Consider the following 144,179-nt stretch of genomic DNA (forward strand, 5'->3'; position numbering starts at 1 on the left):
AGAGAAACTGACATGGCATTATTTCAGTCCCTACATTTTTTGTTTTGTTACTTCTTCTTTGTGGGCTTAAGACTCTCTTCCATGCCCAGGGCTGTGTTGTGAGAGATTGAGCAGGATGCAGGGTTATTTATTTACTCACCAAAATTTTATACAATTACAGAATGCCCTATGCCAGGCATTTGGCAGAGACCTTTCCCTTTTGGATTCCAGCTCCTCATCAAGGAGCTGCCACTAGTTCGAAATGTGCCCATGCCATTGACCATGAGTGGCTAAAACTCATTCTTTCATTTGTCTCCCTGTTCTTCTGACAACTACCTGCATCCCACATAGCAGCTACTAGGGAGAAAATCCCATTGAAAAAGAACTCTGAAACTGAGAGGAATTCCAAGCCCAAGATAAACAACAGATCTTGACAAGGCACTATACGTTGGCTGTTGCCCTCATCATTGACTTTTCCTTATTGAAAACTACTCAGGGACCTGAGGAATACTTTGTGCTAATACTGGTAAGATTGTGATTATTATTATTATCTAGGTTAGTTTCATTAACTATTTAGAGTTCCATGCAATGCAAGATGCTATGTCGCCCTTAGTTATACATGGCAAGAGTTTCTCAAATTCTTCAGTCACAATGTATTAAAGTAAATGTGGGAGAAAAAAGCTCTGAGAATCTAGTCTCACATTTGCCACTTTGCATCAGTTTCTTTATGTTTTAAGAAAGGGTTGGGAAAATGAGTTTGCACTTCTGGTTTGGAATTCTGTAATCCTGACCTCATCACTTCCTTTCTAATATTCTCTTATCACTGTTTTTTTTCTTCCTTCTTTATTTAAACTTTATTTAAACTTCTTTATTTAAACTCTCTCTGCTCTCTTCCCTCTCTCCTCTCTCTCTCTGTGCCTTCTCTTTATCAGCCTAGCTTACCATCAACCCTGTTCCCTTACTTTGCAAGTAACAGCTTCTAGGACATAGTGCACAAAAATCATGACTGTTTTTCCAAGCTCCCAGAGGAATAAGGAAAAGAGAGCCATTCTTTACTTTTATTGATGAACTCCTGGAAAAACGGAGTCCCTTTACTCTTAGCAAGCTGTGAGTAAGTGGGCATTACAGCTGAGATCTCAAACTTGTTCTCCTCTTATCTGCTGTTGGGGGACGAAGAAATTTTCCACTACCCTTCTAGGTTCTCCCTGCTGGTCTAATAATCAAATTGACATCAATTACATACCTATGTATGGGAACTTCACATGCATGATAGAGTCCGAGACCCCACATACACGAGAAGTTCAGAGACAGAAAGGAAAGTGAGGTATGTATGGTATTTTGAGCTAAGGATGATGTAAATCACTTTGGGGCTTCAGAGGATCATTGCAGAACAATAAGAAGAGCAGATGTGCAGAATAGAACATTGCCCTACCTTATAGATAGGTCATAAGAAATTATTTCTGGTGATAACTCTTATTCTTGTCAAGGACTATAATATAAATTTTTCAAGGGAGAGATAAAAGTTTCTTGTGAGCCTGCAGGGTCTCAATTGCCTTCACAAATAATTCATAAACCAAAGTGTTTCATCTTCAGAAGGCCTATTATGAAGGTTTTGGGGAAATAAATGAAGGCAGAAATAAGTCAATGGTTGCTAGATCCTCTTGTTCTCCTGGATTCTCCCCTTGTCATGTAGTTTCTCTAGGCTATTTGTTACAACTTCTACCCAAAGGAGTAGAAAGAAAGAAATTACTTTATGATGACCAAAGGTCATTTATTAAGTTCTTAATCGATTAAAACATCATAGTTGAAACTGCATTAGAGTGTGCATTTCCTGAGGGCACATAGCAGAAGCCTAGCACATAGTTGGTATGTAACAAATGCTTTATTTTGAAGGAGTCAGTGATGTCAGTGATGGTTACACTTATAACTTTCTCAGAGGCAGACGTTATTGATGTTGATTGCATTTTAAAGACAAAATTTGGAGACAGGGATTTATAAGTAGTTTTTCCTGATTTTGGAACAGATATGAAACTACAACAGTATAAATATGAAAATTTGTTTTGTTACATATTGAATGAATCACATGTATTGAAAGAATAAGTATATAAAAATTGGGGTGATTTCAGAAGTTAAACATGTAATGTCATGCTCATGCCTTGCAAAATCAGAAGTTGAAACAGGTAAAAGATTTAAAATATCTTAGAAACAATAAATATGTACTTGGTCTCTTAGTGTGGTCACAGCTCAGGAGTAGCTATGGGACTGGGGTGGGTGCTAGCTAATGCATCTATGAATGTTCTGAGTTCAAGCTGAGAATCATATAGCAGCTTCTTGTCTAATCTCAGAAGGCTAGAGGGCATGACCTTGCCAAAGTATTTGAAACACGAACAAAGATAATTAATATTCATCACCTGGTGTCATCAACTGCTACCAGAGTTTATTGAGATAATACACTCACCTTCTGCTAATTCTGACCAATTTGGATTTAGGATCAGGACTGAAAGATTGCAAAAGGAAATGAAGTGTCTCATAGTCACATACTTCTAGGTACAAAAAGATAATGTAAGAAAATTTTGTTCTAATCCCTCATCACCTAAACCAAATAAAATGGAAAAGACAGACACCCAGGGCAATATTCTAATCTGCGAAGGCATAAATTAAGATGTACACGAATAACCACAGGGGATGTAAGGCTGTCTGACTGCATTTCCCTGGTGGTAGGAGGATAGAGGTGACGGGGTGTCGTGCGGGGTGTCCGGCGGGGCGGCCTGCGGGGTCTCTGTTCCCGCTCCCCACATAAGAACGCAGGACATGGTGAGGCCAAAAAGGAACACCCACGGAGCCATAGGTAGGGAAGTCATACCGCTATGGTCTCACTGGAGGCTGGGTTTACACGACGTGCGATCTGCTGTCCGCTTTGCTGCCAACCCACCAACTGTCCTCGACTCTCCTTACTCTCCTTCAGTCTCCTCCTTCACTCTCCTCGGCTCCCCTCCATAGCCGAGGCAGTTATATCAGTGACCAATGGCTTGATGGCTACAGCTGATGGCTAAACCAGCCACAGCTGACAGCCATCCACTATCCGAGCCAGCACCTCTCCACATGAGGCCGAGAGCCTGGAAACCGCCCTCTGGGGCTCCGTCCCCACACGGGGTACTCCATATGGCCCCACGGCACACAGAGCCTCCCCTTAGTGCAAACTGCCATTTTCTTTCACCTTGATTGTTGAATCAGCTTCCTACCTGGTCTCCCTGTTTCTGCTCGTCTCCCTCTACCATCTGTTTCTCACAGAGCAGCCAGAGTCTTGTTATAAAAATGCACTTCCTGCATGAAATTGTCCAGTGGTTTTTCATTACAGTTCGAATATAATGTTATCACATTATATTCTTACTCTGGTCATTATATTCCTACTCTGGTTTACAGAGCCCTACAAAGCCCTGGCCCCCACTCACCTGTTCAGCTTCATTTCAGGCTAGCTTCACGTGCTCCAGATACAAATGCCCTTCCTTCTGTTTCTTCTTTGACCTCCTAACCTAAATTAACGCAGAGTCACTCACAGTTGTATCACCTTATTTTATTTTCCTCATTGTCTTTATCGCTTTCTAAAATTATTGTGTTTTTTAATAGTTTATTCGTTTATTGACTGTTTCCCATTACTAAAATGTAAGCTTCAGAGAGTATGCTTGTGACTGTATCGCACACTGCTATCTATTATATTCAAAGATAAGTTCCTGGCACATAGTAGGTTCAAAATAAGGTTTTCTTTTTAAAAAAATAACTTACAGTTTTATTTATCAATTACACTTCAATAAAGCGATAAAAATAAAATTACAAAACATTTTTTAAAGAAACGAAAGACCTAAGTAAATGGAAAGAATATCCTATGATTATGGATCCAAAGATCTAATATTATTAAGAAGTTAATGTTCTTCCAAATTGTCTACAGAGTCAATGAAATTTTTATGAAAATTTCAGCAGCAGTTTTATTTTATTTTATTTTATTTTATTTTATTTTTTTATTAGTTTCAGGTGCACAAGACAAAGTAATACTTAGACGTTTATCATTTATATCCCTCACACTGTGTGAATCCCCTCCCCCCATCCACTATCTCTCTGACATCGCACAGAGCCATCACATTTCCACTGTCTCTATTCCTAATGCTGTACTCCGCTTCTTGTAAGTATATACATACATATATATACATATATATGTATAAAATTCTAGGTGGCATTCATTATTGTTCAGCTTCAGGTGTACAGTGCAGTGATCAGGCACCTACCTCATCCCTGGAGTGGTCTCCCAAATTGGACAAGTGTCCATCGGATACCCTACAAAATCTTTATAACATTACTGATTACATTCCCCAAATTGATTTTCAAAACCCCGTGGCCATCTTGTGGTTACTGACTTTTCTAATCCCCTCATCTTCCCCCTTATCTCCACCCCTCCTCCCAAAAAAATAAGTAGTTTTGATTGGTGTTGATGAATGATGAGACTTAACCCATTCCTCCATTCCCAGGCACTGACATGCTCCATGGATAGGACATACCTTTCCTTTGTAAATTGGGTTGAAATGCCTGTTTACTTTGGAGAAAGAGCCAGTTGAGGACACACATTAGAACACTTTCAAGCACTTATAATTTAGGAAGGAAGGGCCCATGCTTAGCATCTAATATCACCCAAGAGGGGCAGGATGGTACAATCTCCCAAGATGGCCAACATCAATCCCTTTCCTCCTTGTATATGCATGCCACTTCACCCATCACTAGGTGGAGACCATTGCTCCTCTCCTTGAATCTACTTGGCTGTGTAATTTGTTTTGACTAATAAATAGAACGTACCAGAAGTGATGTTCTGGGACTTCCAAGCCCAGGCCTTTACTGAATCTGTTTCATCTTGGAAGTTCAATACTCTGAGAAGGCTGTGCTTTGAGGAAGCCCAAGCTACCCACATAGAGAAGCCCCAGAGAGGAGCACCAAGGCACCAGATATCTGAGTGAAACCTTGGCCTCTGCAGTCCAGCCCATAAATGCACTGATTGACTCCAACCCATGCCACTTGAAGCAGAAGAGCCTACCAACGGAGCAAAGTCAACCTACAGAATCATGGGAAATGACTCATCAGAGTTTCAAGACACAGTAAGTTTGGGGTGTGGTTTGTTAAACAGCAGAAGGCTAATATTAAGCTGCTGTTGCTATGGAATTTTATGTAACCAAATCCTGAGGTTTGAAGAACTTTTGAGTCTTTCAAGCTTTATTCTGAAAATAAGTCATCAGGGCACACTATTAAAAGGCAACTTCTGATTCTGTAGGTCTGCATACAGTTGAGATTCTGCATTTCTCACCAGCTCCTAAGTTATACTTATACTGATGACAAAGTGCATGGACTACACTTTGAGTAGGAAGGCCAGTCCCCAGCCTCCAGGAAGTTCCACCGTGAAATCATCTTTGAAAACCCCAGGCTTTCCCATGCATATTTGAGAAAAAGCTAGTTTGAAAAAAGTTCCTCAAATAAGTTTGGTAAACACTTACAATATTCTAGTACTGGAGATTTACAATTTATGTTAGCTAATTAAAAGCTGTTTAGAGCTCTTCCAGTGAAGAAACCTGTTTGACTCTGTTTAGCACTGTATTTCCTAAAAGTATTTGATTATAGCTATTAATGTCTTAAAGAACTAGTACTCTTTGGGACAGACCGAGAGAAGCACAAAACTACCCTATTTTTTTTTTAAGTTAGCTTAGCCAGTTTCTCATTGTCCCTAAATAATGAATATTTATGTTACACAATTTCTCAATCCAGAAGTTTTTTTTCCCTTTAGATTTAATATAATTCCTTGCCCCTTGTTGCAATGTAAGAAATTTCTATTCATTTATCACAGAGTGGGAGAATCACTGTATCTCCCCATCATTTAGCCCTTTCTATACTTGAAGGTTTCCCCTCTTTGTCAATTCCCTTGATCTTCTGGGTCTTTCAGTTTTACTTTCCATTTCCTAATACATTTTTTGTTAAGGTCTACCACTTAACTGGTTGAGTGACTTGGAGTAGTTTCTTGATATTTCTAAATATAAATACCCCACTTATAAAATGGAGGTATTCCTAGTATTGGTGTGAGCATTAAATGAAATATGAAAAGATGCTCAACATCACTAATCATCAGGGAAATGCAAACTAAAACCACAATGCAATATCACCTCACACCTGTCAGATGGCTATCATCAACAAATTGACAAATAAGTGTTGGCGAGGATGTGGAGAAAAGGGAACCCTTGTGCACTGTTGGTGGGACTGTAAATTGGTGCAGCCAAGATGGAAAACAGTATGGAGGTTCCTCAAAAAATTAAAAATAGAACTGGATGACCCAGCAATTCCACTTCTGGGTATTTAACTGAAGAAACCAAGAACACTAATTCAAAAGGATACATGCATCTCTATGTTTTTTGCAGTTTTATTTAAATAGCCAAGATATAGAAGAAACTAAGTGGCCATCAATAGACAGTTGGATAAAGAAGAAGTGGTACATATATACAACAGAATTTTATTCAGCCATAAAAAGAATAAAGTCTTGCCATTTGTGACTACATGGATGGACCTAGAAGATATTATGCTAAGTGAAATAAGGCAGACAGAGAAAGACAAATACTGAATGATCTCACATATGGAATCTAAAGAAACAAAATAAATGAATAAACAAAGCGGAAACAGATATATAGCTATGGAGAACACACTAGTGGTTGCCAAAGGGGAGGGGAGGGGAGGATGGAAATTAAAAACATAATTTTCCTACATAAAGTGACACATACACAAACACACACACACACACACACACACACAAATTAGAAAGAAAATAAAATGAATCGATTTATGTGAAGTGCCTAGCATAAGGCCTGCAAGTCCTAATCACTCAATAAATGTCAGCTCTTGTTATCATTATTACGGGTCTAAGCCCCATTTCATAGCTCCACCTGCAGCCTTACGGGTGTTGGTGCCTATTTCACTGAGGCTGGTGAGGAGGGAAGAGATTGGGGGGCATACAAAGCTGATTGAAACTCATCTAATTCCACAGTCTGATTTGAGCTGCTATTCTTAGCCACCTTCACAGCAAATCTTTTCCCCAGAACTACTGAGCAGCTTCAGAAAGTTCAGGCTAAAGTTAGAATCTGAATCTGTGTCTCTGGAAGTCCACCCACGCCTCATTTCTGGAATCTGTTCTTTGGGGCTGACACTGGCATTTCAAGGGTTATCTACTATTTTTACATTTTTATCGTCTCTTTGCTCTAACAAGTCAGAGATTGTCTCCGAGTTGCCAGGCTCCGTTCTCATAGGTTTTGCACTCAAACATGGCTCTGATCGACATCACCTCTACTGTTTATTCCTTTATTCCACAGACTACCTGTAAAGAGGGTTCATTTTCTTGCTTTTCTTGTTCCCTGTTTGCTTAGGAGAGAGCGGGCAGCTTCTCATCCATATTAAAAAGCTATGGCACTTTTCATTTCCCTGGCTCCTCTCCCCTACCATTTGCAGACCCCGCTAATAGAATCACACTCTAAATCTCGGCTCCTATAAAGAGAGCACAGAGTAACTCAAGCTGTCCTTAGTTCCCTCTTCCTTGGCTTTAAAAGGAAGTAGCTCTGGTCACAAGACAGACTTCCTTTTCCATGATATGGGAGAAAAATCTGCAGGATGTTGTTTGCCTTCAAGCCTGATATGGTTTCTTAAGTATGTGCAGATAGAATGTAGTTATTATTGTATTTCTTGGTGGACACCAATTGCTGTCCTTCACACAGGCTAGAACTAAAAGCCAGAGTGAGGGCAGCAGGGCTTTGGGGTGTGTCCTGTACGTGAATGTAGCAATTCAGCTTCTCTCTGTGATACCAAGGCTAGTATTCCCATCTGACTTACAGACAGTAATGACAGATAAGATTTAATGTTACTAAAGTACCTGACACTTTGCCTATAAATAATCCCATCTCAATGCCCGTTTGTATTCCCATTTTTACAGCAGATATCTGAAAGATCTCCTTTAAGGAAGTGACATGACTTGTCCTAGGTCACAGAGCTGCTCAGTGAAGAGTGGAGAAGCAAACCAGAACCTGAGAGCTTAGAGCCTCACTCCTTTCCATCACATATAGAATCTTTGCTTGGAAAGTCAGCTCAGATTGTTTCGGGTGAGGGGGTTGGGGTGGGGAAGGCAGTGTGGCTTTATTTATGACCCCTGTAGGGCTGCAGGGCCCTCCTGAGGTCACCTCGCCCATTTCCCTGCCTCCAGGGAGCATATCACTCAGCTGGTCCTTTAGGATGTCGTCACTCCCATTTGTAAATAGTTGGGAGTTGGATCATTCCACAGCTAAGTCTCACAAATCTGTTGGGGTTTCATGACCCTTGTACAGGAATTTTTAGCCTGAGGTTTCTATTTGTATCTGAAAAAAAATCTGTGCGCTGAAACGTGAAAATGTTATTTTCTCTTTAGCTTCCCACGAATCGGAAATGAATCCAGGGAAGTTGCTACTTGAAACTGAAGTGCACATATGGTGCTAGTCTCAGGACTACTGTGGATCCAAAGAGAGTTTTATTACCAGTCGCATTACAATTTGTATTTGCCTATTATATGAATTATAAAGTAAAAGGTGGCAATGACTTTGATTTTAAGGTGGTTTAGTCCTGGAGGGTTTTTTTTTGTTTGTTTGTTTGTTTTAAATGGCCTTCCTCCTCAAAGTGTGTCTCAGTGACCCAACAGCGTTAACATCATCTGGAAGCCCCAGAACTATGGAATCAGAATCTGTATCCCAAGCTTATCTGTGTGCAAAAAACTTTGGGAGACACTGTTTTGGGGGCACTTAAAGCTTGAGGGTGGCATACAGATGGCCTAGGACCTAGGGCAATTATTCACAATGCTGGCTGAACTTCAGAACATGGTAAAGACTGGGTCCCACTGCTCCAGATTCTGCATTAATCTTTCTGGTGTGTGGTCTGGGCATGGGTTCATTTGAAAGGTTTGTTGGGTGAGCCTAATATGCAGGCAGGTCTCAGCACCACTGCCCAAGAAAAAGAAGAGTCCTGGCTCTGGAACATCCACCATCATGAAAATGTGGATCGTGCAAGGAGAAGGGCTTTCTCTGCTGGGCTCTCTAACTAAGGCAGCATGGAGATAGACAAGGTTTAAGGAAGGATGATAGAATAAATACTGAAACACACAGACAAGCCCTGTGACGTGTAAATGATTTTTTGAGAAGGCAATGAAAAGAGAGCCATGGGGATTGTGTTCGGGCAGTCAGGGTTTGGAAAAATGCATCATTATTCTTTCAACTCCACGGAAGGCATGTTCATGGAGAAGACCCAAGGTTCTTCATCCAAGATTTTAGCATCTATCATTCAGGACATGTACCTGTTTTAGGATTGTTAGACTCAATGAATAAAAAATACAGGACACACTAAAATTTGAATCTGAGATGAACAAAGAATGATTATTTTGTATCATTTTCTAGTATGACATATTTAGGACTTACTTACATTAAAAGATTATTCACTGTCTTTCTCAAACTCAAACTTAACTTGGTGTCGTGTATTCTATCTGACAACTCTAGCTTGTTTAGAAGAGTGAATCTCAGTCAGTGCTTCAGGATATTGTGGTATATTTAAAAAGATGTCCTTGGTGACCTGTGAGGGCTGCATCTCTGTGTGTGTGTGTGGGGGGGGGTATTGAAGGGGTTGGGATGCTTGAGAGAGAGTGAGGAGGGAGACAACTGTTTCAATAATGATAAAAAGAATGAGAATAATTTTTTTCCAGTATGTCAGGGAAAATTTACCTATTAGTTACAAACTGAAAAAAGCTAAAGAAGACTTCATAATTTTTGCTGTAGAAATAGACATTTTTGTGTGTAAAATATAGAAGGGATACATGCTTATGAAATTTTCAAAGTGTTCAGATAGGTGTAAAATGGAAAGCAAAAGTATCATAACCCCTTGTTATCACCCCTTGAAGTTACCACTCTTAACTTTCACTTGTGTATACTTCCAGAAATTTCTTCGGCATGGATTAACATATGTATATATCTGAAATTTTTAAATTTCAAAATGAAAGCATCTTTTACATCCTCCTGAAAGTTGCTTTTATATTCACTTAACAGTATATCCTAATATCTTTTCTTTTCATATATGTGCATACAGATACACTTACTTCATTTAAAAAAATATTATAATTTATTCAATTATAGGAATATTTTCTATCATTTTTTAAGGGACACTTACAAGTACTTTCTCTGTGCAGAGTTTTGCGTAAGTGGTTGCTTCTCATCATTTAATAGTCAATTCATTGTCAAGACTTAGTCCATTTATCATCATCTCACAGGGACCCTCCTTGCTTCCCATAGCAAAAGTAGCTTTGCACCTACCCACACCCTCACTCCATCTCACAAATTACTGTATGCTGTTTTTCCAGTGGTGTTTATCGCTATCTGAAATAATCTTCTATGTTGGTTTAGTTACATCTGCCTTTCCCCACTATCATGTCAGCCTGAAGGCAGGGATGTTGTCTAGTTTATGGCTCTCTCCCCAGCACTGAGGATATCCCAAAACACACAGTAGGTGCACAAAGCATATCTGTTAATGGATGAATGATCAAATGATGGAATTGAGCATACTGTGGCATATATAAAGATAAACAAGGAATGACCGGAAAGCATATGATTTATTGAATGGGGGTAGCATATGGAAATAACTTTAATTCAAGACACTGTTTTAAGAGAGAGATACAATCAATTCTGTGGGAGCTTATGAAGGAGGCATATCATTTACAGGAAGCAGGGAGGAAAGGTATCATTGGGAACGTGAATTTGAAGTGACAGTTTAAGGATGAGAATGACTGGCAGGTAGGGACAGTGGGGATGGTCGTGCAAGGCAGATAACATCATCTAGACCAACTTTGGAGGTAGGTAACTGCCTGGCATGTTTGACAAGTGGCACTGTGGCCGCCATGGCAGGAAATCGGGATGCGTGTGTGAAAGGCATAGTGGATTGTGGAGGGACTTGATGCTGTATTGAGGAATTTAGATATTTTTACTCTAAGAAAGCATTGGCGAACTATGAAGGATTTTTTGAGGTGGGGGTGATGGGTAACATATATTCTAAGAAGATAATATTGTCAGCAATGGAACATATTTACCGGAGAAGAGAAAGACTGGGGTGAGGCTGGGGTGAAGAGATAATGACCAAGACTGGGGCCAGAACGATGTGAAGAAGTGGCCTTTTCAGATGGGGAGAATTAGCTGTGTTTGATGTCTTTCCTCAAGATTAGGAGTTGGCAAACTGTGGCCCGTGGGCCAAATTCAGCTCACCATCTCTTTTGGTAAGTGATTTTTATTTGGAGACAGCCATACCCATTCTTATACATATTGTCTGGGCTGATTAGGTGCTACATTGGTAGAGTTGGGTAGTTGTGACAGAGAACTTATGGCATGAAAAGCCTAAAATATTTACTATCTTGCTCCTTACAGAAAAGGACTGCTGATCCCTGGTCAAGACTGACAATATCTATACAGGCATACCTCGGAGATATTGTGGGTTTGATTCCAGACAACTGTAATAAGGTGAATAGCATGATAAAACATCACACAAATTTTCTGGTTTCCCAGTAAACAAGAGTTATGTTTACACTGTACTGTAGTCTAATAAGTGTGCAATTGTGTTATGTCTAAAAAAATGTACATAATTTAAAAATACTTTATTGCTAAAAAAAATGCTGACTGTCACCTGAGATTTCAGCAAGTTGTGATCTTTTTTTGGTCTTACCTCAGTGTTGATGGCTGCTGATTGATCAGGGTGGTGGTTGTTAAAGGTTGGAGTGGTTGTGACAATTTCTTAAAATAAGATGACAATGAAGTTTGCTGCATTGATTGACTCTTCCTTTCATGAACGAGTTCTGTATAGCACACAATGCACTGATAGCATTTTACTTACAGAAGAACCTCTTTCAATAATGGAGTCAGTTCTCTCCAACCCTGCATTGCTTTATCAACTAAGTTTATGTAATATTCTAAACCCTTTGTTGTCATTTCAACCATCTTTTTTTTTTTTAAAGATTTTATTGGGGAAGGGGTGCAGGACTTTGTTGGGGAACAGTGTATACTTCCAGGACTTTTTTTCCAAGTCAAGTTGTTGTCCTTTCAATCTTAGTTGTGTAGGGTGCTGTTCACCTTCAAGTTGTTGTCCTTTCAGTCTTAGTTGTGGAGGGCGCAGCTCAGCTCCAGTTGCCGTTGCTAGTTGCAGGGGACGCAGCCCACCATCCCATGTGGGAGTCGAACTGTCAACCTTGTGGTTGAGAGCCCACTGGCCCATGTGGGAATCGAACCGGCAGCCTTCGGACTTAGGAGCATGGAGCTCCAACCGCCTGAGCCACTGGGCCTGCCCCCATTTAAACTGTCTTCACAGCATCTTCACCAGGAGTAGTTTCTATCTCAAGAAACCATGTTTTTTCTTCATCCATACGAAGCAACTCCTCATCTGTTAAAGTATTATCATGAGATTGTAGCTATTCACTCACATCTTCAGGCTCTACTTCTAATTCTAGTTCTCTTGCTATTTCTACCAAATCTGCAGTTATTTCCTCCACTGATGTCCTGAACCTCTCAAAGTTATTCATGAGGGTTGGAGTCAACTTTTTTCAAACTCCTGTTAATGTTGATGTTTTGACCTCTTCCCGTGAACAGATATTCTTAATGGCATCTAGAATGTGAATCCTTTCAAGAAAGTTTTGAATTTACTTTGCTCAGATCCATCAGAGCAATCTTTATCTATGGCAGCGATAGCCTTACAAAATGTGTTTCTTAAATGATAAGATGTGCAAGTTGAAATTCCTCCTTTATCCATGGGCGGCAGAATGGATGTTGTGTTAACAGGCATGAAAACAACGTTAAACTCCCTGTACATCTTCGTCAGAGCTCTTGAGCGACCAAGGGCATTGTCAATGAGAAGTCATATTCAAAAGGAATCTTTTTTTTCTGAGCAGTATGTCTCAACAGTGGGCTTAAAATATCCAGCAAACCATTTTGTAATCAGACGTACTCTCATCCAGGCTTTGTTGTTCCATTTATAGAACATAGGCAGAGTAAATTGAGCATAATTCTTAAGGGACCTAGAATTTTTGGAATGGAAAATGAGCATTGGCTTCAACTTAAAGCCATCAGCTGCATTAGGCCCCTAATAAGAGAGTCAGCCTTCAAGTTTTGAAGCCAGGTGTTAATTTCTCATCTTCAGCTATGAAAGTCCTAGATGACATCTTCTTCCAATATAAGGCTGTTTCATCCCCATTGAAAATATGTTGTTTAATTTGAACCCCTTAATTAATTATCTTAGCTGGAACCTCTGGATAACTTCCTGCAGCTTCTCCATCAGCACTTGCTGCTTCACCTTGTGCTTTTATGTTATGGAGATGACTTCTTTCCTTAAACCTCCTGAACCAACCTCTGTTAGCTTCCAGCTTTTCTTCTTCAGCTTCCTTACCTCTCTCAGCCTTCACAGAGCTGAATAAAGTTAGGACCTTGCTTTGTACGAGGTCCTGGCTTAAGGGAATGTTGTGGCTGGTTTGATCTTCTGTCCAGACCACTCATATTTTCTCCAAATCAGCAATAAGGCTGTTCTGTTTTCTTACTACTTGTGCACTCACTGGAGTAGCATCTTCTAATCCCCTCAAGAAATTTTCCTTTGTATTCACAAGTTGGCTAAATGCTTGGCACAAGGGGCCTAGTTTTGGGCCTATCTCAGCTTTTGACATGCCTTCCTCATGAAGCTTAATCATTTCTAGTTTTTGATTTAAAGTGAGACATGCAACTTTTCCTTTCACTTGAACACGTAGAAGCCATTGTAGGTTTATTAATTGGCCTGATTTCAATGTTTCTGTGTCTCGGAATAGGGAGGCCTGAGGAGAAGGAGAGAGATGCAGAAAGGTGGGTGGAGCAGTCAGAACACAAACAACATTTATCGATTAAATTCATCATCTTAAATGGGTGTGGTGCATGGCACCCCCATTTATAGTTACAATAGCAACATCAAAGGTTACTGATCACAGATAACCATAACAAATATAATAATAATGAAAAAGTTTGAAATATTGCGAAAATTACCAAAATGTGACACAAAAACATGAGCAAATGCTGTTAGAAAAATGGTGCCAGTAGACTAGCTCGACAGAGTTGCCACAAACCTTCGAAGTGTGAAAAACGCAGTATCTTTGAAGCACGCGAAAGCAAAGCACAATAAAATGAGGTATACTTGTATATCCTAGATACAGGTCTTAGACGGTCAGATGACTGCCAACTAAGTCTGTCCCTGTCCTCTGGGAACCATGGGCCACAATTTTCCCATCAACTAGCTGCTGCTCTTTGCCTTGAGCTCAATTCCAGTGACGTTAGGAGACATAAGAGCCAGATGTCATGAGACGCAGCCCGGAAAGGCCACTGGTGGAGGAGACTGTCATCTCTGTCCAATGACCAAACAGTTCAACTTCCTCCAGAATCATCCTTTGCCTTTGCAGAGCCCACCAGACTGCCCCTTTCGGGATATTGCCTCCTTGACTTCGGAGCTACTTGAACCCTGTCCCTAATTGGATTTCCTCCAAGGATAATTCAAATTTTTAAAATTTTCCTTAGCAAAAAAGAGAGCAGCAGTGACATGACAGCCTTTCAGAATGCCGAGGGCCTTTACCCACACATGCACATGGAAACGTACCTCAAACAGCCTTAGAATGGGAAACCTCACGTTCGTGGCAGATGGCCTTTTACCAGCATTCCTGTTGCTAGGATACACATCATCTGATTGATGTGTTGAACAAACTCAAAAGGAGTCTGGAGGCTTTGCTAGAAATAAATGATAGAGATTTATTCAAGGGTCTTAGAGTTTGCAAACTATAAACATAGCTAGGCAAAAACCGAGAAGTATTCCAGAGGTTCTTATAGTAAAATGCACATTCTTAAGAATTATCAGACCTGCATTCTTAGCCCTAGAATTTGCCCAGGACGGTTATCAGTCAGATGACAAGCAATCAGGATGATGGATGCCAAGAGGTCTGGAAGATGGGTTTTAGGAGGTTTGGTCATGTCCGGTGGTCTGGATAATAGATATCAGGGGGAGGTATACATTCACTCTTTTCTCAGGTGGTTCAAAGATCCTGGTTGAAATCCGTTTGTTTCCTTAGCCTTAACAATATGGATTCATCAACTATATGGTGATGGAAAGAGAACTGACTCTGGGTGGTGAACATGTGATGCGATATAATGTACACCTGAAATCTATGTAACTTTACTAACAATTGTCACCCCAATACACTTTAATTAAAAAAAAGAAAGAATATGTCTTTGGGTTTTCTGTTTGGAATTGAGTCTGTGGTTGTGTGAAACAAATTGGGCTGACATTTCCACTAGCTGAAAATTCACTGCACCATCAATTCCTCCATTAGTAATAGTGATGCAGAGTTTCCATTTTGGCAAATGGGCCTGCAGTTCCTCACTTCAAGGTACTGGGTAAATGGGAGTTTCCTTGCTGACTTTTCACAGCTTGTTTTTTCCTTTGATCTACCCACTTGAAAATAATTTCTTTCTTATAAAAAGCTCCTACGTATTTCTAGAGTCAAGAGTTTTTCTATAGGTTGTTTACAGGGATGTCATCAGCCAAACTGCAGTGTCAGGCTGCTCAGAGGAAAGCTAATTTCCTCTTGAAAATTGCAATTCTGAAAGCTGCAGATATTTTATCTTCATCAGCAATAGGAACCAAAGTACATGCATCTTCTTGCCGAGTGACATACCAGCAAGCTAAATAAAAATAATCCTACTCTTGCAACTGAAAATAGATCATAATGGTGTGAAATGACCCCACTTATGGCACACACAAAATTAACTTACAAGAAGAGCCGTTATCCTTCAATAATAGACCTGGGTGACTGTCAGACCGAAGAAGCAACTATATGTATTAAGACTCTTTGAATAGAGAAAACAAGCAGTAGTTTCAAGTAAGTTCCAAATTGAAAGTGACAAAGGCAGATACTTCAACTTCGAGGCAATGATTTGCAAATGAATTATTTCACACACAAGCAACTCCAGGCTTCAGGGCTTACAGCCGAGGGCAGTGATTCTCAACTGGGATGTTTTTGCCCACCCCCATCCCCACCAGGAAATATTTGGTAATGTTTGGAGACATTTTTGGTTGTCATGACTGGAAATGGGAATGCGACTATCTATCAAAGAAGCCAGGGACGCTGCTAACCATTCTCCATTTGCATAGAACAGTCCCCCCACAACAAAGAATTATCCAGCCTAGGTGGCCAGATAATGTTACACGTGGATTTGTAGCAAAGTGTCTGTTATTGCAGGGCTTTATCATTGGCTAGTAGTAAATAGTGAGACCTGTGAAACCCATGCTCAGTGGCTTTCTCTTGGAGGAAGGGGTGGGACTTCTGGAGTCCTTAGAGGGATGGAAGGGAAGCCTACACTGAGCTGGAATGGGGCCGGGCTTTGCATACCTAGGTTTGTGGAATGAGTAGTTTGGTTTGGGGCAAACTAAAGAAGAGTTTGATAGAATGTAAGCAATCTTGTAAATGAAGATAGGGGAAAAACTGTCACCTTGGTGGCAGGTGGAGAGTTTCTTACTACCTAGTGCACAGATGGCTTCCTGTGCTCTGACCTCTGTGCTCTTGCTTACAATGTGATGCTCTGTGAAACAGCCCCTCCTCTCTGGAGGGGAGAAGGAGTTTCACTACTCCTGGTGGTCCTGATCACCTCTTCTTTTGAGTCTCTCTTCCATATGAACCTACAGGAAAGTGGTAACATGCTGTTTTCTGGGAAACCCCAGAAAACAGGTCTCAGCGAGAGAAGAGTATTTGGGAGATGAGATAGTGACAGAATTCTTTTTCCTAATTACACAACCTTGCTAAAACCATTCCAGTTAAAATCAGGAAATAGATGGGATTGCCTGTCATCAATATTATTGTTTAATATTGGCTTTGAGATTCCAGTGAATGTAATGATATTTTTAAAAATGAAATAATTTGTGTAAAGTTTGGGAATAAATAAATAAAATAATCTTTTGCTCCATCTGCAATCATAGATTTGGAAATCAAAATGTCTACTAAAAATACTAGAATTAATGAAAGAATTATGTAGGTGGCTATCTATAAGATAAATGCATATAGATCATTAGCTTTCTGCCATATTACCGTAAGCACCTAAAATGAACATAGAGTAAACAGTCTATTCTCAGTAGCAATAGCAATTATAAAAGCTTTATAAAGACATACTTTGTTCTTGGATAGGAAAGCTTAGTATTATAAACAAATTTTCCTAAGACGAAGGTGAAAATTTAGTCAAATTTTAATGATAATCAATAGATTTCCCCCTTGGAATTTGATAAAAATAATCTTAAACATTACATAGAAGAATAAATGTCCAAGAATAGCTAGAAAAATGTGAATAAAAAGGAGGGGCTTTTCTTGAGTTGGATTTGCTTTATCAGATATCAGAACAACTTGTAATCATGTAAATACGATGTTGTCAAAGGAATAGAAAAATAGACCAGTGTAACAGCGTAAAGATACTAGAAAACAACGGAAGCATATGTGAGGATTTTACATACTTCAAAGGTGATTCAATGAGGAAGTGATGGATTTTTCAATAAGTGGTGCTGCCACAACTGTTTCTTCATCTGAATAAAGGTAGAATTAGACTCTATCTTACACGATGTCCAAAACTCAAATTTAAGATGAAGTAAAGATGTAAATGCAAAAAAAAGAAAATACAATACAATCTAGAAAACTTCATGAATAATCTAGTATAGAGGACACTTTCTTATCTACGACAGAAAAACCAGAGGCTATATAAGAATATACAAATATACATATATATGTGTATATATGCTAAAAGAGACCATAAATAATGTGAAGAAACAAATAATATGGAAAAATATATCTCTGATATAGAAGACAGTGTAAGACTTTGTCTGAAGAGCTTTCATAAGTTAATAAAAGACAAACTATCCAATGAAAATAAGGCAAAGGATGTTGGAAAAAACAATTCACTAAGGAAAAATGAAAATGGTAACAAATACCTGAAGAAGTGCTCATTCTTATTAGTAGTTAAGGAAATGCACCTAAGTAACAATAAGCTATCTCTTTAGTCCCATCAGACTGGAAAAAATTTCTAACAGCCAAAATATATATGCCCTCTGAGCCAGCAATCCCTTTCCTGGGCATATCTCCCACAGAAATAATACACCAAAATGTGGCGCTCTACCTGTAGGTCTTATTGCAGCCTTGTTTGTAGTGCTTAAAAATATCTGGAGACAAGTAAGTGCTGCTAAGAGGGGAATGGATAAAAATATTATGGGCTCATCTCATTACTACATATTGTGCAACTTTCAAAAAAAGAATTTAGAATGTTAAAATGTTACACCATTTTACTTGGGGGAATTTCTATGACATATTGACATATTGTTGATTGAGAAATGCATGATGATGAAAATCTTGTATAATATGATTTCCATTATTGTTAAATAAGCAATGACCGATCTTTAGTATATGTAGAGTGTGCATGTGAACATGGAGAAAAAGATACAGAAAGTTACCTTTTAGGTTTTTAGCACCACTGGGGTAGGCGGTGTGGAGGAGGAGGCCGCTAGCAAAAAAGAAAAAAAAAAGAGAAGACTGCAATACACACCCTCCCATATCTATGACATGATTCAATTTATAATTTAAAAAGTTAATATTATATTTATTTATGTATATATTTATTCATATTGTGTATATTTATTTTTATATTTGTGTATCCATATATGCCCAAGTTAGCTGGCTGGGAGAAAAAGAAATTAACATAAATAACGGTTTTCAAAAATATGCTAATGCGACCTTGAATTTATATAGCAGTCTTCTCTCAGAGAATTCTTAATGCTTTCATGTATACCATTCATTTCATCCTTATGACTTCCTAGGAGATGTGACCTTTAAATGTCAAAGCCCACAGGGCTCTCTGCCTGGTTCCAGTGATGGACATCTGCAGGAAAATGCCTAGATCAGCCCCTTTCTGTCTTGAGTTTATTCAGGGAGTTGAACATGCGGCTGGGTTCTTCCTGCCTGCAAGGGCTTTGGGTTTCTCTAGGCTCCTTTGTAATGTGCCTTCTCCTTCAGACGCAACTCACCCTGTTAGATGAAAGGGAGAGCGTCAAGGCTTTTCCTGGCTGCAGGTTTGTTCTGGAACCCTAATCAAGTCTTTAGTGAAAAGAGAACAGTCAGTCAAGAAATAGCCTAATTAGTGACTTTCAGGGACTGACAGGAAGATTATTAAGTGAGAGAACTAGTTTTAGTCAGTAATGGATACAATAAAAGCAATGGGGCTTTACCTTGCAGAGGCTGCACAGAGTGGAATGAAAAAGATGTCCTTGGAATGCAAGAGTGAAGGATGAAATCCTGATTTTACCACCTTCTTGGAAAATAATTTAACTTTTCTGAGCTTGTAAACCAAACCCTCTCAAAATAGCTCTGATGTACCAGATTATTGCAAGGATTGAATGAGAGGATGACTATGACAGCCTCTAAGATTGCCTGGCACATCAAGGGCACTTAACCAGCAGATGGTAGGAAACCAATGTTTTGAAAGCCTGACAGCATATGGCTCTGTGTTCTCTCCATTTCTCCTGTCCTCCCTCTCGTGCCGAGGAACAAATTCTTCCAAAATGTATTGCGTTGCTATTATATCGAATAGCAACTGCAACTCTCATAATGTAGTGAGGGAGATTGAGAAGAATACACATACTCTATGGTGGATTGAGGGCTTTTAATTGAAGTATATACAAAGTACTGTGGGGGACATAAGACAGTCATGTCCTGGCTTAACAGAAAGTAATATTTGAGAGTTCCTCTGGTTGATTGGGGGATAGAGAATAACTGGTAATGGGTATGTGCCAGTGTAAAGAAAACTAACGGACAGGAAGACACATACGTAAAATAAAAGCCGAAACATGAAAATCCATTGATGTTCATGGCTACTATTTTTGGTATAAAAATTAATATAATTTGACAAAGAATTCTGTGCAACTGCTATGGCTGGGTTAGCTGTTATAGGTTAGAGCCTCTAATACTGAACTGTGGAAACAGTCTGACAGGTTGTAGGGGTAACTAATTAAGGTATTTTAAATCAAAATATGATGTATAACTTTCAAGATGGCCCCAGTGATCCCTGCCTCCTGATTTTCAAACCCTGGTATATAGTTCCCTCCCACGATGTAGAGGGATTGGTTTGTATGACCAATAGAATATGGAAGATGTGACGGTGTGTCACTTCTGAGACAGTTATAAAATTCCGATGCTCTGTCTTGGGCTCTCTCTTTCTCCTTCTTGGATCACTCACACTGGGGGAAGCTGGCTGCCAAGTTGTGGGGACACTCAGGAAACCTTTGGAGAAGCCCACGTGGAGAAGAACATGTCTGCCAGTCACCACGGGACTGAGCTTGGAAGCACATCCTTCAGCCATCAAGCCTCAGATAACTGCAGCTCTGACTGACAGCGTAATTGAAACCTCATGACAGACACTGAGCCAGTACCACCTAGGTAAGCTGCTGTTGGATTCCTGACCCATAGAAGCTGTGAGATAATAAATACTTGCAGTTTTAAGGATAATTTATTATACAGCAGTAAATATTTGTTCCTGATTCTTTACCTTTCTTTGCATCAATGCCTTTTGCTAGACGTTATTGCAGTTTCTTCCACTAGATATGGAATATATTATCCTACCCCATTGATGTTGAACTTGGCCATGTAACTTGCTTTGGCCAATGAAATGTCAGCAAGTATGACCGTATGTACATTCTTAGCTATGTAGGCCTTAAGATGTATTGTGTGTTCCTGCTCACCTTTCTGGGAACTTTTATTCTCCTCTGTGAAGAACTGGTAGCTGCTGCCCTCATAAGTGACATCCTTGCAGCCTGGGTCCCATAAGGAGTGTACATTAACAGAGTAATTACTCCAGCCAATTTACAGACCTGGTAGCCTGAGGATAAATTATTGTTGTTTCAAGCCACTGAGTGTAGGGTGTTACACAGAATTAAAGTGACAAGAAATGATTGATGTTATCCTCTTAGACACATCAGGAGAATAGGAGACATGAAGATTGAAAATGGTTGATGATATTGGAAATCTGGGTTATGACTATGTTTCAATACCAAGTTACAGTGTTCAAACTTCATTCTGCACAGCACCCATGACAATTCATTGTAGAAAAAATACTTTGGTGACAGTGCAGAGAATGGATTAGAGGGCAAGACTAGAGGCCACAGTCCATGTAGGAGAATGCAAGAGTCCATATGAGATGTGTATAACAGGAGCCTGAATTAGGGCATGGGCAGTTACAATGAAGGGAGAGGATAGATTTAACCTTGAGATTATCTCCTGAAATAATTTGTTTACTAAGGGAACATGTGGGGAGAAAAAGTCTCCTACTGAAAATTAATGATTGCATTAAGCCAGGAAGGCTATTGTTTTGAAGGGTTGGACTAACTTGATTAAATTTTCAGGCAGATCTCGTTACTCACTGCTGCTGGATCTATGGGAAAAAATGCAAGTTACTCTGTAGGAGGTTGGGCAAATCCACTTCCCCAAATGCCTGCTAGAGTACATCTGAGCCCAGAGTGTTGTTCAAGGGCCCACTCTGCTTTCAAGAGAATAGTCCCTTTGCATATAGGTAGACATTTCTCTACCCCCTCATCCCCTGTTGACCCCACTCCAGCCATTTCCTCCAAAGTTAGGGGAGTGTGGGTTAGCTGTGGGTTTCTTTGGTAAAGGAACTTTCAGATAAAGTTCAGAGGTGGCCCAAGGGAAACTTGCTTAGAGTAGAGCCAAAGGTCTCCTGAGAACCATTTGCAGTTTCTACCAGAAACTTGACATGAGTTAAGATGGGTATCCCAAGTAGGACAGGTTTGGAAGACTTTCTTCCTCCCTCTGAAGTCGCAAACTGGGCTAGTAAATTTTGGATCCATCTGGTATTTTCTATGTATTAACATATTAGCTGGGACAAGTCTTGTGTTGTTGCCTAAGAGTGGGAGATGTCATAGACTGATTGTGATTATCATTCCTACATGTTGGTACAAAGATGTGTATGTTTCTTGTAAGTAGGAGTATGCTAAACAAAGCCTAACAAATACTTATTAACTGAAATGTTCATAGACTGAGATTGGCACAATCCACATCTATTACCAAGTTTATATTCTTAGCTGTGAAGATAGAGTCTGAGAAATTTGTAGTAATTAAGGGATTTCTAAATGTGAGAGACTTAGAGTCATGAGAGAGAACATCATGTCACTTGGGTGTCTTGTGATCTAGTCTCAGGCCAACCTATGATGTACTGAAGGGCAATTCATGGACTTTATGTCTCAGTTTGGTCATGCAGAAAAACTTTTTTTTCTATAGGAATTTCATAACTGGTCTGTTGAGTGACTTAATCAGCATTTGAAAACGATTTACAAAGACCTTTGAAAACTAGACAGCAGCTAAAGGGTGCAGTATAACAGCCATTTCCTCCAAGTAAGGGGAGTATGGGTTAGCTGTGGGCCTCTTTGGTAAATAAACTCTAAAGCCTGGGAGCAAAGAGATTAGGAACAATGTCTCTGGTGTGGTGTGAAGTGACAGGCCTTACAACTGGTGGTAAGAGTCAGGGCATCTATCATCCAGGAGACTGATATAATTTGAAGAGAAGTTTGAGTATGCAAGGGGTTGAGTACAAAGACCCATTTTGAAACCACAACCACCTGTTACCTTGAACACCACAGCAAAGATGGCTTTGCAGTAATCTTTGGAAACAGTGCCGTTAAGTCAACAAGAGCTGCCAGCGCCAGTGATGGCAAAGACCCCACGACTCACATGCACATTAGCCTCAGTGATAAGGAATGGGGTCTGTTAGTGCTAGATGTGGTTGTTCTGGCAGCTAAACACAACCCTCCTACTCACAAACTGCAGCTAGACATTGGGACTTGCTGGGATTAAAAAAAAACGTTTCTCTTGTGTTTCTTGTCTAGATACAGGGGCTCTACCAGGGGACATTTCACAATGTGAATGAAGGAGAGGTCCTCTGAGAATTCTCACTTGCAGGATGAGGAGTGAGGCCAAAGAGGTATAGTGACTGCCCAAGGTCATACGGCTTATTTGTGGTCAAGTGGGAGCCCTGCACCAGCTCTTCTAATTCTCTATCTATTAATTATGTTTACTGTTTTACCACTTTGGTTCTCGATTCCTTGAAATTCATTATATGCCATTCTGACTCCTAGAAAGAAGCCACCTGCCTCCTTCAAATGAAGAAGTAGATAAACCTACTTCCAAAACTTCCTTTATCCCTCCCAAGGAGCTTCTTGAAGGTCACCCTGACTCCAGGCAGAAGGGTTGCTTATCCACTTGTGCTTCCCTTCTATTGACCGCACTGGAGTTGGACTTTCTCCTGCACACACTTTCCCTTCCTCCCAACCTCTCCCAGTAGCAGAAAATCTTTCACACCTGTATTTTATGTTACCCTTCTCAAGGAATATTTGAATTTTACCAGCTCCTTTTAATATAAGAACCCAAGGGGTGACGAAAGGTAGAAAGCAGGTACTTAGGGAAGTCAGTGGGGGTGTTCAGTTAGGACAAGTTGATTTGTTGTGCTTCTGAAAATCACTGGCTCCTTACTCTGCCAATTTCAAGGAGTAAGAGAACAACAGTGATAAAACAGTAAAAATAATGAATAAGTTGGGAATTAGAAGAACTGGTGCTGGGCTCCCACGTGACCACAAATTAGCTATATGAACTTGAGCCGCTAAGTTTGGACCCTATTACTTCATCTTAAAGGAAAAGGTGACTCTTAGTTTTGGGCATGCTGTGATATAAACTGGCAGTATTTTGTGAGATACTAGGTGGAGAAAGAGAGACAGAGTTAGGCAACAATGAACATGATGTCTAAATGGTAGTTAGCTTACAGCAAAATGTAAAGAAAGAACATAATTTTTTATTTCCTACCACCTATTTTGCAAATGTCTATTAATTAAATGGGGCATGATATCCTCCTTGCACCGTAATTACACCTTAGTTTTACATGTCATCATACCAGAAAATGACAACTGCACACCTTCTCATATTATCCTTTGTGACCTAAGACAAGTAATTGGTTTTTCCCTTATTCTTCAGTCTCATTATCTATAAATAGGACTAATACCACATCTAAAAATAAGATCCTTTGAATTTAAGCTCCCTTAAATTTTCTTAAATCAATTGTATCAGTTATCTGTTGTCACACTAACATTGTATAAAAACCACAAAATCTCAGTGGCATATAATAATGATTTTGTTGGAAGTTAGGGTATCCACTGTGACTATTGTGGGACAGCCTTGAACCCAAATTCCATTCACCACCCAACCTCCATAAAATCCTACTCTGACTAGTGGACACAGCAGTGTTTTGGATCTCCAGGAATTGGTCAATGCCCAGAAATCCCTGAAAAGTCTGATTATTTTTCCTTCTCCAATGTGTAGTCACTTTGATAAATGGCCATGGGTGCCTTTGGGGAAAGTTAGGAGAGGATTTACAATATAAATTTTTTGTCTGTGTAGCAGTGTCCTTACTCAAGAGTGTCCTTCTCCATTCAAGGGGTTCTGGGTCCACAAACCAGCTCAAGTCTGGGAATTGGTTGTTATTTAAATTTCTTTTGATGTGAATGGGCAAAGTCATTCAATTCCTTTAGTGTTTATTGTATTATACCTCCTTATAAGTCATACTTTGTACCTTGCCCTCTTGGGTCTACTGAGACTTGAGTGAAGTTGTAAGAGCAGTAAAAGGCAAGCTAATTAGATCCTAAGGAAGATCAGCAATTCTTCACAAGGCAAAATATCTCAGGGGAAGTGATTACAGGTTCTTCAGGCAAAAGGAGACTATCCTCCTTCGACAAGAGAGGAAAGGCTGCTGCTATTGGCAAAGGAGGGTTAGTAGAGTCTAGGGGTTCAACTTGCCCAGCTTCATTGGAATTTGGTAATAAATCCCCACCCCAATATTCAGATTCCCACTCTTTGTCAATTAATACTCTAACTCTAACATGGGAAACTCTCTATAAGGCCAGGAAATAAATCTGCATTGTAATTTAGCCTCCTACAAGAGCAGGCTTTGAGTGTGGTTTTGGAAGCCTTAAGGTTGTCGGTGATAAAGGTTTCTATTAGGAAGTCATATATTTTAGGCCCCTTATGTAGATCTTAAGCTGGGAATTTAAAGCTCTGGTTTCATCATTTTATTTCTCCAAGTCTGAAGCACATTTAGAAGCAACCAACCAAACCATACCCAGTATCAAATTTTGTTGAGGTTAAGAGAAGCAGAAACCACTATGAGCAATTCTATATTATTAAGAATTTCTTACAGAAATTTGATCATATGCAATTGTGGGAGCTTATATGCAATTGTTGCAGTTGTGCACCTATGTTGTATTTTTGTGTATAGATGTTATTGGTTATGTTTTTGTATGTATAAATATATACATACATGTATGTATAAACATGTAGAATACATAGAAAATATATAAGATGAAAGTACATAGAAAACGTATACAAATACATACATGTATATTTAAATATATATACACACAGACAACTATATAGAAAATTAGTGGCTTCTGGCAAAAAAGCAAACTAGGAGAAACTGAAACTCTCCCACTACAAATTCTGAGAAAAGCCAAATCAAATGTTTGAAAATTCTTTGAAATTTATAGCTAAGCCTACAAGAAAAAAAGGGAAATCCCTACATCCCAGAAAGGAAGAGGGAACTGAAAGCCAGATCAGTAAACTCCTCAACTGACACGGGCTGCCCTTGGTGTGGGGATTTGGGTTCCAGCAACCAGGGCCATGAAGGACCACAGTGTGTGAAATAAGAAGCCAGAATTTGCATGATATGGTGAGTGAATCTGAGCTGTCTGCAAAAGCCAAGACATCCAGAGGCAGAAGCTGAACCACCAGTGAAAGGACAAAAGAGAAAAAAAGTCAACATAGCGGCCAAACACTCGGAAAGGAAACTTTTATGTTTTGATACGGCTCTTGGTGGGGGAAAAAAAAGTCTGACCTGAGAATATGAAACCACAGACTTAAGGCTTACGTGGACTTGATATCCAAATTTATATTGCCAACATGATCCAGGAATTTAAAATGCATATTAAGTGATCTGAAACTGGTAAGCAGTGATATAAACAGTAACAATAACAGCATCAACAAAATGATGACAATTGTGGGGATACAATTTCAAGGTGGAATTAAAATAAAAGAAAAAGATAACATGTAGGATTTCAGAGGATTTACTAAATTAAAAAAAGCCCTAGTATTGTTAGATTATGTGTGAGAAAGTTAGAAATATTGGTTAAATTTAGATTATGTTGATGAATTATGTATGTACACTTCTAAGAGCAATCTCCAAAATATAGAAATAAAAAATATAACTTCAAAATCAGAAAAAGGCAAAAGAAGAAATAGAAAACATGATAAATCCAACAGAATTTAAGGGGAAAAAAAGCAGCAGTGAAAAAGAAGGACAAATAAAAAGCACTAAATAAAATTATAGAAATAAAACCTGCCAAATATATCTGCAATAATGATCAATATAAATGGGCTAAATTCACCAGTCAAATATAGAGGCTCAGATTGTATTTTAAAAACCCTACAACCTTATAATCTGGATATATGATATTTTCAAAATACATAAGTTAAGTATAATGTCACAAAAAGTTGAAAATAAAATGCTGGTAAAGAGATACCATGAAAAGCCTGACACAAAGAAAGCTAGCTACCTTAGTGTCAAACAAAACAAAAAAAATTGTTGTAAATGAATATTATTAGAATAAAAAGCAGTAAAAAGGAGCAATTTTTGAGGAGGCTATTACAACACAGTATCAAAGTATGTAAATCCCAAACTGAAGACTCCAAGGAGAAACTGATATATCAGCAACCACAGAAGGAAATTTTATCACATGTATTGCTTAGAAATTTATATATCAAGAAGATAAAAAGTAAGGACATAGTAATTTTGACTAATACAATTAGTATAGTAGATGTGATGGATGTTTATAACCCTGTATCCATCAATTAGAAAATATACATTAATTTTAAGAGCAATTGTAGAATTTACCAAAATTGACCACTTGGATTGAATTGACTTGGGTGGATTTCAGGAATCTGGTTTTTTGTTTGTTTGTTTGTTTGTTTAAAAGTTTCCCAAGCTATTTTCATGTACAGTCAGGAATGAGATCTACTATAATATACCAATTAAAATGAATGAACTGTATTTTCATATATTGATAGGAATGCATCTTTTGAAGATAACGTCGAGAAAAAAGGCCAGTTACAAAAACACATATACTATATTTACATTGGTTAAAAACACAGAACAATAATTCTGTTATTTCTAAAAAGTAAAACAAATATAAGCAAAGTATCTACATGGTAAAATCTGGTGACAGTTGTATGGATAGCTGCTATATGATTTTTGTACTTTCGTATATTTGAAATATTTCATATTTAAAAAATTGAACAAAAAATACATTCACAGGTGAATTAGGTCTCGTGTCCACTGTAGTGTGTAGTGTGTCTGTTGATTAGGGAAGGAAATAATTTTTTTAAATAAGATTTCACAGAATGACATTATCTTGGTGACTCTAACATGAACCTGAATCTTTCAGGCTCATAATTTAGGTGTGTCGGCAAATCAATTCACAGAGAGAAAACTGTTACGGCAATCTAAATACTCCTGCTTGATGGACATCTTCTTAGGCTTATAATGTTGGAAGAGAAATCCTGAGGAGGTTTGCTTAGGGAGCACAGAATTAGACTAAGTTACATAGTTTAAACAATGCTTTTGTTCAATAGCGTCAGGTTCTGATAACACCAGAGAAAGCTGTTTCATAACTGGATTGACCTTGGCAATGTGATTGGAAATTCTCAAAGTTCATTTGTGAAGTTTTTCTCTCCTCTGGACAGAGCTGGATGAGTAGAGTCTATATTTGACTCTGTGAATATCATTTTTCGGCTTTTAAGGCTGAACATCTCTTCACTTTCTCCACTCCCAAAAATCTTTAGATTGGTTAGTAGAGGTTCCAGTCGGCTAAAGCCTGAGAGACATTCTTTCTTTAAGTAACTGTTTCTTGGCTTTGATCTAATATGCATCGATTTCATAATATTTCTCTAAGTACCGTCTAGCTCTTTTATTTCCAAAGAATTGTAGGGGGAACACCGGACTGTATGTCCCAAAAGATGACACAGTGATGATAGTACTTCCCTGCTTAAAACACTTCAATAGCTCCCGTCTCCCCGGCTAAGGCTCAAGCTCCCTACAATGGCATGATCTGACCCCTGCTTATACCTTCAGTCTCACCTCTCTTCCTTCTGGCCTAGCGCTGTACACTCAGCAATGTTGTACCAATGCCCTACTTCTTCTTCTACACTCATTGAGCTATCTCTTGCCTGTCTCGGCTCCATCTGCCTGGAGGGCTAAGCCATCCCCTGCCCGCTGCACTTGTTAGATCCCTCCTACAATTCACTCTTTACTCAACTTTCACTGTTACCTTCACTAAGTAGCCTTTGTTACCCTCCATGCCTCCCATCTTGGATTCACCATCCTCCATCTGTTCTCCACCTTTGCAGACTTCAGTTTTGGCACTTAGCACACAGTATTTGAAAATTTCTGTTTATGTGTCTCTCTCCCCAACTGGATTGATTGCTCCAGCAAAGGCAAGAACCATGTCATTTTAATGGTCTATTCTATGCTGGTCACTGACTATTTCTAGATCTCTGCTTCTGGGCATGTGGTTGGATTGCACTTCCTGACCTCCCTGAAGTTATGTGACTAGTCCTGGCCCATGAGTTATGTGTGGAAGTGATTTGTGTCAGTCCTCTGTCAGAGAGTTTAACTGCCAATAGGAGACCCTCTAGATAGGCTGTTGTTCCTTTGGCTGACTGGCAATGTACAGGGAGTGACTGCTCTGTCACCCTAGGACCCAGAGTGAGGATGGTGAAGGTGGTGAGCAGATCCCCACTGCAATTCATGGTACAAATTTAGTGTGACTATAAAATAAACTTTGTTTTAAATCTCTATGGGGTGGGGTTGTTTGTTACCACAACAGAAGCAAGTCCATCTGACTGATACAAAGCTGCAGCATTTGGCATGGTGTTGGCACTTATAAGTACTTAATGAAAGTTTACTGAAAAAACTAGACTACTCTAGGAGAAAGTAAAATAGTGCTTGTGAAAGTACTAGGCGTCTCGTAGGCACTCATTAAACATTAACTGGATCTATGGAAGTCATCTATATTTTGGGTTGCTTTTTAAATAGTTCAACTGTGTGCGAGTATAAGTGTCTGCTGGAATGAAAGGTAAGTTACTAAGTTAGAAATAGTTCTCAAGAAGAAGAGGAATGTCACATGTAGCCAAAGATAAAACATGATTAGGGAACACATTTCTCAAGCAGAATAAATATTTAATATCCCCAATTAAATAAGAGTCCTATTAAAAAAGAGTCTTCATTTGAAATCCTGTCCTAGGTCTCCTGTACTCCTGGCAAGCTGTATAATTTGTCTTAGAATTATTTATTTAGCTCTTCACTGCTCTTTCCAGATTCTACAGGTTTTCCTAAGGTAGGGAGAGATTCACTTATTATTAGCAGTGGGGGATGGAGGGGAGTAGGACTGATGGGTGATAAACAGGGAAAATGTTTATTTTGAATGGTGTTCTTGGCCTCTCTAATTGTTGTTACTGCCTGCAATAGTAGCATGACAGCAGAAATAGGACTTCTTTAGAGCTGAACTCTAAGGAAAGTTAATTAATAAATAAGTAGCAGCTGATGTTTATTAAGTATGTGGTAATGTTCTAAGAATTTACAGAGAGTGCAAAAGATAATACAACTCCCATTAGAAACTTGTAAACTATGTGGATAAACTGCACAAGAAGCCACTTGCAAATGTACAAGGAGTTGTTATTGATTTGTATTGGGCACAGACCAGATACGCATTTTTAGCGAGTGTGAACATGCAATTCCCTTCCGTGCAGAAAAATAAATTGCTTCTTATGAAATGGTGCAAAACCATGTGCTTGTGTATGTTAACTGGTAACATTCACACTGCTTTTCTCCTCCAGGAAGAAGCACTGCGTGGTCCCAGGAGAACAAACCCAGTTGTCCAAATCTCAGAGGCCAAGGCAGAGAATGGGCAGTAAACGGTAGAAAAGAGTGAGTGCTAATGTTGTAGAAGGTGAGAAGGATAGAGTGAAAATAATTAACTCATGGGGCAAACAAACAAACAAAGATATCCAACTCTTCCAGAGGCAAGAGTAGAAGCTGCTTAAAACCCAAACTCCTAACCCTAATGGAGAAGCCCTCGTAATCTGGCCTCTGCTGTCAAACTCATCCACCACACTTCATTCACATAGGCTCCACCTATGCTCTCGTATGCCTGCTATTCCTCAAACATTGCAAGCTTTCTCTCACTGAGCGACTAAGCACTTGATGTTCCCTTTGTCCAGAAATCTGTTCCCTAGATCTTCACACTGGCTGGACTTTGGTTTTAGATCTTAGTTCAAATATCATCTTCTCAGAGAGACCTTGACTGACTGCCACACTCTAAATGGAAGGTATCTAGAAATGTTTGTTGAGTAAATGAACTTGATAAAATGGAAAAGCATGTTCTGCTATGTGTTTTACAGACATGGAGACCAATAGCACCAAGCATTAAGGTGACATATCGTAGATTATCCAAGCCTATCTAGAATCTGGCTCTCTGAATCTAAATGTGCTGCTATCCAAAGTTTGACATGGAGAACCGTGGTCTAGAGATAAACCACTGGTAATGAACTAGTGAATCTATACTTTATTATCAGTGAAAGTGTAGCCTTTTTTCATGGCCTTTGGGAGCTACCTTAATGAACTCTTTTTTGCTTTAATGTTTTCATCTGAGGATATCAAAACATATATATTTAAAAAGGTTATTAAAACTGAAAAAATATATTTGCACCTTACATCACAAAGAAGTAATACCATAATATAAAAACAAGCTTCTAAAAACATAGTAAAGGAAAAGACAAATACACCTATGAAAAATGGGCTAGAAGTATGAGTGGACAGTCCACAGAAATAGAAAGCAAAATGGCCCTTAAACATAAGGAAAGATGCTCAATCTTACTTATAATAACAGAAAGACATATGAAAACTTCACTGAGATACCATTTTTCTTACCTATCAGATTAACAAAAATCTAAAGGATTGACAACGTAGTTTATTGGTTAGGCTGTGGAGAAATAGACATTCTCATGCATCGCTAGTGGAAATACAAAATGGTACAAACCCAGTGCATGGGGATTTGACATATTTAGTAAAATTATATATGAATTTGCCATTTGTTTTAGTAATTCAGCCTCCAGGAATCTACCTACAAATATGCTGTGAAAGTACAAAAAAAGGCTTTTACACATGACTATATACTGAATAACTGTTTATACTGTAATAGCAAAAGATTGGAAACTAGTTGAATAAACTATGGAACAGCGTCCCAGTAGAATACCATGCAGTTATAAACAAGAAGAGGACTATCTCTATGTACTTCTAGGGGGTGATCAGCTGAATAAGATGTTTGGTGATAAAAATTAAGATAGAAAATTATAAATAGTATTCTAACATTTATCTAAGGAAGGGGGATATGAGTGTCTCTGTGTGTACTTGCTAACATTTATAACCGTACATAAATAAAACAATTATCTAAAGGAATACTAAGGAGGAGGGTAAAGGGACAGAGATAGAAGTTAGACTTTTCTGAATGTATTTTGTTTTGTAGATATAACAATGGTACAATGTAAATCTCTTATATAATTACAAAAACAATTAAATCAAAATTAAAGATGTAATTCCTAAAAATAAAAAACACACAAGTGATTTAAAACAGTCATGTGAGTACATAGTCCTGGTGTAGTAAACTGTCAAGATAAAAAGAACTGCAACCAAACAAACAGCAACAACAAACAAACAAATAACCTGATGGTTCTGTTTGTACCATTATCTGAAATGGTTATATGTATACATATAATAGTATAAAGCAAATAAATGATTATATTAAAGAGATTAGGAACTAAGATTTGCCATGTAAGAGAAAAAAGGATACAAAATCACATAAAGCCACGTAATTCTACAGTTGAATTAAGAATTATCAGCATGAACCTATGATGAATTAAAACAATACTTCTTTCCTGATCTATCCATAAAAAGGTCAACCCGATAACTAAAAGCACCCCTTCTGTCCAGATTGCAGCATCTAAATAACAGTTTCCAGTGAAAGAAACAGGCATTTTGAGGAAATGGATGTTCCAGGTCTGAAAGCAATGGACAAGAGAAACTTGAATATCTGGTTATATCACAACACAAGGAAGTTATAAAAGATGATTAGACTTGTGTCAAAATTTCTCAGGAGCCAACTTGAAGAGCTTCCCATTGGCCAAATGTAGAGCATTTGAGTGTCAGAAAAGCTAAAAATCACAATGAATTAAAATGTATCAGATATGTTAAAACCCATGAATTCATAAGGCTGATGGGTCATCTTTGGAAGATGCTGGAGGACCAATTCATTATCCTGAATTATCCACAAGCAGCAGGAAAAAGTTAGGCATTTATCCTTCCTTTTGTGTGAGAACTCTATCTCAGGGTAACCAAATAATGAGAAAATTTCTCTCTCCGTAGGAGTATTCCAGCTAATAAGGAAGAATGACAGAATTGGGATAGCACTATTTTGCAACTCCTAATTGAAATAATGGATCTAGGTAATGATCATCAATGGCTGCTAATATCACTAAAACAGGGACAATCAGACATCCCATGCCTCCTGATGGAGGTACACACCACCACCTACGAAGTATTCTTATAAAAAAAAAATTCCATCTGAATCAAACTAAGCTTCTAGATTGAACATCAATTTACATAGGAAGTTGAATGGACAAAACTGAAACAAAACTGTGAGAATGCAATCAGCCAAGTCCAGAAAGCGAGAATCTCTATAGGTCAAACAACCCAGTTAATGCAACAAATAAATTTCAAAAAAACCCCAAGCCCATGGAGATTAAAATAGACTGAAGGTCAACATCAACCAAATGTCAGCGTACCCTGTTTAGCTCCTGATTCAAACAGATAGACTCTAAACTTAAAAATCAAATTCAGTTAGTGTTCAAATTTTCCTGGTCGTCCTATGAGAGTGAATATGGTCTGGATATTTGATGATTTTAAAGAATGACTGTTAATTTTGGTGAGTGTAGATATTGTGGTTAGGTTTAAAAACTTAGTCTTTGTACTTTAAAAGTTTATGTTGAAATCTTTATGGACGGAATGATGTGACGTCTGTGATTTCCTTCAGAATAACATTAAGTATGTGTACGCGGTGGGGAGGGAGGCAGGTTAGCAATGGGTGGGGTTATAGATGTAATAAGAGTGACTATTGTAGCTGAGTGTTTATCGTGTTATTCTTTGTAATGGTGAGTATATCTGAATTTTATCTATTTGAGCCAGTGCCTGGCACACGGTAAGCACTCAATATATGAGTCCCTGAGGGAGTCTGGGGCTCGGACGTTCTGGAACTTTGGGAGACAGTGTAAAACACATCATTCCTAGTGGATCCTAGATAATCTATATGTGTTCAAAAGGAGGAGACTTTTTAAAAAAAAACAGTAGTAGCAGATGATTCACATTGTTGTGTACCTTACTTTTTATCACTTAATATCTCTTGGTGATTGTTCCATGTCAGTGCCCGGAGAGCTTCCTCATTTTTTGTTTTTTTGCAACTGCTCACTTTTCCATTTATGGTTACACCATATTATATTTAACCCACTCTTTACTGATGTTTGTTCCCATTTGTTTTTTCATTTGGAGTGTAGTATTTAGTAACTCATTCCTATAGGACACAGAAAAGATTTTATTTCCTACAAAGAACTCCAGGGCTCTATAACTTGCTCAACTCTCAGGGGCAAATCAAGATCCTCTCCTGAGAGTTGTAAACCCCCATCTGTTACCCCATTTGTAAACCCCATTTGTTAGACTAGATGTCTAACAAATACATTCTGCAACTCTCTCACAACAATTAAATCGATTTATCTTTCAGTAAGCACCTCAGGGACACACCCCTCAAGTGTGGGTTTAGGTTGGCTTAATTGGGGCGAGTGGCAGGTGGGTGGGGCAGGATGAATAGTTCACTATTGTTTGTCATGTTTGAATTTAGATCTTCCCTTGCTGGGGCCAGAGTCGTCAAGCTCCTAACAGGAGTTTCTGGAATCTCTGAGCCTTTCGATAACTGACATTAAAGCTCTCGGCAGGAGTAAGAAAGTCAGAGGAAGTGCCTTTACACAGAGCTGCTTGGAAACAGGACAAGCTACTAAATAAAAAAGTGCAAAAGCAGAAAATGGCCTAGGGTATTTTTAAATCTCTTACAAATAGGAGCAAGCCCAAATTTAACATTGGTTGGTTGTTTAATGTGGCTTTCTCTTTCACCCGCCTTCACTTCAAAGAGATAGTTTTTTTCCTCTCTCTGCCAAACTACACGGCTCAGGTAGCAACTACTCAGCTCCCACAGGCAGAGCAAGTTAGCACTTGTAAGAGCTGCACCCAAGATGCAAAGGAAGCTGATGTTAAAACAAACCCACATCTTCTTCCCGTCCAGGTGACAAAGATAACCTTCCCTGGTCTGGCTTCTACACTCCAGCAACAAGCAAGCTGAAGTGGAGGGCAACGGGGCAGGAAAGAGAATACAGACCTGGGATCATTCCTGGCTGCCCAGTTCCCTTATTCGCCTCTCTCCTGCCTCCCCAATTCCCATCTTCACCCAGAGTTGGCCCACTGCAGCACTGCCAGGGGAACTTACAGCACGAGACCTTCTCTCTTTCAAATACTTCCCCAAGCACCTTAACTCTCTTCCTTTCTTTTCTCAGAATAGCTCTTAGGGCTTGATAAAATGCATTTACACTATGGTATAGTCACATTCAACGTTTTATTTGGCCCAAATCCCAGTGCAGCCTGTCTGAATCTGAATCTCAGGCCTGTGTCAGCCTCTGTATTCTGTGACCCCTACTTTGGGACACACACCATGAAAGATGCATTCAGGTCTTGCCCTGCTGATTAATTCATAAAATAGACGGCTCCCTGACTTTAATCCCTGAAATGAATTATTTCAGGGGTTGGAATGAGAACTCAAACTGAAAATGGACGCAAAGCAACATGTAGATTAGAAGAACTAGCAGATTAAAAGTGAGGAAACCTGCAGAACCTCTCGTGCAGCCTCCTCTACCCTTGTCTGGAAGCCACTTTGTTGTAGCCTGGCTTTCTGTATCTGCCAAAACCCCAAACTTACAGCTATTGGCTCAGTAACTAGATTCTGGGTTTTGGGGTCAGGAAGTTAGGTTGGGGAGGGAGGTTGAGTTTTTCTGTGGCTGTCTGAGTAACTGTAAAAGAATTATTTGATCTTTGCAGACTCTGAAAATGATAACCAGCTTCAGTGGACCTTTGGTAGGTGGGGGTACCTTTTACCTGTCTTTGAAGAATGTGACCCTGGGTCAGCTACTTGACATTCAGAGAGGCAGCTCCAAAGGGGAACCAAGCACCAAAGGCCAGATAAATATCTGATGCAAAAGAGGGTAGTGGAAGGCGTCCAGGCCTTCACCATGCTAGCTCCTCCCCAGGCTATGGCAGATTATGCAAGAGTGTTTCAATGACCTGGCTTTAAACCATCCAAAATTCTTCAAGCTTTCATTACCAAGAGAAAGAGACAGTAAAAGCTTCAGGAAAAAAAAATCTATGGACAGATACTGGAATGATGTTGCTGAATGTCAAGGTGGTCTCACAGAAGTCTCACTCTTCAGCCATTCTAACAGGGGGAATGTATCTAGGAGAAACCTATTTTCTGAGACTCATCTAAGTCAAAACTCTTCATAAAAAGGTAAGAATAAATGGTCCCCTTTTCTAAAACACAGTGGTCAGCTCATAGACACTCCCACCCAACCTTACACAAAAAACCCAGGATTAAAACACAAATAAATACAGGGATCTTTCATAATTTCCTTGTTCAAGGAGAAGATTACGGTGATATCTCCGAGTGATAGAGTCATCATGCAAAATGGAAATAATGTATAAGCAGGGTAATCTGGGGGATAGTTCTAAGAAAAGAGGCACTTGGGGATACAGGAAACCATCATGCAGTAGTCCAAGGAGGAAGAGGTGGAGAAAGGCCGGTCAGGAGGACTGAGAGAGCAGGCCTCAGTGAAGAGAATCACACAGTAGAATGCTTAGGAGTGAGTTCTTCAGGACTTAGTGAAACAGGGGAAACACTCCTTTCAATCCCCAGCCAACTGGGGGTTTCTAGGGCCATACAAGGAAATCTTACTCTTCTAGAAACTAAAGCGAGTTGACAGCACAGTTCTACATGGGACTGGAAGAAAGAAGCGGGATTTGAATAAAGAATTGCAATCCTGAGGGTTAGGTTTTAGACCAGCTCTGTGCAATAGAAATATAACATGAGCTACATATATAAGTTTGTACATATATACATTTTCTAGTAGCCACATTTAAAAAAGGTAAGAATAGGTAAAATTAATTTTATTCATATATTTTATTTAGTTCCAAAATATTACCATTCCCATACATAATCGATATAAGCAGCGTTTCAAATATTTTACATGAATTTTAGTATTGAATTAATTAAATTAGATTAAATAAGAAATCTGGTTCCTCAGTGGCACTAGCTACATACATTTCAAATGCTCAATAGCACATGAAACTAGTGGCTACCATGTCAGATAGCACAGGTCTGGAACAAGGTCCCTCAATTTATGGAAACTTTAAACACTTTAAATTTGACTCCAGACAACTGAGTTATATAAACACATGTGTTTTCACTGCTCTTGAGAGTCTGTTCTCTCTTATAAAATTTAGGGATGTATGATTGAACATGTATGTGGGGCTGTAGTGTCCACGGTGGAGAGACTATATTCTTCAGAAAATTATAAGAACATAAGAAAGGGTCAGAAATGATCGTGGCTATCTTTCTCAGTCAGGATAGACTAGGTTTTGATTCAGTAATACAGAATCCCAAAATGTGGGTGTCTTTACCCAAGAAAACTTTATTTCTCACTCATGTTACATGTCCAACCTGGGTCAGTGTAGGGGGTACTGGGGAGATGGAGAGACCCTGCTCTCCACCCTTGCTCCTGTTCCAGTCTGACAGAGCAATTACTATCTGAAACATTGCTAGTCACCAAGATAGGGGGAAGAGTGCTCTGGATGGTCTCACAACTAAATGATGGACCCAGAAGTGACACAAGTCACTTCCCTTCATTGGCTAGAACTAGTTTCATGGCCACACCCAATCCCAAAGTGACCAGGAAGTGCAATTCTACAATGTACCCAAAAAAGCAAGCTGAGAGGTGGACAAATTGGTGGACAGGACTTCTATCTCACTGTCTTTTTGATCTTGGTTGGTTGTTATGATGTTAACCCAAATTATATCCAGGGACCAGAATAGAGTACCACATTGAACTTTATACAGAAGCTGGGCCACACCTGTTTTGTTAAGGAAATGCTGCCTGTGAATTTCTGGAGGGGAAGGCCCAGAGAGACAAATTTTCAGGTAGATGAAGTTCAAATAGGAGAAACAGTATTTTTTGCTCCCTCTGGCAAGAAAATCAAAGATGCAGCTTCTCACTGCAAGAATTTCTACTTAGATACCAGGCATTGCAAAGAAGAGACAGTAAATACAAAAGGATTGCCTGTGTTTGGGAGGCAATTTCATCCCAAGCATTAAACAATGTAAAAATAACCAAGATCAAAAATATTTTCAAAGGCTGTAAGTGTGAAGATGTTAATAAGGGAAAAGGAGATTATTTAAAATGGAAAACATTGCCTTGTTAATTTTTGCATCACAGAATCATTATTTTTGCAGCAGGAAGTCTTAACCTCATTTTACAGAATAGAAAATTAAGTAGAGATGTTAGATGCATTGCCGGAGATTAGTACATTGTAAGTCAATGGCCTGGTAGGCATTTAGCTCTGAACTCCTAATTCCCTGATTAATGTTTTTTTTCTATCCTGGTGACAGAATTTGCATTATTGGTGGAATCAGGGGCTCCTCATTATTTTCTAACTTTCTCTTCATTTCAAGCTCTGTCTTCAAGTTTTGATAAAGATAAATGTGAGTTTCATGAGATCAAGGCCCACAAATATTTTTCTTTAATCAACATTTTTCTTTGTAGACAAAAATAAAGCTAGGGACCTTTGATAGACTGAATTGTGCTCTCTCCCCCATTCATATGTTGAAGCCCTAACCCTCAATTTGACTATATTTGGAGACAGGGCCTTTGAGGAGACATTAAAGGTCAAGTGAGGTCACAATGGGGGAGTGTGTATGTGCTAATCTTATAGGACTGGTATCCTTATAAGGAGAACAGAGCTCTTTGCATCCCCCCAGAGGAAAGGCCATGTGTAAGTCTCTGTTATTTTGTTGTGACAGCCCAAGCTCGCTAATACAGAACCTATCCCACAATTCTCTCCTTTAGTCATATAGAATGTCTTGCTGGGACACAATAAACAGGATATTTCACTAATGTGTTCATTTGCTACCTGAATTCAGTGAGGCCTGCATTTGTGGTTGGCACCATATTGGGTGCTAAAGGAAACCCAAAACATGACAAGACAGAGCCTTCAAGAAGTATACAGACAGTAAAAATCACTGTGGTCTATAAATAACACTGTGGGTCCAGGAAAAATGAATTCTTACTGAAAAGTTGAGAAACTTTCATAGAAGACGCAGCAATAATTTGGTAGGGCTTCTTCCCTCACATTCCCATCATAAATTATCTTTTCAATTTGACTTATTTGTATGTCATCCACAAAGACATACCATTTCTCAGTGAAGCCAACATGAGCATATTTGTTAAAGAAAAAGAAAGTAACATTTATTGAGCACTAACCATGTGTAAAGTACTTACAGATTTTATTTCATAGAAACCTACAACATCCCAATTTTGTATTTTTATGCCCACCTTGCAGATGAGAAAACAGAGTTCAGATTACTTGCCTATAGATTAGCTTATTAGTGATGGAGCTGAGGTTTGAACCAGCAGATTCAAAACCAGACTCCAAAAAACCAGCAATTTTGTATTTTTATGCCCACCTTGCAGATGAGAAAACAGAGTTCAGATTACTTGCCTATAGATTAGCTTACTAGTGATGGAGCTGAGGTTTGAACGCAGATTCAAAACCAGACTCCAAAAAACCAGCATATTGTAAAGTAAAAGATACTAATATTAAATAGCTCAGACAAAATCTTTCTCAAAGGTAATTTAATTGGTGGACTTGAAGTTTTATTTTACCTATATGTTTGCTTATTTGCTTTCTTAAATTTAGATGTCCTTGCTTCTCAATGTCAGGGGTCATTGTGTGTTCTTTTTCACTGATGTATCCTGAGTGCCTTTATCAGTACTTGGCACAAGGTAGGGGATTAATAAATATTTGTTGAATGAGTAACTGCTTTTAGTTCTGTAAACAGATGTTAAATGTAGGTTTTGGAACAATAAATAGATACGAATTCAACTGATCCCTCTACTTAATGGAATGCAAAGAAGTAGGCTGTTTGAAGATGGAGGTCGGAGAAGAGGTTCCTTCAGGCTAATAAAATTTCTTGAATTTGTGAAATTTGACAGTCATAGAGATTTGAGGAAATAACCAATTGGTACCTGGAAAAGTCAGCCTAGAGATAAAGCTATGTCCGTGGGGCCATCTACAGAGAAGACAGCTGAGGTTAAAAGACAGAGTTAAGTAAGGAAGTGAGTGTAGGGTAAGACTGGAAGCAGTAAAAGTCTAGAAGACTTCTTGACTTCCTGTTGTTAGAAGGCAGGTATGTCCCAAACTGAACTGTTATGCCTTTATTCAGCCTTAATGCCAGCCTCCAGATCAGTTAGATCTGCTATCTAACATTCTTTCATTTATGCTTTTGTCATTTATGCTTTCATTTATGCTTTTTTCTTTCGTCTAGATGCACCTTCCCTATGCACCCTAATCCTTCAAATTCAAATTCTATGAAATACTCCCTGACTTTGGCTCCTACTGATTTATCTACCTCTGAATTTCTGCTGTTTCATAATTAAACCAGTGATTTCTGCTTTTCTGATTGCGTATCCTTACCAGCAGAGCGTTTTTGAGCATATCTCCCAGTATATATGTATTTACTGATTTTTAAAAATACGTATTGTAACTGCTCTAAAACATTATATAGAAATGAGGGAAAATTTTAAAAGATGAGATAAAATGAAATAATATTTTAAAATAGCATACGAATTGTGATGTCTTCAAGCTATTATTGGCTTATCTCTCACGGGAAAATATTCACTTAGGGACATGGTTCCTTGTTAATAATAGTGGATGTAAATCTACATTTCAAGTGTTTTTTCTTTTTTTCAATAATTTCAAAAATTTGTTGACACCTGCCAGAAACTGGTGAAGAGCTTTTACCAGAAGATGTCAGCCTGCCATTTTCTTATCGCTAATTTGTACTAAAGTTAATAATATTAAGTCCATGGATGATTTACAAAATAACTTTTATGGCATTTGTCCATTTTGTGGGAGCTATATTATCTAGCTTTTACTAACTAATTGGTAAATGCTTTCATGTAAGAACAGATAAATCCATTTGGCACAAATACTGAAAAATCGATCAGCCACTGTCAATTCTTTCTCCTTGCAAAAATTCCACTCTTCCCTCAGGATATATGACTGACTATCTGACTTAGATTCCAGGTGAAGATTCTCAGTGTCACCTCTCCTTTCTGGGTCCATGCATTCCCTATCAGAGAACCTTGGTTCTATCTATATTTCAAAGCACTTAGTACTTCTTGGCTTGAATTGTTCTGTTCCATAAGTGCTGCTCCTCACTTTCTCAAATTGTTAATAACCCTTCGACAGTCAAGATGACCATGTTTTTGGCTTTTTTTTGTCTCTGCTGATGGATCGGTAACATGCATAGGCTCTTTCCTCCTTTATTCGTGTCACCTTTTTCATGAGGTTTGAGTCAAGAGGAACCCAGGGTCCAAAGATCATTTTGAGTGGCCAGCGTTTCTTGTGTGACACATGCAAACAAACCACAGTTTGTTCAGTCGAGTCCCTACACCAACATATATTATTGTTTTTCTCTGAATTTTTCAATTTACATCTCTTTTCAAAGAAAGGTACTCCCAATTAAAAGCCCTGAAAAGTTCTCACTTTATAACTTTTAATTAGAATGCTCTATTCTTGTACTCTGTCAGTCTCCTCTCCTCCCTTCTTCTCCCAGCTCCTTCTGCAGTACAGAATATCTCACCTGATGAAGTTTACAAAAAAAGAAAATTACATTTTGTTCAACTTCCCTCCCCAAGACAGTAATTGAGAAAGAGCCCTTTCTCTGCAGTCTATTTGTAAGTAATGTGTATAGTCCAGAGCCTCAGCATTAGCCCCTCGCTAAGTGCTTTCACACCTGGTATGGCAACTGAGAGCAGACTCCCCTGGACCCTTTACTGTGTACAGTGAAGTCACAGGTAATGCCTGACAGGGGTTGAAAGACCCCTCACTGTGGTGACATGGGGTCTAGACTAGTTTCTTTTCATTCACAATGGTGGATAAGCCACTTCACTAATCTGTATACTTCAATGCAGATAAAAACCCTACCCACGGGGGCCGGCCGGGTGGCGCAGGCGGTTAGAGCTCCATGCTCCTAACTCCGAAGGTTGCGGGTTCGATTCCCACATGGGCCAGTGGGCTCTCAACAAAAAACAAACAAACAAAAAAAAAAAACCCTACCCACTTCCTAAGCTTGTTTTGAGGATTGTTGAGAAATGGTACAGTAAACATACTTTGAAAAACTATAAGGTATATATTTGTATATAAGTATTAAATGCATACAAGTAAACATTTGTCCAAATTCATAAAATGTACAACACCAAGAGTGAACGCTAATGGAAACTGGTCTTTGGTGATAATGATGTGTCCGTGTGGTTCCATCAGTTGTAACAAATGTGCCACTAAGGGGGGATGCTGGTAATGGGGGAGGCTCTGCATGTGGGAACGCAGAGGGCAGATAGGAAATCTTTGCACTTTCTCAATTTTCTCGTGAACCTAAAGCTGCTTGAAAAAACACAGCCTATTTTTAAAAAGTATAAGGTGTAATACAAATGTAGGATGTCATAACAAATTTCCCATCTTTTGCAAATACTCTCCATTCTTCAGCTCTTATAACCCTAGGCAACAGGGACTTAAGTTTCTCTCAGGTAGAGGTGAGATGTGATAGGGAAATTATTTCTTTCAAATCAGTGCTGAAGGAGTGATTTACTGCACAGGAATATCAGTGGTAGCGCAGAGTGGCATTTTAGACTGGATTGAGGATGACAGGGGAAGGGATGGGGATGAGAGCTCCTTGAATCTTTACTTTCTTATTTATCCTTCATCTATTAGCCCATTCTTGGACAGTTTTTGTGTGCTCACATACTCAGCATATTAGCAATTTGATCTAAGGAAATTAACTATACCATTCCATATATGTCTACATGATTAATCCTGTATTCATTAGCTAATTCAGCAGCATTTATTAAATACTTATCATGTGCTAGAAATTATGTAAGGTGCTTGGGGGAAAAAATTACCCATACATAAGAAAAATTCTCTGCCTCCAGGAGCCCCAGTTCATGACTATTGCAGCCCTTCAATATTGACTACATATAACAAATGTTTATCCCTAAATGTTCAACTCCTGCAGAAGCAGGCTGAATGTCTCAGCTGAGGTCCGTGTTGTAGTGGGTATGAAAGAGTTAAATTATTCAGCTATTCTGGGAAACAAAACCTGTTGTAAATTGTCTCAGTTCATACTCTTCTCCTTTCATGGTGTCCACATCAACCTAGCTAAGAGCCTTCCCCAGGGAATCCTCATTGCATCACCAAGTTGGAAGCAATAAGCATATAAACTAACCAAAGACAGACAATATCATTCTAGGTTGAGACTATAAAACTGGGTGGGGAGAGTTGCTTGAGGATCCCTGATTTGTATTTCTTATCGGGAAATTATTTACACCCCACAGAGTTCTATCTTAGAAAATATGGCACTTTTGCCTTTATAGCTCTTATTCTAATCTTGAAACAACCCAATGATAGAGGCAGGGCAGTTATTATGTTTATTTTACCATGAAGAAATTGAGGCCTACATAAAATAAATGATTATCCACCGTGTGACACTCCTAAGTTGTAAAGTTAAGGCTAAAATTCTTCTACAGAAAATGTTCTGTGGTAACACTCTGCTTCTTATCATTTGTTGCCTGCACTTCCATGCCATGCTATTTCATTTCTTTTTATTTTTTTAATTCATAAGAAATTATATTCAAAAGAGAGATTCCAGTACAAATATTCAAAGTTCAGGTATCCAAGGTCACTCACACATAGCATTCCACTCATGAGGCACCATTACGTGCTGCCATCCCTAATCTTCAGTACTATCCTCCTTGCCCTCTATCCCCACCTGATTTCAGAGTCTCCCATCCTGCACTCCATGTAGACTCAGCTTGCAGAGTCAAGGTGGAGAGAGAAATGCTACTGAAAGCAGCAACTGATATCACGTGAGCTTATGCCCCTCTTCTTGAAGTAACATAAACCTAGGCTTTGGGAAAGGATGCATTATATCTCTTACCTGTTCTATCTGGCTAGTAAGGGCTATTTTACAAAAGGACTTACAGAGCCATTGTGAATGGGAAGAGCTTGTGGTCAGTCCAGAAAAAAGATTTTGTCGAGAGACTGTCTTAGAAAACCACAGAATGAGATAGAAGTGTAGCACAAACCAGAGTGTATTGTCCATATCGGGTAATGGTCCCACATTTGAAGTAACTAAATTCTGGAATTTTCTGTGGACCCTAGAGTCATCCAATGACATCTGCAGGTCTTGAAATAAGCACCACTGGTGTTATGTCTCACATGGGGCCTGTTACACATCCAGAAGTTTTGACTAAATTAATAGGCAAAACTGATTTTAACTGAAGATTCTACAGAATAATCTTGTTATACTACCTATAACAAGAGGGGTTCTCACTCATGGTTGCACATTAGAAAAACCAAGGGAGCTTTTCTAAATACTGACGTGCAGACTTAGAGATTCTGATATAATTGGTCTCAGTCGGTGGAAAGTGGGGGGCCTTTTTTTTTTAAGATTCCTCAAGGCATTCTAATGTGAGGCCAAGTTGGGAACAATTGATATATAAGAACAAGAACATTAACACAAACAAATCGTTGATTCAGTCAAAGTTTAAGGTAAGGCAGAAAAAAATGGGAGATGCTTAAGGTAGGAATTTAAAACTCAGAACAACCCTTAAAAATAATACCTGTGTAAATCATGACTCTCTTACAGGCATGGCAAGAGCCAGCAGCTAAAACCATTGACTTCCTGAATTCTACAGATAAGTCTTTTCTTTCTCATACTTCCAAAAATGCTGTGCTAAGAGAGGTACTTAGATAACATCAATATTTTGTACTGTCTCATATTTTGATGTGCTCTTAGCATTGCCTTTTATTCACTTTTGGAACATACTCAACTGCTTGCTCCTCCATCGGCTTCATCTGCAGGTGGACAGATAGCTTCAGGCAAATACATTCAAACCAGATAGCTTTGAGAAGCTCTAGATATCTTCAGATGTGTTAAATTTAAAGCTACAGTTCTTTTCCCTCAAGAATCCTACCATAAGGCCTGCACGTACATCTAGACAATTCTTTTGCTTTTTCTTCTTTGTCTTCTTTTTTATTTTTTGGGGTGTGGGAAAAGATACCAGATTTCTGGATGAATGCTTCTAGTATCATGGTTTGCCTAAATATGTATGCACACACAAACACCTCAAATGCTCGTGACTTTCCATTAAGAACAGAACTATTTAAATATCGTACCACTCTCCATTGACACCTCCAGCTGAAGAGCAATTTCATAGCATAATTATAATGTATTGCATAATTTGGAAAAGCTTTTGTTCTCATTGTGATTATCCTTGGAGAGCTCCTTTTCATTTCTCCCTTTCCACATTGAATGAATTAAGAATACCCGACCCCTAAAAGCAGTTTTTTCTTTCTAAAATAAAAATGATGTTTTAAGATGAAGTGCATAGAAGTGATGGGTGGGAGAGAAATTTTGGTACATGATTCACCTCTTTATTGTGGTGAAGGTAACTTTTTACTGTTCTTAAGAACTTTCTTCCTAGGATTTCATTGAGGTAGGGGGAAAAGGACCCTCAGAAGAGAATCAGGCATCAAACACCCCTGAGAGAGGTAGGTTTACTAATTTGTTCGTGCCCATAGGGAAGTCAGAGAAACCCTTGAGGCCCTACTTTGCTCCTTTACTAAAATGAGGGAGGCAGATCTTTAACATGAACTCTTAAATCCTAGAATTTTATGATGTTGGAATATGATATCAGAGGGAGTTAAGAAAATGATTAGAAACCAAATATCACATCAACATTTTGTACACCTTGAGAAAATGAACAATTTGAATTCAATTTGGATTTAGTGTTTTAACAGTCAGGATAAAGGATTCTAAAATGATAATATTTCCAAGTCCCCCAGAAATCTTGCTGACTTTTCTCTAAATGGAAATGCCCAATTTTACTATCTGGCCATAACCAATAGCCCTTAAAAGTGAAATAAGGATGATGGTTTCAAAATATACTGTCAGTCATGAGGCACCCTATATCAAGATTTATTTAGATGAATACTATAGAAAGAATACCTGAAGCTTCTCTTTTTCTTACTAAATACTGGATTTCGAAGTAATTAATTCTCCCCCCCCCACCCCCAGTCATACTTAGCACACTGAGGAGGTCATCATAAAGACGGTAAACCATGCAACAAGGTTTTAAAGGCTCTTGGAACATCAGGGGCTGCCACTGTCTATTAAAAATCATCAAGGTGGTACATACACATGGTAAAATATCAGTCAATACAGCAAAATTCAAAATGACAATCAATTTTCCTCTTAGTCCTCTTCTTTTAATGATTTATGATTTTAGCTGTTCTGGGGGTTACCTCTATAAATATTATGCTGATGACTTTGTTTCTTGATTTCTTTACTTTAGATAAAATATTTATCTTCTTTCTACAAAAGGTCAGGATTTAGATCATTCTCACTATCTCCCCACTCACCATGCCTTTTCCAATTTTTGATACTAATGCTATTGATTGTTGTTCTTCTTTTCATTACTTTTGTAACTTTAAATCCTATAATTTTCTCTTTCTCTTGTTCTATGAAACCATGGACCTCATAAATGTTCTTCCACTATCAAATTTTCTGGCTAGTCCCTGCACAAGATTTACTTGTGTACCCCCCTATCTGCTGTTAATCCTCATTCAACACTTCCACTAATACTCTTTTTTTTTCTCAGTGAATTTTTATATTTGATTTTCTTTTCTTTTCTTTTTTTTTATTATTAGCTTCAGGTTAGTAATAGCTAGAATTTACACCCTTCCAAAGTGATAATTCACCCTCCCCCAATCTACTACCCCTCTGACATCATATATACCTGTTACAATTCCACTGACTCTATTCCCTATGCTGTACTCCACATCTTCACATCTTATGACTATATATATACATATATGTATGTATGTATATATATATATATATATATATATATATATATATATATATATATATATATAAAATTATAGTTGACATTCATTATTATTCAGCTTTAGCTTCAGGCATCTAATACTCTATTTTAAGATGCCCTCATCTTTGAAGACCTTAACTACAATTTTAAAGATGACCATCTTTTAGTCACTCTTACTCCATACATGCACAATTACACTATTTGTAATATTACTATTTGTAATATTACTTTTTATGGGCTTACTTGTATTCGTTATAATGTAATCTGTGCTGGTCCTAACTCCCTACATAACCCGATCAGACAAATTGTTATTTCTTATCTTCCCACAGAAGCTTATGCAGATAGGATTTTCATGAAAGTGTGCTCAGTACATGCTGCTGATTAAAATAACTAAAGAGACACATTCCCTTTCCCAAAACACTGTTGACAATTTTGAAATGTCAGTCCCAAGTCACAGGTTTGAAAGAAAATGAGATTCGTTCCAACCTAGGGGAGCACTTCTGTTCCACCTCCAGGGAGTGTTAATTAACTGCTATCTCGTGTGTCTCCACCTCCCTTGAGAGTTAACACGTTTCTTGGCAGTAAACCAAATAGGTTGGCATTAAGCCTAGCAAGGATTAGATAAAGGCTAGGTGTTCTCCATACAATTGTTTTTTAGATGTAGATTTGGTTTCTGTGTTGTCCAATACCAGGTCTGATGGTTCTTGGTTTCTGATCTATTTTTTGATGTGGGTAGAAGAAAATAAGGAGCACAGAATGGAAGGGATACTCTTGGAGGAGAGGGAACATACTTGTGTAATCTTGCCTTGTTCTATCTTGGTCATGGTAAGATGGCAGGGAGGAAACTAAAGATATTGGAAGGTTAGGAATATTCTGGGATGCAGGGTAGGCACAAGACAATGAGGCTGGTAAAATCAGTCTCCCAATCTTTTGATCTATTAATTATCTCTTATTCATTTTTTGATAAGGATGATTATGAAAACTTGAAAGTGCTTCAGAATCTCCACTGGCTTTTCAAAATCATCACATAATGCCTAATCATTGTGCTGTACATCTAAAACTAATATAAAATAATATTGAGGATCAATTATAACTAAATACACACACACACAACACACACACACACAGAGTGAGAGAGAGACACACACACATACAGAAGGTACCCAAAAAAATATATACACAGTTTAAGAAAGGAAAAAAAAACTATTAAAATTATAACACTCAATAGATACCAGTAACAAAAGATGAATACAAGTCACATTTGACTTCTGCAATTACAAGAGGTGCTCAAAGTGGTTACCATCAATGTCCAGACACTTCTGATTATGGCAAACTACTGCTTGAGCAACACTGACCAAAGTGTCCACTTGTATACATTTTTTGGTACCCTCTGTATATATATAAGTGACCACAGGATGTAAAGTACAGCATAGGGAATATTGTCAATGGTATTGTAATAGCTATGTATCGAGTCAAATGGGTAGTAGACTTTGGGGGGGTTATCACTTTGTGGGAGGTGTAAATGTCTAATCATTATCTTGTTTTGTACACCTGAAATTAATAAACAAACAAACATTAATTAATTAATTTAAAAATTACATAAAGATTCAATTCACTAAGTCTTCTCACTAAGTTTTCAATTCCTAAGTTTTTGAACAGTGGCAATCTAGTTGGTTAACAGAAAGCATCTCATTTCCTGACTATGGCAGATCATAAATTTTATTTGTAAACTCGGAAAGGAAGTTATTCCTCCTCCACCCTCTACATTTAGTCTGCCGTTTGTGGGTCAGCCATGTGAGGAAGATTCACAAGTCCCCTGTGGTGATCCCAGGTCATCACCTCATAACCATGGCCTTGCTCTGCTCACCCTTAGAACAATGTTCTCAGTTCCAGTGGGGCATTGGAGCAGGTTGGCTGCTCTGAGAAGAATTTAAATTTCATGATTATATGGAACCCCTTCCCCACCACTACCCCACCATGACTAAGAGCAATTCCCACACACTGAATGGAATTCTATTGGGCAATTAATATTGGCTCGATGTACTATTTTAGAGTTTCTGAGGGTTGGTGGTGGTAAAAGCAGAGGCCTGCGTAGGGCTTAGCCTGTGTGACCACAACTATCAGCTCCATGCAAAGGATATGGTTCTCTCCAGCAGACAAAAGCTTCTGAAAATACATGCAGCATATTTTCCAGAGTCCATGACAGCCTATGCAAAAACACTTTCTGGTAAGTGCCAGAGGAAGTGTTATGTGGGAGGTGGCATGGTACAGGCTTACTATCGCCTCAGGAAAGCCAAGCACAAACTCATTTAATAATGAAGAGCTGGTCTTCGGCTCTGAGAGAGGGAGAACAGTTTCTAACACATTCTGATATGGAATCACAGGGATGGACCTTGGTATTTATTGGCTCCTAATTTGCTCTCTATCTGCCTTAATATATATCTGAAATGAAAGCATGACAAAGGGAGAGCAAGTCTTTACAAAGGCTATTTGGCTTTCCCTCTCAAACACCCGTAGACACCATGACAAGGAATGGTGAGGCCATTTTCCTCACAGCTGGCTGTCTTGTCTGCTGTCCAGCCTGCTGTGAAACGGGTCACCTGGAGGGTACTGACAGATCAATGACTTTGGCTGTGCACTGTCTGTTCCCACAGTGATTGCCCACGATGCCTTAAAAATAATCTCCTCTTTTCACAAGGACTGGGTTTGCAGGTCTGGAGTCCATAAAGCCAATTTTCATTTTTAATCCGGTTTGATCCAATCTCATTAATCAGTCAAGGCTTCCTTTTCACACTTGTCTTGGGACACAAAGGGAACCCAGTTATGAGCTGTTAATTAGCTATTAGGGGACTGAGAAACTTCCAACGGGTCATTATTCACACTGTTTGAGACTAATACTTATTTAATTAGAAGTATTCCTTTTCTGTCATAATTCCCTAGTTAAAATAAATTTAACTCAAAATGTCAGTTCAGCTTAAAAAGAAACTGGTGGCTAATTCAAATTCTAATGACTTTTTATGGCACAAAAGCTTGAAAAATTGCTGTTCTGCCAAGTAAGCACAGTGACTAGGTAGGAACTGATCAGAACTTTCACTTGGGGGATGTGTGTGTATGCGTATGTGTGCGTGTGAAGACTGAGAATGCAGATGAGATCAAGAAAATGGCCTTCCCTTCATTATCTATCATTCTATTACACATTTTGTTTAGTCTTTTGAAAACTTTGGTGAGAACCCAAGACCCGATTAGGATGGAGAAGAACTGGAAGGAAAGAACAAGGTAGAAGCATATCGGCCTTTCTCACAGGCTACATGTGCACATCTTATCATATGGGCACACATTCCTAAAACTAGGATTAGCTGAGGCACTTGGGAATAGATTGTCCTGACAAATAAAATTTCTAGATAAATGAGGGTTCAGCAGAAAGCTTTTTGTTTCTGTTACTGACGCTTGTGAAAAAAGAGTTTCTATATTTTCCTCTTGTCTCAGTTTTCTACTGAAGAGAAAAACCATTTCAAAATTTAGTGGCTTAACACACCAAGCATTTTGTTTGTGAGTCATGAATTTGGGTAGGGTTCAGCTGTGCAGTTCTTTAGTTCTTTATGGCATCTGCTGGTATTTACTGGGCTGCATCTGAGAAGCTTTTATCACATGTCTGGCACCTCAGTGTGCTACTTCCCAGGGTCTGTCTCCCTCTTGGCCTCTTCATAGCATGATGGTCACAGGATAGGTGGAAGTCTCACAGGGTGGCTGAGGTCTAAGGCAGAGTGTTTCAAGTGGCATGTGGCAAGCTGCACATCTCTTAAGGCCCAGCCTCAGAAGGTACCCAGCATCACTTCCACTGTTTTTGTTGGTCACAACACACTGTTATTGTTGGTCACAATAGGTCACATGGCCAGCTCAGACTCCAGGAAAGGGAAAATAGACTTCATCTCTCTATGGCCTCCCAAAGACGAAGCACTTGTGGCCATCCTTTACGCACCACACAAAACTTGCCATATCCAAACCTGACTTTTGTTTGTTGACTAAGGGTTTTGTGGTACTTTTTAACCATCATTCAAGATGTGAATGATGAGGGCACAGTTATGTGAATACAGGAGATGTGACAGATGCCAGCATCACTTAAAGATGCTTTCAGTAGAGAATAGAAAACTAAGTAAAATCTGTTCATATCATGTGAAAATGTATTTGCTTATTAGACAGGAAGTCCAGAGGTGGAATTTTGCCTTCAGGGTTGGTGATATCATTAAGTGATGGCTTTTTATTTTTATGTCTCTCTTGTGACATTCACAGTAATTGTCTTCATTCTAAACTCTTCTTCTTATGGCAGGACGGTTGCCAGTAATAATTGTGGCTGTTTGCTTCCTTGTTTACATTCAATGGGAGAGAGAACCACTCTATGTGGTTCTTTTTTAAAAACAAAAGTTTTTAGAAGACCCCATCAAATCTCTCCTCATGTCTTATTGGCCAGAATTGGGTCACGTGTCCATTTCTGAACTAATCACTGACAAGAGGTATGAGATAATTCTGATATTTGTCTGTCCCATCCTGGGGTCAGCTTTCCTCAGAGATGTCGGCTATGTGGCATAAGAAACAAATTTGGAGTTACATAAGGAAGGAGGAAGATGGCAATAGATTTTTGGATAGACAGCCAAGAATGTCATTGCATTGCTTTAAAAAAACAAATCGATGGCATCAATTTATTTTGTTAAGATAGAAAGGAAAAAAAATTCCTTTTCATTGAGGATTCTGTTTATGGAGAAAATATTATAGAACGAGCAACATTATGGAGACAAATATGGTGAGAATCCTATTTCTGTATTGAAAAAGTCATCTTCTATCTAAAGTTTCTGTTTACCCATCCCCAAATTAGGATAATAGTACATTCTTCTTAGGGTCAGGATTAAAAAGCAATAATGTATGCAGGATGCTGAGACAAAGTCAATAGCCCTCTACTTGAGAGAGCAGCACAAATACAGGGTCCCCACGAGTGGACAGTGGGGTATTTCTGAAGGGCTAGGGATAGAGGGGATGTGAAGCACAGTAGCCTTTCAAAGCAGAATATAAACATATCTGAAAGCCCAGAATGTAAACTTTTGCAACTAGAACCATCTGGAGTGGGATGGGATGGTGATACAGAGCTGGAGCAGATTTTTCTTGGTGTTTCCTCCCCCACAACATGTTTTTTAGAAGTGAAATCAGGTTATGAAGAACACCAAGGCAGCTTGAAGGGGAAGTCATAAGAGGACAGGCTACAGCTTGAGGACATTGTGGTGGGCTTAATGGGGGAGAGGACACGAGGGAGAGCAGGCCCAACTATTTGGCTTTGTCTGATGGTATATTAGGTCATTCACTATTGGCCTCAGCTCCTCCACGCCTCCTGTCTCTCAGTCACTGGAATGGGAGTGTCCCAAAGGCCAGGCTCCAGGCCATTCCCCATACCCAAAGGATGACTATAGAACCCCCAGACTCCCACTGTTTCCCATCTCCTACCAACAAAGCACAGTGTTTTTCTCTGTCTCAAACACCCCCTCTCCATGCTGGCAGGGTCTTTATGCTCTACAAGTGAATTTGGAAATGAAAGCAAGAGATGCTCAGAGAGGAGAAGTCTCCATCCAGGAATCACTCAATCAGGATTGTTTTTTTCATGTGCGCTACCTCTAGCCAACATACCCATGTATTTGATGCCCTGTAAAGTGTAAAATTACAAGGCCATATCTTCTTCCAAGGTGAAAACCAAACTCCAGATGTTTCAGCAGTTAAGAGCCACGAAATGCTTTGGAAAATTTCCTCTAACTTTGACTCTGGCTTGGACAATCTAGAAAAATAACGTAAAAATTATTCACTTTAAAGAGAATTTTAATTTTGCAGAGTAGCTAAGCTTCATATTTCCATATCTGAGGCAATTTTGGTATGTTTGGGGGTGACATTAAACCTGGAATGAATGCCAGAGGCTGGCTACATGACTACAAAAGGCACAAAAATCTTTATGTAGTAAAATGTCAATAAACAGTAGTCCATTTACATCCTTTAAGGATGCCCTTTCATCCTTTACAGAAGCTGTAAGTGAGGTATTAATGCCGCATTTCACAGTTGAGGAAACTGGCTTCAGGGAGTCAATGTCAGACTGTAGTAATTGACCAAGTCAATTCCAATTTTTTGGGTGTTACATCAGTTTCCCACTGAGACCATAACCTTTGTTTTTCCCTGTTTAACTCCTTGCACAAGGCAAGCTATGCACAAATTGGGAAATGAGGGTTCCTGCCCTAGCTCTGCCCCTCAACAAAGAAGCATTGAATAAGCCACTTCCCTTTCAGAGTGAATGGGTCAGATAGATAGATGGTCTCCGAAAGCAGACTCAGCTCTGAAAAGCCAAGGATGCTTTAGCTATTTTGCACGCCCCTCTGAATGCTTATTTAGCCCTATCCTGCCCATCAGCTCTCCTCAAGGTGTGCGGCTGGGGTAGAGCCTTATGCAAATGTCATGGGAGGAAGGAGCCACTCTACCAGAATCAGATATTTCTTGGCTAAGAGAGCCACCATCGACCAAGCCTCCTTGAACAAGGCATTGGAAATGTACTCTGTCAGTGAACAACTTAGGGCTGCAATGTGGGTGGCCTTTCTGCTTCCATCCCAAAGCTCACATTGTCAAATGTCTGTAGATTGAAAAAAAAAAAAAGGAGATTTTTGTTGCTTCGGTATTATGAAACAACACGTATATCTCTAAAAATGACATTGTTGTGTTTCTGAGGCACTGTGCAAAGGAGGTGACATGAGCATACCCTGATTGTTTACAAACTGAGAGGTGGAGTCAGGGAGTGAAGCAAGTGGGTGAGATTCACTGGCAGGCTTCTCAGAGATGGTGGTTTTAAAAAAGAAAGGAGGGGCTGTTCCATGCATGATATTAAAATATTTTTCTGATGGATAGGACCTTAAGAGTAGCGAGGGAAGGCAAATGCAAAGAACAGACTGCAAGAACAATGAAGCTGCTTGCTAAAATTGAGATTTGTAGAAGGTGATAAGTGGCCAACCTGGGGTCTAATAATGATGATCAACTTATCTCCTCTGCTTTCTTTTCTTCTGAGGACAGTTGCCTGGGGTTGGAGCCTGCATTCAGATAAGTAATGCAGGTTGCTGGACGTCAGCTAACTTGCAGTGGTCTGGGAGATGCGGGAAGATAGGTGTGTGCGATGTTGTAGACAGATTAGAGAGACCTTTCAGCTACCTGAAGGACAACCACCTTCTCATAAACATTTCCTTTCCTCTCATCACTTCCTCTTTTGTATTTATCCAACTCACTGAGGGCATCTTGCAAAAGATTTGCAGAGCTCTGATTTTTTATTTTAGTTGCAAGCTGGAATTTGAAGAAAAATAAGGCAAACCCTTCGGTAGCATTTGCCCTTGTGGATACCATGTTCATTTGTTAGGGATGAAGACCTCACACTGCCTGTGGCTCTCTGGCAGGGTCCTTGGGGAACAAGGCAGAGAAGGACTCTCTCTTACAAAGAATGCTTTGAAAGTAAGAACACAAAATCCATGCTGGGTCCTGACTACTCAGCCTTAATAAGTCTTCATGGCAGCACCTGGTACTGAGATACTTGGAGTGAAAACCCTATGACCTCATTGCCAGTGTGAAATGTACAAGATAACAAATCACACCAACCAACTAGTATAAAGTGGAGGTAAAGCCCAGTTTTGACTAAAAAAAACTACAAGCCATAGGACAATGTCCTCTCCCACCTAATGAGGATTTGCTTTAATAGCATCCATAATCAAAAGCTATTAGCTTTCTTGAACAATCTCTGTGATGAGAAACTCAACTATTGTTCCAGGTGCCCCAATAATCTTGTTAAAGATGCTCTTCCATACATAGAGCTGATAACTGTCTCCCAGTAATTTCCAATTCTGGAAAAACACACACAAAATCTATTTCCTCTTTCAAATGACAACCCATCTAATATTGTGTGACCATTTTCTTGTCCCCTTTTTTCTTCTCTATTCTTTCTCATAAAAGTCTGTTTTTTAGGTCTGAATTCTCTCAGCTGCTCCTCAGTCTTAACTGACTTCCATATTCTTCTTCTGGAGACACTCTAGGTTGTCAGTGTCCCACCTAAAGAGAGTTGTCCTGAACTGGGGATTAAATTGCTATTCTGGCTAGTTAATCTCAAAATATGTTCAATGAAAGAAGCTAGACACAGAAGATCATGCAAACAGTATGATTTCATTTATACAAAGTCTAAGGGTGAGTAAAACAAATCAGTGATGGAAATCAATAGTGATTTCTCTAAGGAGGAGAAAGAGTGAATTTATTGGAAAGAGGCACAAGGGACCTTTCTGGGATGATGCCAATATTCCTTGTTTTGTTTGGGATAGTAGGTAATGGGTGAGTTGTCCAAACCCATCCAATTGATCACTGATCTGTGTATTTTACTGTATGTAGTTATACCTCCATATTAAAAAAAAATCAGATATTTTTCCTACAGCAAACCAGTTTTCCTCAAAAACATTTATTTTCATTTGTTTAGCTTGAGGTATTTATAAGACAACAGAAGGGCCACAAATGTATATCAAGAAGAGCAGCTGCCAGCTTTTCTATTGTTAGTCAATTAAACATGCAAAGATTTGCCTTCTCCATCATGTGATTCTGCAGCTATATATTAAAAGAAGGAAAAACAACAAAATCTCAAGCACACGTAATATTTTAATGCCAATTACCTGCACAAAAACTAATTGCTCCTTGATATTGTATGAAAAGACAAGGATTATAAAGTGATTAGCAGAACATCTTTATTCAGCTGAAATAAGACTTATGTGCCCTCGCAATGGGGAAAGCAGTACCATTCCACTCAAACAAATGCTAATCAAATAAAAGCTAGCAGTAATTGCTAGGGTTCTTTACAGGTACTGCAGTGTAAAGAGTAGGTCTTTTTTAAAAGCAAATATTCCAAAACTTTTCCTTCTACTATTTCTGACTCTACTCAGAATTAATTCAGCTACTAAAGCAGCAAGAAACTGGGGTTTTCCAAAGATAGAAACTCTCTCTTCAGTGAATAATTGGGACCATTTTTGAAGTTACTCAAAACAGGATAAAAAAGTCAAGGAAGCCTTATAACCTCAGCCTTACCATGAGGAAAATATCAGACAGATTCCAATATGGAGGTATCCTGTGATATACCTGACCAACACTCCTCAAAACTGTCAAAGTCATCAAAAACAAGGAAAATCCAGGAAACTGCCACAGCCAAGAGGAGCCTAAGGAGACATGGCAACTAAATATAATGTAGTCTCCAGGATGAGATCCTGGAACAGAATGAGGACATTAGGGAAAAACTAAGAAGAACTGAATAAAACATGAATGTTAGTCATAATAATGTATAAATATTGGTTCATTAATTATAACAAATGTGCTGTACTAATGTAAAATGTTAATAATAGGGAAAATTGAATGAGGGGTATATGGGAACGCTCTGTACTATCTTCTAAATCTAAAAATAAGTCTAAAAAAAGAAATAGGTTACTAAACAGCTTGGATAAATGGAAAAAAGTCCAGAAGATTACACACAAAAGGTTTTCAGAGGTTATATATCTTCTTGATGGGAGTAAAATTTTTAAAATAAATGAAAAAAAAAGCCATGGAAGAAAGCATCTATAATATGAACAATTTGCACAATTCTTTGGATGTGGGAAAGGGCAGTATTAATCTCTAATCACGTGTTTTGACTGCGGTTGGTTTACCACCTCATTATGAGATTGAGTTTTGATCCCCAAGTCAAATGCCCCACATTTTGGCTAGCATTTGGTAATGTCAGTCTTTTGGGTAATAGTCATTTTAGTGGATATGAAATGGTATCTCATCATGGTTTTAATTTTCATTTTTCTGATGACAAGTGATAATAGCAGCTTTTCATGAATAATTGGGCATTTGTAGATTTTCTTCTGAAAGCCCTTCCTTCTGGGAACCCAGCACCTCCTTCCATCATGGGGCTCCAAATCTGAATCCTAGATTAGGCCCAGTAACTGGGCAAGGGATCTTGGATTTTTACTGGGGCAATTGCCCTCAGCTTCTTGATCATCCATTTTTGGTTTATTCTGAGGGTAAGCTGAAGAGTGCCTTTGTTGAATCCCATCTGTTTTGCCCCTAGGGCTACTGTGTTCCCTTAACCATTTCCATAATTGTCTCAGCCAGGCCCTTTGCTGTTACCCCAATCTTGCCATTCATTATAATAATTAGATCCATCTGATTTCTGACAGTTAGGCACCATTATCTGGCTTCTATTTTGGGGGTGGGTGGGGTTCCTACCATCTCTATCACTAGAGGTTAGCTTAGTTCTATAATTGCCTTTCCTACCACCACCAGTGGTCTACAAAGGAGAGCCAGCACTGAACTTCTTAGTTATGCTGCTGTGCCTCTCACCTGTGTACTGATGGCTCTCCTGTGGGAGATGATCATTCAGAGGGTATTCTGGCTTAACATCGGATATTTACCACAGCACACCCACTTCTCTGAGTCTTTCACTCCTTTCCTCCAGCATCTACCACAGTAATTCTGGCATTTCACCCTCACTTATCAGGGACTATTGTTTTTCCATACATCTAGAAAACGGCTTAGTAGCAAGTATGTACCATTTCTTGGGGTCTTTGTCAGGATGTTAAAATCGTATTTTAGTAGAGTACTCTCAAATCACTAAACCTCCTCTTATTCAGTATTATGTTCTAGTTTCCTTGCTTCAGTCCCCTCAGAATCCAGTCCCGTAGGTATACTTGCTAGGTAGGTCTGGCAGCTCCTTTGGGGGTGGAGTCCCTTTTCTTCCTTATCAGGCTCAGCATGTCTGCAAGCCGGGTGAGGCTGCAACTTAATCCTAGTTACAAACCAAGTGACTAGCCGGGAAGGTAGAGGCCTCTGCATTGTCTTTAAGCAAGGGAGTGGTTCTAGCTCTTAATAGAAGAGGAGGATCATTTCTTCAGGCTCAGAGAGTTTATAAGGAGGACTTAGGAAGTCATTCAAGAGTTTGGGGGAAATAAGCCCAGATATTCCATCCCATGGGTCAGCATTCATATTCCCCAACCAAATTCCTGACTTTGGCATAACAGACCTGCCTTGATTGAGAGTTTTAACCTTCACTGGAGTTTGGGGTATACTTAGTATGGAGGCCAGGGTCCCCACTTTCCCTGTCCTCTTTGTGAAGGTGAGGAAACCCTCTTCATTTGCCTTCATGGAAAGTCTCTGGCTTTATCACTTGGCTTTCGATTGCCTATTAATTGCTCTCAGCCTTTTGTTCAGCTATATTCTTTTTGGAGTTTCGACAGAGTGTAGCAAAGTTACTCTTTCCCCAATACTTTTCTCATACCAAATGCATAGCATCAGCTATTGCAGTCCTTTCTTCCTAGGCATGATCCTAGTTCACCTCATGGAAGTTTTAATAGCGGGATCAGATTTGTCTGTGCTCCAGCTCCCTCCAGGGATGGAGTCCTCATTGTCAGCGGGGTGGTGAGTGACCCAGCTCCTAAACATCATTTTATTGCCTGCTTTCTTGGACCACTCTTGGCACCAGCCTTCACAGATTAAGTTGTGTGGGAATCTGACTCTGAGATAGAATTTAGCGTACAGGATGTTTATTAGGGAGTGTCCCTGGGACCAATATCCAAAGAAAGGAAGAAGAAAAAGCAGGATTGTGTAATGGGAGAAGTCACTCATATTTTTGTATTACAAGAATTACACAATCATTGTAGAAAACTCAGAAAATAAAGAGAAGAAAAAAGAGCAGAAGTTCCCCCCAAATCCTAATATTGCTACTCTTTTGATTGCAGAGTATGTTTTATACATTCTTATATAAACGTGTTCATAACTCCTTTTTAAAAAATGGTTTCACACTGTACATAATCTTTCACCATCTGTTTATGATATATATGACATATAGATATACTAATATATATATAGACATACATATGTCTATATATATATAGACATACCTTGTTTTATTGTGCTTTGCTTCATTGTGTCTTACAGATGTGGTTTTTACACATTGAAGGCAAGACCCTCCACCTGTAAAAATATTACGACTTGCTTTATTGTGATGCTTGCTTCATTGCGCTAGTCTGGCACCCAACCTGCAGTATCTCCAAAGTATGCCTGCATTACGCACATTTTTCCATGATAGTGAATACAAATCTATTATGTTATTTTAGTGGCTGCAGAGACAGGCTTACGTACCACATGAGAAACTGGATGGTACATGTGTAAGAGGGCAGACTCTGGGGCCAGACTGCCCGGGTACCAATGTTAGCTCCACGCTTATTGGCTTTATGATGTGGGATGCGGTAGTGAGCCTCTCAGTACTTAAGTTTCATCATCTATAAAATACTGATGGTAATTGTTGTACCTACCTGTTGGGAGGATTAGATGTGTTAATATACGCATATACAAAATGTTAAGAAGAGAACCTAGAATTCAGTAATGGTGTTTGTATGAAACACCATTATTTATTTAGCCAAAGTCCCTACCTTTTGATATTTTCTCTGAGAATGGTGATGAATACCCTTCTCAGGGAAGGGTCAGGGACACTTACATGCCTATTTCTGAAGATAAATTCCTAGCAATGAAAATTGCTATGTTAAAAGGTAAGTGCATTTAAAAAACTTTTCCAATTTTTTTGCCAGATAAGCCAATCAGAGTGTTGCATCAATTTCTAGAATCAGCACTATTGTGTGAGAGTGTTCATTTCCTCACATGGTCTCCAACACAAGTATTATCATTCGTGTAAAGTTTTGTCAGTCTGCTAGGTAGAAAATGAGGTTCCAATTTATATTTAATTATTAGAGAGGTTGAAGTGTTGTGTAATTTTTTTCGTCAATTTCACTTCTTTTGTCAAACGGCTACTTAAGACCTTTGCCTATTTTTCCAAGAGGTATTACTTTTTCTTCAGGAATTTGAAATAACTCTTATATATTAAGGTTACTCTATAGATTTTGCAAATCTTAAATACTTGTATAAAACTGGCTTATGGAACTTGAATTTAATATCAAAGTTTTGAGTTAGATATTAAAGCTATGAGAGCTCAATTCGTTTTTAGAAACCCTTTTTACATGGACTAGTGAATATGGGCAAAAGATAAATGGGTGTTCTTTCTACTATTCTTTTTTTTCTGTAAGTGTGAAATTATATCAGAATAAGTGATATATATATATATATATATATATATATATATATATATATATATTCTGAAAAGAAAGCTGACTGGTGGGATACTGGTGCCTGGTTAGCCCCCCACTAAATCCCTGATGACTCTCCTTGTTTGTGGCTGTTGTAAATAGAGAGACCTTATAGCCATCTCTGTGGCCAGCCTGAGACAACTGTCTAGGAGTTAGCCCTGTAGAGACCAGCAGCCTAGATTTCTGCCCTTCTCTGGCCTGCCCCTGGGCCTGCTGGGACAATCATCCCTTTGTGGTCTGTTATCGTATGCTCAGTGTCCTACATGCAGTGGTAAGAAATGGTAACCATATCTCACCTCTTTTATTAGGGAGGCTTCCCTCTCTTCTCACTGGTCTCAGGAGAATTGGAGGAGTCAATGCAACTTGCTTTTGTTTTCTCCATCCTCACAAGTCTATACTTCTTGTGCAAAGCCCAACCCACTTAGAGGAAAAAGACCTCACTCTTAGTTCCATCTTTGCAACTAGAACATTAGTCCTTAGTCAGAGGTATTAACTAGGCTATGCTGCAGCAACACATTAACCCCCAAGTCTCTACCGCTTAATTTAATAAAGATTTGTGGTACCTATCCAACATGAGTGATGGAAGTTTGCGGTCAAGCAAGATGGGGGTTAGTGATGGCTCTGCTCCATGTGGTCACTCAGGGGTTCAGCCAACAGAGGCTCTACCATCTGTCATGTCACCAGCTATCACAGCAAAGAAAGACAGAAGCATGGAGAAATTATAGTCACTGTTCTCTTCTGTACTCTAAAGTGTTACATGTGATTTCCACTCATATCTCATTGCCCTGAACTAGTTACAAGGCCCCACCTAACTGCAAGGTGGCTGGAGAATGTGGAGAAGCCCATGGAGCATGTGGTGAACTTTGCTGTCTCTGCCCACCCCTAGCACTAGTCTCCAGACACTTCCTTCCAGCATTGCAATTTAACTATTTATAATACTTTGTTTCATGTCCATCTTGCTAGATTTGAAACTTTTTTAGGGGGTGGGGGTGGGGGCATATGTTGGAACTCTCCTTTTTATTCACCACTGATTTTTAATGCCCAGCAAGTTATCTGGCACAAAGTACACCAATGGAACTGTGACCTTTATTGCCATCTGGTGGCAATATGTGCATATTACAGGAGCTGTTCCTTTTAAATTATGTAGAGAAAACTAAGGACTTGGACTTCGATTCTTTTTGTGGGGGTGCAAGTGAGAGTATGGAGAAGTGGAACAGAATGTTAGAAAATGAGACTGTCCTAAGATTTCAGTAGAAAAATGCTCTAGAGTACGAATGTCTGGATGTCACAGAGTAGTTGTCCTATCATTTCTGACCCCACCCCAGTTTTACCCCTTCCCAAGTAGGCTGCTGGAAGGGCTTTTGATATAACCTGGTTTTTCAGACCTGTTAGACAAAACGAGTTAAAATACCAAATACAATTTAAAACTCCACCCTAAATTAGGTGCAAAGTAAACTCATTTACCGAAAACAATAAAGCTACAGACCTTTTTTTTTTTTTCTTTTTCTTCCTTCTAGTACATTACCTCTTCAGGCTCCATGTTCAAGGAGCTTTTGTCAAAGCTCAAAACATTCAAGATAAAAAACCGTGCTAAGGAGGTTTCTAAAAAATTATCTGGGCCCCAACTTTGAGATTTCTGAGAAGTGCCAGGGCCAGCACTGGCTGCTGACTGCTGTGCCAGATGAAAGCAAATGACACTGGGGGGCAGACAAAGGGTTTTAAAGAGCAAAGCTTAATTGAATGTAATAATGGGCAACAGGAAAAATTGGAGAGCAGTAATGGAAGGAGTGCATTAGTGGGGTTTCTGCTCTGTCACCCTTTATCCGGAGACTCTGGGCTCTTCCCTGTAAGTGGCCCCTTGCTTTCCAGATTCCATTATCTCCCTAGGATGCTCCATTATGTGCTTAGTGAGACAGAAACCGTGGTGCCCTGCTGCTGACTCTGGGGAGGAGAAAACTAAGGCGAACATTTCTCAGAAAGTAGGAAACAAAACTTAGTTAAACAATGAGGAGAGCAAAAGGAGGCAGGGCAATAGCAAGCTGAGAAGTTTGCTTTGTTCATGAGGAACTGATTAACTGAATGTGGATAAGGTGGGGAACAAAGAATTACAAATATATAGAGACCTTGCAAATACCATTTCTAGACATAAGGAAGAAAATAACTATGAGACAAAGTTCACTGAGGTGACAGATCTTTTTGGACTCAAGGAGTACAATCTTGAATTTTTAATTAAAAATTACTCCCATTTATTGGATACTTTGTAGGTGCCAGGTACCAGGCTAAGTGCTTCTATATGGTTTACTCTCTCAATTCTCATGGATGCTCTGTGAGGTAAACGTGGCTTTGATCCCCATTTTACAGAGAAGAGGGCTCCAGAAGGTTCTATAACTTGCCAAAAGTCATGCAGCTTGGAGGGGTATGAACAGGATTTCACTCTGGGCCTTCTGTATCCAGACTCCTGGCTTTCACAGAAGGTGTATATGACTGCCACTATGTTCTTTCCTGTACCCTGAATCCCAGCTCCCAGATCCTAGCATCACTGGTATTCCTAATGATTCATTTTGTCTCTCAATGCTGCCTTCCCTGTACCTCATCCTTTCTTCTTTGCATAGTTAGTGATATAGAGCCATAATCAACATCATCAAAATATGTTTATTCTACTGTGTGTGGGGCTAGGATGTAGCCATGTATGAAGGAGGGGCCACTGTCCCCAGAAGTGATATATTTGGCTAACCAAGGTTTTGCATGGTTGATTCTTCTGTGGCTTGATCACCACTCCTCCTACCTTCCCTCTCCCAGAAACCATCTTTTCTTAGCCCCACCCACACTTCAAAACTCCGAGCTCAAAAGAACCCAGAGAGAACAGCTGAGGCCCCTGAGCCACCCTTTCCTGTGAGAAGATTCTTAGAATTCTTCAAAGGATTTACTCAGTGTTACAGGTTTTCAGGGTCTTATTGAGGAGCTCAATGCCAAATTGAAGTGTATCTTCTTCAGTGAAATGCTTTAAACTTGTTGAAACTCAGTTTGCTGAAGATTACTTTTTTGTTTTTGCTTTGACCTGGACCGGCAAAGTGCAAAAGTCAACTCAGAGTGAAAAATGTTTTGAATTTTCTTTCTTGTTGTACAAATAAGCATTTGCACCTACAAACACAGAAAAGACTAAGGGTGGCAGAAACTTCTCTGCTAAACTGTGAAGTGCATGCACAGAGACAACGTAGTAGCATAAGTAGGTGATGGGGGGCAGGTGGGGTTCCGCTGTCTTTGTATTTTCAGCACAGGGTCACAGTTTTCTCGGAATCAAACATTGGGTCACTGTTAGGGACAGAACTCAGGAGAAGTCGGAAGATTAGAGCACAAGGTTTGCTTTGTCACTGACAAGCTCTGATCCTAAGCACATCATTTAACTTCTCTGCCTTGGTTTCCTTATCCATACAATGGGGCAATAGTGGTGTTATCCTGTCTCATGGGTTTTGTTAACTAAATCAATTAAAAGTAGTCAATTACTTTTGAAATATTCTGGCTAACGTTCTTAGTAATAAGTAGATCTGATCACATTGAAACTCTGTGCAAAATCTTTCGCTCACAGGATAGTGACGTTTTTTCAGCATGGCATGCAAGTTCCTTCACCACCCAACTGCAAGGTCATGTCCCTTCACACCCCTTCAAGTGCCCTGTACTCCCACTGTGCACATCTATCCAGGCTTCTTAATCAAACACAATTTTTCACACTTTTGTCCAGGCTGTTTCCTTTGCTGCCATGCTCCAACTTTCCTTGTTTGCTCTGGGGTGGACATTAGGTTTATACCTCCCTCCCCAGACTCTGGAATTCTTCCTTTGTAAGCTGAATGAACTTGTACAAGTTATTTAGTTTATTTGAGCTTCAGTTCCCTCCTCTCCAAATTAGGAATACAGTCGTCCCCCTTTATCCATGGGGGATACGTTCCAAGACCCCCAGTGTATGCCTAAAACCACAGAAAGTACCAAACCCTTTATATGCTATGCTTTTCCCCCATACATCCATACCTATGATAATGTTTAATTTATAAATTAGCCAAAGTAAGAGATTAACAACAATAACTACTAATAAGATAGACCAATTATAACAATATACATACAGAATAATTTTGTGAATATGGTCTCTCTCTGTGATAACTGATTTGATAGCTGAGAAGGCTACTAAGTGACTAACAGGTAGAGAGCATATACAGGGATGATTCACGAGCTGGGTGGGATGGAGCAGGATGGTGTGAGGTTTCATCAGGCTACTCAGAACGGTGTACAATTTGACTTGTTTATTTCTGGAATTTTCCACTTAATATTTTCAGACTACCGTTGACCATAGGTAACTAAAACTGTGGAAAACAAAACGGTGGATAAGGGAGGGATTACTGTAACAATAATTCCCAGTGGCATAGCTAGGGGTTCTGAGGGGAAGCAAGGGGTAGCACAACTGTTATTCCAGATATGACTTATTGTTAAGACTAAGGTGAGAAGACATTACAGGAAGCCGTGGGAAAACTGGGTGTGTTCAAAGTGCATTGGAAACATTAGTGGTCAGAACAAGAGACAAAAGAGGAGATTGTTGAAAAATAAGGCCTTTCTTTAATGTGTTTAGGCTCCTTGATGGTAGAACCTGTCCATGCTTCTGATGTAATTTCCAGACCAGCGGATGTGAAGGATAAAAGAAAGTTTTCTGAAGCATTTGGTATAGGGCTTGATACTTTGTAATGATACAGAGCTCAATAAACATTAGTTATGACTATTCAATTGTTTCCTCATCAGTGTTTTCATGGTGCTTTACGCATAATTTATCATGTCATTTATTTGGGGAAAGTTGCTCACCTTCTTTGCACCTCTGTGTCCTCATCTGTAAGACGGGAATGATAATGTTATGAAGACCACCTGAGATAATATGTAAAAGCCCTTCGAATGCTAAGCACCCCAGAAAAAAGCTGTTACAGTCATTTGTTGTAAGGGAATCAAGCAACCTGATAAACATTAGGTAAATTCAAGTGCATTTGAGAACAAATATGTTAAGACTCCCTCTAGTGAGGACCTGGAGAACTGCAGCCACTGACAGGCAACTTCTGAAGATCGGGCATCCACACAGGTGCTGATTTTAGGGCACAGCTGCAGGGGACCTGAGAGTTGAGTGTTCCATGCCTTGCTTGACCCCTGGATTTGATTAGGAGATTTATGGAGAAGAAGGAGGATTTCAAATGGAAAGGTAATACAATATATTACAGTCATATGCCCAACACAAAGTTTGCTTTGTCACTGACAAGCTCTGATCCTAAGCACATCATTTAACTTCTCTGCCTTGGTTTCCTTATCCATACAATGGGGCAATAGTGGTGTTATCCTGTCTCATGGGTTTTGTTAACTAAATCAATTAAAAGTAGTCAATTACTTTTGAAATATTCTGGCTAACGTTCTTAGTAATAAGTAGATCTGATCACATTGAAACTCTGTGCAAAATCTTTCACTCACAGGATAGTGACGTTTTTTCAGCATGGCATGCAAGTTCCTTCACCACCCAACTGCAAGGTCATGTCCCTTCACACCCCTTCAAGTGCCCTGTACTCCCACTGTGCACATCTATCCAGGGAAGGTTTGACCTGATCTTTAGGAGAACAAGCCAAGGACCATAACAGCCTTAGCTCAGAGTTTGGGAACTTCTAAAAGCAGGGGGGTGCACCCTGGGAGATCCATTCCATGCTGGTCTTAGTCCAAGGTGGGAAAGTACTGGAACATTGGGTGGTGGTGACATGGAACTCAGAAGGGAGTTGGGAAGTCTGTTACTGCCTTAATAACAGAAAGTGCTGGCAGCTCCTATTCCAGAAACAGCTAACTCTGCAGGGAGGACACCCTTTTATAGGGTTTCAAAGGGAAAAACATGAGTGGCATACACATGAGGATGCAGGCTTGGGAAGTTGGGCAGAAAATGCAAACTTGGTGGCCTTCCATTATTGTCTAGATGAATGTGTTTGGTACTTGGGAACTTCGCAAACACAGCGTTAGGGAAAGCCACTGCAAGGTGAGGACCAAAGCCTTTCCCTGCGGCAGCAACTTCAACGCCCTGCAAACTGTAAAAAGCATATATTACTCATGTGAACGTACGAGTACATGTGAAACTATCAGGGGAAAACTATGTGTGAAAAAATAGCAAGCATCAAGTAGATGTGTTTTAAAGAATAGCAGACTGGTAATTGCAGACCAAAAAGCTTTTTCGTCTCCAGAGCCTGAATACTAATGCAGGCATTGTTCCTCCTTCAGACACACTCGTCACTGAGCATTAGTGCTTCAGAACATTTATCATCACGGCTCTTGACAAAGCTTCCAAATTATACCTTTTATAGTTTTGTTATTCTTTTTGTGCCACAAAGTTTTATGCTGTGCGTTAACTTAAGGAAATTAACTTTATCCGCAAGAAAAGAAAGACTAGCCTTGACTTTTCTCTTTCCACTTGCTGAAGTTAGTATCACCCTCAAGCGCCACCTTCAGGCAGTCCCGCCCTACTGCTGTGGAAATTTCTAGCCATCCCAACTTTGTGAGCTGAAACATACACCCACCTCTCCTTAAGGGATACGGTACGAGAACCTGCCAAGAAACACTTGTATTTCTGGCAACTACTTTTCACTGGAGATTTGATTATTTTATAATGACCAAAGAGTAAATGGCCTTTCTAATGTTTCGCTTGGGGGCCCTCAGTGGAAAATTACTGGACTGGAGACTCGATTCAGTTGAAAAAACTGGTTAAACTCATTAGTCATTGAGGTTACTGGTTAGAGTAGATTTAGTAGAGATTTAATTAAAATCCAAGACAATCCATATCCCTTATTTTAGCTATTAATTTTGATAAATTTCCAAACTTCAAACCTGGAGTTTTATTATGATTTTTAAACCAGAAGCTGGCAATTAATTATCTAGATAATATTCCCCTGCACTTTCAGGTTAGGATTCTGATGAATAAGAAAAAGAAAGAAAAAAAAAATCAAGGTAATAGATCATAATCTTAACAAACTACCTTTCATTAGTTGAAAACTGCTTAGACATCCAGGGATGTGATCCAAATACCCTCCCATTGTCCCTTAGGCTCTCCTTACTCTTACCGTCTCTTGGCTGCCTCTGTATTAAACTTGGTTTAACTTTCAGCTCTGCCACTTTCCGTATGATCGTATCATTTAGGACGTTCTCAGCTGCAAGTAATGAAAAACCCAACTGAAACTGGCCAAATCAGTTTTTATTAACTCATTTAAATAGAAAGTCCAGAGAGAGGGCAGTTCCAGGGTTGGGTAAATCATTTGTTCAATAACATCTTAAGTATCCAGCTTTCCCCCCCGCCCCCCTTTTTTTCTCTGCCAACCTTAGTGGACTGGCTTCTGTTCTTATGGTGGTGTCCGCAGTTCAGGCATCGCATCTAGGGGGCAGCACAGCGTGTTTCATCAACACAATACCTGTGTTTTGAAAAGAAAGGAATCCTGCCTTACTAGAAACCGCAGACTACTTCCCCTCCATGCTGGTGAGAATGGAAATGACTGTTTGTAGTTTAGGTGGGTGAAGCTCTGCTGCCCAAGAGAATCACTGGGGGGCAGTGGAACTACTGAGGCTGATGTAACTGGACTGGATGGTTCTACTGTGCAGCCAGCATTTAGACCGCTGCCTTCGTCTAATCGAGGTTCCCTTACCTGGGCAGGAGGAGGGCCTCAGCCTCCCTTGAGCCCTGCCCTCCTGGTACCTAAAATCAGGGTTCTAGTACAGATAGGAGGTCAGATGGGGATGGCGATTTATCAGGCAAACAAGCATCCATTGCACTTTCAGTCTTCAGCTTTTTGTCTGGAAAGTGAGAACCATAATACATGTCTTGTAGGGCATGTCTGTAGAGGTTGCAGCTCAGAAAACTCTGAGATGGGGCAGAGGGAAGAATTCCAATTGGACCTGCTCATCAGATCTCCAAACCTCTTGGAGACACCACTCGGTCATTCTTCCTTTCCAGTCCCCTTCCCCCATGTAGGACAAGGCCTCAGGGTGGGGTGGTGGCAGGGGGAAGGGCTGTACCTTACTTCTCACCACTCTTCTAAAGCATCTCTGCCCCCCTCTTCTCTAGGCAGCTTTATATCCAGGGGCGGGGGATGGGCAGGGAGGCTCGCAGACAGTTTTTTATGGCAAACATAAACCGTACTCCTTAATAGTTATTTTTCAAACTTGGGGTGCTCTCCTGAGTGTCCCGAGTTGAAGATACTTCACGGTGCAGACGTCTGGTATCCAGTGCCTTTGTTCCTGGAGGTCTTCATGGAAGCTCTCTGGGAATAAGATCTTTCCAAACGTTTCCATCATAGGCTTGGAGGGCCCTATTTAATGTGCACGTCAGAGCTCTTTTTGGGGTGGGAATGACATAACACAGCCCTGTACTTGACCTGGGAAAGCTGTTTGGTAGGACATCTAAGCCCAGATGCCTGGTCCTCCTGTACTTGACCTGGGAAAGCTGTTTGGTAGGACATCTAAGCCCAGATGCCTGGTCCTATCCTCTCTGCCAGAGCCCTTGTCCACTCGGGATTTCCTCCATCTCTCTCTCTCTCTCTCTCTCTCTCTCTCTCTCTCTCTCTCTCTCTCTCAATCCGGCTTCTCTGGGGACTCCCAGGCCATCAAACATATCCATCTGACTACACCTTTAATGTTCCTTCAATAGATGTCTTTTGGCTGCCAACTATATGCCACTCACCATCTGAAGGCCTGGGAACACAGCAGCAAACAGGATGGAGAGGGCCCTGCTTCCATGGAGCTCACAATTATAGGGTGACAATAAGCAAATCAGGCCTAAGATAATGTCAGACAGTGATAAGAAGAAAACGTGAGAGGATGGTGGGATAGTGAACTCTTGGGGTTGGTCGGCTACTTCAGAGATGGTGCAGGGGAAGGACTCTCTGAGGGGTGGTGTTAAGTTGAGGCCTGAATGACAGGAGGGACCCAGCCATGCAGAGAGCTGGAGGAGGAACTTTCTAGACTAGGGAATAGCAGGAAAGGCCTCCAAGGCAGGAGCAAACTTGGGGTGTTGGAGGAACAGTGAGAAGGCTAGGAGGCTGGCGGAGAGGGAATAGTGTCCAAGCTTGCTCCAAGGGTGCACGTGGGTCAGGCCAACCCCAGGATATGACTGGATGTTAGTAGGTAAAGGAATAGTCGAGAAATTTCCCAGATGTTCTATGACAGGACATGAGCCTCTCACTCAGTGACAGCATTGCCTAAATCTACCTGCCCACTTAGAAGGATCTCATCTTCAACCCCAAGGACAGCAACATACCTTTTAATGGCACCCTGGTTCTGGTTCATTATAAATCTGTTGTTTTCTTAAATACTTTATATGTGAATCTCTAGCCTCATGATGGGACATAGAATTTCTTTTCCTGTGCTCCGAGAGCTCTCTTACATCCTCAGTTGATGAGAGCTGGTGGGGCAGCATGTTCTGTAGTTTCCTGGCTGGGGCACAGCACTACAGATGCTCTCAGACAATGAGCTCTCTCCTGAGCCTCCTGAGTTGAAGATGTCCTATGACATGCAACTTTATTTTTGCTATTGATTTGTGTGCTCAAGTCAGTTAGCCTATGTTCCCAGTAAAGAGACTGGGTGTAGGACCTAGGTTCACCACAGTGAAAAAGAAGAGAGGATTTCTCCCTATTTCCCAAAAGTCAGATGGTTGAGATGAAGTCGGCGGTTTTGAGGTGATGCAAAAATGTGGGTGGGGGTCAAGTTTCTGAGTGCAATTCTGAGTTGGGAGGTGCAATCCCTCTTATGTAATTGCTTGTCAGGTGGTTGAACTATTAACTTGTTTATGAACCCGCTGAAGTTGAAATGTGGGAAGTTGGTAGGAAAATGTAAAGATACCTTTGTGTTGGGTATTTTAAGGAGATGCAAAATTTTCCAGGAACATTTTACTAAAAGTAGATCAGGAGCAAGAGGGAAATTATATAACATTACTAACAGAAGCCACATGTGCCTATTATCAGCAATCAGAGACTTCAGAGGGTCAAATAATTCTTCCTGTTAACGTTTTCCCTCGTACTCCATTTCTAAAGCTAAAGTGTGCATGTGATTAGAGACATTTATTCTTCTGGTCATTATAATGGTGCTCTTTGGGGGAAGATCAGAGACGAAAGCTGCCTCCCAGGCTTGGCTGGACACCAGTGTCCTTAAACATAAACCCAGGGGCATACCCTGTAAGTCCTAAACAGAGCTGGGTGGGGTTGGGAGATCTTTAGAGTAAGACTTGGCTTCCAAGGCACATATTTGTTGTCTGGAGCTTGTAACTAACAAGTTTCCTCCTTGCTACCAACTAAGCAGGTGTCACTTGGCAACTGTGAGTGACGTAGCCCTGTAGCTGGGTACAGGAAAGATAAAAAGAGAAATGCTATTTCATGAGGGTATTCCCATCTCCTTTACCAGCAAATTTTAACTGGTAGGAGCAGAAATGACAACCACCACTGCCATTGAGGGTTTTATGATGCGAATAATAAAGAGCCATTTAACTGAGGGGGTCCTGAGCACCTCTTGTCGGTAGCTGTCCCTGCCACTGGAAGTCTGGTTGGCCAGAATGCAGTGCTGGGACATGGACTGTATCTGGAGGACTCTAGTAGTCAGGGCCTGGCTTCCAGACATGGATTCTAGAGAAGAGGAAGGCAGAACGCCCTACCCCTTCCCTCTTATCTCAAGTCTGGTCTGGGGCAAAGAGCCTGAGATGCTGTTGGGAAAGGCTGTCCTGTGCGCGTTAGACAGGACTGTTGACTCTTTTCTGGTTTATCTGCCACCTTCACCTTTCATGCCATGGCTTTGGAAGCTCTATACTCAGCTAGATGAATGGCTGCTTGGATATGCAGCCAGGGTGCCAGCCAATCCAGAGAGGCCCAAGATAGAAGGAACACGGGGTCAAGACCAGGGCCAGGCTGATCAAGAGGCTGCTCCACCTGGACCTCTGCTGGGGGCTGTGGCCTCCCGGCTGAGCGCTAACTGCTCTGCTGACTCACCTGCTTGTGGTTGAGAAGAAACCAGCAAGCTGGTGGCTCTTCGGAGTGCTGGGGCTGCAAAATATAGGCCAGGGAACCTCAGCCGGAAGGGGCTTCAGTTCGTGAGAAACCAAACTTTTTCTGTCCTCTCCCCATCTCTCTTTAATGATCTGGATTTACAAGGGGCCCAAGAAGACCCTGGGAATTTCCCTCTCTAGTCCCTTGGGGGACCATAAAACCAGGTCAGGAAACAGGGTAAAGGGCTGGACAGCATCTGTCTCCAGGACTCTCTGGGACACTGCAAATCCCACCATGCTTATTGGTCTTTCTGCTAAGGTCGAACTTGGATCTAGCAGGTTTCCACCTCTGTTCCTCGGTGAGTTTAGCTCCAGCTTCCAGGAACTGGAGTGACCCTCTCCAGAGTTATGCAGCCTGCATAATTCAAGAATGAAGGGTTGAAAAATCAAGGGGGTGGTGTTGGGGGGTGAGGGTACAATCCACGTTGTATTAGGTTGGTGCAAAAGTAATGGAAGTTTAAAAGGTTAATTGCAAAACCGCAATTACTTTTGCACCAACCTAATATTTTATGTAAATGGCGCCCCCTGAAATACTGCAGAGGAGCCCTGGACAGGTGTGTCCTAGAGTGCTGCACCCCACCCAGCATCCCTCCCCAGCCTAACACCCTTGAGGTTGACATCTTAAGTCAGGATCTACACTCTATCTCGCTTATTGAGGTATTAATACTTGTCGAATATATAATGGTGTAGTAGGCAGAATTACGTTCCTCCAAAGGTATTCACGTCCTAATCCCCTGAACCTGTGAATATGTTACCTTACATGGCAAAAGGGATTTTGCAGGTGTGATTAATGTTATGGATCTTGAGATGGACAAGTTATCCTGGAATATCTGGGTGGGCCCATTCTAATCACGTGAGTCCTTAAAAGCAGATAATCTTCCCTGGGTGAGGTCAGGGAAAGAAATGTAACTATGGAAAAGAGTCAAGGAGATGGCAGTTGAGAAGGATTTAATGCTCTGTTGCTGGTTCCGAGATGTAGGGGTTACATGCAATGGCCAGAGATAGTCTTCCAGGAACTAAGGGTAACCCATGCTGACAGCCAGCAAGGAAACCGGGACCTCAGCACCATGGAGCTGCCAACCACTGAGCAAAAAAAATGCTTTCTCTCCTTGAGCCTCCACAAAGGGATGGAAACCTGCCGATGCCTTGAGTGTAGTCCAATGAGACTCATAGGACTTCTGGCCCTCAGAACTATGACATAATACTGGGGGTACAAAAAATGTATACAAGTGGACACTTTGGTCAACGTTGCTCAAACAGTAGTTTGCTGTATTCAGAAGTTTCTGGATGCTGATGGTAACCACTCTGAGCACATCTTGTAATTGCAGAAGTCAAATGTGACTTATCACCTTTTGTTATCGCTTTTTATAGAGTATTACAATTTTTTAAAAAGATTTTATTGGGAAAGGGGAACAGGACTTTATTGGGGAACAGTGTGCACTTCCAGGACATTTTTTTCCAAGTCAAGTTGTTGTCCTTTCAAGCTTAGTTGTGGAGGGCGCAGCTCAGCTCCAGGTCCAGTTGCCGCTGTCAATTGCAGAGGGCGGAGCCCACCATCCCTTGCGGGACAGGAGGAATGGAACCGGCAACCTTGTGGTTGAGAGCCCACTGGCCCATGTGGGAATCAAACCGGCAGCCTTCGGAGTCAGGAGCACGGAGCTCTAACCGCCTGAGCCACCAGGGCTAGCGTATTACAATTTTAATACATGTTTTTCTTTTCCTAAAATGTGTATACATGTTTTTGGCACCCTTTGTATATCTGTGTTTCAAGCCGCCAGAGTTATGGTAATTTGTTATGGCAGCGATGGAAAACTAATACAAATGGCTACAAAGTAGAATATATTTTCTAATTGAACATAATTTTCTTGCCTCTGACACCTTCAATTTCCTTGGTGACTGCTAATAGTGAAGAAGTTCTTTTTCATGGTTGGGTGGGTTCTGGGAGTAGGGTGAGCCTCCTTCTGGTCCTATATGCTTCTAGGCACTTCCACATTTACTTCTCTGCTGTTATCTGCTGCCGGCATCCCCACCTGCCTGGCCTCTGGGATAGATGTTGCTGGAGGCTGGCCTTTTGGGGAAGCACATAGGGCTCCCTACTTCTTCCTGTCCTCTCTGCTGCTTCAGAGCGGCAGCTGCGGGCCCCTGAGCCCTGGAAGCTGATCCACAAGCAGCCTCACGCTCCTCTCCTCCAAGGATCCTTCTGGGACAGGCAGGTTGTCTCAGGTCCCAGCTAATGCCTCTGGACCAGTCCGGATCCAAGGAAACGGATGGACCTCCTCCATCACCACACTTGACTCCAGGGTAGTCCGGAAGTGGCTTCTGGCCCCCCCCACCTGCCAGCACCTTGCCCTCTCTCCACTTCCTGTCTCCCCATGACCCAGTAGCAGATGTGTCTGTAGGGGCTGCCCGTGGGGGAGAGCATGCAATCTCTCTCCTCAAATCCTTCGTGGGACTCCTGCTTATTTCCTTCCTTCTCCCTACCCAACTTGGGACAAGGCCTGAGGGGCGATGTTGGTGGTGGTGAATGGCAGGGGAGAAGCTGCACGGCCTTATTAGCTCTTGTTTTAATCTTTTCTGTCCCTCTCCCTGGTTCACACCCCAGCAGGTAGACAAATAAAGAAGCCGCTCCTACTCACCCAGACTGTAACCCCTACTGTTTATTAACTCACAGATGGTGCAGTGTGGTCTAGACTAGAGTGTCTTTGTTCTTAGCAGTCTGTGTGGGGTTGGTCGCAGAGAAAGAAAGGAGAAAGAGAGAGAGAGAGAGAGAGAGAGAGAGAGAGAGAGAGAGAGAGAGAGAGAGAGAGAGAGAGAGAAAGAAAGAAAGAAAACAGGTAATTTGATTCCTCAGCTTCTTTGTGTGCAAAAGTTAAAATGCTATCACTAGCTTATGAGTGGATGTTGTGTCGTAACAACCAGGGCATCAGCGGGACAGCTTCACCCAGGGCTTCTGTCTTCTCAGGCAGATCTCAGTGCCCTTCACAGTCACACAGGCTAGATTTGCTTCATGACTTGCCTCTTCTGGGCTTTCATTTCCCTATTCTAGGCCAGAAGGAATTCGTGGCATAAAAAAAGACCTAGTCCTGATAGAAGATGGTTGATGCTTTCAGCCTGCAGTCTTCTCAAGTTTCATTGTTCAGTCAGTTTCCTCAGGGTCCCTATGTGGCCTTTTGGGCACAGGCCCTTGAATGCCTGGATTTGCTGTTCGAGGAGCCACCTCAGTTTTCTGGGAAGATAAGCCTTGGCCCTGATTTACACTTTGAGCCTGGAAAGTCCCTTATCAAAATAAGATTCAGAACTGGAGCCCCTCAGGGGTTCCTCTTGTGGCTGCCCAGAGAGGAGAACCAACCGGTCTTGGATTTACAGACAATTGAGGTCAGTCATTTTAGTTTGGTCACGGCCCTCTGGCTCGCTTCCCCTCCGCCAGGACCTCATACTCTGAGAGGTTCCTCTTTGGAGGATGTCACTTTTAGGTGAGATCAACATGGGTACAACAGGGAAGCCCATCCCCAGGCCACTGTCTTTTCTGAGGGTCCAGAGAAAATGGCTGCAGCTTCCAGTTTGGAAGGCCTGGTGACAGAGGACTGTGTGCCTCTGGAACGTGTGTGCTGAGTGCTGACTGTGCCTCAGCTGCTGTGCTGGGCTCACTATGAGAACTATCTCCCTTCATCCCACAGCGACCTGAGGAGAGAAATGCTCTCGTTATTCCCAGGAGAAGGAGGTGAGCTTCCTTGGGAATCAGCTTGGGGTCATGGCAGCAGTCAGAGTGCTGGGTTTCAATCCCCCAACCTCTTACTTTGTGGCTTTGAATGAAATGTGTACTCTCTCTGAGCTTCGGGATTCTTATCTGTGACGAGGGGATAAGATTCCCTAATTCATAAAGTTTTTGTGAGGATTACATGAAATAAAATCCATAACGTTTCTTACACACAATCCGAGTAGGTGATTAATGCATGTTCTGTGGCCCTACCGCTCAAACACAGAGCAAAACTTTAGCACAGTTCTCTGATAAATTTGGAGCGAACAGAAGTTTCAACTACAAACAGTTGGGTAGCATCCTATCCAACGTTGTCTAAAGCCTTTAAACTTCCTTCCTCTCAGGAGAATTCAAGAACATTAGCAGAAGTTCTGTCCTACCACAGACTTGCCTTCTCCCTGTTTCCTTTCCCACCCCCACCAAAGGGCTGGCCTCCAGCAGTGGAGGGCTGACAGGAGACTACTTTGCTTTTCAACACTGTCTGACCGTCTCTGGTCTTACACATCTTTCTTACTGACTTTGTGGGTGTGGTTAATTGAGATTTTTGCGAACCTTTCCGTGATATAATGTCTAATGGCATTCCTTTCCATTTTCCACGTGCTGTACTCCCCATGACTCCATTTTCTTCAGGGCTGATTTTGACCTTCATTTTTCTGCCAACAGGCCCAGTTAGGTTTTACTCCATGATTCAACTTGCCTACACCACGTCTCTTGAATGACAGCGCCAGACACTGTGAAGCTGATCATACCATTGAAAGTGAAACTGCCACCTAGTGGTCTTCGGAGGTATGACTGCCTTTCCCTGAATTCGTGTTATTGGTACCTGAAACAAAATTTTGTTGATGGTTTTCTTTTAAACCAACTGAGAAGGTGAGATCTCAATCAGACCAAACAACCTATCAGCTTCAAATCGTTACTGGAAAGAGGTTGAGTGTAAATGAATATTTTCAAGTCACAATGAATAGCGAAACAAAAATAAGTACCATCTTAGGAATAGAGACAGTGGAAATGTAATGGCTCTGTGCGATGTCAGAGGGATAGTGGATGGGGGGAGGGGGGTTCACACAGTGTGAGGGATATGAATGATAAACGTCTAAGTATTAAAAAAAAAAATAAATAAATAAAAAGCCAAAAAAATTAGTATGGAGGGAGGAATAAAGGGGAAGGAAGGGAAATTTAAAACTTTAAATATTCACCTTTGTATAATTTTCCTATTTAGCATGACTAAGTATTGCTTTGATATTTTAAAATACTAATAAAGACAATGAAATAAAAATAACTTTAATTTGTGCTGCTTAAAAAAAATAGGATTCCAAAATTCAAATTTAACTTATTTAAATGGAACAGGCATTTGTGTTATTATTGTAACAGAGACCGGCCAGGGACCAGCAAATTTCCTTGATATAGTGAACTAATGTAGAGTTTGGCTTTGGGTTCCAGGCTTGTACACCATTTCTTCCTCACTTTCTTACAAGTTATGTCACCATGATCTGGTTGCTTAAGTTCTCTGAGTTCGTTTTCTCATCTTCTGTTTCTTCATTTGCACAAATGGAAGTACCTCTCACAATAATTTTAATAAGAAATATAAAATGATACCTGAAAAAAAAAAAAAGAATGACAGGTATTCCCAAGACACTACTTTAAACTTTCCATAGATTGTATTAGTGTCTCATGGTCTTGCAAATGAAGCTTCTGACAGTATTCCTTCTCTTGGTATGATTGATTTGCTTAAGTTTGGATTAAGTTTGGGTAGGAACTTGGTGGTAGCCAGATCAAAGAATTCTTATTCTAATCATTCATTTTAACTAGTAATTTCTCTTTCATTTAGAAGAGCTTGCTTTAATTAAAAGCAGAACCAAATATTGCAAAAAAATAATAAGTACTATCTACTTTAAGATTGAGATGAAAGGGGGAACCGAATGTATGGAAATAGACCTTGTGATTTCTTCCTGCATCTCCCAAAGGAATAAAATCCATTTGTTTTTCAAGGAGACATGCAAACAATTATTTTGTGATCTTTCTGGAGAAAACAAATTTCTGTTTACTTCCCAAAATTTTCTATGTAGTCCAGGGGCATCCCACTCACCTGGTCCTGACAGCAGATGAGGGCCAGGCATGGCACCAAGAATTTTAATGACTTGAACCCATTTAATCTTTGGAACTTCTCTATGGGGACACACAGTCATTATCTCCTTTTTACAAATGCCGACACTGAAACAGACTCACAGCCTCACTCGCCTAGAGCCACATAGCAAGAAAGTAGCAGAGCTCACACTGAATCCCACTGTCCGGCTCTGGGGCGTGCGCTCCTGATCACCAAAACCTGCTTTCAAGTTGCCCCGTGAGCTCAAAAAATTTTAAAGGAGCTGTGATAAATCCTCTTTTAAAGTGAACATTTATTTTATAAACAGAGTTACGTCTCCCTAATTTATAGCTGGTGTAAATCTAAATTTGTGTATCAGGTTTGCTTGATGTCAGAAGGGGCATACCTATAGTATGAATTTATAATAAATGAGATCATTCTGCGACTAGTGACCTAAAGTGATCTTTTTAAAAGCAAGTACTTTAAATGTGTACGTTATAGTTTACTATCTCGCTGTGACTATATCACACAATAAGCCCGTGCGGTGTTTTTCACTCACTGATAGTTTCATAAATGTGTCTCATTAGATACAGACGAAGGCACTTTAGGATTAGAATCAGCTCATCCTTTCTGTAAAGCTGTGGTACCCAGCACACGTGGTAGGACAGTGTGTGGTCAGAGAATGTGCTCATGGATTGGGACTAAAGTCAATGTCTTCTAGTTTACAAGAGATTCTGGAGAGAAATGAAATAAAATAAATGAAAATGGTGTTCTGTGAAATTGATTAACTGTACATATGTAAGTTACACAAATGTTTTCATTGACAGGAAAACAACAATGGTATTTCTGGTTATGAAAATTCTTTACCTGTTTTGCCCTGTCTATTTTCCCTAGTTGTTAGTTTTCATTCTCCTCTTAACCTCCCCTCCCAGCATGAATAAAAGCAGAATCATAGAAAGGTTTAGTAGCTCACTCAACAGACCCCACGGAACTTCTTTGGCTGTAAGAACACTTCAGCTTTTAGGGGGCCCTGATGTCCTCTCTCTATTTTAAAGTCCATTTCATTTCCCTCCCTTGGCCTCACAGAGCCCCATCATCTACACGCATCCCTTCCTTTTTCATTGTCAGAGGTTGAGTTGTGAGATTTCAGACAGTGAGAAATCTAGAGGTTTCCTCAAGCCTCATAATCCCTGTTCTGCTTTGTGCCCAGTCGAGAACATATTTCTAGGGAGACTGTCCTGGGCTCTTATTCCTCTCTCAATCCTGGCTAAGGAGTCTCAGCCAAAGAACTTGAGTACGCTGGTGACAACTTCTGCTAAGACTGTCTGTTATCTCCTTTGTAATTTCTGTCATTAGGAATTGCACTTCCTGTTTTTTAAAACACAGTGCTCATTCTAATCAACTCCTTCAGTGGCAACACATCCTTGCTCCTTAACTAAATTAGTCACCAACTTCTGTTAAAAATTCAGCGAACATTTATGAGCTTTCCTTGTGGGCTAAGTCCTGTACTGGTTGCATCAGGGCAGGCAAAGGTGAGAGTGCTGCTCTGTCCTCTGGACCCTGGAATCTGATGGTCAGGAAGTCGAGATACACACCACCCAGTCAATTCTAATACTCTGGGGAGGGAGCAATATAGGGAGGAAATAGGACTTGTGGATTACTTTGAAGAAAACTTGCCTCCTTTCAACTCTCATCTTAGTTCTGGCATTTATTTTTATTTATTTATTTATTTATTTATTTATTTATTTATTTATTTATTTATTAAAGATTTTATTGGGGAAGGGGAACAGGACTTTATTGGGGAACAGTGTGTACCTCCAGGACTTTTTTCCAAGTCAAGCTGTTGTCTTTTCAATCTTAGTTGTGGAGGGTGCCATTCAGCTTCAAGTTGTCCTTTCAGTCTTAGTTGTGGAGGGCTCAGCTCAGCTCCAGGTCCAGTTGCTCTTGCTAGTTGCAGGGGGCTCAGCCCACCATCCCTTGCGGGAGTTGAACCAGCAACCTTATGGTCGAGAGGATGCGCTCCAACCAACTGAGCCATTCGGGAGGCAGCTCAGCTCAAGGTGCCGTGTTCAACCTCAGTTGCAGGGGGCAGAGCCCACCATCCTTTGCGGGACTCGAGGAATTGACCCGGCAACCTTGTGGTTGAGGAGAGCCCACTGGCCCATGTGGGAATCGAACTGGCAGCCTTTGGAGTTAGGAGCATGGAGCTCCAACTGCCTGAGCCACCGGGCCGGCCCAGTTCTGGCATTTATTGATTCACTCCAAATTTGCTGCAAGTGCATTTACTTAATTAATCTTCCAGCCTCCAGCCTTGTTTTACTAAGAGCCTTCATAGCACCACAACAAATGCTCCAGTCACCCAGACAGTTCTTAGGTCAAAAGGGGTGCCTCCTTTGGGTAACTGGTACCCCAGTCACCATCATCCAAAATATTTTTCTACCTGGATTCCAACTTTGGGGAACATTCAAATGATCCATGATTTCATAGTGGTTTGGGGAAGAAAACAGCCACAGATTATATACAAATTGGGTTATTTCTTCATTTGAAAGTAGTCTAGCCAAGACAACCTGTTAACTGTAAGCAAACTTTTATAGTAAAGAATGCTTACCTTTGATGACCTGGAGCTGAAGCCACATCCTTTGTAAGCAGTGCCAAACTGACAATGCAAGGATTTTGAGTCTGTGTTCCCTTCCCAGTAAGATAACAGCTCCGATCCTCCAAAGGGTACCAATTGTGAACTCATGGACTCAGGGTTGCATTTACAATCACCTGGGGATCATTTTGAACCTGCAATTTCTTGGGTTCTAGCCCTAGAGATTCTGTTGCAGTAGCTCTGGGAGTGGGACCTGAAAATCTGATTTTAAAGAGCTCTCCAAGGGCGTCTGTGGAAGCCAGGTTTGGAAATGCTGTTGCGGGGACTGTGTGATTGGCAGATAAAAATCCCTGGTGGTTAGTGATACTGCATTAATGCTCTCAGGTGACTTCAGTTCCAGGAATGTCCTTTCCCACAGGATTTATAGCTGATTTAGGGGAGAAACAGAATTGTTGGTAGGGTAGGGCTGACAGGGGTCACCATGTGTCAGCTGGGTGCACTTGGTGCGTTTCTGTTTGGCAAAATATTTCCTGTGAATATGATACGCCATCAGGAAGTGAGATTGCACATACAACATGTAACATTAAGTGATATTAGAAAAAGAAATCAATCACATTGTTGTCATCTTTGTACTTGTACATCCCAGTTTTCACTTTTCCTCATTTCTTTCTTTTTATATGCTTATGACGACAATTGAAGCTCTACTTTTATCCTCCTACTAGTATTCTACTGGAAGGTTTCTCACAGTGTTACAGAGGAGTTTTTCATTTTCCTTTTTAACACCTGCATGCTCTTGCCAGGTTTTAGTGTCCCTGGGTTCATATTACATCGGTGGATTGTAATACTTGGCACCACTCAATGTTCTGGGGATTGTTGGGATGGCCACGCTTACACTTCCATATTTTAGGTGTAGTTCATTGTCATGCAGGATATCACGCAGGGTCTCTAGTCCCACTGTCATGTAGGGGACCCTGCTTACTGCGCCATTTGTCATGCGGGGCGACCTGTGGGGTGTAAGGTGGGGTCTCAGCTCCCACTTCCCACATAAGAATGCAGGACATGGTGAGGCCAAAATGGAACACCCACGGAGCCATAAGTAGGGGAGTCATATCACTATATTCTCACTGGCGGCATCCGCCTCTCTGCAATCTGCTCTTGCTAGCCCCCATTTTTTTTCTGCTAGCGTAGCCACAGCAGTTATATTAGTGGCCAATGGCTCACTGGTTACAGCTGACGGCCAACTAGCCACAGCTGATGGCCATCTGATCACAGTTGATGGCCATTTACTACCCAAGCCAGAACCTTTCTATGTGAGGATGAGAGCCTGGAAACTGCTTTCTGGGGCTTTGTCCCCACATTCATTGACACCATTGCTGGCTTGGTGTACTTTAAAGGCCTGAAATTCACTCTTAGAAGTGTTCAGCCGTTCCCTGACGTTTCTCACTCTCTCAGTGCAGCACCCAAATGAGACCAGCAGATGGTGCTGTGGTTCAACCTTTCCCCAGCATCCTGCAGCGCAGGTGGTTTTCTCAGAACCCAGGAGAAATAGCTTAAGATAAAGCTTTCATTCCTTTTCTATTGGGGCTAATAAAATGCTCAAATCAGCACGTTAATGAAATATTTAAATAAAAACGTTGACTTTTAGCTAGAGATGAAAAATGATGGACTGACTTTGAAGCTTGTTCTAAAGCCCTCAAGTCTGAACTTCACATTGAACTTGAACTTGGAGGAGGTACTGAATTGAGCGTTTACTGGTAACTTCCCGTTGTTAAGAACAAGGTCAGAGAAAACTTTTGAGGAAGTCCTGGAGACCGATCTGGGGCTTCCTGCTACTCTAAGATCAGCACAGAGAAGTGATTTAATCTAAATGGAGTTCCAAAAAAATACATATGTTTTCTTCTGTTCTTGGTTTCACCATGGAAATGTCAGGCAAAAGTTGCTAACTACAAAATTACTATAAGGAAAACATCTGAGGTCAAAGGCTATAGGATTTTGCCCAAGCCCTTTGTAACCACTAATTCAGTTGGCTCACTTTCCTAGGCATTCTGAGATAATGCTAACAGACTGTTTGGTTTTCCTCTGGTGTATTTATAACTTCTTTTGGTATTTGTAGTTAGAATGTGGCCTGCTGGAATGGATTTCCTTTTCCTATTTGCATGTAAATAACATGACCATGACCCTGTAAATTTCCCACAGGCCATTTTAGAAGCAGCGTGTTATTGCAGAGGTGGGGATCCCTGCACCATCCCTAAGAATGTCTAAGTCCATTAGCTCAGTTGGTTTAAGTATGGCTATAAGACATCTAAGGTCACAGTGACCATCTGTGGCAGGATCAGTCAAGTTGGAGACTAGAGAGCCTGCGCATTTCACGCACCCAGGGGAATGTGCTCTAACCCGGGCAACATGCGTGTTATTCATAACTTGGAAAAATATAATGAGCATGGCTCCATGTTCCTTAATACTTAACAGTCACTCAATGATGTCATCATCAACAGTAGAGCCATTTTTGTCTATATAGGGCAATCCCCTTCCCAAGAATAAAGCATGAATCTGTGGTTCCTAATTCAGAGTTTTATCTCTATGTGACTATCTGTGAAACACACAACAATTAGGAAGAAAGGGAAAGATAACTGTGCTTGTTGATAGAATCAGGAAAGAACTTAGTACTCAGCAGGTGATTCTCCCACTGGAGGGCCCCCATGATCTGCAAATTTTAGGAAATCTTTGCAAAAGAGGTTTTTCATCATTGTTGCATGCTGTCTCTCTATTAGACTCTGTGACTCAGATGTATACTTGAGATTTATGGTTGTTTACTTGGGAAGCGAAATCTTATATGAAACAGGAAAGGGATTTTTCACATAAAGAATAAATATTTGTGTTCTAGATGGAGAATAAAGTGCCTTCCTGAGCTGAGTTTCTGCTGCTGGCTGATTGAATGTCTGGTACATATAATAGATCACACTTATTGACAAGGGATAGGCTCTATGCTGAGTGCAGTACACGGATCGTTTCTTTTACTCCTCACAGAACTTGTGAAGTCGGTACTGTTATTATCTGTATTTTTAAGGAGGAAGAAATAGGCTCACAAAGAGGAAGAAATTTCTCTGGGGTTCTCTGGCTAGCACACAGCAGACTCATGATTTGACCCCAGTCTATATAATTCTAAGGCCATGTTCTTAAACACCATCCTACCCTAATTGGCCAATACCTTATCCGAAACAACCCAGTTTCATTGTGGTTCCCTTTTCTCCCCCCCCCCCCAATAGTGTTACGTGCTTATAATTCGGTAAGAGGGGAGCAGGTTCCAATTTCTGCATTCAGATATGCCTCCATACTTTGCTTCAATAGGCAGCAGGTATGTAGGCAGGTTAGGAATATCATGTCAGTGTTCCTGTTTTTTTTTTTTTTTTTTTTTTTTTTAATAAGTTCTCTGTGTGTGTTTAGCATCTCTCTTTGGAATGTGAGACTACCTTTCCCCTGTTGTTCTCAGCTTGGGACAATGTCAAAATTCTAGACAACAGGGAAAGACCCATTCGATAGCCTGTTACAGAGGAATATTCCACTCACCTTAGTGCTCAGCAAAATGAAAGTTCTGCAATTAATAGGAAATAGCATTCTGGCATGGCATTTAGGGACCCATCTATTGTTACTTGAGAATATTCTCTGGGGTTTCATCCTTTCACAGGATCCCCCTTATCTCTTGCAACACATACGAGGTCAGACAAGTTCGCAAACTTCTTGCAACGATGTTGCTAACCTTTTTTGATATCACAGGGATTATTCACTATAAACATATACCAACTGGACAAACAGTTAACAAAGTTTACTACTTGGAAGTGCTGAAAAGATTGCATGAAAAAGTTTGACGACCTGTACTTTTCGCCAACAATTCATGGCTCTTGCATCACGACAATGCACCAGCTGACACGGCACTGTCTGTGAGGGAGTTTTTAGCCAGTAAACAAATAACTGTATTGGAACACTCTCTCTACTCACTTGATCTGGCCCCCAATGACTTCTTTCTTTACCCAAAGATAAAGGAAATATTGAAAGGAAGACATTTTGATGACATTCAGGACATCAAGTGTAATACGATGACAGCTCTGGTGACCGTTCCAGAAAAAGAGTTCCAAAACAGCTTTGAAGGGTGGACTAGGTGCTGGCGTCGGTGCATAGCTTCCCAAGGGGAGTACTTTGAAGGTGACTGTAGTGATATTCAGCAATGAGGGATGTAGCACTTTTTCTAGGATGAGTTCGCGAACTTAATTGTCAGACCTTGTACAATATTCTTTCTTACAAAGGAAAATTCTTCCCTAGTTAATTACCAAGAGGATGCATTTTTCTATATACCATCTATACGTGTAGCATTAAAGCAAGCAAAATATAAATAAAGAATTGGTTTTGAATATTTAACTTGGGCACATGCATTTAGAAATCCAAAACCTGTTGGTGTTCCCTTCGTTTGGCGATTCATTGTTATTTCCCTTCTTCTCCAGGAGTGTCTGCCTTGGGGAGACAATGTGGCGCTTTGCTACAGGGACGGGGAGACAGGGGATGTGACTGTAGACAGGGGAGTTAGGGAAGGTTTCATAGAAGTTGCACACGAGTTGGACCTTGAAGGAGGTGCAGAATTTGGACTGATAAGGAACTGGAATGGAGTGTATCACGTGGAGAAAAATAGACGGATGAACCAAGATTAAAGGCTGGAATTCAGCCTATTGGTATAGACTAGGAAGGTCACTGGTCTGTATGCAGTGGGGGGTAGGGATGGATGGATGAGGAATGTGAAATTAATGGAGGAAGGTGTGGAATTGGCAGGATACTAACTGCAGTGTTTTAGTGTGGACTTATCTTTGGAAATCGTCTATTCCAAACCTCATATCTTACAGATGCAATGGAGATTCAGGGTGGTGTGGGGACTTTCCCAGGGTCTCCCATGGAATCCGTGGCAGAAGGTCATTCATTGCTTACTCTTTGTACATTCCTGCCTCTGTGTTTGATCTGAGCATAAACCTCGAGCCATTTTAGGTCAGCAAGCTAAGAAGCTCTGCCAGTTTTCTGGCTGTATTGAACAGGGAGAAAATAGAAAAATCAGAAGGAGAGCTATTTATAATATATTAAAGCTTGAGGTGTGTACTGTAGGCTTGGCTGTTGGCAGGGGGACAAAGGAGATAACCAGATACATGAAAGGAGAAGTTGGTAGGATCAAATATAGGGCCCAGAGAAAAGAAACATAAGCTGACTGCAAGTTTCAGATTTTGGGTTCTTGTAGAATAGCATCAGGGGGGCAAGAGAGGTAGAGAATGTGAGTTTGAGCCTGGAAATATTTGGTGAACAGACTCAGTGACAGACAACTGGAAACAGCATTCATTCATTCATTTATCCAATGAATATCTATTGAATGCCTACTGTGGGTTATTGTGCTAGGTGCTGGGTAACAAGTAAAAGGTGCTTGGTCTGGGACCTCCTGGAGCTCTCATTCTGGTGTTTCCTAACGTGGCCTTAGGTGAGAGAGAAACTTTGGAGCCTGTGTGCTTGGGGGCTCACCTCTCTCAGGTGGTGAGTATAGAGTGAACTGCAGAGAGCTGAAGACAGAGTCTTTGAACCCCCAATTCCTGAAGGAAAGATGTCATCATTATCAATAGGTAATGAGTTTTAAGTATATTGTCATAAGAGTTTTAAAACCATTTTCTCTCTCATTTCTTTTTATTTAAATCAATTATTGGAGCTCTTCCTCACCAAAGAATTCTCTAACATTCAAGTGAATAGAGGGAATGATTAAACAGGCTGTCAATAGGGCAAATGTGTCCACTGACCCAAGATAAAAGGTGACAGACTCTAATTACATTTAAAAAATTCCCCTGGCCCACTGATCTGGCACTAGCACCTTTTGTTGGTTTCATTTGTCAGGATTCTTCAAGCTCAGCCCTCACTCCACCAGGTGGTGTTAGGTACTAAACCCTTGCCTTCTTTTTCCTCCCTAGTTTTAACCCAAAGGAGGACTGGTCTTTGGGTAGATTGGGAAATTCTGACCGATGGGATTCTGAAGGGTTTAAGAGTTTAAGGAGCACCTGACAATCTCCTGATTAAATAGCAAAGGTAGATGTGAGGGGTTAAGAGAATATCTTTTTGAACATTAATAGATACTAAAATTATCATTTACATTTTCAAAGCCTTATTTACTATTGCATTATCTTATAATGATTAATTTCGTTAAATTTAAAACTTCTAAAAAGCTCACAGAAGTAACCACAGTGTCAGTCTTCCAGGTTAGAGAACAAGAGTTATAAGGGAATCTATAATGAGAAAAATAATGGAGAAATTGTCTGAATGACTAAGTTCTTAATAGTCTTTTCCAGAAATGTCTTGCTAGGGTGGGATGTGTCTTGAGAAGAACCATAGAATTCACCCTTTGAAAGACTGCGATGACTCATGATCTAAAGAGATTTTTAAATTTCTCAAGGGCAGGAGAGAGCTACTTTCCATGCCCTTATTTGTTCTGCTCACTTCCCATTCTTCTCTTTCCCATGTAATTGTATGTGTGCCATCATTCCCTTCTTAGTGGAAATCCTTCGTACTTTGGCATCTCTTCTTCCCTTTAACTAGATTTCTAGCCTTCCTCTCACTTTTCTTTCCCAGGACACAGAGTGCCTCAGAAGTTTGCTTCTATCTGCCCTGATCCATTTGGATTTTAAAGTTTAACTCTCAGGATGGCATTGCTTCCTTCCTTGTAGTTCCTGCAAGAGTGGAGGGGAAATATTTCACTCTGTGCCCCACATCTAGACAACAATAATCTTTATTCCTGGAACATTTGGGAAGGTCAGCTGTGGGAGCTGTGTCTCAAGTCATAGCTGTGTGTCCCAATCCTTTCTGAGGTGCAATTTAAATAATTTTCAATCATTAATAATCTTAGCATCGAACTGTGTGAATGATGATTCTTAAAAAATAAAATCAGAGAGGATTACAAGTTATTCCTATAATCAGTAATCTTTATTCTTTGCATTCCTATGTTTTCTGGAGTAGAAGTGAATCAGAAATGAACATAACCCACAGTCAATCTGGTTTATTTATTATTTTTTAGAGTGGGAGATGGGAACTGTATCATGGAGCTATTGAGAGAAAAAAAAAAAGCCAGACATTATTTAATAATGAATCAGGTAAGCTTGAGACCCACAGCCCTTTCCCTCATGAATATTACAGTTACTTTGAGGGACACAGAATTTCTAAAGTAAATTCTTTCTGAGTAAAAAGAATTTCTATCAAGTGTAGTGAAGTAAAAATGTATAGCCTGAACATGATTCATGATAAACTAGACAGTTCTAACTTAGTTACACACACGTTGCTATTCCAAGACCTGTTCAGACATTCTGGCCCTGACCACTAAAGACCAGCAAGCATTGCTTCCCTCTGACTGTCTTTGTTTTTCTCTTCTTGCTTTCCAGCTCTCCTTTCCTCCCTCCCTGCCTCACTTACTCCCTCACCAGACCCCATCTTTCCTCTTCTCTGAACAGAAAGTCTGTCTTCCTACAGTGTGGCTCTTTGCCAGAAATAATGGAAATGGTGGAAAATTTTCTTGTGGTTAGAGGTGAAGCCAACAGTGAGAGAAGCTTATCCGTTGCTCTCCCCACCTCCAGACACCCTTCTCCCCAGGTATGCGTTTCAGGCTGGGGGGCAGCGAACACAGCTGAGCTGAGACGAGAAGAGCCTTGAGATTCTTGTTGGCTCTTGCTGCATGCTCAGAAACAGCAACTGAAAACACTTTCTGGAGATCTTGGAAGAATGGGGGTGCACCAAGCAAGCACAGGACTTTCTCAGAGAGAGCTTCTGGACACCAAAGAAAAACCGCCATACTGCCTGAGGCCCCCACTTGTGGGCCCCCAGCACATACAGCGGCCCGACAGAGTAAATATTGCCATGCCTTCTGGGCCCATCTAGCCCTGTTAAAGCCCTGCCCCTGTGTGTTTGGGTTAGTCCATTAGAGAATTTCCAAGACTCTTGAAATGCTTGTGGGTAACCTGGAATTTCCTGAGAGACCTGGCTGCCGAGATCACTGGCCAGCTTCAGGGATCCATGCCTTCTGTGAGCGACAAAGACATTTGTGTTACAGGAAATCCTTGGAAATTCTTGAGCCTTAAATTCCCTATAAGGCACAAATACAGCAACTATAAAAGTTTTAGGCTATGTCAGAGAAAGTCTAAATCTCAATCAAGCCAGAGATATGTAGGCAGCTATCGTGTGTCTTTGGCTTATTCTACAAGCCAGGTTTTTAATATTTGTTGGTAAAGGCACTTGACTTATAAGATCAACTACCATTTGATTAGTTCTCTTTGAAGTTGAAGGTAAAGGCCTTATGGGGCTCATTGGAATTCACAAGGTCTCATGGGCTAAGACACAAAACAATGGTTGTTGAACAGCTGATATTTTGAATAGACACTTAACAGCCCTTTCCAAGCCTATGCTATACCTAAATTCCCCCAAGGGAAAGCTCAGAAATGGCCTCCTCTGTTCTTCTCTTGGAATGTATTAGAAAAGTTACTCTTATTTAAGCCACAATTCAAGCATAGTCGGTAACACTTTTTGGGCCGACTACCTTTCCTTAACTTTCAGTAGTATTACCCTATTCCTTTCTCATGGATTATATCATCCTGTCATTTTGATTCACTTTACAAATATTTACTAAACATTTTCCAGATTGTTTATTAGGTAGTAGAAAAATAATGGTGAGCAAGAGAGTCCTAGGTCGTTGCATCTTAAAAGTATAAAATCGCCATAAAGCAGGACAGAGAGTCCCTCTGATGCCACACCTATGGCTCCAGAGACGGACAATATTGCTGTTCTTGTCTCTCTCTCCCTCTAGATGCTGTGACTTCAGCAGTAGCTGCATCAGCCCCAACCTTGGCTCCAGCTCCTCCCTTTCTTGCCTTTCTAAGGGAGTTGTTTGGGAAGGGCAAAGAACCTCAAAGAACCTGCTTCCAAAACCAGAATGCGGAGCTGCAGGCTACCCTCTTTTGATAGCCATTTGACGATGTTCTACTAATGGTGACAGTTTCTGCAAAGCCTGCGTGACTTACATTTCTTTCCAGAAGCAAAACAAACGTGTAACTGCTTTCACTGTGCTCTTGCAAAGTCACAGGTTTTCCCTTTCCTTCTAATTGTTGTGATTCACTCCATCAAGGATCCTGTGCCCAAGGAGTTTACTATCCATTCAAGAAAAAAACCACGACATACAAACATGAGAGCATCTGGGGAGGGCTAGGAGTAGTCAGAGGGGTGGTCCTTCCTGTGGGCTGAAATAACCAGTGACTGCTTCACAAAGAGGATGATACGAGATATAGAGCATCACAGAGACGAAATATGACTGAGAGAGGGTATTTTCACTAGAGAAAAAGCACAAGTACAGGTGTAGAGAAAGAAGTATTGGTGGCATGAGGTGTCAACGAGAAGACTGGCCCACCTGGGGCTCTGAGTTTTGTTTGGATGGAATCCCAGAGAGTCTGTCCAGAGAAACCACCCAAGCATATCCATGGCTCACAGAGAGATTTGCTTATGGAGAAAGTAGCTCACATGGCCCTTTGCCCATCACTGCCACCATCATAAGGCAATCAAAGATAGAAATGAGGAGAAAACAGCTCATTTCCTCATCCTTTGCTTAAAGGGTCAATTTTCCGTGGGCAATTTTGTAAATTAAGAATTTTCCTGGGCTAAGTAAGTGATAGGCAAGTTTCTTTAATAAACAACAAATCTCTAACTTGAGGAAAATATTCACACAGTCATGTGATTTAAGAAGTTATACTTCCCCCTCCACCCCCCCCCACCCCAACCCCCTTGGCATCAAAATGGAAAAGCAGAGTTCCCCTAATGGCCACAGCCACATACTACGTGTCTCCAAAGAAAAAGGCCCTAAAGTGCCAAGAACGAAAGCCAAGAAAGACCATAAAATGTGCATTTCTCTCTCAAGGTGATGCAGTAGGTACAAAGCTGTTCTGTCTGAGATTTGAGAAGCTGCCTGTGCACGAGTTGGATTGAGAATTTGACTGGCAGCCAATTGTAAGCCAGCAGTGCTGAAAACCTGGTCTACATGTCCACACCAACATGTGTGCGCAGCATCATTGTAGACAAAGCTGGTAATCAAGAGCATTCTGTGTGAGGACAATTGCATCATAGAATAAATACTGGGCTCATACACCACCACCGTCCAAGACTTTTCCAAAGAAAGCTCTCAACATACATCATCATGAGTGCAGACAGTGCTCTGCTTGTGCTGCCCGAGGTTTGCTTGGGGAGGCAGGGAAGTCTTTTCTGGTGAAATGTAGTTAATGCTAAGGTTTGGGAAGGCTTAGATTCAGTTTTCCTCCATGAAGTGAGAGAGAAAAGCAAATTAAAGGGGTGAACCTCCTATGGCATTCCCAATCTAGCCCCAACCTACAAAAGAAGTAACAGAACATACCTCTCACTGTGCCTCCGTCTCAAAATAAGGGTTCTTTCCCCCCGTGTTCCTTTCCAAACTTCTCTCTCATTACTTCCCAAAGCAAATCTTCCTTGGCAAGCTGCTCAAATCATGCTTCCCAGGACATGCCGTGAGCGTTCTGACGTCTGTATCTTTATGTCTGCTATTCTCTCTGGCTGGAATTTCCTTTCTATTCTCTCTGGTTATCTAAATCAATCCAGATTTCAAGATTCATCTCAAATATCTCTTTTTCAGCGGAACTTCCCTGATCACTACTGTCTAGTTTAAAGCTTCCTGCCCTACAGCCCTTTAGCTGCCATCGTTTCCTTGAGTGACATTAAGTAATATATTTTAGCACTGTGTGTGACATGCACCCACGCCTAATTATTATCTGCGAATTAGCTCCCCAATTAACACAAAAGCTTATAAAGAGGATGGACCGTGTATGATTTATTTTATAGTAAATATCCAAATGTCTTGTTTAATTTGCAGATATTTATTGGTTCTCCAAATCAATGTAGACACATTTAATAGGTAAGTTATTTGAAATTTGGAGGATTCATTGATGAAATCAACTATAACCCATATAATATTGCCTCAGACAACAAGGAAATGTGACTAGCCTTTATGCATGCGATGCTTTTTCAATTTCTTACTGAACCCAAGCCATGTTTAATTTGTGATCCAGAGCTAGTGCACCAAACATCTGAAGCCTAAACAGATCCTGATATGGTGATGGATGAAAACTGGGAAAGAGAAAAGGAAGCATATTCCCAGGTGGAAGTGAGGGGTGGAGGCCATCCCAGGCTATTGTGGGAGTGGCCAGCCAGGACATCCATCTGGGGTCTGTCTGATTCTAGTTCTTGGAGGTATGGGGAGAAACCTTTGGTCAGGATGAGGAATAGAAAAACTACCAATCTGTTTCAGTCTACATTTCTTGCAGCCTCTGCTAATCCTCCCTTCCAGTTCATATTTCATGCCAACCTCACTGAACATGATCACATCCTTGTTTGGGAGCCCTTAAGTGGCAGTAATGCAAAATCCACTTTTTGTATTGAGATATAATTCATATACTGTGAAATTCATATATTTCAAATATACAATTCAGTAGTTTTTAGTACGTTCAGAAAGTTGTACAGCTATGACCACTAATTACAGAATAATTTTCATCACCCTTAAAAGAAACTCCGTATCTATTACCAACCATACCCTATCCTCTGCTTCCTTCAACTCCTGGAAACCACTAAGCTACTTTCTGTCTCTATGAATTTGCTCATTATGGTCATTTCGTTTCAATAGAATCATACAAGCCTTTTGCACCTGGCTTCTTTCACTTAGGATAATATTTTCAAGGTCCATCGTGTTGTAGCATGAATCAGCACTTCATTTCTTTTTATGGCTGAGTAATATTCCATTGTATGGCTATCCAACATTTTTTATCCATTCATCAGTTGACGGACATTTGGATTGTTTCCACTTTTTGACTATTATGAATAATGCTGCTATGAAAACTATTTGTACAAGTTGTTGTTGTTGTTGTTGTTGTGTGTGTGTGTGTTTGTGTATGGCTATGTGTGGACATATGTTTTAAGTTCTCTTGGGTATATACCTGGGAGTGGAATTACTGGGTCATGTAGTAACTCTATGTTATCTTTTTGAGGAACTGTCAGACTGTTTTCCAAAGTGATCACACCATTTTACATTCCCACCATCAATGTATAAAGGTTCCTATCTCTCCACATTCTCATCAATATTTCTTAGTGTGTGTCTTTTTTATTACAGTAGTCTTCGTGTGTGTATGGAGTGGTGTTTCATTGTGGTTTTGATTTAGAGTTCCATAATAATGTTGAGGGTTTGTTTTCATATATTTTTGACCATTTGCATATCTTTGGAGAGATGTCAATTCAAATTTTTTGCCCATTTTTAAATTGGTTTTTTTTCTTTTTATTGTTTAGTTGCAAGAGTTCTACATATATTCTCAAAATTCACTTTTAATGTCATATTTATCAGCTGATTACCACAACAGTTTCACAATACAGTCCTAGGCATGTTCACTTCCTATACTACTTTTTAACTTAAAAAGAGTTTTTGCCCTTTTGACAGTACAGCTTTCTCTCTTAGTGTTTTCTCCTGTATCTGTGCTCTCACCTATCTATGATCTCTATATCTGTGCATAAAAAGAAGGATTGCAGACCACATCATGGGGAAAAAGAGTCATTTCCAAATTGGCTATATATTACATCTTTAAAAAATCATTTACTCATATTTTTCTATTTTTTTCTCTCTGCATACAGTGTTATACTCAATATAATTGAGTATATAATTTACTTCATATTTCTACTGTCCTTGTAGGGTTAACTTACTATTGATGAGGTAAAACCAGAGGTCAAAGCTTCAGGAAAAATATACAGTTTTCTACATTTTCCTGAAATTTGAGTAACCATTAAAAAAAGATAAAAATATGTATCATGTTTTTCCCAAGACATATTATTATTTGATATAATAGATCAAATAATCAGCTTTTTTGTATTAGTTTTTATTGGTGACTCACAAATTATCACAAATGCAGAGGCTTAAAACCACACACATTTTTGATCCCAGTTTCCATAGATCAGGAGTCTGGATGTGGCTAAGTGGGGTCCTCTGCTCATCAGCTGTGCTACATTCTTATTAGAGGCTGAGTAGGGAAAACATCCATTCTGACATTTCCGCAGCCTGGAATGAGGAGTGGTGGAATTTATTTTCTTGTAGCTGTACAACTCACAGCTTCTGCTTCTTCAAGGCCAGCAGAAGAGTCTCTCACATCAGGGAGAGCTCCAGTCCCACTTTTAAGGATTTTTACCTGATTAAGTCAGGTCTAGTCAGGCAATCTCCCTTATAACTCAAACTGTTGTGGGACCTTAATTACATTTGCAAAATTCCTTCATGTTTGCCATATTCTATGGCTTACATCAAGTCCCAAGTCTCATCCATACTCAAGGGATGGAGTCATACAGGGGTGTGACTCATTGGGAAAATGGTTTTCCCCTACTAAGCAAAAAGAAACACCATGAGTTTATTCTATTCTATTTTTAGGTAATTTCATTAAATAGCTTTCCTGGCTATAGTCGCTCCAAAGTTGTTCCCATTTAATAATTTTCCACCGGTGACAAAACAAATACATATCAATGGCAATGTGGGACGTGAAGATGTTTCCAATGCATAATAGTCCTAAATACGACAATGGTTTTTATTAGATAGTCCATATTTTCCATAATTGTCGTATTAATAGTGATGAGAGCTAATGCATATATAGTGCCTTCTGTGGTCCAATGTTTTACTCATATTAACTCATTTAATCTCCACAGTCAATCCTAGAAATAGGTTGTGTTTTGTTATCATATTATGGGTGAGGGAACTGAGAAGAGAGGTCAAGTGGTCACACAGTAAGAAACAGACTGGCCTGAACCTGGGAGGTCTGCATTCAGGCCCACCACACCCTCTGCCTCTGAAAGAGGTAAAAGTTCACCCAGTAGAGGAAGTGCCTATCTGGGGGGCCTCAAAGCCCTCATTCCACACAGAACCTCAGGAGACTTCCACTAGGTCATTGCTGTCTCTGGAAACAGGTCATTGGCAGAGGGTCTCTGGGATTATAAAAACCATTGACTAATACATACAGAGCCAAATAGTTTAAAATTCTAAGAAAGCACCTTCTATGTCCATTCTGTAAGCCACCCTCTGTCCAAGGAGACAAGTACAAAAGGCATCAAACCATTCATCTAACATATTACTAGGAGCCAATTATATGTCAGGCCCTGTGCCATGCACTAGGGACACAGTGGGAAGTGTCACATTTCCTTTTCCATGGAGATAACATTCCAGTGTAGGGGATTGGAAGTCCCAGTAAGGAAACAAATAATAATAATGTATCAGCATAGCCATGCATGCTATATTGAAAATAAGACAGGAAGAGGATTGAGACAGGCATCCAGGGTTACCTCCTCTCTGGAGAAAAAATAAAAGCATGTGAATCTGTCAAGAGCCATAATTAGTGCTTTTAACCTTGGGAGAAGAAATAAGTACACGTAAAGGGAGGAAGAGAATAGCAGGTGGAGCAGCCTTCAGTTGGAGGCTGAATTCAACCTCTCACGCCTCTTATAGTCCCAGCTTCCATCTTTTTCTGGTTGCTTCCACCCACCATCATCTTGCTCTTGACCACACCTCAGTCCAAATGACTGCCAGCTCCCATGGTGAACTCACTGAAGCTTCTTGGCTCCCACATTCTTCCCATCTGGTCACCCATTTTCAGTAGTTCAGGTAGCTCAGTTCTACTCATTCCTGCTTGGACTGGTCCTGGGGTGTAAACGCTGACATTACAGGGGTCACTTTACGGATACTGGGCCACCTGGGACTGAACCTGCTGGACACCTCACTCCTTTCTCTGTGGGGGTCCAAAGCTTTCTGTCAGACAGGTCACACTCAGTGGGCCCTGTAGAAGCAGAACTGGGCTTTCAGCCAAGAGATGCAGTCAGTTGCAGTTTTCTTAACCCTGACATTGTAAATTATTAATAGAATGCGCACTCCAGAGCCAATAGCTGAAAACACATTCACTATAAAACACAAAACGGAGCAATTCTCTTTATGTCTTACTTCATTCCTGTATTAACTGCAGTGTCTACCTTTATTCAGGTCCTCTTGATTTTGCCTCTTGTTTCTGGCCCCTTGGAATTGACAACAAATTCTAGCTTCCTAGAGAGAAACCCTCACCTCCCCTTCCTATTCGACACTCAACCCAACCCAGCTCCAACCCTGGGAGCCCACCCTAGCTTGAGCCAGCCCAGCCACTGACCAGGAAAGTGCCTCCAGGGTTACTACAAGAGGGTGGGAATGAGAGGCAGGAAGTTGAGCTATATGACAATAGGTTTCCTTCTCTGACAGTTGAACCAAGGGTCATCTATCTAGGCCACGACTTACAAGTCAGCCTTAAATCCAGACTCCCGGAATCAGTGTCTATAGCTGCACCTTGAAGCTCCTCATCAGCAGGTAATTAGATTCAGATACTCTTTAGTCCACTGCCCCCAGTCAGGTCATCAGTGGGGAGGTCAAGTAGCTTTGGGAACTTTCAGGTGCACATGGCAACTCTGCCTGCCTCTCTCTCTACCACCACATCTAACCGCCAGTCTCCACCCCACTCACCACAATGTTGTCCTGGATGAAACCAAGTCCTGAGTTGTCAACAAGCTCCGCAGGTAATTCTGATCTGCTGCCCTGTTGAAAATGAATGTGATTCAAGGAAGATGGCAAAAGATTTGAAAACAAAAACCAAAAAATCTTATTAAACGGTTTCCTGTTGCAGTGAGAAGCACCTTCTCCAATTATGCGGGCTTAGATAAGCCATTTCAGCTTATATATTTGGAATAATTCTTCTGGATAATCCACTCATAGGATAGAAAATATTCCTAGGAATCCGCACTGTTATTCCCGTACTTTCTTTAGTGATTTCAGTCAACAGTTATAAGACCTTGATTTCTGGCCTAGCCTTTCAAATTGAAGAGCTGCTCAAAACAAGTTGATGAACTTTCAGGGAAAGTAGGCCTGTGCCAGGGGCCTCTTACTCCACTATAATAGGAAAGGAGTGGAGGGCTCTGGTTTTCTTCAGAATTCCTTCGGCTGAAGGCCTACATCAATACAGAACACTTCAGCAGGGTCTCAGGCAGGACTTTCCAAAACAGAGCAATTTCTAAAGTAATAAACATGCTGGCTGTTTTGGAAAATGTGAGAATCTCTGGTCATCATCAGTTTATAATTGCTGAAGTTTTACAAGTGAGGTTAAAAGGAAGGATTTGGGTAACAAATTTCTCAAGTCAAAATAACGAAGACAAAATTATCCCAGATTTGTTACTCTCCATGACATAAATAGGATATGTTTCTTCTTTAATAGAAATTCTTTTTCATGCTCTCATTTTCTTCTGAAGAATAGTCTAGATGTTTTTTGATACGTGAAATCTATCTTTGAAAAAGAAAAAAGTAGTAAAAATAAAAATGAAAAAAGAAAAAAATGACTACAGTCTGAAAAGCTTACTCCAAAGCTGATGTGTGGTGATTGGAATGTTACCTGCTTATTCCAGACACATATCTCACAGTGCCAGCAAGACAGGCAATTCATCCCACCCAACCCAGAGGGACATTAAAATGGGCCATGAACACATTAGGTGAGGAGAAAGGTGGAGCAGGACCTGTGATGAGGTCACTTCACCCTGTAAGCAAGTCTCCTGTAAGGACCACCCATCTTCCAAGCCTGTTTCTTCCCTCACTCCACCTTGGTCTCAGCTATTATCAGAAGCAACCATTTAGAGCAGACTTTTCTATTCTTAACGTGCTTCAAAATCTTCCTGCCCAATGAATATCTGGTTTGTGGATTATTTTACCCCAGACATATCCATTTGTATTTTCCATGATGATTTGCATTTTGTCCCTGCCGGTCCCATTTTCCTAATTCCTTCAGGTTATGCCTTTGCTTATGCTGGTGTTTGTCACATTTCTCCATTCAGAGTCATCTGTGAATTTCATTTTCAAGTCCTTTCTCATCCCTGAGGTCGTTAATAAAGACAGGTCTGAGTGAGATGGGGGAAAGGTCAGCTTCCCAACCCACCTGGGGGACCACCCTCCCTAGCCAACCCAGCATCCTGAAGCCCTGTTTACTTCCACCCAGCACATTTTTCCATCCACATGACAGAATGGGCGGCCAAGATGATCTTCCTTCATTTATGCCATGTCTCAGGATCCTTCATTAACTGCCAAACTTCAAAATTCATGGATGGAACATCTGTTCCTGTCAGTTTTTATGCTGGGGTTACACACAAAGGAAAGAACTTGCCTTCACCTCTAGAGCCACATGGGAAATTGTTGTCAATTTAATATGTGCAATATGGAAACATGATTCTCCCTCTCCCACCCTATGGGAAATTACATTCCTTCTACGCTCCCAAATTGTCTGAGGGCTCCCTTCACCCTTCTTTTTATTGGTGTACAGGACAAACAATCTCCCCTTCAAGAGAGTCAGCAGGGAACCAAAGCCATTCAGTCCTTCCAAAATTATTTAGAATTGGTCTGCAATGTTTTCCTCTGCCACTGAGCCCCTGAATTCCCTCTTTGTGCAAATTGAGTTCTGCTGATCAAAGCATGACTTTTCCAACTGGCAAAGCCTAAGTCCATGTAAATCTTGGAAAGCAGGAAAGGGGTTGAAATCGGGATGCTCAAGAAAGAGACGTAAATTAGATTTAAAAAATGATATTTGAGGATTGGAGGAACCCTAGAGAGAGTTTTTCTTTAACTGAACTGGCTTCTGACGCTAACTAGCTCTGTGGGCTTGGCCTATCGCTCAACCTGTCTGAGACAATTTTATATGTTAGGATGAGATTGGAACTAGACAGTCCAAGGCCACTTCCAGTGGGAAGGTTATGATTCTATCTACAGAACTGCACAGAGTATAGAAAAGGGTGCGCCCTTCCCAACAGATGTTCTCACAGCAGACAGAATAACTGTCGGGCTGAGATCTGGGGCCGGTTAAGAATTATAGAGCTCTCTTTAAGATCTCAAAGGGCAGAATGAATCATTTTTACCATGGCACTTTTTTTGTTTTTTTTTTTAGCATCATCGTGAAGAAGATAGGCTCAAAGTTAACCTTGGCTACAAACAATGAAGCATACAGTTTGCCTCTGTTCGTTACATATCAGCTTTTACAAGTATTTTCTCACGTATTATAATAGCTCCCATAGCCTTCCTCGTTGTTTGGGGACGGGGGTGGTGGTGGTTTATCCCATGATCTAGTTTTAGGCACTTCATTCAGGTGCTCAAAAGTGACACAAAATGTTGTTCCCATGGGTATTTTTATTAATCTAATACTCAAAGAAGGACTCCTTAGAGTAACATTTTATCCTTTTATTCTTAAAATATTGAGCACCTGTTAACTGCCAAGCACTGGGATAAAAATTGGGTACACAAAGATAAATAAGATATAGCCCCTACCCTTGAAGTGTTCACTCTTTACCAGGGGAGTCAGTGAACAGACAATTGTAACTTACTGACAAGAATGGCTTATAACGTTGCTCACACAGCTTATCGTACAAACCAGGACATTTTTTTTAGAGTAAAGGGTAGCAATGCTAACCAATAGGCCTGTAGAAATGTATACGCCAAGTATAGATGGTCAAACCAGAATATATGGTCAGCTTAGCTAAAGTGTGGCTATTAAGCCCCGTTATGTCATCATTGAGATGGCCACATATTACTCAGGTAAGACCCTCACCCCAGAGAATTAGGTGATGCCTGACACAAAATTAGCAAGAGTTTGCATTCGTATTTCAGATGACTGGTGATGGTTTTTTTGGAAAGCATGCTATTGATCACTGTTTTCCTTCCTTCCTTCCTCCCTCTGGAACCAGAAAAATGAAGAGTATCCCCTGCTCAACCCCTCTACTCAGTGTTGTGGTAGAGATCTCAACCAGCATAAGACAAAAAGAATATGAAGGGCAAGATAACGAAAAGAAAAAAATATTTTCAGTATGAGAAGATGATATCATTTCCTAAATGGAAAATTTAAGAGATTCTAAAATAGACAAAAATATTAGTATAAGTAGAGACCAACAAAATTGCAAGTTAAGAATCAATATATACACACAAATCAATGACATTCCTCCTCTACTCCAGCAGCAGCAAGCTGAACATTTTAATTTTAGAAAAATATTTGAAAGTATAATTTTAGAAAGATTCTATGTACACAGAAACAAAAACAAATCAGGTAAACAGGAATATATTAACAAAAGATGGACAAAACTTTATGGAAAGTATTACTAAACATTTTAGAAAGAAGAAAAAAAGATCTAAATAAAGAGAAATGTTGGACACATGGTTGGGAAATTTCAATATCATTATGATAAGAATTCTGCTCAATTCTACCAATAAATTCAATGCGATTCCAAACACTATCTTGACACTTTTTTTTTTGGTGGAAATTGACAAACTGATTGTAAAACTCATATGAATGAGTGAAGGGTTAAGAACAGTTAAGACAATTTTGAAGAATAAGAATAAAAACAATTCTTACCATACTAGTTGTCAAGAGTTGCTCTAAAGCTACAGTAATTAAAACATAGTTAACCTAGTACACTAATGGAACAGAGCCACATCTATATGGAAATTTTCTGAATGACACTGGTGTCAATATCAATCAATCGAGAAAGGATAGGCTATTTAACATATGATGCCAGGACAATTAGCTATTCATGTAGAATCAATAAAATTGTTTCCTATGCAAAAATAAATCTCATGTGGATTAAAAACTTAGATGTTGAACAAAGCAACGCTGTAAAACTTTTAGAAGAATATACAGAAATATATCTTTATAACACTGGAGTAAGGAAGAATATCTTGTATAAGGCATGAACAGTACCAAGCACAAAGGGAAAGACTGGTAAATTTATCTACGATAAAGTTAAATACTTTCAGGTGAAAAAAACAAATATAACAAAGGACAAGACACAAATTAGAAGATATTTCTAACTCTTCAACCCTACCCCCAAAACAAATTAATATCCAGAATATTCAAAGATATCCTTAAAATCAATAACAAGAATAAAAAAAAAGGGCAAAGGAAACGAACAAGAAATTTACAAAGAAGGAACCTGAATAGCCAGTAAATATATGAAAACATCAAGAAAATATTATTTTATGCCTATAGGACTGGAAAATTTTAAGTCTCACAACATACATGCTGGCAAGTATGTGGGAAAATAAGACATCATATAATACTGATGAGAGTATAAATATCCACAAGCACTTTGGAGAGCAATTTCATATTATCTAGAAAAACTGAATATAAACTTACCCCACCACCAAGTAATTTTGCTTCTGGTAATTACCCTAGGGAAACTCTCATACATGTGCTCAAGGAGACTTCTACACAGTTGGTTATTCCAATGTTATTTTTAATAGCAAAATGTTGGAAACAATCTAACAGGCTATCAACAGGGGATGGATAAACTGTGGTATATTCATATGATGGAATACTAGGCCACTGTTAAAATGAATGAATGTATAGTGACCAAACCTGGAAAATATAACGTTCAGCAAAATTAAAGAAATTTATAGTTTACTATTTCTGTCTATTTTTTTTAAAATTCAAAACAATACTATATATTGAGAACATAGACTAATTGAAAGATAGTGGTTATATCTGGGGTTTATTATCTGTAATGTTTTATTTCTTTTTAAAGGAAAATCTGGATCAAATATAGCAAAATATTAACATCTGTTAAATCTGGATGGTAGATGCATGAATATTTGTGTTTTTTAAATTTTTGTGTGTGTAATAAACATTTCCATAACTTAAGCAAAACAATATTAAAAAGAAAAATTAAAAAATAAATATTAAATAAAGAAATCAATATATGAAAAAATTAATGATGACTGGACACCCCAGATATTGGGGCATGTTATACAAAGAGTGCTAAAATATTACAGCTGCAAGCATCATTAACAAGTATGTAGTCTTACTCCACATTTGACACATTTGAAAGTGGAGATCTAGAGAAATTAAGTGACTTCAATGTTGCACTAGCAGCCGGAATTGGAATCCAGACTTTCTAATTTTCAGTCCAGGACTTCCTTACATTACACCACCTACGTTAGAAGATACACAAAATTATAGGCATAAGGAATGGTATGGAGAACCAATAACGAGCTGTTCTCAATAACCCCAGAGTCATTCCCTAAAGGTCTGTCATGTAAAGAGTAACGTTTATAAACTGTCTGAGAAAAGGACATAGCTTATTTATGTAGTGGCATCACTTCAACTCTTATAACTTCTGCCAGTTGTCCATTATGGGCAAACACCACAAAAGAAAAAGAAATATCCCAAGGAAGATTTTACGGGGGCTACAAGAACCCTGCTTATTACCTGGCTGATAGATAGAAGACCACCACTCATCTCATTCATTTTTCTGAAGTTGAGATTTCAGGACCCTACCAGGTCAAAAAAGCCCAATACCCCTTCTCAAAATACCTGCATTCTGGTCTCTTGAGTAACCTCCAGATACTCTGATGCGGACAATTCACAGGCAGAGTCTGGTGACAGTGAACTTCCCTATTTATTCTTGTCATCCTCTCTCCATCCACCTTACCTATGATTTTACATGGCTTCACTCATAAAGTACACATCATCTGAATTGAGGACTGGCTTTTCAAAGTCCTTTTCAGTGCCTGCTACTTTATTGTAATTAGAACAATAGCTAATTTTATTGAATGCTCACTAAAGGCAAGACATTGTTCTATGCACTTTTTGATTTTTAACTCATTTAATCCCCACAAAACCCCTGTGAGGTGGATACAATAATTACTATCATTTTAAAGACAAGGAACCACAATCATAAGACTTAAGAACATTATCCAAGATCACACTAATAAAGTCATGGAAGAAGATTCAAAGCTAGGCGATTTGGTTCCTGAGCCTAAACCATCACAAACTACACCAAATTCACTTTATTCTTTGAGTCCTTAGTCATTGTTGGAAAAGTAAAGAGAAATAGAGACAGTCTGCCATTGCTCCAGTTTGAAGTCAGGAAGTGTGATGCTTTGTTTTTTTAGCTCAATGTTTGAGTTATTTGTTGGTGTAGTGATATAGCAAGACTTTACATACAGTGGACCTTGGAACTCGACTGGATCCAGGGCGGGAGTGGGGGAGATTTGTGTAATTTTCTTTGTCTATAAATCCGTAATTCCGAAATTTCCATAGCAAGTTTTGAGAAGTCTTTTTATTTTAAGTTGGGCCAGTATCATAATAAGGAGAATCATCTTACGATAATGGAACTTAGGTTACAGTCAACTCACAGATGAACTAATGTAAGTTGTGGGGACACAGATACTGTGTGTTTCTCTATCTCTCCTTCCTACCATTCCTATAATATATATAGGAATATATATATATTATATATATTATATATATAATATATATAATATATATAGGAATATATAGGAATATATATATTATATCTATAATATATATAGGAATATATATATATATATATCACATTTTCTTTATGTATTCACCTATTGATGGATACTTACATTATTTCCATATCTTGACTACTGTACACAATGCTGCAATGAACACAAGGGTGCAGATATCTCTGAGATTATGATTTCATTTCCTTTGGATATATACCCAGAATTAGAAATGCTGGATTATATGATAGTTCTATTTTTAATTTTTGATGAAATTCTGTTTTCCATACTGTTTTCCATAGTCCATTTTGTTGATTGTTTCCTTTGCTGTGCAGAAACTTTTGAGTTTGATGTAGTCTTACATATTTTAGCTTTTGTTACCTGTGCTTTTGGTGTCATACCCCAAAAATGGTTGCCAAGAACAATGTCAAGGAGCTTATCCTCTTCTTCTAAGAGTTTTATGATTTCAGGTTTTACATTTAAGTCTAATTTATTTTGAGTGGATTTCTGTGTATGGTGTAACATAGGGGCTCAGTTTCATTTTTTTGTATGTGGATATCCAGTTTTCTCAAAATGATTTATTGAGGAGACTTTCTTTACCCCATTGTATATTCTTGGTGCCTCTGTCAAAAATTAGTTGACTGCATATTCATGGGTTTATTTCTGAGTTCCCTATTCTGTTCATAAGTATCTTATTCTATGTGTCTATTTTTATGCCCGCACCATATACAATTTTGATTACTATAGCTTTGTAATATAGTTTGAAGCCCAGGAGTGTGATGCCTCCATATTTATTATTCTTATTCAAGATTGCTTTAGTATCTGGGGTCTTTTTCTGTTTTCATATGAATTTTAAGATAGTTTTTTTTTCTATTTATGTGGAAAGGATCAAGGCCACATTCTCTGTTGTTTGAACTGATACTGTCATGCCCTGAGGGCCTGGAAATAACATTTTGCTCATGTGTTTGCCTGTTCCTCATAGCAGGTCCAGCTCATTGGCTAGTTTCCCAACTCTTTATCTCTCTCTTTTTATTTTTTTTTCCAAATTTCTCTTTTTTTTTTTTACCCCCTTCATCCACCTCCCCCTACGACTCCAGTTCAAGCCGTTGTTTCTCAGTCTAGTTGTGTAGGACACCGCTCCCTGGCCCATGCTGGTATTATGGGCTTGCGTTCCCCCCCCTCCCCCCCCCCCCGCAACTGAGGCAGTCTGTCGCCGGTCATCTGTCAGCCACTAACAGCAGCTGCAGGTCACTCACACTGCCCACCAGCCGCTCCTGGTAGCCCACGCCAGCACTCAGCAGCCTGCGACAGCCTGTGGCAGCCCAGCTCCAGGAAGAGCCATTGTTCACAATCTTAGCTCTAGAGGGTGCAGCTCATTGGTCCATGTGGGAATCGAACCTCAAGGTTAGGAGCACGGAACTACAACCACTTGAGCCACCAGGCCAGCCCTTTTATCTCTCTTAATGGAGACTTGATAAGCTTTCCTTTGGGTGTCATGATGTATTGAGGTCTTGTTTAAATTTAAGGTTTGTTTATTTATTCCCCTTCAACATATTAATGGAAGGTATATTTATCATTTTCTAATACATCTGACTAACCTGTTACATAGGTGCAATATGGCAGTGATTGGTAACCTCATGATTTTGATGTTAGTTGAAGTAGAGCACTATAAATTAACCTTCTGATTCATTAACTATGGCTACACCACAAAACTAAGTTGGGGAATGGAAACAAAATTAAAAAAAAAAATTCCAATAAGCTATAGTGATGTACTGAAATAGGTACAAAGAAATAGAATAGGGATGAATATGGAATCCTGCATTTAGACAAAAAATACCCAACAATTTGACTAAGAACTAAAGAGAGGAATATGGCTTAAAAGCAGATTTTGGTATAAACTAACCACAAAGTATAAATGAATCCCAAATATGATGGAGCTGCTAAAAATAATGTAATAACATTTTAAACTCTAGTGCGGTATCTAGGTTAATTCTCCTTTTCCTAGTCAGACCACATCACAATTATTCCAGTTTTGGCCTTACTTATTGAAGTGGACATGAATAAACAAGGGCTTATGTAAGAATAGTGAAGAACTTAAGTGGAAAGTTTAGATTGGAGAAAAGTCTTACTTTTTAAAAGCTGATTTTAAATGTTGGAAGTATTGCCATGTAGTCTTACTCTGTATACGTCCAGAAGACAAAATGACCCAAGTCATAAAGAGGTGTAATGTGGAATCACATAACTGCAGACATTTTGTTGAATAAATGTTGCTCTTGTGAGAGAAAGAAAACTTCCTGTCCTTGGAGGTGTTCAAAGAGAGGATCATTGCTTCCTTATGAAGAATAGTGTAATAAAATGAAGGATTACAGGAGATGACCACTAGAGTTGCTTCAATTTTGAGATGCTCAGCTTCAGAGTAATTTTTCAGCTCCACCTCCATTCTGTGAGAGGTAGTGAAATAGGGAAAAAAGGAATCATGAGATTGTCCTCAACCTTAGCAACCCCTAAAGAGACTAAGTGGATCAAAGAGAAGAGAGAGGAGCAATGGTTCTCATTTCTTTTATTCTTTTTTTTTAAGTGACAGACTTCTCCCTCCTGCCTTTTAGAAATTAAATGTTATATAAATCCTAACTGGGAAAATAAAGAGCAATTAGAGTGGACAGGGCTGGGGACAGCTGCTGACCTGGTGCCTCACCTACTCAGATCCCTCAACCCCAAAGAGGCCCCTCTGGTATCTCTATGGAACTCAAGGCTCTTTGAATCTCAGTGTGAAACCACTAAGGGGAAGCTTGAGAGAAATATGTTGGATTTGTAAGAGGAAGAAAATTGGAAAATTCTGGGAAAACATTGTGTAGTTTCTGTAGCCCATTCTTTAATGTCCACACTAGTAAATCCAGGAACAGTAAAAAAATAATAATAATAAAAAAATGCTGAGAAACTTTTCCAGCTCAATTCTCTTTTACCTATTATGAACTACCTAATTTATTGAGCCCTCTTGTTTCTTGGTTTTAGCTCTATGTCTTATATGCGACTTTCTTCCCTGCCTCTTCAGATTTACTGACCTGGTTTACGATTTGCTTGCTATATGTAATTGGGTCCACTCCTCATCTAGTCACCACTTGGCAGAGGAGAGAAATGGTGGCAAACTGTAGAGTCCACATGGTCAGATGACCTAAATGTTGGGGTCTGTTATCTAAAATGAGAGGTCTTGCTACCCTAGAGAAATCTACCTGTGTAATCCCCAAGTAGGGAATGCTCGAAGAATCATGCTAGAAGCAGTGGCAGTAAACTGCTATGTCTCTTCCTCCCTGTCCCTTTTACCATACACATAGGGAATATTTTTGGTCATGGGGAGGTGGGGAGGTAGTAATAGAAGGGTATGGCAACATATACCATATGTAGCAGTCAGATGGGGCACAGTCAATTTGGGGGGTCTGAAGGGGCAAGGCAAGGACTGGTTGCTGGAATCCAGACAGGAAAAAACTGTATAGATAAGGCTTCCCAACAGGAACTGTGGCCTTCAGTAGAGGGAGCAACCATCAAAAACGGAGCTAGAGGAGGAACACTCTGACTTCAGTTTTCTCCTGCTATCTGCTCTCTTGCTAGAGCTTTCCATTGTCTGAACCTAATTGGAAGTCAGATAGCAATGGAACCCCTTGATGAAATCCATACATGTTAGCTGCCTGAGTTGTAGCAGGGCAGAAAGTAAATTTGAAAAAACAAATGGAAGATATTCAGCACACTAAACCTCAAACTTCAGGCCAAGCTTTGTGTTGCAGCTATGTGGAAACCATTATATTCACCCCACCTCTCTTTTATTTACAGTCTAATTGTAATCATGTGTTTTACTGAGAATTATGTAATATCAGTAGCTAAAAGATCATTTGCCTTTTTTTGGTGGACAAGCTCATTCTTACTGAAGTTAATACTGAATATTTTCCCCAATCATTTTGCTGGAAAGTAAAGCAGAAAAAGCCACTTAAGATTCTCTGTCTCTACCTCCAGTTTGACATTTGCTTTCAATGATCTCCTAAACAGAAACTTCAGGATCTGAGGTATATGGTTAACCATGACCCCAACATTGGGGAGCATCATTTCTGCTTTAGAACTGACACCAAAAGGTGATGAGTAAATAACAATTGGCCTGGAATTTATAACCTCATTTTGTTCAATTATTCAAAGATAGATATTTTATAATGATAAAAGGGACAATCATCAAGAAGACAACATTTATTAATATATTTATTCCCAACTTAAGAGCAACAAAATATATAAAGCAATTATTAATAGATATAAAGGGAGAAATAAACAGCTACATAACAATAGGAGGAGACTTTAACATCCTACTTACAACAATGGATAGATCATCCAAACAGAGTCAACAAGGAAACATTGGCTTTAAATGAGTCATTAAACCAGATGGATTTAATAGATTTATAAAGAACATTCCATCCAAAAGCAATAGAATACACATTATTCTCAAGTACACATGAAACATTCTCAAGGATAAACCATATGCTGGGACAGAAACAAGTTTCAATAAATTTAAGAAGATTGAAATTATGTCAAACATCTTTTCTGACCACAACAGTATGAAACTAGAAATCAACCACAAGAAGAAAGCTGCAAAAACCACAAATATGTGGAAATTAAACAACATGCTACTGAGTAACTATTTGGTCAATAAAGAAATAAAAGAAGAAATAAAAAATATATGGAAACAAGTGAAAATATGACATACCAAAATATTTGGGATGCAGCAAAAGTGGTACAAAGCAGTTTATAGCAATATGGGCCTACCTCAAGAAGAAAGAACAATCTGAAATAAACAATCTAAACTTACACCTTAAGGAACTAGGAAAAGAAGAACAAAAAAAGCACAAAGTCAGTTACAAGGAAGGAAATAATAAAAATCAGAGTGAAAAAAAAAATAGAGACCAAAAAGACAATAGACGAGATCAATGAAACTAAGGGCTAGTTCTTTAAAAGGTAAACAAAATTGACAAATCTTGAGCTAGAGTCATTAAGGAAAAAAAGAGAAGATTCAAATAAAATCAGAAATAAAAGTTACAAAGGAGACCACAGAGATATAAAGGATCACAAAAGAATATTATAAAATGCTATAATCCACCAAATTGGACAACCTAGAAGATATTGATAAATTTCTTAAATCATACAACCAGTTTAGATTTAATCATGAAAGAACACAAAATCTGAATGGACCGATCACTAATAAGGAAATTGAATCAATAATGAAAAACCTCCCCCAAACAAAAGTCCAAGACCAGATGGTTTCCCAGGTGAATTCTACCAAACTTTCAAAAAATATTTAATACCTATCACACTCAAGATATTCCCCAAAATTAAGAGGAAGAAATGCTTCCTAACTTCATTTTACAAGGCCAACATGACCCTGACACCAAGCCAGACAAGCACAACACAAAAGAAGAAAATTACAGGCCAATATTTCTGATGAACATAGATGCAAAAATCCTCAACAAAATATGAGCAAACCCAATACATCAATACATTAAAAGGATCATACACCACAATCAAGTGAGATTTATTCCAGGGATGCAATGATGGTTCAACACTCACAAATCAATTAATGTGACATGACAAGATAACAAAATGAAGGATCACCTCAATAGATGCAGAAAAAGCATTTGATAAGACACAACACCCATTCATGATAAAAACTTTCAATAAAATGGGTATCGACCTCAACAAATTAAAAGCCGTGTATGACAAATCCACACCTAACATCATACTCAACAGTAAGAAACTGAGAGCTTTACCTCTAAGATAAGGAACAGGAGAAGGATGCCCACTCTTAACACTTTTATTCAACATAGTATTGGAAGTCATTGCCAGAGTAATTAGGTGAGAAAAAAAATACATTCAAATTGAAAGGAAGAAATAAGACTGTCACTATTTGCAGATGACATGATTTTTATACATAGAAATTCCTAAAGACTCCACCAAAAAAAAAAAAACTATCAGAAATAATAAATGAATACAACAAGGTTGCAGGATACAAAATCAATATACAAAAATCTGTTGCAATTCTATACACTAACAATGAACTATCAGAAAGAGAAATGAAGAACACAGTCTATTTACAATCAATGATATGAACTAAAACAATGATATGCCTAGGAATAAATTTGATGAAGGAGGTGAAAGACTGCATGCTGAAAACTACAAGACATTATTTAAAGAAACTGAAGAAGACATAAACAAATGGAAAGATATTCTGTCCTCATGGATTAGAAGAACTAACATTGCTAAAATATACATATTATCTAAAGCAATCAACAGAATCAATGCAATCCCTATCAAAATCCCAATGGCATTTTCACAGAAATAGAACAACAACAAAATATCCTAAAAACTGTAGGGAACCACAAAAGACCCCTAAGAGCCAAAGCAATGCTGAGAAAAAAAGGACAAAATCAGAGGTATCACACTCCTTAATTTCAAACTGTACTACAAAGCTATAGTAATCAAAACAGTATAGTATTTGCAGAAAAAGAGACACATAGACCAATGGAACAGAACTGAGAGCTCATAAATAAACCCACTCATATTTGGACAACTAATTTACAACAAAGGAGCCAAGAACATACAATGGAGAAAGGAAAATCTATTCAATAAATGGTGTTGAAAACCTGAACTGCCACATGCAAAAGAATAAAACTAGACAACTATGTTACACACTATACAAAAATTAACGCAAAATGAATTAAAGATTTGAATGTAAGATGTGAAATCATAAAATACCTAGAAGAAAACATAGACATTAACCTTCTGGACATGTGTTTTAGGGATGCTTTTGTGGAGTCGACTCCAATAGCAAGGGAAACAAAAGTAAACAAATTGAATTACATGAAACTAAAAAGGTTTGCACAGCAAAGGAAACCACCACCAAAACAAAAAGGCAACCAACTGAATAGGAGAACATATTTGCAAATGATATTTCTGATAAGGTGTTAATACCCCAAAAATATAAAGAACAATAAAACAAACAACCTGATGAAAAAAATAGGCAGTGGATCTGAATAGACATTTTTCTATAAAAGGCATACAGATACATGAAAAGACGTTCAACATCACTAATTAGGGAAATGCAAACCAAAATCACAATGAGATACCATATCACACCTGTTAGAATGGCTATTATCAAAAAGACCAAAAATAACTAGCATTGGAGAGGATGTAAAGTAAAGGGAATCCTTATACACTGTTGGAGGGATTTTAAATTGGTGCAGCCAATGTGGAAAACAGTATGGAGATTACTCAAAAAAAACTGAAAATTGAAAGGCTCTATGATCGAGCAATTCCTCTTCTGGGTATTTATTCCAAGTATATGAAAACACTAATTCAAAAAGATGTACAAACCCCTATGTTTATTGCAGCATTATTTACAATGCCAAAATATAGAAACAGCCTAAATGTCAATCAATGGATAAATGGATAAAGAAGATGTGATATTTACATACAATGAAATACTAGGCAGCTATAAAAATGATGAACTATTGTCATTTGCAAGAACATGGATGGATCTTGAGGGTATTACGCTAAGTCAGACAGAAAAGGACAAAAACTGTACAATTTTACTCACACGTGAATATAAAACAAAGAGACACATGAACAAACAAAACAAAACTCATAGATACAACCAGTTGGTGGTTACCAGAGGGGAAGAGGGTACGGGGCAGGTGAAATGAGTAAACGGGGTCAATTATATGGTGACAGATGGAAAGCAGACTTTTTGGTGGTGAACACACCATAATGTATACAGACATTGAATTATAATGTACACCTGAAACTGATATTATTTTCTGAATCATTTAAAAACTATTAAATCATGACTGATTGAACTGAACCGTTAATTATTGTGCTGCAATTCTTCAAAAGTTCCTTAGTCATTCCCAGAACAGCCCCATTTTCTTAATACTTGAGTTTACTGTAACATCATCTTGTTTCAAGGAACGTAATAATGGGTGTCTGTACCTGCTTTTGTTTTGATTATTGTCTTGATCTCCAAATCACACCAACCAGGTAGAATTGGGGAGGAAGCCCTCGACTAAATCTGAAAAGAAAACTTTTCCTAAGAATGAACTCATGCTATTATTGATTGGAGAATTGGTTAATATAATCTTTTTGGCAGGAAAATTCAGTACTATCAATTAAACATTACGTGTATACGACATTTCACCAAGGATTTCTATTTCTAGAAATCTAACCTTCAGAGATACTTTCATACATATGTGCACAAAGCTATGTGTAAAAGGGGGTTCACTGTAACACTGCAGTGACCATCCTTGAAGATGGAATTGTTTGTACACTCAAAAACATAGTAGTGATAACTTGGAACTTGGCCAAATGTGCATCAATAAGGAAATGGATGCAAAAATTACGGCACACCTATGCTACATAATAATATGACAGTGAAAAACAAATCAGGTAGATCTCTCTATACAGAGACACACGTTCAACATCTAAGGGATATTATTAAGTGAGAGAAAGAAAATTACGGAGCAACACATATGATATGATCCCATTAATGTTAAGAATTCCAAGTCCATATATGTGCAAATATAAAATGCACACATATGCAAATTTATGGAAAAATTTATAGCTCACACTGTTAACAGTGGTTACTTTTGGGAAAAGAATTTTGGGTGGTGAAATATTATATACTATCAATATGTAATATATATTAAACATATGTTGACATTTAGTATATGTTAATACTACTATACTTACATTAATACATACTTAATATATTTGCAGAGTTTATTATGTATTTTTAAAGACTGATTAAATTCTCAAAGTATATTAAATATAAATGCTAGTATCTTTGAGAGTCACTTTTTATATTGCCTTAGGAAAAATATTATAAAATGTTATGCTTGCATTTTCTATAGTTCAGAAAATATTTTTTAATAAAGTTATACAGATGGTATATTATAGAATCGTACATTTGAAACCTATACCATTTTATTACCTAATGTCACCCCAATAAATTTAATAAAAAATTATGCTTGCATTTTTTCTATAATCAGGAAAATATTTTTAAAGAAAGCTATGCATATTTACTGTGGAAAGTTTAAAAGTACAAAAAAGAATTGGGGAGAAGAGAATGAAAAATCAATTATAATCTCATCATTATGTGCTGATGCTTTCCCTTATTTTTTGGATATGGTTGAGATCATACTGTATATACTATTTTTATCCTGATTTCTTTTTACTTAACAGATAAATTTTTACCCATGTCATTGAAATCTCTTCAAAATGGAATCACATAGATTCCCTATCATTTACTCAACCATTCCTCATTAGTTTCAGATTTGGTTAACAACCATGAAATCTGTTTCTGAATAAGATTCCAGAACACATTGGTGAAATTAGAGACCCTTTGTTGATGTGGCCGGCATGTGTCTAGTATGGTCAAAGGGAAAGAAAGAACCTTAGGACCTCAACGACACATTGATATGGACCAAAACATTTGTTGGGAAGCAGTGGCCACGACCACAGATTAAATACTTTTTCTTTTTTCTCTTATATGATGGTGTTGGCAAAAGTTATCCATGATTGACATCAATTGAGTTTACTTTTGAAGAAACCTTCTATTTGCATATATTGGGAAGAGCGATGGTCCAGCAAAGAGGCCCTCTCTTGAGTCCCAGCAGATAAGCAGGATAGAAGTTCCAAAGAAAACGGACCCTAGTGGAAAAGTCCGTCAGACCCTAAACTAGAAGAAACGTGCGGAGTCCTGAGGTGTACGACCGACACCGAAGGACCAAGGACCGTTTGCAGGAGTGAAAAGTGAATCCTTTTCCAAAGGTTCATTAAATCACAAAGCTTCCCTTGGAGAGGGTCTCCATGGTGAACCTCACTTCCCTTTTTCCAGGCCAATAAGCAGAGGAAGGAACTGCGGAGGACCTGGCTGAGGCCACCCAGGCAGCAATGGAAGCATGGCGCTTACAGCAGAGGCCCAGTCCCTCCGGCCCATAGGCCCAGGCACAGGAATTCCTTCCCCCGTTTCAGCTGGAGAGGGTTTGAGGTTTCTCTTTTTGTTGGACTCAACTGCAGATTGAAATAACAAAGGCAATGGAAGCCTGCAATCCTTGACGAAGGAAAACCACAAGGCCTGGAAATTCGAAGGCTTTGGCAAAAATGCTGTTTTGTTTTTCATGTCCCTAAATCGATCTGGCCAATGCCTCTGGTAACAAACAGTGAACAGCACTGGGTACTGTGGATGCTGTAATTAGGCTGGTGGGTTGGATCGGGGCTTCTGTGGGACTAGACCCACCCCATCTGCTATTCTTGCAGTTATTTTGTGGCTTCATCACACAAGCTGTGGGCTTCCCAGGATCCCTGGCAAGGCTGATTTTATTAAAAGAAAAATAAGCTCATCGCTACTTCTCACTAGCACATGTTTGGATGTTTTCTTTTTCTGATCAGCTACATTTGCCAAGCCATACATTCTGTGATCAACAGAGCCTACCTAAGTCGGCTGGCTGGTGTTTTCCTGGATCACTCCTACATCTCTTAGTGAAGTGCCTCTGGGAAAGCTCATTGAACCATCCTTCATTCTTTTGTCTGTTGCTTCATTTGTTCATTCAATACACATTTATTAAGCATCTGTCATGAGTGTACTCTTCCTGAGACACTGAGCTTTGGAATACAATGGAGAATAAAAATAGATCTAGTCCTGCTCTGATAAAACTGTATTAAAAACTAGGATAAGTGCTCTGATGGAAACAAGCCATCACATGAGAATGTGAGACATGATGGCTGTTCCATGGAGGAACCTAAGCAAGCTCCTGCATCACAGAGCTCATCTGCAGCTTAACAAGGAGGCTTGGCGTTTGAGGTGTAGAGCAGGAATTCCTTTCCTGTAGTCTTCAGGGCTGTGCGTGCTGATAGTATGGCTACAGTGTACAGTTCTGCTTCATCAGGTATATTCAGTACAGGTATTGTCTTTCGCTATGCTGTGAAGGTGGCGACTATCATCACCATCATTATTATAAATGGTACCAACTGCTTACCCTGTCCCAGAAGGTGGTGTCAGAACTCAAACTGTATTTACTAAACCAGGTCGTGATATCTGTTGATATCAAATCTCCCCTGGAGAAACAAATGACAGAATCATGAATGGAATTCTGGCTCTACTCATACCACTTCTGACACCATATGTGGGCTTTCCACACCAAGCAATTCTTTAATTTTCTGTCCTACAATTTTATTCAATTCTGATACTCTCTGTAGTGCAGACAGCACAGGTTAGGAGCTCAGTCTCACTAGACTATTTCCCACTTCAGATGCCGATTGCAAGTAATGGGTTCCCAGGTGACCCACTTCTGTTCGATTTAGCTACAAATTAGAGGTACCCATGAGCCCTTCCGCCTCAGGTACAATTATTTGCTATTAGGACTCACTGAACCCAGGGAAACATTTTACCATGTTTCCCCGAAAATAAGACCTAGCAGGATTAATGCGTCCTTTGGAGCAAAAGTTAATATAAGACCCAGTCTTATATTATATTGTATTATATTGTATTACGTAAGACTGGGTCTTAAATTATAGTAAAATATTATAGTAAAATAAGACTAGGTCTTATATTAATTAATTAAGCTGAAGAGATATATAGGATAAAGTCTGGAAGGGTCCGAAGCACAGGAGCTTCTGCCCTTGTGGAGTTTGGGGTATGCCACCCTCCTGGCATGTGGATACATTCACCAAGTTGGAAGTTCTCAACACTTTCATTTAGGGATTTTAGGGAGGTTCCATTACTTAGGCAGAATGATTAAATCATTAGCTATTTGTGATTAACTCAGTTCCCACTCCCTCTCTCCTTCCCTGGAGGTTGGGGGTGGTAGGTGAATGGTGGGGGGTGCTGAAATTTACAACCCTTAATCACAGGGTTGTTTCCTCTGGCAAGCAGTCCCCATCCTGATGCTAACTAGGGGCTCATCAAAAGTCACCTTATTAGCATAAACTCCAGTATGTCTGAAAGGCACTTATGAATAACAAAAGATGCCCCTCTGACCCTCATCATTCAGGAAATAACAAAGGTTTTAGGAGCTCTGTGTCAGGTCCTGGGGATGAAGGCCACATTGAAGTATCTATTTCTTATATCACAATGTCACAGGCCTCTTCTATATAGCTTTGTCCCTACCAGTTATTAATATATTCATATTAATAAGAAGGCTGAGCTTTGCAATAGCTTGGAGATCCTTGGCAGTATGGAGGGTAAGAGAAGGTCTCTGGCCGACAATAGTCTCTGCCCCCTTGGCCTCCTTCTCCCTTCTCCCTCCCCTCTACTCCCCTTACACTTGGTAAGTTTTAATGTCTTACATCTCAGGCCAGGGAATTCCTGAGGGCAGAGGATTTGATGGTAAACCCCACAAAAAAGCAGGAATTGAGTCTTTTCATCTCTACACCCTTAGCACAGCATAGAACCTGGCTCAGGGCACGCACACGTAGCAATGAACAAGCCCTTCTCTCTGGAAGAAGCTCTCTTCTGTGTCCAGGGCAGGACAACAGATAATCTTAATCTCTTAGAATCAAATGTCCCTTGGGAAAAGTAATGTGAAACCTGAAGGATCCGGCAGCCATGAATGTTCAGAGGGACCCACAGAACTTTCTAGTTTGGACTGAGTTCCCTTGAGAGGCCAAGAATCCAGGCAGCTTACATGTGAAGTAAAGTCAGTTTGTCATGTTTGCCCTATGTTGTTTGACATTGCAACCTTTGAAGTCGACCTAGGTAACTTCTATTGTTCTCAAATGCTTTCTATGCTTATTCCTTGATTTTCCCAATGTTTAATTAAAAACTCATCGAGGAAAAAAACACTCTGTCTAAATTCTTTCATTTCTAATTTCTAGTTCTTACACTTCAGCTCCCAGCATAAGGTTCCGTGGCTCTATACACACTAAGTGCTGAAAGAATGTTCAATTCACTCACTGAGGATAACCTGCCTTCATAAGGAAGCCCCTCTCCATTCTGAGGAACCAGGTCCACTCTCCATCCTCCTTCAAGCCTCTCAAGGATGTCAGCGCTGCCACCTTAGAGTTTGCATACAGATGTTTTTGCTGGAAGCCACCACCTTCTTGTGGAAGTGAATTCCAGAGGTGGAAAACTTTGCTTAACCTCTGTGGAAATACACTGTGCTCTCCTCAGCATCATTTTCTTGAAAACATAAAGGGGGAACAATGTGCCAGTGGAAAAACTGTGCCAGAGGCAAAACAGCCTGTGGGCCAGCTGGGTGGTTCTGAGGGAAATCTGAGTGGCTCACTCTCCCCATCCAGCTTGACTAGCGGGATCCCAGCATGGTGCCCAGTGGGGAAGCCATCACAAGCTTGGTGGAATGAAGGGCACTGGCCCCTGGATCCGTGGTTCGGCTGTACCTGGGGTTTAGATTCAGCGGGATGCAGGGAAGGGTGGACTTGTGTGTGGCACTGAGCCAGGCATCTCCCAGGCTGTCCGTTCCCAGAGGCCTCTGCCCCTGAACACCGTCTATGGCTTTCAGGCCTCAGGTTGCGGGTAGGATGATGACCAGCTTATACAGGGTGTCAAGGTATGACTTAAAACACGAGTCAGAGCCTGTTTTAGGCAAACTGGAGTGAGGGCTGCATGTGCGGCCTCCACAGGCAAATGCTTTTGCCCTCAGACTGGTGCCTGAGGGGTTAGAAGTTGAATATTCAGACCCACTTCATCCCTAAATCGGGCCTGGTATGATTTTTCTAGGCAGTAACAGTTCCTGTCATATCACAGTGCTCATCAGGGGACACCATGATTCAGGACTTGAAGAACTGTTTTCTAAGCCCTTGAGCTACTAACCAGGGGAACTATAATAAGTTCACTACTATATAAAGGTGACTGAAAAAACGTTTCACATGGGCTCTCTATTGTCTGTCAAATCTCGAGCAAGCTGCACTGTCTCCCCGTGGGGCATTTCCCCATCCATAAAATGGAAGGAAAGGGAAAGTTATCTCTATCCTTCTGTCCCTCACAAGAATGAGTCTAAATGAGATAATAGACCAGATACCTGGAGCTCTTGAAAAGATAGGTGCTGTGCTCTGCCCCCACTCTCACACAGATGCCCATGCTCATTCCCTTCTGCAGCCAGCTGGATGACATGATACACAGCTACCCAGAAACATCAGAGTAAGCTCAATCCAGCTGCAGAACTGCTATATTTTCTTGCAAGTGAGAATTGTGTGGCAAAAGTTATGCACAGTTGCTTTCTCTCTCTTAGGGTGACCAACCTTCCTGGTTTGCCTACGGCTATAGGTTTCTGAGAAGCAAAACTTTCAGCACTAAAACCAAGTCAGTCCTGGGCAACCCAGAAAGGGTGGTCACCCTACTAGGAGAAATTAGTCAGAGAACAGAATGTTCTTGCTTTTGTTACCAAATCTCAATTTAGTTGAGGGGCTGTGTTTTGAGAAATAAAGGGAGGAAGATTTGAGTTATAAACTATATTTTGATTCTCCACTTCTCAAGTTCCTCTTTGGATGGAAATCTTCATGCCCAGTTTACTGTGCAGTCAATTAACGACTTCATGGGGGTGTGGTTAGGACTCTTTACTAAAGATCCTCATCACTCACTGGAGACTTGGGCACCCTTAAGAGGGCAATCCCTTTAATTCTATCATTCCCATAATAATGATTTGTTCCCCTTTCTGGCATCTTGCCTTCTCACTATACTATTTTTTGTACCATCACTTTAATGGTCTGAGAGCTCAGCACATCCATCAGCCCATTCAATGTTCTGTGTACTTCGGCCACCAAAGATAAGGATGCAAAAGAAACATAAGGATTGCCCTAGCAATGCAGCCAAAATTGGTGAAAGCTACATCTTCTATCAATTGTTGATCAAAGATATGAATAAGTAGAGACTCAAGAGGCTCAGGCTTGATAAAAATGGATTTCCTCTAGCCCCTAGCAATTGACAAGCTTTTAGAAAAGCATCCACAGTTACCAATGCAGAAGCAGAAATGAAGGAATGAGTCTGGAAAAGCTTGAGTTTGGTTAGTGATAAATATTCAATAATTCATTATTTCATCAAATGCCATCCCATCCCTATTTGTTTGCACGTCTACTTTATGGGGGACTGGGGGAAGTGTAGAATAGCATAGTAACTATAACTTTCTCTCTGTTGTCATGGCCTTAGGGTTCAGCAACTCCAAACTGATAATCTTTATATTTGAGCATTAAGTACAATAGATTGAAATCTAGAAGCTTTAAAACACTGCCTTGAGGGCTTGGCCAATCTTCTGAGACTGCATAGCTTATACTTGAAAGCTGTGCTATTTATGTTTCCAGATGAGATAATTCATAGCATCCCAACTATCAGTGACAGCTATCCACTGGGCGGTTGATAACTGATAACATGTTGGTGTTGTTGGTCCTTTCCAAAGCTGTTTTTGTAGAGGGCAGATGCCTGCCTCTTTTATGTCTCACAACTGGATATTCAACCCATCATCCTCTAGTCAAGAGGAAAACGAGCAATAGCAGCTGGCAACGAAATGAGCTTCCTGCACACAGGAATACAAACCACAGAGAGGATAATTTAGAAAAGTATTTCTTGAAATAAAAAGGACAAAACCACAGAGCACTTTAACAGTAACCCAAACTCACAGACTTAACACAAGTCGCATGAGAACTTAATGAGGACACATGCTTGTGTATTTATAGAAACAGAAAGTATGACAGAAAAACAAAGTTGGGCGGATTATTAATGCATTTAGAAACCATTTCAAAGGGGAACTAGAAAGGCGCGCTTGCTGCCTGAGATGTTATTAGAAGAGTTCTTGGTACTAGTTAAAAATAAATACCTGTTTACTTCGATTCCCAGTGATGATAGCAGCTGATGGATCAACAAGAGACAAATAGGGCTGGGCTGTAGGTGTGGCTAGATGTAGGGAAATTGGCGATTCATAACAATGAACTAAATCATGTCACATGCCACCTGTAATACTAGCAAAACGAACTAGTGCTGAAAATTGAAACCTTATTATGGCTTTTAAACAGGTCAGGCCAATGACCCACTCTTCTCTGCCTCCTCATCCCCCTCTCTACTTTTTTACTGCGTTGGGAGAATTAATGGCTGTGCCGAATCTAGGAACAAGGAGAGATGATGACGAGTATGTGGTTAGAATGTCATTCAGTTAGAGCTACTGGGGCACTTCTGGAACTGGAATTTGGTTTTACATATAAATTGTCCAATCCACACTTTAGCTGGGTATGGCCTGGTTGTCCTCTACCCAGATCTCCCCTTCTCCCTCTTGTACTACCTCTGTCTTAAACATTATTAAGTCCTGCAGGAATAGGTCTGCAGTAGCAAATCATCAGGAAAACTCTTTTCAGTGAATTTTACATAGTGAAGTAATTCCCCTGGTTAGTAGCTCAAGGGCTTAGAGGAGCAAGTGTCTTCTTAGCACCAACCTCGCTCCTCTGGAAACCAGGAAACAGGGCTCTAGTTTCCATCCTGATTATTTCTACTGTGATTTTTCTGGATTTCTATTTCCTTCCCATAGGCCATGGATTTGAATTGGACCGAGAATCTATAAGGTTGCTGCCAGAGCCAACATTCTGTGAAATTTGAGCATTTACAATCCCATGTGGAACTATATAATCCCCTCTATAACTCTTATTTGACAATGACAAGATTACCCAGAGCAGATAGGGGTTGAGCTCTTGTTCAGCATCTCCAGGCAGAACTGTTTCTGAGGTTGTTTCTTGACTTTTCCATGAGGTGTCTAGTTGTCTTTCCCAGCAAGCCAGCCAAGACACCAGCTGGACGCAGTGATGGGAAAAGAGATGAGGTGGATTTTAACAATGCAATTAAAATCATCATGTTTTGACAGCCCCAAATAATAAGGGCAACACCAAGCAGGGATGGGAAGGGAGTGTTGGGACTGTTTTTGATCCTCTCAATAGAGCAGTCTTATTATCTCTTGAAAAATAAAGCGGACGATGTACTCAATAGCTCTCTCCAATTGAAGGTAAGCTTTTAGTTTCTGAGTCCCTACCTTCTTAGATAGAGGATTTACTCATAAAAGAGGAAAATACGTAATCATTCTCAGCGTTATTGGCCATAATATAACCAGTGGTAACACACTACAATACTTGACCTTGGCAATTTATAATTTGTATTTTTTTTTGTTGTTTTATAAAGAATATAGGTGAATACTGGCAATTTAATTTTGTCTTTTCTTCCTAATGAAAATTCTCCTGGGAGGTTTAGCTCCTTGTCAAATTGTAATTCAGGCAAAGGTTAATTTGGCTGACTTTCACTTGTGGTTCCTCAGCTCTCTTGACATGAACACATCCTTATGATGCTATTTTTTATAAGTAAGCTTTTTATTTTAGAATAGTTTTAGATGTATAGACAAGTTGTGAAGATGGTGCAGAGAATTTCCACCTACCCCAGACCCAGGCTCCCCTGCTGTTAACATGCTACATTCGTACAGTACACTTGTCACAATTTTAATGGACCAACATTGTTAGCTTGTTATTAACTATAGCACATACTTCATTCAGATATCTTTGGCTTTTTCCTAGATCCCTTTATCTGTTCTAGGACTCTATCCAGGACACCACACTATGTTTGCCCATCACATCTTAGGCTGCTCTTGGCTACGACGGTTTCTCAAACTTTCTTGTTTTTGATGACCATGACAGTTTTAAGATGTACTAGTGAACATGGATTAATAATATTAACACCAACACCTCATTTCTGTGGCCTTGTATTGTGCTGAACAATGTGCAATGCAAAGCACTTTACACATATTGACTCATTTAACCTTTTACATATATTGACTGAAGCTTAAAGGGTTAAACAATTTACCTACAGTTGCATTGTGTAAGTGGCAGAGCACAGGTACCAACCCAGGCAGGTTGATTACAGAGGCTACCGGGCTTGCTAATAAGAACACTGATGAAAGTCCCTTAGTGCTATGTGGTTCTTCACAAGGTACTTTTACACGCAGTATGTCACAATGACAATCCTTTACAGGGTGATCAGGGCAAGTGCTTTTCTTCCTGGATGCCCTACAGCTTGATGTTATTATTCACATACCTTGTGGGGCTTCTAAATCTTTTATTTTTCCCTAAAGTCCCTTCTTCTGCAGGGATCTTCCTTATTGACGGTCTATGTAATTGCCCTCTCAGTTGTCTAAGCTGATAAGGGAAACAAGAGCGGGAGTTAATAAAATTCTGATAATTTTAAAATGGAATTTGTTTCAACAGACAAAAATTCCTTCCTGGTAACAGTGGTGGTGGGATCTTTATTTTCATTCCCTATTGACCAAGTCCTACCAGACATAGTGACAGACATAATCACAACATTTCAATTGATCTCTTTGGCCTTTATTTGGTGCCACTGGTAGAGACATTACCATAAGTAGGGAAAATGGCTGGAAGTGCAGAGAAGAAATAAAGGACAAAATAAATTGGTGAATGGAAACCTGGCAATGTCTGCTCCCGCTCCCCTCCAGTAATAGAGAGGCTTACACTATACTTCCTTCATCCAGAGAGAGGCCCAGACCATCAGCCATGTGAGAGACTGGCTGTCTTCCTGTGAAGCACGTTGGGTAAATCCGCATGATATCAGGAGTGGTGACCATTGTTACTCTTTCCATGACAGAAAGCAATGTGAGGCTCAGTGGACAGAGCATGCACTGACCTTGCTTTGTAGAGAAATGTTGTACCTCGGTTCAAATATTGGCAACGGACTGTGTGAACTTGGCAAATTCTGCTACCTCTCAAATCTTAGTTTCCTCATCGTTAAAATGGGCTTAATAACAAATGTGGTCCCAGAGCTGTTGTGAGGACTACAAACACTATGTACAAACAATAAGTGCAAAGACCAATGGATGGAAATGGCTTATATTCAATATATGCTGTTATTATTAACCTGTTTTCCAGCTTAAGGACCCAGGGAAGCTGGTTTTAGTCCAATCTGGATTTAGACCCATCCCAAGAGCACCTCGGATTTCAGCACAGGTCCAGGAGTGTGACTCCATCTACTCCCCACATCTCCAAGGCCAGGGCACATGAGGGCAAAGCCAGGAGCGTGGCATCTGCCAAACCTCCTCTATCCCTTAATTCTAGTGTATGACTCCTGCCCCACCCCACCCTCTGGGCTAGTCTGACCTCTGTTTTTCACTCTATATTATATTTGGCATTTTTATCACCAGGGCTTGAGCAATTGGGCAAAACCTTTGGGCCAGAACTGGGCTCTATTTCTGATGAGTTTCCCCTCAGTGAACTGCTTGACACTCTACTGGGTACGAGTGGGTGGTTTTGACAGCTGCACGGAGAGGTGCTGTGTCCTGGGGTGGGATGGGTGATGAACACACCATAAATCCCCTCTCCACCTAGAGCATAAATCTGAGGGCTGCACAAGTTCCGAGGCAAGGAAATAGAAATGATGGAGCCAGGTAAACAGACTTGAGTCAACAGGAGCACAGAAACAGCTCTTGTGGCCCTGCCATCCAGGGCCTTGGGCTGGGTTTTCGGAGAGTCAGATGGTTGGCTTCTTAGGAGTCATCTTTGATTTTTATGGTTTTGTGCGGTTTGGGAAAGAAAATAAATGCAGGGCAAGGGTGGGCCCCTTTCGCAGTGGCGGAGCAAATGCTCACAGCACCATGGTACCCGGCAGAATTTCCAGGGCGGGTAGATGCTGTTGGCTCCTTTTCCCTCTACAGAAGTGAGGAAAAGACTGCTTATCTGTCCCTTAGTGGCCCCATGGGTCACTGACAAGCAGGTCCTCTGGTAAAAAAATGGGGCTGCAAGTCAGAGCCCTGGAATACAAGCCTTCCTTGGCCACTAATCTATGACATGATTTGTGGCCTTGTGACTTCTCTGAATTTCAATGTCGACCTTTACAAAATCGATACAATATCCATATCCTACTTAACTCAGAAGATGAAATGAGATTAGAGATGTGATATTTTTGGAAACCTGTTATTTTGTAAAATTGTCAGGCTTTGCATGAATATGTATTAATAATAATAAAAAACAACAGCTATCAATTACTAAGCACTTTTTAGTACTTGGCATAGTACTAGGGCTCAGTACAAAACAAAAATGTGAATCTCCTTGTTCAAAAAGGAAAAAGTGCCATTAAAGGTATTAAAATATAAAACGATAGTTAACAATACTGTACTGTATATTTGGAAGTTGCTAAGCTAGATCTTAAAAGTTCTTATCACAAGACAAAACTGTAACTGTGTGGTGATGGGTGCTAAACTTATTGTGGCGATCATTTTGAAACATATACATACATCAAATTATTATTTTGTACACCTAAAACTAATACAATGTTATATGTCAATTATGTCTCAATTTAAAAAAAAATAATTTAAAAAATAATAAAACATTTCCCTTTCATCCATGGGCTCTCTTTCTACCTGTCGATGTGGTTTTTTTATTTGTTATTTAATGTTACACTCACGTAGGCATGGGGATACTGGCAGAGTGAATACAGAGCTTCGTAAGTTCCTGGGAACTCTGTTCCACAACTTCCTGTGTGTGTGTGTGTGTGTCTGTGTATGTCTGTGTGTCTGTTTGTGTGTGTCTATGTGTGTGTGTGTGTGTCTGTGTGTGTCTATGTGTGTATGTCTGTGTGTGTGTGTCTCTGTGTGTGTGTGTTTGTGTGTGTATGTCTGTGTGTGTCTGTGTGTGTCTGTGTGTGTGTCTATGTGTGTGTGTCTGTGTGTGTGTGTGTGTGTGTGTGTGTGTGTGTGTGTGAGTTCCACTGACAGCTGGGGCTGATGTGTACGCCATAGCTGACGTGGGCAAATCGAGCCAGGCATCTCCGCTTCCCCAATCCAGGGACAGGTGATCTAGGTGGGTGGGTGAGAGGTTGGCCCCTGGTGGGTTGCCCAATAAACTCACTTTGTATCTGCTAGTCTGGGGCCAGGATGGCGTCACCAAGAGCTACTGTTGCACCTGCGCCCTGGCCCTGCCCCCGACTTGCCCTTACACAGCAGGTGTGTAGGACCCTGCTGTGGGGTGAAGGGAAAGGGAGGTCAGGTAGGGCCCAGGGCACCAGACAGTGGGGAAGCTGGTAGCCAATAATCCCTCCCTGGGAGGAGGGGCGAGGGAGAACCCCAGTGGAACAGAGGCCCCAAGCTTCCTCTGTGGTTTTTGAACTTCACTTAAAAAACTCAAGTTCTAGGTCCGGGACTGTAGAGCATAAAAACTCAAGAGCCCTATGTGACTCTGCAAGTCCCAAGACCTGAAGCCAACCCAGGTGATTATCTTGCGAGTCCCAAGAACCACGCTAGTCAGGAGCTACTGTTACTTCTTTTCAGCAGAAGAGGAAACTGAGACCTTACATATGCTGCTCGCATCAGTCCCCGGGAAGTCCAAGGTAACATTTGAGTCCAGGTATCACTGAAATGAATCCAAAAGAATCTCTCTGGTATCAATGGATATGTGAATTGGGTGGTTGAACCATGCTCTCATCTGACCTAGATTAGTAAATTGCTAACCCTCTTAAGAGAAAAGTCATGGTGCATGCTCTCCCCAACAAAGAACATTATTCCAGCAACACTATAAAGAGTCTTCACTGTTTGATGAGGAATCTAACACCCAGGGTGGTTACTTTTCTCAGTCACTGTTATTCATTTGCTCAACCATTCAGCAAATCGTTATTGAGTACCTGTCACAGGTAAATAGCTTTGCTTGGCATTCTTGGGGAATACACACATAAATGTAATTAAGATCTGACCTCTCCCCTCTAGGAATTTATTTGTGCCAGCAAACTAGCCAACACTATCCTTAATGCAAGGTCAATAATGAAAAGTGCTCTAAGGGGAGAAACGGCTAGGTGGGGGCTTCAAAGGAGAAGCCTCTTAGAAATGAATGAACAAGCTTCCTGGTCAGGTGCTATATTTAAGATGGCCTTGGAGAATTGGATAGGGCTTTCTATCCATTCAGGTTGTGAGGGGGGAACAACCAAGGCAAGTCCATAGTCATTGAAAAAGCATGCAGCTTGTTCTGAGAACTGTCCCTCTTCCAGTTTCAAGCAAGTGTTTCCATGTCCTTACCTGACCCTGATCCTTGGCCATGTTTAACTGCTCTAGAGGTATGCTTCTCTGGAATTCTTTTTTAATTTATTTTTTCCAAACAGAGTCTGAGAACGAGGTGTCTCTTTGGTTGTAGAAGCTGTGGGCTGGCACTCCTGGGAGACTTAGGTGGTTGTTTTCTTGAATTATGGGGGATACCATATACATGGAGAGAATGCAGGCAGAAAAACAAGGGTGTAGAGGCAGGGGAGTGAACATTCACTTCCTTATTTCCAGATCTTCCCAAGGCCCAAAGGTTGTATCAGCTTTTGTCCGTGTCCTTCTGAACAAGCTCTCATTGCTTTGGCTATGTTGAGGTGAAATACTGAGATCTCCTTCAACCATAGGGGCTATTGCAATAGTCTAGGCAAGGACTCAGGAGAGCCTGCTACAGGACAAGGGGAAAAGACAGAAGGAGGGGATTGGATGGAGAAGCCTTTGTGGAGATGCACGTGGAGGGACTGAATTGTTAGGATGGGGTGTGGTAGCTGCTCAGAGAGAGGCCAAGATGATGGACAATGCCAGATTTCTAGGGGTCACTGGCATGACTGTAACACTAAATTGCCATTTACTATGCTTTTTCAATAGGCACCCCGACCTAAGGAATGTTAAGTTGACACTTAAGACAGTCAAGGCTTCCTGTGATTCAGTATCCCACTATTTTCTGATTGTACAGAAAAATAAATGAGCACAAGATTTCACATCCTTTATACAAAAAGCGTTTGAACTTATCTAAATACGTTTTAAGAGTGGGATGAAGTGGAATTCCCTCTTGAAAAAAAAACAAAAAAAAAAAACGAGTTGAGAGCTACTAAAATACTTGCATTTACAAAACAGTTGATAAAAAAATGCTCTTTTAGATTGTACAAGAAGGGAGACAGGGGCCGCTTATAAGACAAGGTGTATTCTATTACTCAGACTCCACTCCTTCCTCTTCTGCTTCCTCAGAGACCTGGCTCCTTATTTCAGTTTCTCCATTTTCTGCAGGTAAGTCTTCTTTAATTTTTAATTGGTTACTTCAGCCTGTTTCCCTTTTCTCCCCCTTCGTTTGCACTTTTATTTTGCCTGAAGATTTGTCAGGAGCAGGCTCAGTGACAGCTGTGCGAACCTCCTAGACGATTCCTTCCTTGCCCCTTCGGCTGAATTAACCTCCTGTCAGAAAGCCCTGTCAGATCTAAGTTTCCAGGAAGAGTGATGCTATAGAAATCCGCACTAATGGGAGCATAAGAAAAACAGAGAGGGCGAATAATGGCTTAAAAATATTTTGATAATCCCGCACATTTGTTTGTATAGTCCACCGTGGATTTCCAAGAATGTGGTGGAGAAGGAAAGGGAGGTAAAATTTAATGGACCAATTGTAGGAAATAACCTTGCAAAGCTAAGAAATACGATCTAGAGGCTTTCACAAAAACACACACATGGAGCTGATACTATAAATAGCTGTGGCAGCATGTGGAGTTCATTAAGTTAGAGGAGTGGCTTGGGCACCTTTGGAAGGTAGCTGCAAGAGCAGGCACGCTCCAAGACATGCCCTTTCACTCAAAGACTTCACAGATGTCAAGAGTTTCCGAGAGCTGTTCTGTCTGCGTCTGCCCGCAGACGGAAGTGTGGCCACACCTTGCCCTTTGGCCTGGCTCAGTGACCAGAGCTTGGAGAACAAATGCCCGATGTGTTAATAGATCTAGCAGAGGGATTTGGAATTAAGATAGATGAATTTGTCATCCTAATTTTTGGTCTCTGCTCTTTCTCATAGCGGCTTAGCATGCTAAAGTTGGTAACTGGATATCAAAGAGCAATTAAAATATAATTTCGGGTGTTGGATGCTAAAAAGCAATATTTCTGGCATTAGCCCAGCCCCAAAGGCAGAACATACAAGTCTTCTTATTTATGTATATTTTATGAAACCCAGCTAAACGTCTTATCTCTTCAGTTTTTTGGAGACATCCCTGAATTTCTCAATCCACCTCATTTTTTCTTCCTTTGAACTCTGTTGGTCTCTGTCTCTTGTGCTGTGGAAAGGGAATGGGGTTCCACAGACCAGTGTTCATGTTTTGGCAGGAACTCTTATGTTATCTGAGTAAAGTTCAGCTACCATACCATTTACTAAATTTCAGCTCCATACCAGGAGTTACTAAATGATTGGTGATTGCTACATGACTTTGATATTGTCATTTAATTCTCACCACAACTGCAAAAGGGCATACCTTTTATGGATAAGGAAACAAGATCTTCCGCAAGATCACATGACTTGTAGGAGATCATGCTGTCTGGATTGAACCTGGATTTCCTGCCTATTATGCTGTATTCACTCCAGGTTAACTTTTTTGGGCCTTAGTTCTTTCATCTTTGAACTAGACATAGTTGGGGAATCCTAATGATTCAATGAGAAAGCCTAAAGTGCGTGTTTAAAAATATGTATATATGTAATCCTTTCCTTCCTCTCCTTTGTTAGAGTTTTATCATATGCTGTCATTTAGCTGCTCATGTGTAAAAATTGAATTTCCACCTAGATCCGGAATTTTCTGTGTACGGTGGCTCTATCTTGTGCTGACTCTACAGATCTCCTAGTGTCACCAGCACATATAGATGGTGGGGATGACTTGACTTTGATCATTATAGTGTCTCTTTCTCTCCTTTTGGATCTACCCAGTAGCCTGGCATCACGACACACTGTCTGTTCATGAGATTGAGGCAGTCTAGCCTTGTTTACCACATTTCTCCCCAAAAGGAAGCTCGTAACAATAATATTGCAACTCCAGGAAATTAAGTCCATGGAACAATCAAACAAGTTTCCAAACTATTTGGATATTTCTTCAAAGAATCTTGGGAGTTTAATCTTTCTATTAGCTACCCCAAAATATAAAAATAGGCAAGAATGGGGACATGAACTGAGGCAAGTAAGCAAGGTATTGTTTGCCTCTCTGAGCTACTTGTCTGTAATAACTTTTGAGTATAGTTTTTGAGTGAACTGTTTTTGCAAAAGAGAGAGATGTGGGAAGTAAAAGAAGTGAAAAGGGAAATGTTCCAAAAGAGGGGTAACTGGCCTTCATTAATTTCTAGCATTTTCCAGCAGCTTGGGATCTTAGAAGGTGGGAGTACGTGTGTCTGGCAGGAGTGAGGCAATGGGCATGGGCCAGTGATTCTCTCAATCCTGGCTGCACATGAAAATAACCTGGAAGAATTTTTAAAAATGCCAGTGCCAGGACCAAGCCCAGACCAACTGAATCAGAATCTTCTTGAATGGAGCCTAGGGACTTAGTATTTAAAAAAAAAAAAATCCTTTAACTCCTTCTCATGTGTATCTGGGGTTGTGACAAATAGCCTAGAAGAGTGAGGCAAACTAGACCCAGAAGCAAGCTGTTTTCCTGCACTATTTTTGGGAGAAGTGATACAAGATCATAGTTAATCTTGACATAAAGGAAGGTGGACAATTTCAGGGACCTCCAAGAATACGCACTTTGTGTGTCTTTCTGGCAGAGGTGACTACCAATAATGTGTGTTAACCACAAACTGATTTCCTATTCGAACCATAAGTGAAAGACATGGGTAAAACTTCTCTATGTTCAGAAGTATTACAGAAGTGGAGACAGGATGGAATAGACACTATCAGAAATAAGCCTTCTTTATCGATTACAAATACATATTTGCAGAGTACCTCTCTTCCTTGGCCTTTCTTTTCTGTTCTTGAAAGGAAGAATGCCAGTTCTTTGCAGCCTTTTCCCTCTTCTTGTTATTAACACTAATCCTGGTCCATTGTGAAGAGGAGTTTACATTTTCAGCTTTTCCTTTGAAAGTTATTTCTACCTGCTTATTGTAGCTGTAAATAGCACCATTATTATTTTCTTTGAAAGTCTCTCCAGTTGAAAGGTAGTGTGACATCTTGGAAAGAGCATGGATAGGGATCAAACAAAATTGTGTGAAGCCCTCATCTGTTAATGAATTCTATGACTTTTCGCAAATTTCTTAATCTCTGAGTCTCAGAGTCATAGTCTATAAAATGGGAACAGTATCACCTACCTTAAAAGGCTCTCGAGAGGATATGAAAATAAATTTAGGTTAAACACACAGGCCAGTGTCAGGAATATAATAGTTCGCTGGTTGGTGTTGGTATTGCTGCTTTTTGTTCTTTTTTTTTCTTTAGTACATTTCCTCACTTCATTTCAGAGACGAATAACTACATTAAATTGCTATATGAAGAAGTTAAACTAATAACATGACATTATAGAAGTACTATTCACATTGGAAGATCAAGTATAAATCATGCCAATTCCATAACCTAAACGAAATTATAGTGGTAAAAATTATTGGTCTAGGACTTGGCACACAGTAGGCATCTAATAAATATTACTTTTTTTCTATTCTTACTCCTTTTTTTTTTAGGAAGCTGTATAGGCAAGAAAACAGGTGCGGCATTATATTTTGTGAATAGAACATTATAATAATCTCCATTATGGCTATTCAACTTTGATTACACCATAAACTTTTAGCAATCTTTCCACTTTAGGATTTCATATCTTAATATCTTACTCTTTCTCGAATTCCCAAAAATTTGACCTTGATTTTGAGCCTGCGATTCGATCCTCCCCTCTATTCTGTCCACTGCCATTGTTCTCGGTGACTAACTCAATCCTGTTGACCTTTCAATACCCTGGCATTATGGTTCTGTTCTTAATTCTTTCTTTTCATTCTACTACATCTTCCTGCACACATGACCATTATTAGAAATGTCTCTACTGCCAAGATCTTAATTCTGTGATCTTCCTTTCTGAATAGAGTTATCTTCTATTCTTCTTTTCTACTGTCCCTCAGATCTACTAGACCTGTTTGGACACACAATTCCCAAGTGTGGTACACAGTTTTTGAAGTGGATACATAAGGGCCATATTAAGCCAGAGAAATCAAGTTGATTCTAACGCCAAGCTTGTTTAGGTTCCTGAGAACCTAAGATAAGAATTCTTATTATGAATGTCAATTAATATTTATATATACACAAATGGTATTGAGCTATGGATTCTATGAGGTGGATTAATACAATATTAAAACAGAGAACTCTAGAGACTCTAATACTTCCACTGGCTTCTCTCTGCAATTTTGCTGTTGATTATGACTTGGCACCTTCTTCAAATTTGCCACATGTCTGTTTTGGTCAGACCAAATAAACTTAAGTAACTTCCATATATGGAAAACAGCAGTTGAACTGAGCTGGATTTGGGGGAATAGAGCAGATAAAAGAATTATTTGAATGGAATCATTCCTCAGTCCTTACATTTTTTGAGTCCTTACTATGTGTCAGGCACTGTGCTGGATTCTGGATATGGAAGGATGATGAAGAGCTGACAATTCAGTGAGCAACATAGTAGGCAGTCCCAAGTGGCTGTCTAAAAGGATTTTTCTGGCTGCTCTTTGACTCAATTTTGCAGAGGTACTCAGAGGGTGGGGTTGTGATTGGGCATAAGGGCTGCCAATTTAGAATGTTCTCTGCCACTTTTTATATGCAGAGAACAAAGACGTCTGGAGACACCCTAATGAGTTTTCAATTTGTGAGCTGCTTGGCGTTGAGTTAGAGTAGGCGGCTAATGGAGTTTGGTGCCAGGTCAATAAGTGGGAGTTATATGCCCAATTATTTGTCATTTTCTTAGGGATCATTCTTGGAAAAGAGGTCTATCCTGGGAGAATTATAATGCAGGTGGGCTTAAGTCATCAGATGTCCCATTGTTACCATTTAGAGTAGCCATATCTGGTATTCACAATGAAAGGAGTGTGGATATATCAAATGCTGGTGTCTGACTCCTCAATAATAATGTAGATTTGGGGGGGAAAAGAAAAAAGGTAGCCTTGAGCCTCCCAAAAGTGAGGAAGATAGTATTCCAACTTATTTGACCTCTCCAATTGTTGGAGTTCATCCAAAGGAAACTTTTCCCGAGGGTCCTTGGATACAGAACCATAGTTGCTTCTAAGGAGGAAGTTGTGAAGGAATCTTCGGTTTCTTAAGCTTTTTGATTCTCAGCAAATCCTTAATGATATAGAAGAATGTCCTTTCTCAGTGCTCTTTGGTACAAGCAAAGGAGTTACCAAAAATCACATCTAAAGGAAAACCCTCCTCCCTAGGTCTGGGGGTCTCTGCCCTTGAGCTCCTTGCCAATATGCTTATTTGTAGAGCTACCAAGAGGACCCTCCAGACACCTAAAATGCTGACCAAATATGTTTTGGTAAATATGTCACTGTCATATAATAGCAAATGACATCAGATCAATTAATAATTAATTCTATAAGTAGCATTTGTTGGCTTGCTAATGTCTGTGTTTGGGACCCTGCTGACCCCGGAGTCATTTCTAGAAGGTTCAGTCCGTAGGAAAGTTCTTCTACCTTCAAGAGTTTGACTCTCAGCTTCTTCAATATTTTGAAGTCTGTTCAGAATTAATGGTTTCTTTTGTCCACAATACTAGCTCTTGTTTAGATTTTTTTTCTGCCTAATATTATAATTATTAACATTTCTGTCTCCATCAATAAGTGATCAGCTCTATGAGGATTTACTTCTACATATTCTATGGCCTTGAAAAATTAAATGCCAATTTTCTTTTTTGTGAAATCTTCGAGGCAGGTTGAAAGCAATAGGAAGTCAGTGCCAAGTGTAATATCCAAGCAGTTCTAACTACAAAGCAAAATGCATACAAAGCAAGGAAACCGAGAGGCACTCAAGTTGATTTGAATAGGAGACTACAAGACATGAGCAGCCTCTACAAAGGGAATTTTCAGCATTCTCTTATCAAGCTCTCCTGGGGCCCCTGACCTTCCATCATCATGTAGATGCCTTTAAAGTTCAGCTAAAACTCAGGCAATGCACTGTAGTGGCTAAACCAGGCTTTAAAGTCAAACTCACGTGTGTCTCCTCTATTCCAGCTGTATTTTCTAGAGCTAGTTACTGTCCTGCTGTAAACCTCAGTTTCCACATTAAAAAAACAAACAAAAAAACAGTAGGAAGGAGAAAATTAAGAGGACACACACATTAGAAGGTGGTGGTTTGAAAGAGTAGAAGAAACATGGCCCACTCCTTTACTTTGGTAATAGAAATAGGGGAATATTTATAGGTTGACTGTAGATATGCAAGTTCAGGTCTTTATTTCAAGGTGTCAACTGAATAAATACCAGCAGGATACATACACAAGAAGGGAGACTGTCAACTCTCCTAAAACTTCTTCCTTGAATAGGACAGAAATTACAAAGGTTTGGATTGGGAAAAGATAAATTGAGACAAGCTAATCTATTCTGGAACTGAAATCAGGAACTTTAAACATAATTGACATATGCTTAAATTTTTTCCGTTAACTTTTGTCATTGTGCTCATGGAAGGGAATCATGCTCTCTCTCATGCAATGCTCTTTGTAAACATCTACTACGGTGTAAGCTTCAGCTCAAAATGCACCTCTCTTATAAAACCTTCTCTGACCTGAATCCAGCAGACTTATTTGTTGTTCCATCTGCTCTTACTTTGAACCATCTGAGTGTGTTCATCATGACAATGATGACCTTGCACGCCGTGGTCCCAGAAGTTAGTGAGTAGGTAGAGGTTTTCCGTTCACCAGGTGACTTCAGAATACCAGTTGGGAGCCCTGACCTAGACTTTTTCTATACTGCCCAGTTTACTGGGTAATTGCACTTTAAATTGGTGCAGAGCTGGGATTTGGAATTTGAATGGTAGATGTTTATTTTTTGACTGATCTGGTCTCATTTTTAAATTTAGAACAAGGGAGAGAAACTCTTGGCTTTAATTTAATATTCTGTTTCTGTACTTACTGCTAGTGGAGGTGGCTGGCAGGTTAACGAAACCATCGTTAGCTGGTAGGAAGGAGACTTGTAAAACTGCCTAGAAGTCAACAGAATAAGCCCCCAGGGGAAAAAGCAAAAACTGCATTGGAGTCAGTGTTAAAGTTTGAGACTTGGCTTCAAAGAAAACTGTCTACATGGTCAGTCTATTTAATAGGAATTCTAGGTTTTTTAGTGGTTTGACGTGATAGAATCAAGAAAGCTTTAATTATTTTAATGTGGTATGTCCAATCTTTCTTCATGGTGTGTGTATGTGAGGGTGTGATGGTGTGTGTGTGTGTGTTTGTGTGTGTGATGGTGTGTGTGTAAAGAAACTGATGGCCATTTAGAGAAGTTTCTGCCAGGTCCGGCAGCATTCCTGGCCAAGTCCCTGGGAGAAAGACTCGGTGTCAACTGGTCTTTGGGCTGAAAAGAATTAGCCGATGTGCTATTTTCTAGTCTAGTTGGCCTCAAGAGCCATCAGTAGATTGTCCTCAAATCAATAGAAACCGAGTCCTTTTTTTCCCTCGATGAGGACTGATTTGTCTAACCTCCATTTGATGACCAGAGACACCAGTGAGAGATAAAGTCAGGATTGTTAGGTCAGCTACGGGCATGGTCAAAGCGGCCGGGAGCCAAGTCATACCCCTCTGCCAAGTCAGAACCCTCCTCGCATGACAGAAACTGAGGCCCCTGGCGTTTCCCAGAAAAGGCAGCAGACCGCTGGTGTGATAAGCAACTCCGGACACAGCTGCTCCAGTGAGATCTGCGCTGGGGGACCTGCTCATCTGCCACCTCACTCAGCCAACCCCCACCCCCAAAATCGCATATTTGCCTCCCTCCCTCTACCCTGGGTGGGACTTCACCGGCCTGTCTGCGGACCGGTGAACCTCGCCCGGAGCGCAGAACAAAGCACTCACTTTTCTCAACCCGCCTTACTCTCTTAGCTTCATTATCTCGCCGCAAGCCTTACAAGGATCTCTGCTCTGATCCCCAATCAAGTCTATGAAATACTGAGCCCCAAAAGATGAAATACTGCCATTTTTTTAAGTCTGCATTTTAGTGTTGGAAACCCAAGAACACAGCCACTATTTACCCATTATCAGTCTGCCTTGGAGTAAAAACAGATGCTACATCTGTGAGTCTTGTTTCTTGACAACATTTTATTTGCCATCTAGACAAATGTCCACCACTGCTAAAGATGTCTCTACTTTGACATCTTCCAGGGGTGCAAGGCAGGTCTGGGGGTGAAGAGCTGTGAGTCTCTGTGGCCCACTTTGCTTTTCAATGACTCTTTTCTCTACCTAGGTCAGGGTACAGAAGAGGAGCAATGTGGGAAATGACATGCCATATTGTACAAGCCTCTCAAAAGCCAAAGGGAGTAGGAATTTTTAAGGATTTGAAATAGGCAGATATTCCGCCTCTCTGATAAAGGATGGGTCAGACAACTAACAGGAAACTGAACTCTTTATTGTTTTGTTTTTCCCTTTTTTTTATATGTAAAATCGAGGCCATGCTTTCTTTTTCCTTGTCTCCTGGATACCTGTCTGAGGGCTCAAAGATCTAGCGGTAAACTCTCCTCCAAGTCTTTGAAAGATAGGTAAAACATTGGTCTCCTAATGAGACCTTTTCTTGAAAACACAAGTCATAAAGCCTTGATTCCTTTTCTACTCCAAGTCCTCATCATTATATCCCAAGAATTCCAAAATATCAATCTCACAGCTCAATCTCCATTTGACCTATTCTCCTCAGTCAAATCCAAACTCCTGCCTTGAAAGTTCTGAATTCCTCTGAAGCTAAATGATACCAAAAAAATGTCAAAAACACCCTTGCATTTGAATCCGCCCATCTCTGTCTGCTCCTATGGGCTGATTCAGCAGACTGGCTCCTAGGGGCGGGCCCTGGGTTCCAGCGTCTTTCAAACAGACAGAGGCATCTCTAAGGCGGCTTTGTCCAAAGCCAAGGACATTTTTTCGGCATAGACTCTGAGCTTGCTGCCACATAAACAAATTGAAGGATTTCACTTTAGCTTCTCCAGTTTTTTTGGATTGACAACAAGTACTAAGAAGGAGATGGAAGCCAGTAAGGCAGCCTGGGGCAACTAGAAGCCCAGAAGGAAGCCTGGAATTGCTGGCTCTTGCTCCATGCTCAAGGCGAGGCTGTGAGCAAACCTCAGTTGTGAATTAGCATCTGGAAAACCTCTTGGCTGGACATTTCACTCATAGACCCAGAGGCTGGATAATATAGGAATGAAGAAATCTTCCCTTGCTTCAGGGAGCGGTTCTCACCTCTGGCTGCACAGTGAAATCACCTGTGAGGCTGTTAAAGCCTGCCAGTCCAGGTGCCAGCCCAGGCCTGGCGAGTCCCAAGCATGGGTGTCTTAGAAAATATCTCAAGGGGATTCTTGCATGCAGCTAGGATGGAGAACCACTGGCTCATGCTGGTGAAAAGTCAGATTTCCTTTTGAACACCTTGACTGAATTTCCCTGTTAATCGTGATCTGTGATGAAATACTGATATGGACCCTTTTTTATTTTGAGGATATTGTTTTTCCTCTATTTGAGGTGTTATTCTCAGAATAACCATAAGCTAAATCTCGGAGGGATCTTAGAGATCACTGAGTCCAACTATAGCAAATAGGTTTCATATGTGGTGCCAGCTCTGACTGACAGAGGCTGCCCGGGGAAGGACATTGAGAGGACTGAGACACACATTGAGGCTGTGTCCGAAATCAACAGATTCAAGTTCTGTAAGACTCCTGATACCATAATAAAAGATGAAATAGTGCCATTTGTGGCAGCATGGATGGATTTTGAGATTATTATGCTAAGCAAAATAAGTCAGACAGAAAAAGTCTAGAACCATATGACTTTACTCATATGTAGGATATAAAACTGAAAGCAGCAAAGGAACAAGACAAACAAAGAAACAAAAACTCATAGACACAGACAACAGTTTAGTGGTTACCAAAGGGTAAGGGGGGAGGGGAGATAGTAGAAGAGGGTAAAAGGAGATCAAATATATGGTGATGAAAGGAAAACTGACTCTGGGTGGTAAGCACACAATGTGATACATATTTGATGTATTATAGAATTGTACACTTGAAACCTATATAATTTTACTAACCATTGTTGTCACCCAATAATTTAATTTAAAAAAATCTCCTATGAGTCTTTGTCAAATTTATTATACAATTGTGTGTGTGTGTGCTTGCATGCGTGTGTGTGCGTGCACTGGTGAAAGCTTGACAATTGTTCTTTCTTAGGAAGGACTGCTCTTTATTCTGAATTATATCTTACATTTTTTATGTTAAAATATCCTTTTGTTTATAAGATAATATTGACAATGGATGGTGATTTTTAAAAATTCTTACTTGGTAAAATAAATAATTGGAGATTCAATGTCAGTTCTCAAAACTTTAGACACTTTATTAACCTTACAGTCTCAGAATTTCTCAAGTTCTCAACTTCCCCATTTTATAAATGAGGAAAGTGAGGCTCAGGAAATTTGAGAAGTGCCCACAACAGGTGATTTAACTGTGTTCTGTTCAACAAACCACTCTGTCTCTCAATTTTAAAAAAATATCCATTTTTCATACAATACTTGCTTACTGAGCATATAATATTTATTAGTCTAGGTTTTAGAGATAAATAAGAATAAAAAGATATATCCTCCTGGAGTTTACAGTGTAATATAATAAGTAGCAGCATTTGTTTACATACCATCTGCTAAATCATTGAAATACTTCCCCTCTTTGTTAAATAAATAAGCTTTGTACCTTTTTATTTATTACCATTCATCATTTCCTTATCTGTAGTTCATTACAGATGTAGTGAACTGTATCTATAATAGACATTTTGTTTTGTCCATAATATTGACGTCTTGTCTCGCACTTGAACCATGCAAGAATTTTAAATGTTTTTAAAAGTTGGACAGAATAACTATGTATGTTCATGGTAAAATAGTTAAGCAATATTTAAATATGCAGAGAAATATGTGTGTCTGCTTTATTGCTCTCCAGTCCCACTATGATCTCGGCGTTATCCACTGTGAATAGTTTTGTGGATATTCTTCCAGAGCATTTTACTAAGTGAACATGCATAGATTTCAGGTTATTTTCTCTTTGTTATGTAGATTTTCTTATATAATTATCTACTTCTTGCAGGGAACTCGCTTTATTCCTGTTCATGTGATCTTATCATTTCTGAAAATATGATCATCAACTCCTTAACTATTTTGTCTAAACACAGTCCCCTCCCTCTCAACTAAAAACAAGTGGTGTTCAAAAGGATTTTGTTTTATAAGCTGATTGGAATTTGGCATGTGTTTTCTCGTAAAAAGAGTTACAAATATGTTTTACATGAGGGCTGCAGCAGCACAAGAAAAAGGTCAATATGGAAAAGGAACATTTAAAGAGTATTTACCATGTGTGAAAAACCCTATTAAGAACTTTCCATTATTTCATTTACTGTTTGCAACATTTTGTGAGGGTGGTTATTATTCCAAATTATACAGATGGACCAAATAATGTTCAAAGTAACTAAGTAACTTGCCCATTGTCATTTAGGTTGTAAATGTCAAGAGCTGACAGGTCCAAGTATGTTTGATTCTGAAGCACATGAACCTCCCAGTCCCTGGAAGTTAATTTAATATCGTGTTTCCCAGAAAATAAGACCTAGCCAGACAATCAGCTCTAATGCGTCTTTTGGAGCAAAAATTAAAATAAGACCCGGTCTTATTTTACTGCAATATAAGACCGGGTCTTACATACTATAAGACCCGGTCATAGATTAATTTTTGCTTCAAAAGATGCATTAGAGCTGATTGTCCGCCTAGGTCTTATTTTTGGGGAAACACGGTAGGGAAAGGTGCACACAAAGGTTCATATTCAACCTCAGGAGGTGGAATGGCGTTCGCCTCCTCCCGTTCTGAGATCATAGAGGGAAAGATGAGGAGTTGAAGCTCTAGAAGCTCTGGTTCCACCACACCTTTTTCACACCCCAGTGACTGACTATGTGAGACGAGAGGATTGACATAGTGGCTGCTGCTATACAGGTGATTTTTGGCTCCCAAAGCTAGTCAGTAAACACACTGCTGCAAATGCTCTGTTTTTCCCTTTAGATTTACTCTCTACCCTTCTCCATCCTGCCCTGTGCCTTGTGAGGCTAATCTCCTTGGGTTCTATGAGCTGGCAGAGTCCCTTTCCCTCGGGCTTCTGATTGGGTTTGTCCAATGGGAAGCATCAGCTGGAGATTAGAAGGTGTGAGGGAAGAAATAGCAGATCACTTGGTTCCCTGGTTCCTTTCCTGTTACAGCTACTTTGCAGCGGCTGGATTCTTATACCCAAAGGCACAGCTCCTTGCTGGATGGCCTTCCCCACAACTTCAGCTCTAAATTCCTGGTACCTTCAAGATAAGGGGTGGTAACAGCATTCTAAACTCTTGCTAGCCAGGTGCTTCACCATTTCTTGTTGGCTTCACATAACTTTGCCCACACTCTTGTAAATGTCCCTTCACTAAATTCTCTTTGAATATCCCTTTTAAGTATAACATCTCTTTGCCTCTGGGAATCTGGCTGATCCAGTAAATGAAACCAGGATTTGTTTCTGAAAACAGATCCTCACAATGGGAATCTGTGATTAGTTTGCTCACGCAGTTGATGAGGGCACAGATAATCTCTTTGCCAAGGTGAAATGCATAATACAACAGTTGTTGTATGGGATGGTGCAAGTGAAGGGCAAAGCATTGGGAGATCATGTGACTGAGACATTTGTTGTTTTGTCAGGTGATTTAGGTTACATAGATTGTGCCACAGTCTGGCTCCTTATGAAACTCCAGAAAGCATAAACAGAGAAAAGGACAAAGTTCAACCTCGAATGCCCAACTCAGGGCATAAGTGGAAAATCAAATAGCCTCTCTGGAAGTGTTTAAAGAATCTTTAAAGAATCTTTTACCTTTTGTAGCAACAGGGCACATATGGTTAAAGATCACCTGTGGCTAAACATACGTGCTATCTCTAGCTACCTTCCCCTTTATTACTTAGATTTCTAGGGACTTGCAGTCTGGTAAAAGACAAGGTGTACAGGCTAAGGATTCAGTTATACCTGGGACAGACTCCCATCTCTGACACTTTCCACCTACATGGCATTGGGCAAATGGCTAATCACTCTGAGAGATAAGTTGTTGCATCAATGAAAGTGCAACACTCCTTGTTCTTGTATGAAAAGGCATAAACAGAAAAAGAATATGTACATTCCTGAAATATGAGGATGTTAGGACAGACACAGAAGACCGAGAACTGTGAACTTCTACATTCTCCTGATCTTTCACAGCCACACTGAGGCAGCAAGCCTTGCCTTTCCTTTCCTTTTGAAAGCCCCAGTATGAGAACCTTGGCAGACTTCTAGTATTTTGGAGTATGGTAACTGTCACTTTCTGCAGATAACTATTCTCCCTTTAAACAGCTTTCACCTTGCCACGGGGCCCTAGTAGAAACTAAGTTCATGACTATATTCACAAATTAACACACACTTGGTGGCTTAAAACAACAGAAATTTGTTTTCTTAGTGTTCTGGAGGTTGGAAGTCTGAAATAAGGTGTCAGCAGGGTCACGCTCCCGCTCAGGGCTCCCGAGGAGAATCCTTCATTTTCTGGCTTCTGTCATTCCAGGAATGTGATTGCATGACTCCAATCTCCATCTTCACATGGCTTCCTCTGTCTTTTCTTCTGTCTCTGATAAGAACATTGTCATTGGATTTAGGGCACACCCCACTCATCCAGGATGATCTCATATCAAAATACTTAACTTAATTTTGTCTGCAAAAAAAGCTCTTTCCAGATAAGGTTACAGTTGCAGGTTCTAGGGGACAAATCTTTGCAGGGAGGGCACCATTCAAACCAGTACACTGACTATGGACAATCATGTGACCATGTGACCTGAGCTGCCCTTAATGCACTAGGTGTTATCTGACCCACCATCCATAAAACTGGGAAAGTGCAACAGCAACCCCCCAAGTGGAAATGGCATATAAAAGATTGGGTTCAACATGAGCAGATGGCTCACCCTTTCAATACCCACTTCTGGCGCACTGCCTCCTCTATCTCTGTTCATACCTGTGGCCTTATGTGGAGTTCCTTATAACAATGTGACTTGGGAGAAAAAACTTGGGCTCAAGTGTATATGTGGTCAAAGCCAGAAGTACAAGGCCACTGTGTTAGAGTCCCAGTTAGGATGGTTCTGAAAGACCCTTGTGAAGAGGAATTATTTCAATTGGTAGAGCTTTACTCAGTACATTGCGCTGTTTACTTAAGCCAGTGGAAGACAGCTTGAGGTTTGTACCTACATCTATGTAGGAAGTGGCTAAAAACTTAACCAGTTGGTCAGGAACTTTCAAGAACTATGATATGAAGATTGATGGTAAGGGGAAACGTATCAGGATAGATTTCTCATAATGGGCACAGAATATTCTTTTATCATTTAAATGTTCACCAGAGAGCATTTCATTGTGAAGAGGCTCTTGATAATAAAGTGGACAAGATGAAATCATACCGTGGCTATTGGTCAGAATATTTCTCAGCCAACATGGTGCTTGTCGAATGGGTCCTGTGATGAAGTTGCTATTGTAGCAGGAATTGAAACCAATCGATGTGGTCTCCCTCCTCAAGATTGATCTGTCTACTGCCTCTGCTCAGTATCCAACCTGTCCATAGCATAGACCAATGCTGAACCATTGATATAGCATCCTTCCTTAGGGGGACCAACCTACTATCATATTATTAGACCCCTTCCATCATGGAGGCAATAGCCATTTTTACTCGCAGAAATAGCTATACATTCTAAATAGGCATTTCCTTCCCACCATTCATAGACATACAAGATGCCTTATTTTTCCCCATTTTCCCCATATAACTCATTGAATGGCAACTAAAATATAGAAATGGGCTCACACCCACTATTTTCACTGTCCCATCATTCATATAATTGCAGAATAAACAACTTCAGGCTCAGCTGCAGTTAGAGGGAGATAATGAACTGTGAGGTTAGGATATATGCCTCAAACCCCAGGTCAAAATATAGGGCCATCGCCCTGACAGCCAGAATTCATGGATCTAGGAATCAAGATGTAGTGTTGGAAGAGGTCCTGCTCATTCTTATACTTAATAACTCACTTATAAAGAAGTTTTACTTCCTGTCTCCAGAACCTTGGGACTGATGGTTTTGGAGCTCCTAGTGCTCAAGGGAAGAATGCCTCCAAGAGGGTACAGTCATGGTTCCACTAAAGTGGAAATTGGTCCTGACTGGCTCCTCATGCCACTGAAACATCAAGCAAAGGTGGGACTACTCTACTGGCCTGAGTGATCAAAATTGCTTATAAAGGAAATGTGGATTGCTGAAACCCAGTGGGAGAAAAAAGAGCACAGAGAATTTATGGGAGGTCCTCTTAGCGTTTCCCTACCATACTGTTCTATGAAAAACTGAAGCATCCAAATAAATATAAGACAACCATGGATTCGGGTTTTGTGTAAATAAGGTTGAGTCTCACCACCAGGTAAAGATTTTATCTGGCCAAGGAGCTTCTAGAGTGGGGCAGGGGCAGGGAATGGGTAGTAGAAGCAGCTATGGTTATTAACTTAGGCCCATGACAGGTACAAAAGCAAGCACAGTAAGAGTTATGCTGTTTGTTATTTATTTCCCCACTCACATGTTTTCCCCTCCGTGTTATATTATGTGGAGAACGCTGATGGCAGCTTGCTTTTTATGTTTTGTGTGGGGATATGAGTGAACTCGCAGCACCTCTGATGACACATCCACAGACTGGAACTATGCGTTTCCTCCACTGGGGACAGACGCTTTTTCAACCAAAGGGAAAAAGTAGATGCTGAGGCATAAAAATGTGCTAGGTATTCTCTGTCTCTCCAGATCTGTTTTCCATCCTCCTCTCCCGAGCACTGTGCATACAGAGGTTGACCTCCCTGAACTGTTTTAACCAGGTTCCCATGCCCATTGATTTTAGCTGCAATGGCAGATGAATGTTGGAGGTGAGAAAGACCAAGCTGTCCGTTCCCGGGCTCACTCATGTCTGGGCCACAGCTTGGCAGTGGACACTTTTTTCTTTCCAGGGTGAGGGCTCCTTTTGGGTGCAGTCCTCTCCCATAGCTACAATTATTGCCAGGTCTCAGCAACCACCTCTCTCTCCTTGTGTCTTCAGTTAAAGGTGCCCAACACCATCTCTTGTCAGTTTCCCTTAACTCTGCCCTCTCTCTAAAAATGGCCCTCTCATGAAACTCTCTTTGGTCACCCATTTGAAGGATCCATCTTGGCTAACTAGCATAATATCCAAGGTCACGCTCTTTTGTTTAGGTTAGGGAATCCCTCCTTCTCCACCTCTACCCAGCTCATATGCTCGTATATCAAACTGCTTATCCCTGGTTCTGTGTGTTTATGCTGAGAGAAGGAGAGATCCAAAGATAGCTTCTCTTCCTTGGGCTGTGGTCACTTCCATAACCATCACTATAGGAGGGAAGAGGAATTTCTCTCCTTACAGGTTAAGAAATGTTTGCCCCTGCCTGACCCATGTCCTCTGAATTTGGAAATGGGTATATTGTTCATTCTGTTAGCATTATACTGAGCAAAGAAAATTTATCATAGTATTCTAGTGGTAGGAAAGACAATAGTCTTTTTTTTTAAAATTGAAGTTTATTGGGCTGACAATAGTCTGTTACTAGACTATAAGCTAGCTTCATTCATTCCTTCAGCAGATGTTTAGTTGAACACTTTGTTCTAGGCCCTGAAAATATGGAACTGGACAAAACAGAGACCCTACCATTATGGAGTTATAATTTAATTGAATAAGCCCTTGCCCTCTTCTGTATGATATTGTGAGCACTGTGGTAGAAGTTCAATAAATAATTATTGAATAAAGATAAGAATTAGAAAACTGATAAAAATGTAGGTAATTACAGTTACACAGCATTTCCCTATAGTTAGCTCAATGCAGTTTAATCTCTAGGCGTGAGTGTGATCTTTGCAACACTGGCCTTTCTCTTCCCCAAACCATCTGCACTTAGAAACTTGTGAAAACTCAATGAGGTTTTGTTAGATTCCTCAGTTCCATGTCAAATCTCTGGAAAGATCACAATACCAATCTAACTGTCGGTGCTATAGAATCTGCCCAATAGCCTCTTCTGGAAAAATCTCACATCCCATGTCCCACTGCTCTAGATCTCCCTGCTGGGCCAAGTTTTGCTGAAATGACTGGGCTCCCTGGCCTGTTATATCTCAGCTGCCTCTCAACTCACAGCCTCTGTTTAACAGGACTCCCTCCCTGGGAGGCATCTCTCTAGATTTAATTCCTCCATTTCTCTGGCCCATATCTTTTTCTTTTTAACCTCAGTTCCATTCCTACACTTCCTAGGTGAAGTATCCTGAGGTCTGTCGCTCAGCTCTCACCCATCATGCTGCTACCATCATTCTACGGAGAGTCCTGTTGACGGACAAATAGGTGGTGCGTCAATAAACCCATTTTGTAAAATGGAAATTGGAAGAAACCTAAAACAACAGAGTAGGGGATGGAAAGCAAAGTAATTTATTCCAGATATAACTCATTCCTGGTAGGTCTCAGCAATGGCATTTCCTCCTTTTTTTCAACGCAAGGTCAGATTTAAAAATGTGCGTGCTGACACTCCCATTTGTGCCTTTTCATTGTTGGGTGGCTGGTGTGTGGTCAGTGTTTTTCAGCCCTTTGTAGTTTTGTGTGAAAACTCACTGTCACATGAGGTGGAAGGGGAAAGACCCATAGGGGAAAAATCTTGCTCACAGTAGAGCTGAAATCAAAGGAATACTTCAGGCTGTGAAAAATGGCTTCCCGTTCCCTGGCTCCAGACTGTGAGCACGCAGGCCTTGGAAAAGGTAATCTGGAAAAAGTGAGGTGTTGGGAGGATGGGGATTTTCACATTGTAGCAAAGGATATCCACAGTTTCTTAGCAGGTTTAATTGCACGTGGGTGGTGTATGATTATTAGTGCTTATAAATTGTCTACCCCAATATTGAATTCAGCCCCCTCCATGTGTGTCTGCATGAGCTGAGCTGAAGCCAGTGGAATGGGCCAAAATACACTAGAACTGCAGCCAAACTGACGACAGAGAGTTTGAAAAGTCAGCTAGAGAGACCTGTGGACCCAGTTATTGGAGTAATAGATTTTTTGTCCTGAGCCTCTACACAGATGCTATTTTTTCCTCTTTGGGGCAGAACATGAAATAAGAATGTATTGATGGAGAAACTGACATACTGCTCTAGGTGAAAAAGTGGCATTTAGTAACTTAGAAAACTATTCATAGGTTTTAGGTAAAACCTTCATGTGGCATTTCCTAGGATGTTCAAATTGTCTATTGTTAAGATACATAGATCATTTTTAAAAAATGTATACATTAATAGAAATAGCATTATTAATTTTTAGTAAATTGAAAAAAAGTTGATTTCCAACTTCTAAAATATAGCAATGAGGAAAATAAAAGCACTTTTAAGCCCCAAAAGGGAAGTAGTAAAGTGCTATGCAAATATTTCCCACCACTGCTTACTGGTTGCTTTTTACAGGTGACTATTTTGATTCACTGGTTGATTAGTGGTCTTTAGAGAAATTATATTCTTGTGTCTTAAAAAATTCAAGCTCTAAAAAGCACCAGAATATGAAGTCCTGAACTCTTGTCATCAGCCTGTTAGTGTCCAGGCTGTCCCCTCAGAGTAGCTTGGGGTTTTCCTAGAGGAATCTGTTTCTTGTTGACTGGATGAGGACTGGTCTTTTTGGTTCTGCTCAGTGAGGTCTTCTTCTACCTTGAAGTCTTGATTTCTATTACTTTTATCTAGGATCTGGGATCAGAGTAGTAGGGACTTTTGTGATGAAATACCTAATGCATACCCTTGTCTTTAGGCAAGACTCCATCTGAACTAATTCAAATTAAAGATCCCTAAATTGTATGTAGCATAGGAAGATATTTTCTAACATTCTCTCCAACATAGGAGATCCATATTAATGTGTATTTACGTTAACAGTGGATTTTCTCAGATTTAATCTTAACTTTTAGTTCCGTTTTGGACCCAAATGCATCTTGTCTTCAGCAAAAGGGGAAAATGGTTGGCTCCTTTCTTCTGTCCAAAGACTCTAGACATGTGAACAGTTCATAAATCAACCCACCTAGCTTTTTAGAGGGTAAAGTCAGTAAAACTTTTCCAGGAATAAGCTCCCTTCCTGAAGATGGGTTTCTACTAAGAAGTCAAGCTCTGTAAGATTAAGTACAGCACAGGGAATATAGTCAATAATATTATAATAATTATGTATGGTGCCAGATGGGTACTAGACTTATTGGGGTGATCACTTTGTAAGTTATGTAAATATCCAATCACTATGTTGTACACCTGAAATGAATATAATATTGTATGTCAACTGTAAATGAAAAAAAAGTTTCTATTTATAAGGGAAAAAAATATCATAGATGAAAATATA

The 144,179-nt window shown here is 40.1% G+C and overlaps 1 long non-coding RNA gene across 1 annotated transcript; it reads right to left on the reverse strand.

Moving 5' to 3' along the window:
* Positions 1-10,645: 10,645 nt before the first annotated feature.
* Positions 10,646-67,089, reverse strand: LOC308497455. Its single transcript, XR_013993330.1, has 3 exons — positions 66,969-67,089; positions 14,698-14,825; positions 10,646-13,888 (listed from the first exon to the last, which is right to left on the reverse strand). It is a non-coding gene; the product is annotated as an uncharacterized lncRNA (long non-coding RNA).
* Between the last annotated feature and the right edge of the window lie 77,090 nt (positions 67,090-144,179).

Source organism: Rhinolophus hipposideros (genome assembly GCF_964194185.1).
Source record: "Rhinolophus hipposideros genome assembly, chromosome: 5".
Classification (NCBI taxonomy): Eukaryota; Metazoa; Chordata; class Mammalia; order Chiroptera; family Rhinolophidae; genus Rhinolophus; species Rhinolophus hipposideros.